The sequence below is a fragment of the Thalassophryne amazonica genome, chromosome 6 (genome assembly GCF_902500255.1).
Source record: "Thalassophryne amazonica chromosome 6, fThaAma1.1, whole genome shotgun sequence".
Taxonomy (NCBI): Eukaryota; Metazoa; Chordata; class Actinopteri; order Batrachoidiformes; family Batrachoididae; genus Thalassophryne; species Thalassophryne amazonica.
Genome location: NC_047108.1, coordinates 7,827,342 through 7,971,520, shown reverse-complemented (window position 1 = coordinate 7,971,520; position 144,179 = coordinate 7,827,342). Strand labels below are relative to the sequence as shown.

At 41.4% G+C, this 144,179-nt stretch overlaps 1 protein-coding gene, 1 long non-coding RNA gene and 1 pseudogene across 2 annotated transcripts; 2 read left to right on the top strand and 1 right to left on the bottom strand.

The window, feature by feature from the left end:
- The first annotated feature begins 3,218 nt into the window (after positions 1-3,218).
- Positions 3,219-47,736, top strand: LOC117513136 (annotated as a pseudogene).
- Positions 47,737-62,444: 14,708 nt separating this feature from the next.
- LOC117511817 (PRELI domain containing protein 3B-like) lies at positions 62,445-82,693 on the bottom strand. Its single transcript, XM_034171727.1, has 6 exons — positions 82,563-82,693; positions 77,794-77,962; positions 68,820-68,909; positions 64,335-64,405; positions 63,173-63,275; positions 62,445-63,083 (listed from the first exon to the last, which is right to left on the bottom strand). The coding sequence occupies exons 1-6, from the start codon at positions 82,592-82,594 to the stop codon at positions 62,967-62,969; spliced, it is 582 nt and encodes a 193-aa protein (XP_034027618.1). The 5' UTR covers positions 82,595-82,693; the 3' UTR covers positions 62,445-62,966.
- Positions 82,694-98,033: 15,340 nt separating this feature from the next.
- On the top strand, positions 98,034-118,213 carry LOC117511567. The gene is made up of 3 exons (XR_004560968.1): positions 98,034-98,132; positions 103,821-103,823; positions 118,203-118,213. It is a non-coding gene; the product is annotated as an uncharacterized LOC117511567 (long non-coding RNA).
- Positions 118,214-144,179: the final 25,966 nt, after the last annotated feature.

Sequence of the window (144,179 nt, the reverse complement as noted above, 5' to 3'; positions counted from 1 at the left end):
TGAGCAACTCAAAGGCCAGAATGTGCAGCTACATTGGTGTGCAGAAAAAAAAAATCCACAATTTTAAGTTTCTAAAACCACTTGAAGTAGACTTTATAACAACAGAGGCTTATTCAAGCCAGGTCAGAAAAAAGGCAGCGAAGAGTATGTGCAATTAAAGTATGTGCAAGAGTCTAATGATAGCACATTTGGATACCCCTAAGTAGAGAACAGCACTGTTGCTAAAAGCAAATAGTCGTAATTTAGGGTAGACTCAGAAAAACAGTTCAGGGTGCACAGGTCCCTCAGGACACTCTTGCCTCTTGGACTGCCTTCCTGCTACTGAAACCCTTGCTCTTGCCCACATTTAGCCAAGCTGTCCATTTCTATATGGACCATGTTGGTGAAAGGACCAGACTGGTTTATCTAAATAACAGGCTGAGGGTCAAAGCACAGTTAGCAGTCATACCAGGTGAATAGTCCAAAAGTTGGCAGGCTAGGCTTGGTAGACACAGGAGGGCAGCATGAGTCAACAACTGGAAATTAAACAGGATGAAACAATGCAAGAGAGCAAGCAGGAGCAAACTCGAGTGAAGTGCTGTAGACGGTGATACTGTACATGACTCACTTAACTGGGAAATAAAGCCAGGAATAATAAACTGGGAAGTAAAGCCAAAGAAGTATACAAGGACAAATCAGCCAGAATAAAAGCTTGAAGAGCAATAGCAACACAGAGGAAGAACTCAGAGCTACAACATAAAGTACTTCAGATGGTCAAGTGCAGACCTGGCGCCACGAGGGGGCGTTTGGGGGCGACGCCCCCTCACGTCATCAATCTCGCCCCCTCGGATGTGAGAGTTATCACAAATAAAATAAAAAAGAAAGAAAAAGAAATACTGGAAAATATAGCGCCTCGCAGTTTCGCAGATTTTTTTTAGTCCAATTTTGCATGCTTTTTTTTTTTTTTTTTACAGCGCATTGTGCTCTGCGTCCTCATCAAGCAGGCCGGTGTTCTGTCAAGATGACGGGACACCTGTTGCGGCACCGCAAAGGGAGAGTACGCACATTGTGTTCTGCGTGTCTGTTTATAAGAATCTTCTCGCCCAGAAGAAAAAAGAGCGCCAACAACTACCCACAACTGTGTTCTTCACTCGGAAAAAGACACCTGCAGCGAGGCCTTCAGCGGAGCGGCGCCACGAACTGTGAAATACTGGTCAGTCACTATTAATAATTTCTTATGTGTCCAACCTCGTAGGTTGATCGTTAAAATTAAATTTGTTAGTTCTAAAAGCCATCATAATTATTTATAGGAAAACGTTCTATTTTTATTTCTCAAACAAATATTTGGGCCTGAAAACAGGTTGGTCTTATTTTTCTACTGAGATTTGAACTTTGAGAGTGTTTACACACGAGAGAAAAGTGAGAAAATGTTAATGCCTGTTTGATAAAAGTGTATAAAGTGTGTAGTGAGGGGTTTTACAGCCTTAAAACGTCTATAATAACTAAAAAATAACGCTGACTACTTCGGGGATTTCACCTATTGAGGGCTATTTTTAGAACGTAACTCCCGCGATAAACGAGGGACCACTGTACATGAAAGGTTTATCTTTGACCCGCTGTGTGACTGTCATGCCCAATTGCGCTGTGTTTGTGCTTGTGATGGAGGGCTGTATGTGGGGTTAATCTACTGTCTCGTGTCGTTTCTCAGATCAGTTGTTGGTTTGGTTTGTGGTATGCAGGAGATCACTTGACCGAGGGTCTATACGTTCAAATAATAATTAAAACAATACTGTCATCACTCTTTACTCTTAGTCAGTCTCTTACAACGGTGTAGCCTAAATACACGAGATTTCTAGGTGCGCACCTTATTCATTACGCACACTCAGAGGCACGTCCCCTCCAGTGCGCACTTTTTTTGGGGGGGGGGGGGGGAGCGCGACCCCGCCCCCTGTGATAAACTCATCGCCCCCTTAATATTTTTTTTCTGGCGCCGGGTCTGGTCAAGTGGTTAAAGTGGTGGGCTTGTGAGCACAGGATCCTTGGTTCAAATCACTCAGGTCCCTTGGGCAAGGTCCTTAATTCCCAAATTGCTCCCGGTGTCTAGTGAGTGCTTTGGATGGCAGCACCCTGATGTGGATGTGAGGCATCACTGTACAGCACTTTGACCATAAAACCATGATATAAATCCATTTCAATAAAACACTGAGGAGATAATACTAGAATGACAGCAGCCCAGACATCAGGAACCACACAGCAGCATACATGATCTGAACCGTGACAGAGTTCTTCTTTCTTGCAGTCAGTGACCGAGATTTCACCTGAAATACAAAATCCACAAAAGAGAATTCAATCCAGTGGTGTGTGAGAAGCTACACAAATCATAATTCATTCTTTGACTCTCACATATTCCCTCTTGCACATAATGTTACATACAGTATAGTTGCTTACATTCAAATACTCCAGTACATCTATGTGTGAAAGTTTACATGCATGGGAAAGAGATAATATGTGAAATTTCTTTTTTCTTTATTTTCCTTTGTTGTTGTTTGTTTGTTTTTGGCCTGTGTCACTGCCACTGTCGAGACACAACTCTGCTTTGCCCGGAGTGTGAACATGTTAATTCTGGGATTGGAGTCACATGCAGACAGAAAATGGCCAGATTTAAATCTACGGTCTGGGATGTTAGAGGACGAACAGACTGATGGATTCTGTCAGGTGAGTGGCAACCTCAAGGGCCTTTATTTTGAAATACCGGCTCTTATTCTGGAAGTACGCCAATGACAGACTAAAAATGATTTCTAAAAAAATATTGGTCCGATGAGCTTGCCGTTTTCTCGACTTGAATCCTCATGAAAATATACATAAGTATGCCAAAGGATGAAAGTCAGCTCTTTCTGGATTTCAACTGATGCTCCGGATGGGTTGCCGCAGACTTTACCCGAACGCCCTCTGGTGGCCGTTTTTGATCATCGCCGATCTCAGTACAAATACATGTAATTTGGTCACTTTTCAAAGGGCTCAGCTTGGTGTATACATCTTGTTGTTCCAGACTGGCAATGATAGCTATCAGCTATTTATTAGAAGCAAGTTAGAGACAAAACAAAAGCAGCTCCTCGGTCGCGGAGGTACGAATTCTCGGATTCGCCACTTTGCCGGAAGTGACGTATCTCCAAGGCAACCAACACACAAACACACAGGCGTGTCGCCTTTTATATTATGGATTTGGAAAAGCGAAAGCAACGAACTACAGGAAGTAACAAAGCTAATCATGAAAAAAAAAGAAACTTGTTGAGCTGGTTTGCAGTCACCCGTCAGGTCTTGTTACTCAGTTTCGTTTCTCAGTAAAGCAAGAACTTATTAAATCTGTAGAAAGCAGTTCCAGAGACTCGAAGCAGACACAACAAATATCAGCCGCCGTACTACTATTTGGGGAAAACATTTCCGGTATGTATTATAATATTATAAACAAAACGAACAGCCGCAGTTATATGTGTGATCGGGGAAGTGAACGGTAAAAGTCTGAATTTTGCACCACAGACGAGCCTGAAGATGTTTGGGTCCCTGCTGGTGCTGCTGGTCGGCGTCGCTTGTACATGTGGAGAAAATCCTGCAATACAGTTAATTCTTACCAACAAAGGACTTCAGTACGGTAAGGTGGTGTCTGATGTTTCTTATAAGTTTTGATAGGATCAGAGGTTACTGTTCACATTATCGGCTGACGTGATTCTGATTCTTCTGATTCTCTTTAAATCTGAACAGTTTACATCATGTGGTCACCTGTATCTTATCTGACAGAGCTGTCAGATAAGAATCACTGCTGAATTACATTTCTCCTTACTAATCAGTATAAAAGTATTTTTTTTAAAATACGTTTTGCGCACACAACTCCGAAAAGGTGATCAGACTGTTATACGTATATTGCAGCTCCAGGCCATACAAAAATACGAAATGGGGGTAAAATGTAATGGAGCAGAGTGAACCAGACTGTTTCCAAATCAGTGCTTTTATTTAACTGTTTGGCTTTTGAAACCTATGCCACATTATTTGCCTGATCATAAAGATTCCAAAAAGGTATGGTTTGGATGGTCTGTAACTGAATTCTATGGAGTTATGGGATAAAAACAGTAAGAATGGTGACAAAGGTCAGTGTCGGTTTGTACAGGGATCAAAAGATAAAGTTGCTCCAATTTTGGTAAAAAGTGATGCAAATTACTAGTTGAGTTAACACGGTTTTAAAAAGGAATAGTTTGGACCATGTATTATCCTTACTTATCATGTTACAGGGTAACATATGTCACATGTCATAGAATCCAATAGACATAGACCTTGTTTGACCTTTAGTTTGGAGACCAAGCATTCAACACTGTCAAAACTATTCCATTTATTAATCCTATTAGCTCAACCAATAATTTGCATCACTTTTTACCAAAATTGGAGCAACTTTAACTTTTGACCCCTGTACAAAATGACACTGACCTTTGTCACCATTCTTGCTGTTTTTATCCTGTAACTCCATAGAATTCAGTCACAGATAGTCCAAACCGTACCTTTTTGGAATCTTTATGATCAGGCAAATAATGTGTAATATTTTTCAATATGATTGGAGCATCTTTTAATTTTGACCTCTGTGTAATTCTTCAATTGACCCCTACCTGATCACCGATTGAAAAGTCAAGTGGCCAATTGTTTTTTTTTTCAAAAGAGGAGTGTCTAAGGAGTATTTCTGCCAAATTTGATGCTTTTATCACCATTTGCATGATTGTTTCAGTTATCTGCTGCACTATTACCCCCATTTCGTGATTATCAGGCTCCATTTCGTCCATTTTGTATTTTGCCGCTTGGTTGCTTGACCTGTTAATGCACAATTACTGAAAAAAAGTGACTCATAACTTTTACTGCCCAAACCAAAGCAAATCCTTATGAGAGCCATGGCACAGTCCCAGAAAAATGTGATTTAACAAGAGCAATCAGAGATTTCTGACATCCGCCAATCTGGATCACCTCCAAAATTCAGTGGAGTCTTCCATGCTCGAATATCAATCTCTGGTGCAAATTTGGTGAGAATCTGTGATATCATTTTGACCTAATCCTGCTAACAGTAATCCTTCAAAGCCTATATAAAGTGAAGCTTGATCCAGAATCCGGATCCGGATCACCTCCAAAATTTAGTGGAGTCTTCTGGAAAGAATATGTACCACATAGAGATATTAGGGCATGGAAGACTCCACTGAATTTTGGAGGTGATCTGGATCCGGATTGGCAGACGTCAGAAATCTCTGCGCTTGCTCTTGTCGCTCTTGTTTACAGAGCATCCAGAAAGTATTCACAGCCTTCATTTTTTTCCACATTTTGTTATGTTACAGACTTATTCCAGAATGGATGAAATTCATTTTTTCCTCAAAATTCCACACACAATACCCCACAATGACAATTTGAAATAAGTTTTTTGGGGGGGCGGGGGGTTGTTTTTTTATATCAAAAATAAAGAAACTAAAAAAAATATCACATGTGCATAGGTATTCACAACCTTTGCCATGACTCTCAAAGTTGAGCTCAGGTGTATCCTGTTTCTATCAGGCTCTGGAACCAGAGGAGGCTGGACACAAATGCGTGACTGACTCAGATGTTTGGTGTTCAAAAAGTTTAAATCTGGTCACAGGTAGGATTCGGTAGACAAGCAGGGAGTTAAAGATCAGCAACAGTAATAAATACATAAGGCAAGGCGTAGTCCAAAAAACAGGCAGGTGGTGAAAAACACAGCAGGCAATCAGAACAAGGACTAAGAAAAAAACTCAGAAGGAGCCTGGAAGCAAAGGCAGTTAGGCACAACGATCTGGTGTTGAAGGACAGAAACAGTCAGACTTAAATAGAGGGTGTGATCACAGTAAATTAGACACAGGTGCGGGAGACAAGCAGGAATAGGGTGTGGCAAACAAAGGGAACAGACACACCCCATACCAAAGCCAACACCGAAAGACAAGAGCATGCAGACAAAGAAACACAACCTAGAAAACTGAATACTAAATAAAACAACAACAAACAAAAAAACAAAACCCCAACCATGACAATTTCCACTGATCACCCTTGAGATGTTTCTACAGCTTAATTGGAGTCCACCTGGGGTAAATTCAGTTGATTGGGCATGATTTGGAAAGACACACACCTGCCTATAAGGTCTCACAGTTGACAGTGCATGTCAGAGCACAAACCAAGCATGACATCAAAGGAATTCACTGTAGACCTCCGAGACAGGATTGTCTCAAGGCACCAATCCTGGGAAGGGTACAGAAATATTTCTGCTGCTTTAAAGGTCCCAATGAGGACAGTGGCCTCCATCATCCATAAATAGAAGAAGTTAGGATCCACCAGGACTCTTCCTAAAGCTGGCCACCCGTCTAAACTGAGCGATCGGGGCAGAAGGTCTGTTAACTCCCAAAACGTGAATCAGCTGCAAATCGTGAATTATCCGCAAACTGTTAATTGCAAAACGTGAATACTGAAAAAATATCTCCCAAAACGTGAACGCAGGTCTCGCAAGACGTGAATATCATTCATGATATATATAAATTTAAGTAGTTTATGGATTTCAGTTCACACATCAATTACTGCAGGAAATCTTGATCACAAACCCTATCACCGCAAAAATTATTTTTCATTTTTAATTGTTTTATTTTTGGAGGGGAAAAAAATCTTTTTTGGGGGGGTCACTACAGCCGGTGAGGTGGGGAGGTGATCCGAGGAGCTCTTGCTTCTGGTGGGATGTGCCCAGTGACATGCATGGGCATGTCATGCATGTCATGCTCCGGAGACAGTGTCAGGTGAGGCGTTTGACTGGGACGGTCCACCTGTCAAACTCAGAAAGGACATAAACCTGTCACTACACCATATAACATTGACACTATTGAAAATTAATACAGTAAAATAGGGGAGGTGATGGTCTAGTGGTTAAGCCGTTGGGCTTGAGACCAGAAGATCCTCGGTTCAAATCCCAGCCTGACTGGAAAATCACTAAGGGCCCTTGGGCAAGGTCCTTAATCCCCTATTGCTCCCGGTTTGTAGTGAGCGCCTTGTGAGCGCCATGCCTTGTATGGCAGCACTCTCACATCAGGGTGAATATAAGGCATTATTTGTAAAGCACTTTGAGTGTCTGATGCAGATGGAAAAGTGCTACATAAATGCAGACCATTTACCATTTACAAAATTCTCCAATGTTTTATAACCAGCAGGGGACCACTGATGTGTGCAGCGAATTTGATGACACCACACCTGAATTTATTGATTATTTTTCTGGTGTTTTTGCACTTTGTAGACGGTCACTAAGCTACCGTTTCTCAGCTGCCTGCTTGTTTGAGCAATATTATTTTTCCAGCTCAGAGGACGGCTCATATGGATAAAAATAAGGTTGTAGCTCATTGTCTACGTTCCTGAGGTTAGAAACTAGTGTTTGTTTTTCTACATTTCTCTTTTGATTATTGAGCCATTTACCGGAGGGGGAGGTTTTTGTCCTCCATGAGTTTGACATGTGGACCGTCCCAGTCAAACTCCTCACCTGCCCCTTCCCATGACCGGGACACGCCCTGTCCTCACACCAGAAGCGTCACACCAGAAGCGAGAGCTGCTTGGATCATCGCCCCACCTCACCAGCTGTAGTGACCCCCCCATCCCCACCAAAAATAAAAGAATTAAAAAAGAAAAATAATTTTTGCAGTAATAGGGTTTGCGATCAAGATTTCCTGCAGTAATTGACTGTCATGATTCAGCCCATTCTGGGCTCTTGTTATTATCTGGACTCATGTGTGTATCAGTCTTCGATCCTGTGTCTTTAATTTTCTGTTTATCATGATTTCAGTCCCTAGTTATATCTCTCTGTGAGTTTTGCAAGCCTTTATACAATCACAGCTGTCCCTGTGAGTTTTGCATTTGTGTCCATCCACCTTCTGTGCCACGCCTAGTCCGATCCTGACAGAATGAACTGGCCAGAAATGGACACAGCAAGCTCATACCCAACCATCATGATCCCAGACATGGCCACCATTAAGGACATTTTTTCTCAGATCAACTTTTTCTTCAACTGTTTTCATTGCTGCTACACCCCAAAGAAGAAGTTTGGTTTTTTGGACAAAGCTTGGAATCTGGTGGAAGCCAATTCCTGGCTTTTTGAATTTTTTCCTGACCTAGAAGACTTGGACAGTTTGTTTGCTGCAGGGCGTCTCCCAGCCTGGGTGAGTCAGCCTGAATTACACTTGTCATCCAGCCTCCCACTCTCAGTCTGTGAATCAGATTGGGAAGACATTGAGGATGACACGTCATCTGATACGGAAGGGCAGACACTGCAGGACACAGCCATGTTTCTTTTCAAGATTCAAGACTTATTTTATGAATACTGGGACAGTACTGATCGGCTGGACAGAAAGCGAGTCCTAGCAGCATTAGACCAGATCCTGCAGACTGAGCCTGAGGTCGCATCAACTTTTCCTGATCTAGGTAATATCAAGAACTTTTTTAGGCAAGGTCAGATGCCTCCATGTGTTGAAGATCCCATGGACTTTCTGGTTGAATGTGACATTTATGAGGCCTGCTCAGACGTGCCACAGTTCATCACCCTGTCTACTGCAGCAGTTTCGCCATCTCAAGTTGGTCACACGGAGCATACTCTGTCCGCCACCGACACCAGCACCACAATGTCCAGTTAAGTGGAAGCCGGCTGTGCAGTGCCATCCAGGTGAACCAGCTCCACGGTTGTATGCCACACCCACGCTGGCTACGCCCAGTCAGCCCCCAATACCAGCACCACGTAAGCTTCGTGCGCCATCATCTGTTGCTTCCTCATCTGAAAGAGAAGCCTTGTTATTGCCTGACCTCTCACCGGAGATTTTACCTTACAGATCATCCGCTGAGCCATCAGGAAGATCCATGTCTCCACTGCGCACAGCGGCACCTGCAGTGATGCCTCCGGAACAAGCAGAACTTTCTGGAAAAGTCATGCCCACACAGCATTACGCCGTATACATACCACAGGGCCTCCCCACAGCGTGCACACATCAGGATTCCCCACCTCTCCACACCCTACGGTGCTCAATGTCATCAGAGAGCACTGTTCCGATGCACGCCTCAATGACGGCGCTTGCTGAATCTGTCACGATGCGCGCCTCCCCACAGTCACTGACGGCACCTGCTGAATCCACCACGATGCACGCTTCCTCACAGTCAATGATGGAGCCTGCTGAATCAGCCATGATGCGCGCCTCCCCACCATCAATGACGGAGCCTGTTGAATCTGCCACGATGCGCGCTTCCTCGCAGCCGATGGTGGAGCCTGCTGCATCAGCCATGCTGCACGCCTTACCACAGTCACGGGTGGAATCTGCTGATTCACCCACAGCATCCTCTCCCCAGGATTCACCTGGTGAACCTCCTCACCTCACCCAGTCACCTGAACCATCCACACCAGGAACTCAAACATCTATGATCAGTTGGACAGTGAGTCATTCGTTTCTTTATTTTTTGGGGCAATCTTTTCTTTTGTCAGTTCACCTCCTGCTGTGTTTACCAACACAATCTTCTTTACAGTATGTAATAATGCTTTCCTATTGTGTTATATCTGCCTGTATCATTTGTGGGTGGGAGGATTTATTCCCCAGATTTGTATTTAAGCTTTCTTGGTTTTGTCGACCCCTAAGTAGACTTTGTTGGTGTGATCGCTCAATGCATGCGGTTGTCAGCAGCATGTTTCAATATGTGAACAGGTTCATTTGGAAGGTGTTCACCACGCCTTTTTCAGTTATTACTGGTATACTGCATTTTGGGCCTATTTTATGTTTTGGATCACCTCTTGGTTTACGTTTCAATATGAAACAGATCGAACACCTCTGCAGCGGTGTGGTTAATGTTCCTTCTCGTTTCTCCTCTGAGTCTTCTGCTTTTGATAAGCCCATGCGTGTGCTTGGTTGGGTCCTTGATTTTGTTTATTTTTTGTTTAAACAGTTTTCTGTTTCATGGAATTCTTTTGTTGGTTTTTCTGGGTTCTACATCTCGTTTCATTGGTTTCGCTGTGTATCACATTTCTCGACTAAACGAATTCTTTGTTCTGGTAACACCTCATGCAGCTCTATAATGAATTTCCTGGTCGGTCCTCTAAATTTGGTCAGTGTTCACGCCTTCTACATTTTTTGAGTAAACTGTTCTCTTCATCATGTCGTTCCCTCACTAGGTCATTAATGTTCCAGGGCTCTGATAAGGTTTCGCTACATTGGTTTGTCCAGTCAGTATATCCCTCATTTCAGCAGGTTGGCTCTTTTTATTTTTCCCCCATCTATTTTTCCCTTGGTGCGTCAGGGTTTGTATTTCTCTGTTACCTCCTGGACAGGTTATGTTTTTGGTTCCCCCACAGTTTAGGTTCTGGCATCTATCCTCCTCTCTCTCAGTTGCGTTTTTGCTTTTTTGGGATTTTGTTGATTTATTGCTCGTTTCCCCACACTAGTGGTCACTTCCATAAACTGGTTCAGGTCTCATCTGGTTCATTGGTTACGTTACTTTCCTCCTTCTTTCACACCTGTCATGGGCAGTCTGTCACCCCTAGGTTTAAGTATTCCAATAATTTGCGTCAATTTTCTAACCCGTGTCCCCCCTTTGTCTCGGCTACTTTGTCTGGCCAATCTCATGGCCATTCTCCAGGCCTGCCCTTAGACATGAATCAACCTCCTGGCCAACCCCTTAGCTCTTCCAGGTTCGGTGATGGGCCCCGTGGTCGTCCTCCAGATTCTGCCGTGAGTCTCGTTCAGCCACCCCATGTCCCGCCCGTCCTTCCAATTGGCTTGGGTCAGCCTCACGATCGCCCTCGTGGTTGCCGCCCAGACTCTGTTTTGGATGGCCTTCTTGGTGTTCCGTTTGTCCCCTGCATGAGGTACTGTTGTCGTCCTGCTGGACTTCCTGTCCCTGGGTGGCCTTTTGGCCACTCCCCTGGTAGTCCCTTTACCTGGGGTGGGTCCGTGGGGTTCCCGCCTGTTTTCCGATTTATTATTGCCCTCCTTCCGGTCCCCCTCCTCCCTCCCATGCTCGTCTGTGGCCGTGGGTTCCTCTGAGTTGTTGACGGTGTTGTTTTGTTGGCCGTCGGTGCCAGCCGTTTGGGGGGGAGTGCTGTCATGATTCAGCCCATTCTGGGCTCTTGTTATTATCTGGACTCATGTGTGTATCAGTCTTCGATCCTGTGTCTTTAATTTTCTGTTTATCATGATTTCAGTCCCTAGTTATATGTATTTGGCCATTGTATTTTAGTCACTTGTTAAGTCTTGTTTTGGTTTTGTTCGGAGTATCTCTTTTCGGTGCATATTACTTTTGTCATTGGTTTTATGCTCTGTTTATCCTTTATTTTCTGGGTAGTCATTAGTTGTATTTTCTGTTTACTGTTGCTACTTGTTGGTCCCATTCTAGTGTGGTCTCTGTTTTTATTTTCTTGTTGATCACTGTCTTATGTTGGCACTGTTTTGTTTTCTTCTTCTCTGTGTTAGGTTTTTCAGTTTTTAATCACAGTTGGTTGAGGTTTGATTTTCAGTCAGTCTGTTTCTTTTAGTCACGCCCACCTGTCACTCTACTCCTGCCTCACCTCTGTCTTGTCTGGCCACGCCCCTTCCAGCACTTTCCCTGACACCTGTCTTGTTTTCCTAATTACTGCACCTGTTATTTAAACCCCTCACTTTCTCCACTCCCTGCCAGTTTGTTTGTGCTTTCTAGTTCACGTTCCAGGCCTTTGTCTTGCTCTGTTTGCTCTGCTGTGTTTTTGAGTTTTTGACCATGTTCTGCCTTTGACCTTGCTCTCGCCTCAGCCCATGACCATTGCTGCCTTGTGTTTTGACCAGTGCATGTTTTTGGACCTCGCCTTTGCCTGTCGCCTGCCTGTACTGCCGCCTCTCTGACTGTCTACTTGTGTACCGAATTCCTGCCTGCTTTTTTGAGATAAAGCCTTTTTACTATCACACCAGTCTCTATGAGTTTTGCAAGCCTTTATACAATCACACCTGTCCCTGTGAGTTTTGCATTTGTGTCCATCCACCTTCTGTGCCACGCCTAGTTGATCCTGACATTGATCAGTAAACTGAAATCCATAAACTACTTAAACTGAAAAAACATATATATCTCATGCTGTCAGAGCTCCAGCATTCCTCTGTGGAGAGAGGCAAACCTTCCAGAAGGACAACCATCTCTGCAGCAATCCACCAGTCAGGCCTGTATGGTAGAGTGGCCAGACGAAAGCCGCTCCTTAGTAAAAGGCACATGAGTTTGCCAAAAGGAACCTGAAGGACTCTCAGACCATGAGAAACAAAATTCTCTGTTCTGCTAAGACAAAGATTGAACTCTTTGGCGTGAAAAATTCTTGAAAGGGTAGTTGTAAAACAGCTAACTGATCATCTGCAGAGGAATGGTCTATTTGAAGAGTTTCAGTCAGGTTTTAGAATTCATCATAGTACAGAAACAGCATTAGTGAAGGTTACAAATGATCTTCTTATGGCCTCGGACAGTGGACTCATCTCTGTGCTTGTTCTGTTAGACCTCAGTGCTGCTTTTGATACTGTTGACCATAAAATTTTATTACAGAGATTAGAGCATGCCATAGGTATTAAAGGCACTGCGCTGCGGTGGTTTGAATCATATTTGTCTAATAGATTACAATTTGTTCATGTAAATGGGGAATCTTCTTCACAGACTAAAGTTAATTATGGAGTTCCACAAGGTTCTGTGCTAGGACCAATTTTATTCACTTTATACATGCTTCCCTTAGGCAGTATTATTAGACGGTATTGCTTAAATTTTCATTGTTACGCAGATGATACCCAGCTTTATCTATCCATGAAGCCAGAGGACACACACCAATTAGCTAAACTGCAGGATTGTCTTACAGACATAAAGACATGGATGACCTCTAATTTCCTGCTTTTAAACTCAGATAAAACTGAAGTTATTGTACTTGGCCCCACAAATCTTAGAAACATGGTGTCTAACCAGATCCTTACTGTGGATGGCATTACCCTGACCTCTAGTAATACTGTGAGAAATCTTGGAGTCATTTTTGATCAGGATATGTCATTCAAAGCGCATATTAAACAAATATGTAGGACTGCTTTTTTGCATTTACGCAATATCTCTAAAATCAGAAAGGTCTTGTCTCAGAGTGATGCTGAAAAACTAATTCATGCATTTATTTCCTCTAGGCTGGACTATTGTAATTCATTATTATCAGGTTGTCCTAAAAGTTCCCTAAAAAGCCTTCAGTTAATTCAAAATGCTGCAGCTAGAGTACTGACGGGGACTAGAAGGAGAGAGCATATCTCACCCATATTGGCCTCTCTTCATTGGCTTCCTGTTAATTCTAGAATAGAATTTAAAATTCTTCTTCTTACTTATAAGGTTTTGAATAATCAGGTCCCATCTTATCTTAGGGACCTCGTAGTACCATATCACCCCAATAGAGCGCTTCGCTCTCAGACTGCAGGCTTACTTGTAGTTCCTAGGGTTTGTAAGAGTAGAATGGGAGGCAGAGCCTTCAGCTTTCAGGCTCCTCTCCTGTGGAACCAGCTCCCAATTCAGATCAGGGAGACAGACACCCTCTCTACTTTTAAGATTAGGCTTAAAACTTTCCTTTTTGCTAAAGCTTATAGTTAGGGCTGGATCAGGTGACCCTGAACCATCCCTTAGTTATGCTGCTATAGACGTAGACTGCTGGGGGGTTCCCATGATGCACTGTTTCTTTCTCTTTTTGCTCTGTATGCACCACTCTGCATTTAATCATTAGTGATCGATCTCTGCTCCCCTCCACAGCATGTCTTTTTCCTGGTTCTCTCCCTCAGCCCCAACCAGTCCCAGCAGAAGACTGCCCCTCCCTGAGCCTGGTTCTGCTGGAGGTTTCTTCCTGTTAAAAGGGAGTTTTTCCTTCCCACTGTAGCCAACTGCTTGCTCACAGGGGGTCGTTTTGACCGTTGGGGTTTTACATAATTATTGTATGGCCTTGCCTTACAATATAAAGCGCCTTGGGGCAACTGTTTGTTGTGATTTGGCGCTATATAAAAAAAATTGATTGATTGAATGCCAGGGGTCATTTTTGGAGGAAACCAGACACCATCCCTACAGAGAAGCATGGTGGTGGCAGCATCATGCTGTGGGGATGTTTTTCAGCAACAGGAACTGGGAGATTAGTCAGGATTGAGGGAAAGATGAATGCAGCAATGTACAGAGACATCCTGGATGAAAACCTGTTCCAGAGCGCTCTTGACCTCAGACTGGGGCGACAGTTCATCTTTCAGCAGCACAAAGACCCCAAACACACAGCCAAGATATCAAAGGAGTGGCTTCAGGACAACTCTGTGAATGTCCTTGAGTGGCCCAGCCAGAGTCCAGACCTGAATCTGATTGAACATCTCTGGAGAGATCTGAAAATGGTGGTGCACCAACACTCCCCATCCAACCTGATGGACTTTGAGAGGTGCTGCAAAGAGGAATGGACAAAACTGTCTAAAGACAGGTGCACCAAATTTGTGGCATCATATTGAAGACTTGAGGCTTTAATTGCTGCCAAAGATGCATCAACAAAGTACTATGCAAATTAAGTGAATACTTATGTACAATCCCACTTCCATTGAAGTTGGGATGTTGTGTGAAATGTAAATACAATCAGAATACAATAATGTGCAAATCTTCTTCAACCTGTATTCAATTTAATACACCACAAAGACAAGATATTTAATGTTCAAACTGATAGACTTTTGTTTTTGTGCAAATATTTGCTCATTTTGAAATGGATGCCTCCAACACATTACAAAAAAGCTGTAACAGTGGCAACAAAAGACTGGGAAAGTTGATGAATGCTCAAAGAACACCTGTTTGGAACATTCCACAGGTGAACAGGTTAATTGGAAACAGATGAGTATCGTGATTGGGTATAAAAGGAGCATCCCCAAAAGGCTCAGCCATTCACAAGCAAAGATGGGGCAAGGATCATCACTTTGTGAACAACTGCATGAAAAAATAGTCCAACAGTTTAAGGACAATGTTTCTCAACGTTCAGTTGCAAACAATTTAGGGATTCCATCATCTACAGTCCATAATATAATCAGAAGATTCAGAGAATCTGGAGAACTTTCTACATGTAAGCAGCAAGGCCGAAAACCAATATTGAATGCCTGTGACCTTTGATCCCTCAGGCGGCACTGTATTAAAAACTGACATCATTGTGTAAAGGATCTTACTGCGTGGGCTCAGGAACACTTCAGAAAACCATTGTCAGTTAACACAGTTCGTCGCTACATCTACAAGTGCAAGTTAAATCTCTACCATGCAAAGTGATAGCTGTACATCAACAACATCCAGAAATGCCGCCGCCTTCTCTGGGCCCGAGTTTATTTGAAATGGACAGACGTGAAGTGGAAAAGTGTGCTGTGGTCTGATAAGTCCACATTTTAAATTGTTTTTGGAAATTATGGATGTCGTGTCCTCCGGACAAAAAAGGAAAAAGACCATCCAGATTGTTACCAGCGCAAAGTTCAAAAGCCAGCATCTGTGATGGTATGGGGGTGTGTTAGTGCCCATGGCATGGGCAACTTACACATCTGTGATGGCACCATCAATGCTGAAAGGTACATCCAGGTTTTGGAGCAACACATGCTGCCATCCAAGGAACGTCTTTTTCAGGGACGTCCCTGCTCATTTCAGCAAGACAATGCCAAGCAACATTCTGCATGTGTTACAACAGCGTGGCTTCATTGTAAAAGAGTGTGGGTACTAGACTGGCCTGCCTGCAGTCCAGACCTGTCACCCATTGAAAATGTGTGGCACATTATGAAGCGCAATGTACGACAACGGAGACCCCGGACTGTCATACATCAAGCAAGAATGGGAAAGAATTCCACCTACAAAGCTTCAACAATTAGTGTCCTCAGTTCTCAAACGCTTATTGAGTGTTGTTAGAGGGAAAGGTGATGTAACACAGTGGTAAACATACCACTGTCCCAGCTTTTTTGAAACATGTTGCAGGTATCCATTTCATACAAAACAATAAAGTTTATCAGTTTGAACATTAAAATTACATTTTACACAACGTCCCAGCTTCATTGGAATTGGGGTTGTACATGTGATTTGTGAGTTTTTTATTTTTAATAAATTTGCAAAAAATAAAAAATAAAACTTCATGTTGTCATTATGGGGTGTTGTGAGTATAATTTTGTGGGGGAAAAATGAATCTACTGCATTCTGTAACATGACAAATGTGGGAAAAGTGAAGTGATGTGAATACTTTATGGATGCACCGCATTTATTCATTCAGTCATTGATTTGTTTAGATGTTTATATGTACTTATTCTCCAGCAAATGGATGATTGGAAGACCACATCTCATGGCCATTTGGCTTGATGGTGACTTTAGATGCTTCAATGTATGGGGAACCTCAGATAGTCCAAACTATACCTTTTTGGAATCGTTATGATCAGACAAATAATGTGATATAGTTTTCAACATGATTGGAGCATTTTTACATTTTGACCTCTGTATAATTCTTCATTGACCCCTACCTGGCTACAGCTACCACCCTGTGATGGTTATCATACATTTTTGTGTAGGCCATGGTACACTGAGGCTGGATTCTGAGTGTTGTTTGGTCACCTTCTGTGGTACCAATCAGATCACTGGCTCCTGGACTATTGGTGTACTGTAGGCTTTCATTTGTCAACATTTTGGCACCCACCCCAGACGTAGGTCATGGTCTCAAAAATCCAAAGGGATATTGATTATACGGCCTGTGGTCCACTACACTCCACCTACTTATCATTTCTGGGTTTGTTTAGATTAAGTGCTACCAACATGGTGATGCCCACATATGGGCTTCATATCAATTCCTCTGGGCCTCTATAGAAAGCCTATGGGTGACGTCACGCAGGGTTTGTCCAGTGAATTAACAGTCTGTGGTGAAAATGTTCAGATTTGGCATGTTCACTTTGAAAGTAAAAAAAAAAATATTAGATGTGGCATGAAGACAAAAAGTCAGATTCAAAGAAGAAATAAGTCCCATATACTCCCTGAGGCCTGTTGGTGGTGAATCTTATTCCGGATTCCGTAGAGTGAGGGATGCCAGTCTGATACAGGTTAATTCCCCAAACAATGCAGTATCCGTTTACAGCTGGATGGACTGAGACAAGGATTAGATCAGGGGTGGCCAAGTTCGGTCCTCGAGAGCCACCTTCCTGACACTCTTAGTTGTCTCCCTGCTCCAACACACCTGAATCCAATGAAAGGCTCATTAAAAGTCTGCTAATGAGTCTTTCATTGGATTCAGGTGTGTTGGAGCAGGGAGACAACTAAGAGTGTCAGGAAGGTGGCTCTCGAGGACCGAACTTGGCCACCCCTGGATTAGATTAAGTGTCTTGTTCATGGACACAGACAGCATGAGCAGGATTTAAACACGTTTACATTTCGGCAGCCCAGATCAGTTCAGATTCAGTTTCATTTGAAAATTTTAGAATTGGCTTGTTCCCACCACAGACAAAATGATTACATCAAAGAAGTAAGAGGAGGGGAAATAAAGAAAATCAGTTACTGGTCACATCAGCTGGTAATGTAAATATAACCACAGTGGACTGAGCAAACTATTCCAGCATTCTACGTGCACTTTGTGTGGCAGATGTGGATGGCTTGATGTGCTTCTCATTCCAGGAAAGCATGTGGCTGCTGGATGGATTCAGGACATGTTGAGCCGGATCACTTTCCCTGACATCAATGGTGAAATAAAAATCGGGATCTTTGGACGTGCAAACTATACACTGTCAAAGTAGGATCACAGTTTAAAATCTTCCTCAAGGTTTCCATTCACTGATGGCTCTACAGACCTGTTTTTTGTTCCCACACCTGTCTGTCTGTGTTTCAGCATAACCGTCACCAAGTGTGACTTCCCAGAACCAAGTGTTGAGTACTGTGGGTGTGTCACGGGACTCAGTGCATCTGTGTCAGGCCTCAACATTGCATTACGTGGCCAGTGGGTGGTTCAAAAGTGGTTCTTGTGAGTTCATGAAATTCCCAAACATCTGCAGTCACATGTCTAGTCACATAAAAGAGGAACTGGTACAGATGTTAGTCTACATCAGATCATTTCAAAGCACTTTTCTTAAATTGTAGCCAAATATAAATAGTATTTCATTCCTAACATTAAGTTTGAGCAAAACAGTGATTGTATGCATTTCTTGGGCCCGCACCATACGTAGTTTGATAGCACCAGCACACGTTCAACCCTAAACTGTGGATTCAGCAATGCATTTGATTTTATAAAGAACTTCTATTAAACATCACATGCTCCTTTTTGGTTTCATTTTCTTTCGAGAAAAGGAAGTGACTCTTCATGTCTCAGAAACCTAGAATGTCAACTTCTATAATTTGTCCTTTTCGATTGTGCTCAAGTAAAATAAAAAAAATGACAGCGATAATAGACGTTTGTCATGGCATCATTAACCAGCTGCTGTCACAATGCTTATCTTTTGAAATACAGAGAAAATAGGTTTGTGACTTCCAAAATGTTGCAAGTGTATCTGCAGTACAAAACAATTAAAACTGCCTATTTAGGCTTACTTTTAATATGCAAGTGGAGGTACAGCCGTAAAAAGATTATTAAAATAACTCTTTAAAATGTCAAAACACACTCTGCAATTTACAAAATTCAACATGAAGGTAATAAAATGTATGCATTACCAGGTCATCCATACATTTGAAGCCTCCTGACTGCATGACTCATGATTTTCAGTGGCACCGTAAGTGCAACACTTTGGTGTGTATGCCATGTTGTCATAGTTTGAACATGTCTTTGTGGTTTTTTTTAAACAAATAACTTTTTGAAGGCAAATATAACATGTAAAGTATGTAAACATCATTATCATATTTTTATTTACATATGGCATGTTGCTAGGCAACAGCTCTTCTAAATTTTATTTCATTTTATTTATTTTAGAAAGCATCAACTATTTATGGACTATTGTGTGAATTTAACAGACCAGTTTCAGAACTTGTATTTTGCCCTGACCAAAAAATAAATAAATAAATAAAATAAAATAATGCCATGTGGCTACAAATGTACATGCAGTGAGCATCTTATTCATCTGTTCCATCTGATTTCCCAGAGGCTTTTTTGAACTTTTATACATTGCATGTACAACCCCAATTCCAATGAAGTTGGGACATTGTGTACAATGTAAATAAAAACAGAATACAGTGATTTGAAAATCCTCTTCAACCTATATTCAATTGAATACACCACAAAGACAAGATATTTAATGTTCAAACTGATAAACTTTATTGTTTTTGTGCAAATATTTGCTCATTTTGAAATGGATACCTGCAACACGTTTCAAAAAAGCTGGGACAGTGGTATGTTTGCCACTGTGTTACATCACCTTTCCTTCTAACAACACTCAATAAGCATTTGGGAACTGAGGACACTAATTGTTGAAGCTTTGTAGGTGGAATTCTTTCCCATTGTTGCTTGACGTACGACTTCAGTTGTTCAACAGTCCGGGGTCTCCGTTGTCATACTTTGCGCTTCATAATGTGCCACACATTTTCAATGGGTGACAGGTCTGGACTGCAGGCAGGCCAGTCTAGTACCCGCACTCTTTTACTACGAAGCCACACTGGTGTAACACATGCAGAATGTGGCTTGTCATTGTCTTGCTGAAATAAGCAGGTACATCCCTGAAAAAGACGTTGCTTGGATGGCAGCATGTGTTGCTCCAAAACCTGGATGTACCATTCAGCATTGATGGTGTCATCACAGATGTGTAAGTTTCCCATGCCATGGGCACTAACACACCCCCATACCATCACAGATGCTGGCTTTTGAACTTTGCACTGGTAACAATCTGGATGATCTTGTTGCTCTTTTGTCCAGAGGACACGACATCCATGATTTCCAAAAACAATTTGAAATGTGGAGTCATCAGACCACAACACACTATTGCACTTTGCGTCTGTCCATTTCAAATGAGCTCGGACCCAGAGAAGGCGGCTGCGTTTCTGAATGTTGTTGATGTATGTCTTTCACTTTGCATGGTAGAGTTTTAACTTGTACTTGTAGATGTAGTGACAAACTGTGTTAACTGACAATGGTTTTCTGAAGTATTCCTGAGCCCACGTGGTAATATCCTTTACACAATGATGTCAGTTTTTAATGCAGTGCCGCCTGAGGGATCGAAGGGCACAGGCATTCAATGTTGGTTTTCTGCCTTGCCGCTTACGTGTAGAAAGTTCTCCAGATTCTCTGAATCTTCTGATTATACAACCCCTGGCAAAAATTATGGAATCACCAGCCTCGGAGGATGTTCACTCAGTTGTTTAATTTTGTAGAAAAAAAGCAGATCACAGACATGACACAAAACTAAAGTCATTTCAAATGGCAACTTTCTGGCTTTAAGAAACACTATAAGAAATCAAGAAAAAATAATTGTGGCAGTCAGTAACGGTTACATTTTTAGACCAAGCAGAGGGAAAAAAATATGAACTCACTCAATTCTGAGGAATAAATTATGGAATCACCCTGTAAATTTTCATCTCCAAAATTAACACCTGCATCATATCAGATCTGCTCATTAGTCTGCATCTAAAAAGGAGTGATCACACCTTGGAGAGCTGTTGCACCAAGTGGACTGACATGAATCATGGCTCCAACATGAGAGATGTCAATTGAAACAAAGGAGAGGATTATCAAACTCTTAAAAGAGGGTAAATCATCACGCAGTGTTGCAAAAGATGTTGGTTGTTCACAGTCAGCTGTGTCTAAACTCTGGACCAAATACAAACAACATGGGAAGGTTGTTAAAGGCAAACATACTGGTAGACCAAGGAAGACATCAAAGCATCAAGACAGAAAACTTAAAGCAATATGTCTCAAAAATTGAAAAATGCACAACAAAACAAATGAGGAACGAATGGGAGGAAACTGGAGTCAACGTCTGTGACCAAACTGTAAGAAACCGCCTAAAGGAAATGGGATTTACATACAGAAAAGCTAAACGAAAGCCATCATTAACACCTAAACAGAAAAAAACAAGGTTACACTGGGCTAAAGAAAAGCAATCGTGGACTGTGGATGACTGGATGAAAGTCATATTCAGTGATGAATCTCGAATCTGCATTGGGCAAGGTGATGATGCTGGAACTTTTTTTTGGTGCCATTCCAGTGAGATTTATAAAGATGACTGCCTGAAGAGAACATGTAAATTTCCACAGTCATTGATGATATGGGGCTGCATGTCAGGTAAAGGCACTGGGGAGATGGCTGTCATTACATCATCAATAAATGCACAAGTTTACGTTGATATTTTGGACAGTTGAAAGGATGTTTGGGGATGATGGAATCATTTTTCAAGATGATAATGCATCTTGCCATAGAGCAAAAACTGTGAAAACATTCCTTGCAAAAAGACACATAGGGTCAATGTCATGGCATAGGGTCAATGTCAACGAGCAGATCTGATTTGATGCAGGTGTTAGTTTTGGGGATGAAAATTTACAGGGTGATTCCATTATTTATTCCTCAGAATTGAGTGATTCCATATTTTTTTCCTCTGCTTGGTCTAAAAAAGTAACCGTTACTGACTGCCACAATCTTTTTTTCTTGATTTCTTATAGTGTTTCTTAAAGCCAGAAAGTTGCCATTTGAAATGACTTTAGTTTTGTGTCATGTCTGTGATCTGCTTTTTTTCTACCTAATTAAACAACTGAATGAACATCCTCCGAGGCCGGTGATTCCATAATTTTTGCCAGGGGTTGTAGATGATGAAATCCCTAAATTCCTTCCAATTGAATGTTGAGAAACATTGTTCTTAAACTGTTGGACTTTTTTTTCACGCAGTTGTTCACAAAGTGATGATCCTCACCCCGTCTTTGCTTGTGAATGGCTGAGCCTTTTTGGGATGTTCCTTTTATACCCAATCATGTCACTCACCTGTTTCCAGTTCAGTGTTCTTTGAGCATTCATCAATGTTTCCAGTCTTTTGTTGCCCCATCCCAACTTTTTTGAAACATGTTGCAGGCATCCATTTCAAAATTGAGCAAATATTTGCACAAAAACAGTAAAGTTTATCAGTTTGAACATTAAATATCTTGTCTTTGTGGTGTATTCAATTGAATATAGGTTGAAGAGGATTTGCAAGTCATTGTATTCTGTTTTTATTTACATTTTATACGTCCCAACTTCATTGGAATTGGGGTTGTATGTAAAGAATATACACATTATCCAGCCATGCAGTCAGAAAAAAAGATAGATAGATAGATAGATAGATAGATAGATCGATCGATCCAACCAACCAACCAACCACATTGCTTTTGTGATTAAAAACAGTTGTTTGAAAAAATATGTTCTTGCCAAGTCATCAAGGTGTGGTTTTTACTTTGTTTTTTGCTTGTGATACATAAATATTTTTCACCAGTACTAATGTGCACTGACGTGTGGATTTGCAGACATTACAGTGGCTCATTTGAAATGGCACTGTTCAACGTGAACGTGACCTCTGTAGTCAAACTGGGAAGAGATGCTGGTGGACACCTGACTGTCACCAGTGACAGCTGTGACGCTCAAGTCGGAGACGTGTGGATGCAATTCAGCAGCTCGTCTGGGTCTGGGTGTGTGTGTGTGTGTGTGTGTGTGTGTGTGTGTGTGTGTGTGTGTGTGTGTGTGTGTGTGTGTGTGTGTGTGTGTGTGTGTGTGTGTGTGACATTCATGTCATAGACACTGCATTTTCTCTCATCTGCAGATGGCCCATCCGTTATATTCTTAACAGTATGAAACAGCAAATCCCAGATGACATCAAGAAAAAAGTAAGCCTTAGAAACACTGACAAACCACCAAATAATTTATTTATTTCACTGTAAAAGTTCTCACATGAATAATTTATTTGTACAGTTGTACATTTCAAGCATTGATATAATTACAGTAGTGTTCAGAATAATAGTAGTGCTATGTGACTAAAAAGATTCATCCAGGTTTTGAGTATATTTCTTATTGTTACATGGGAAACAAGGTACCAGTAGATTCAGTAGATTCTCACAAATCCAACAAGACCAAACATTCATGATATGCACACTCTTAAGGCTATGAAATTGGGCTATTAGTAAAAAAAAAAAAAAAAAGTAGAAAAGGGGTGTTCACAATAATAGTAGTGTGGCATTCAGTCAGTGAGTTTGTCAGTTTTGTGGAACAAACAGGTGTGAATCAGGTGTCCCCTATTTAAGGATGAAGCCAGCACCTGTTGAACATGCTTTTCTCTTTGAAAGCCTGAGGAAAATGGGACGTTCAAGACATTGTTCAGAAGAACAGCGTAGTTTGATTAAAAAGTTGATTGGAGAGGGCAAAACTTATACACAGGTGCAAAAAATTATAGGCTGTTCATCTACAATGATCTCCAATGCTTTAAAATGGACAAAAACAACAGAGACACGTGGAAGAAAATGGAAAACAACCATCAAAATGGATAGAAGAATAACCAGGATGGCAAAGGCTCACCCATTGATCAGCTCCAGGATGATCAAAGACAGTCTGGAGTTACCTGTAAGTGCTGTGACAGTTAGAAGATGCCTGTGTGAAGCTAATTTATTTGCAAGAATCCCCCGCAAAGTCCCTGTGTTAAATAAAAGACGTGCAGAAGAGGTTACAATGTGCCAAAGAACACATCAGCTGGCCTAAAGAGAAATGGAGGAATATTTTGTGGACTGATGAGAGTAAAATTGTTCTTTTTGGGTCCAAGGGCCGCAGACAGTTTGTGAGACAACCCCCAAACTCTGAATCCAAGCCACAGTTCACAGTGAAGACAGTGAAGCATAGTGGTGCAAGCATCATGATATGGGCATGTTTCTCCTACTATGGTGTTGGGCCTATATATCGCATACCAGTTATCATGGATCAGTTTGGATATGTCAAAATACTTGAAGAGGACAAGCTGCCTTATGCTGAAGAGGACATGCCCTTGAAATGGGTGTTTCAACAAGACAATGACTCCACGCACACTAGTAACCGAGCAAAATCTTGGTTCCAAACCAACAAAATTAATGCCTCGCAGATGTGAAGAAATCATGAAAACCTGTGGTTATACAATCAATCAATCAATCAATTTTTTTTATATAGCGCCAAATCACAACAAACAGTTGCCCCAAGGCGCTTTATATTGTAAGGCAAGGCCATACAATAATTATGTAAAACCCCAACGGTCAAAACGACTAAACACTAGTTTAGTGATCCACAGGATCGCTAAAAAAGCAGTTTGAACATAATAGTTTTGAGTTTGTAGCATCAACAGCAGATGCTACTATTATTGTAAACACCCCCTTTTCTACTTTTTTTACTAATAGCCCAATTTCATAGCCTTAAGAGTGTGCATATCATGAATGCTTGGTCTTGTTGGATTTGTGAGAATCTACTGAATCTACTGGTACCTTGTTTCCCACATAACAATAAGAAATATACTCAAACCTGGATTAATCACATAGCACTACTATTATTCTGAACACTACTGTATAGCCTTTTATAAGGCTTGTGTTTATTACAGATGTAAACAATCCTTAAAATATGAACAAGAATACAGTTTATTTTATCAGCCCATTTACCAGTTGTTCTTTAAATCCATTTCAGATTATAAATTGGATCCAAAATTCTGATTTGCATGCAATAAACTTTTACTGGCATATGGTTTAGGGATTGTCTCTTTAAAGCCATCATTTGATGAACTTTTTCAGCAAGCAAAGCCAGCAAGTCCTGTGTTAAAAAAAAAAAAATGCCCCCACAGGAATTATTTATTTATGATGCCTCATAAATAAAACCTTCATCAGGCTGCTGTTGGCCACGCCTTCTCTCCCTTTGCAGAAGGGGTGTGTCCTCCTTTAGATCAGCTCACTGGGAATCTTTCACTGAGAAAAGAGTCTAGTACAGATATGGATTTCTGTTGTGTAAATGTAAAACAAGTTGTGCTTGAAGTAAATTTGGTTTATAGCAGCAGATTTCCTACATAACATAAATAATAAGATAAGTGTGGGACTTAATAAGAAACCCCAGCCATAATAAACCAGGAAATGTAGATTAAAATATGTTGCACAGTATGACCCCTTTAAGTCCCAGTATATAGTATATGAACTATCACTCGGGTTCACCACAGCAGATCCATGTTGATTTGACGCAAGTTTTACACCGGATGCCCTTCCTGACGCAACTCCACATTACATGGAGAATGTGGTGGTTGTGTGTGGGGGGGTGTGGGGGTGGTGTTGAGCTACAGATAATGTTCAGGGGAAAAAAGAATGCTTGAACAGGCTTGCAGTGGTTCACACTGTTTGAAAACTGCCTTCTTTCTTTCGTAGCTCTGCCCGTGCGTCGAGGATCAAATTGTGACCTGGGACCACCACCTACAGGCAATGAATGGTACTGCAATGGCCTTTGCACTGCACGATCATCTCTCTCTCACACACATACACACACACACACACACACACACACACAGTAATACCTGATGTTGATACCAATTATAGGGTTTTTATATTTTAAACTGTCATATTAACGTGCTGTATTTTATTAAGTTTCTTTTGAGGTGGGCAGGACCCTGACTCTCGCGGTTCCTCTGACTGGATTACCTCAGGTTGATGCTTCAAGTCTGACTCTGGGACTGAAGGTAAGCAAATATATATAATGCCATAACTCTTTCTGGATATGACTGTAGTTATTCTGCTATTCCTCTGGATTCTTTCACACATGGATTAAACAGAAGCACATAAATTGTGTGTCTGTTCCATGCTTTTCTTTTCTTACTGTGGGATTTAACAGTTCCATCATGTGTCCTCATCCTGATCCTCCTCTTCACTAAGCCCCTTTTTTTCTGCAAGACTTCCTCTACTTTATCAACCCACGTTCACATCAGCATTCCATTCTGAAGCAAAATCTTCCTGTGGATTCTTTGATGTGCTTCTTGCTTTTCTTGTTCCTGATTAAAAATGATGGCTGGAATCATTAAGACATGCATTGAAAATAATTTGCCAGCAAAATAGTTAAATACCATTAAAATAAAAATGGTTAAATGTTCCTAAAACATGACAACAATAGCAACAACAAATAAAAGTGATCATTTACTGATAATCTGTGTTTGAAGGGGGAGTTCTACAGTGCCAGAAGTTGTAAGGAGCCTCCTTTTGTGGCTCAGGCATTCACGCTGCCTAAACAGCTGAGCTACATGCTGTCGGTGGGTTTGTCTGAATTCACGGTGAACTCGGCCTTGTTTAGGTATTTCTCAGATGGGCAGCTTCAAGTCCTCATCAATGACAGCATGGTGAGACCAGCAGGAAACATACAGACACAAAATACAGAAACTGCAGACAAAATCACACCTCCACCCTAAGAGCTACCTCTGTCTCTGTAGATACCCCCCAGCTGTGCTGTGCGCCTCAACACCAGCTCAATGGGGCCTTACATTCCTCAGGTAAGTACGTAATCAGCAGGCTGAAATGGTTTCAATTTTATTAAGAAATGAATTTACACAGAGATAAAGCCGTGCCACAGATCACACACAAAATAGGATTTAAGTTCCCTCCTCACTTGTATTGTAGGTCTCTGTTGAATTCTTAACAAACCCGATTCTCCACGTTTCACATGTTTGATGACCTCATTTTAAAATCTGTGTCTATTGCACTTTCCTAATATAGATACTTTTAGATTATTAGATATCCAGTGCCAATATACAAAATTTTAATTTTAATTAAATTTTATTGATGACTGGGCGTACAGTGCATCTGGAAAGTATTCACAGCGCTTCACTTTTCCACCTTTTGTTATGTTACAGCTTTATTCCAAAATAGATAAAATTCTTTTTTTTTCATCAAAATTCAAAAGTGACTGCATTTATATAGAGCTTTTCCATCTGCAACAGATGCTCAAAGCACTTTACAACTATGCCTCACATTCACCCAAACACACTCACACACTGACGTCAGGGTGCTGCCATGCAAAGCGCTCACTACACACTGGGTTACTAAGGCCTCTTGTGCAAGGGCCTTTAGTGATTTTCTGGTCAGGCTGAGGTTTGAACCAAAGAGCCTCTGGTCTCAAAACCAGTGCTTAACCACAAGACCATCAGCATACAATACCCCATAATGACAATGTGAAAAAGTTTTTTGTTTTTTTGGTTTTTGCAAAAAATCATTAAAATAATAATAATAAAAAAAAGAAAGAAAGCACAGGTACTATAATGAACTACTACAGAAATTACAGTGAATAAGAAAATTTTGTAAGACAAATGGGCGGCTGGAGGCCTGGCGTTGGATAGAATAGAATAGAAACTTTATTGTCATTGCACATATATACACTCAACAAAAATATAAATGCAACACTTTTGGTTTTGCTCCCATTTTGTATGAGATGAACTCAAAGATCTAAAACTTTTTCCACATACACAATATAACCATTTCCCTCAAATATTGTTCACAAACCAGTCTAAATCTGTGATAGTGAGCACTTCTCCTTTGCTGAGATAATCCATCCCACCTCACAGGTGTGCCATATCAAGATGCTGATTAGACACCATGATTAGTGCACAGGTGTGCCTTAGACTGCCCACAATAAAAGGCCACTCTGAAAGGTGCAGTTTTGTTTTATTGGGGGGGATACCAGTCAGTATCTGGTGTGACCACCATTTGCCTCATGCAGTGCAAACAATCTCCTTCGCATAGAGTTGATCAGGTTGTCAATTGTGGCCTGTGGAATGTTGGTCCACTTCTCTTCAATGGCTGTGCGAAGTTGCTGGATATTGGCAGGAACTGGTACACGCTGTCGTATACGCCGGTCCAGAGCATCCCAAACATGCTCAATGGGTGACATGTCCGGTGAGTATGCCGGCCATGCAAGAACTGGGACATTTTCAGCTTCCAAGAATTGTGTACAGATCCTTGCAACATGGGGCCGTGCATTATCCTGCTGCAACATGAGGTGATGTTCTTGGATGTATGGCACAACAATGGGCCTCAGGATCTCGTCACGGTATCTCTGTGCATTCAAAATGCCATCAATAAAAGGCACCTGTGTTCTTCGTCCATAACAGACGCCTGCCCATACCATAACCCCACCGCCACCATGGGCCACTCGATCCACAACATTGACATCAGAAAACCGCTCACCCACACGACGCCACACACGCTGTCTGCCATCTGCCCTGGACAGTGTGACCCGGGATTCATCCGTGAAGAGAACACCTCTCCAACGTGCCAAACGCCAGCGAATGTGAGCATTTGCCCACTCAAGTCGGTTACGACGACGAACTGGAGTCAGGTCGAGATCCCGATGAGGACGACGAGCATGCAGATGAGCTTCCCTGAGACGGTTTCTGACAGTTTGTGCAGAGAAATTCTTTGGTTATGCAAACTGATTGTTTCAGCAGCTGTCCGAGTGGCTGGTCTCAGACGATCTTGGAGGTGAACATGCTGGATGTGGAGGTCCTGGGCTGGTGTGGTTACACGTGGTCTGTGGTTGTGAGACTGGTTGGATGTACTGCCAAATTCTCTGAAACGCCTTTGGAGATGGCTTATGGTAGAGAAATGAACATTCAATACACGAGCAACAGCTCTGGTTGACATTCCTGCTGTCAGCATGCCAATTGCACGCTCCCTCAAATCTTGCGACATCTGTGGCATTGTGCTGTGTGATAAAACTGCACCTTTCATAGTGGCTTTTTACTGTGGGCAGTCTAAGGCACACCTGTGCACTAATCATGGTGTCTAATCAGCATCTTGATATGGCACACCTGTGAGGTGGGATGGATTATCTCAGCAAAGGAGAAGCGCTCACTATCACAGATTTAGACTGGTTTGTGAACAATATTTGAGGGAAATGGTGATATTGTGTATGTGGAAAAAGTTTTAGATCTTTGAGTTCATCTCATACAAAATGGGAGCAAAACCAAAAGTGTTGCATTTATATTTTTGTTGAGTATACATACATATGACGAAACTTGTCCTCTGCATTTGATCCATCCTAATTACAGTTACCGGTAGATACAATCCAACCACTAGAACCAGGATATGTCTTTCTCCCACAGCCCTCTGATGAAGCTTCACCTTAATATAAGTTAAAATTAGTTCTGGTGAAAAGCTTTTGGTGTGAAACAAACAAGCACACAAACTTTTAAATATAAAACAATGAAAATATTATGAATAGTTTCAACTCCAGAAGGAGTTACATTGTGTATTTGTGAATCTGGAGAAAGCTTGTGCCAAGAGAAGAGCGGTGGCATTGTATGAGGAAGTCTTTAGGAGCAGAGAAATATGTGAGAGTGGTGCAGGATATATACAAGGTCAGTGCGATAGCGGTGCAGTAAGAATGACAGATGCATTCAAGGTGGAGATGAGATTACATCAAGTATCAACTTTGAGTCCTTTCGTGTTTGCAATGGTGATGGACAGGTTGGCAGACGAGGTCAGACGGGAGTTTCCATGGACGATGATGTTTGCAGATGACATGGTGATCTATGGTGAGAGTGGAGAGCAGGCTGAGAGGTGGAGATATATGCTGAAGAGAAGGGGAATGAAATCATTTGGAAAATGATGGAGTACATGTGTGTGAATGAGAGGAACCCCGGTGGAATACTGAGGCTGCAAAGAGCAGAGGTGGTTAAGGCAGATGTGTTTAAATACTTGGGGTGGACTATCCAAAGTAATGAAGAGCGTAGAAGAGAGTGCAGATAGAGTGGAGTCAGTGAAAAAAGGTGGCAGGAGTGATTTGTGACAGAAGGATATCTGCAAGTGCAAAGGGGAAATGTAACAAGATGGTAGTGAGTCCAACTATGATGTACGCTTAGGAGATGGTGTCACTAACAAAAAGACCGGGAGGTAGAGCTAAAGCTGGAGTGTTTTTCTTTCTGAGCCTCCAGGATGTAAGGGATAAAGAATGAACATACCAGAGGGAAAGCTCAGTCGAACGGTTGGAGACCAAAGTCAGAGAGGTGAGATGAGATGGTTTGGACATGTGCAGAGGAGGGACACAGTCTCATGCTTTTTATCACGCCCCTGTCGTGAAAATGGGGTGCTTTTCATGATGCATTTTTTTTATTATTATTATTATTTTACTATTTATAATCCCCCACTTCTCCTAACTCTAACCATAAAGTAAGTGTCTCCCTAACACTAACCCCCATAGACCCCCATCACCCCGCATTTCGTGCCTCCGTCACAAAATGAATTTGTGCTCCATCAGAAAAAGCTATCCATTTTGTGACAATATCACGAATTTGACTTTTCGCAATGCCATCATGAACTGCTGTGAGACTGGGTTGTATATAGGGAGAAGGATGCTGAGGATGGAGCCACCAGGCAGGAGAAGAAGAAGACCAAGTAGAATAGAATTGTTTTTATTGTCATTGTACGGGGGGAAGCAACACTATTGGGGTTGATCTCAAAGAGCTATTGTTCACGACAAAAAAAGAGAAACAAGACATCTTATACACCACAAAAAATTGTTTAAATATGGAATATGTACTGTGTAGTGCAAAAAAAATGGAGATATATATACACACACACACACACACACACACACACACACACACACACACATATATATATCTATATATATATATATATATATATATATATATATATATATATATATATATATATATATATATATATATGCACCTTAGATGAAAATGTCAGACCCCTCCATGATTTCTAAGTGGGAGAACTTGCAAAATCGCAGGGTGTTCAAATACTTATTTTCCTCACTGTATATATCCTCTTAAACCCTAGAGTCCCCAAATTTTGGGATTTGCCCTGTTTTGGAGCATTTGAACACTCATAACTAACCAATGCTGACACCAACATACACTTATTATATATCAAAATGTCAAGCGAAGCCTCCTCTACAAAAGTATCCACTTCAATCACATATCAACTAACCATAGCTGAAACGCCAAGCAAATAAAGACATAAATCAGAATTCTTTTTTTTTTTTCTTTTTTTTTGGGGGGGCTCATTTACTCCTACCAAGTATTATTTACTTTCAATTTTTTGCATCCACAACATCCCCTAGATCTGTCTTTTAGCTGATCCAAACTGTTGCATTTTTGACCTTGTACAAGCTGAGAAATAAATCATAAAGTATGGGTATGTGATTTGGTTAAATAGGCTCTCGGCTTAAGTGGTTAAACATACATACATATATATATCTTACCACTAGTGTTTTCTTTTCAGCTTCCGAAGCTGTTTCCAGATCTGCTGATGATGCTGCATGTTATGCCAGAGACACCCCAATGTTTCCTTCCAGTCTGGCACTGTTAACCTGGCTGCCTTGGTGCTGTCAAGGCCTTCGCTGTCCAGGCCAACACTACACTGACCCCGCTGTTCCAACTCAACACGGTCGGTGCTTTTCTTCTGTACTTTCACACACATCTGCCAAACATGGCCTAAACTCGCAGCTGGTTAAATTAAACCTCTGCTTGCTGTTTTAGGACTCACAGTTCAGCGGGAAAGTCTCGATCGTTGGCGGAAAAGTGAAAGGCAGCGTGGACAATGGACAAGTGAGCATTGTCGCAAATTACAGGTCAAACCTCTGAGTGCTTTACTCACCTTTGAATATGTTTTTATGTGAAGAGAAATCCTACCTTTTCTCCAAAAAAAAGTGCTGGGGGAGCAAAACAAAACATGTTACTATTGAAGCAATTATATTAAAACTCTAAATGAACTCAAGCCGCATTTTTTTTTTCAAATTTTAAAATTGCATTGTGCAGTTCATCATGTTAGTTTATTTTATGATTATTTATAACATACATGTCTGGTGGATTTTAGTCATTTTGTAAATATTTTTCCACAATAATAATAATTATCCATAAAGATTTAGGCACACAGCCAGTCTGCTCTGGTAAGACTGATCCCATCAGATCTCAGAAGCTAAGCTGGTGCTGCGTGTGTTTCTCCAGGGAAACCTGAGTTACATCAGGAAGCGCATCCAAGTGTAAAACTTGTACCAAATACCAATGTGGATCTGGCTGCAATCCACTGTGGAGACCCCAAACAAAGAGGTCACTAGGTATCTGACCACTATCCTGCACACTTTTGAAAAAGAAATTTTGAAGATTTCACCAAGCTGGTCAGCGCAAAAGCGCAGTGTGCACCCACATACAGCGTCAGGGCCAGCAGCCTTCCCTATTTTATTTTATTAAATAGGGTTGTAACCTGTTTCAGGGAAATCTCAATGTCATTTTGAGGTGTCGGTGAATCTCTGAACTTTAGAGATGTCATCAGACAGGGGCCTTTCAAATCTGGAAAAAACAAATTAAAAATATCTGGCAAATCCACATCATACTCACCAGTCACCCTGATGAGTTGTCTGGTTTCACTGGAGGGCTGCTTAATAGCTGCCATAGTTTTAGATTCCCATTACTGTATTGATTTTCAGTTTTTCATGATTTACGCATGATGTGCATGTTCTTGCTGCAGATTCCTCCTTTATAAATACCAGTTTGTGTGGAAAAAGGTGTGCACAATATTTTGTGCATGCCTATCATTTATGTGTGAGGCCCCAGTGAGACTGCCCTATTTAATTCTCCTTCATTTCTTCCTAATTTTCCCAATAAATAAATAAATAAAAGATTCCTTGCAAATTAAACAATTATCAGTGGTGAGTTTCAACACTCAAAATGCATGTTTTAATCACTAAGGTTGTTTAAAAAAGTGAACTTAAGCTCAAAAACTGTGACTAATATATATGTTACTGTTTTTTTTCCCCAGTCTGACTTTGACTCTGGCATCGAGTGAAATTGGCTCATTTAAGGTACAACACGAACAGCATCAAAATGCTCGGTAGTGCACAGTGGCTTTACACAGAGTCCTGTGAAGGGGTTCAAACACACTGAAGTCACCATCTCAAACTCACATTACCTGTATGCTGCTGGACAAGTCATTCCTCAGTGTGGTCTCATAAATCATGCAAAAGAAAAAGAAGAAACCATCCATGAATCTACAACCCCTGGCAAAAATTATGGAATCACCGGCGTCGGAGGATGTTCATTCAGTTGTTTAATTTTGTAGAAAAAAAGCAGATCACAGACATGACACAAAACTAAAGTCATTTCAAATCAAATCAAATCAGTTTTATTTATATAGCGCCAAATCACAACAACAGTTGCCCCAAGGCGCTTTATATTGCAAGGCAAAAGCCAGACAATAATCACAGAAAAACCCCAACGGTCAAAACGACCCCCTGTGAGCAAGCACATTGGCGACAGTGGGAAAGAAAAACTCCCTTTAACAGGAAAGAAACCTCCGCAGAACCCGGCTCAGGGAGGGGCAGTCTTCTGCTGGGATTTCAAATGGCAACTTTCTGGCTTTAAGAAACACTATAAGAAATCAGGAAAAAAAATTGTGGCAGTCAGGTAATGGTTACTTTTTTAGACCAAGCAGTGGGAAAAAAATAAGAATCACTCAATTCTGAGGAAAAAATTATGGAATCATGAAAAAACAAAAGAACGCTCCAACACATCACTAGTATTTTGTTGCACCACCTCGGCTTTTATAACAGCTTGCAGTCTCTGAGGCATGGACTTAATGAGTGACAAACAGTACTCTTCATCAATCTGGCTCCAACTTTCTCTGATTGCTGTTGCCAGATCAGCTTTGCAGGTGGAGCCTTGTCATGACCATTTTCTTTCAACTTCCACCAAAGATTTTCAATTGAATTAAGATCCGGACTATTGCAGGCCATGACATTGACCCTATGTGTCTTTTTTGCAAGGAATGTTTTCACCGTTTTTGCTCTATGGCAAGATGCATTATCATCTTGAAAAAATGATTTCATCATCCCCAAACATCCTTTTAATTGATGTGATAAGAAAAGTGTCCAAATATCAACGAAACTTGTGCATTTATTGATGATGTAATGACAGCCATCTCCCAGTGCCTTTACCTGACATGCAGCCCCATATCATCAGTGACTGTGGAAATTTACATGTTCTCTTCAGGCAGTCATCTTTATAAATCTCATTGGAACGGCACCAAACAAAAGTTCCAGCATCATCACCTTGCCCAATGCAGATTCGAGATTCATCACTGAATATGACTTTCATCCAGTCATCCACAGTCCACGATTGCTTTTCCTTAGCCCATTGTAACCTTGTTTTTTCTGTTTAGGTGTTAATGATGGCTTTTGTTTAGCTTTTCTGTATGTAAATCCCATTTCCTTTAGGTGGTTTTCTTACAGTTCGGTCCACAGACGTTGACTCCAGTTTCCTCCCATTCGTTCCTCATTTGTTTTGTTGTGCATTTTCGATTTTTGAGACATATTGCTTTAAGTTTTCTGTCTTGACGCTTTGATGTCTCCCTTGGTCTACCAGTATGTTTGCCTTTAACAACCTTCCCATGTTGTTTGTATTTGGTCCAGAGTTTAGACACAGCTGACTGTGAACAACCAACATCTTTTGCAACATTGCGTGATGATTTACCCTCTTTTAAGAGTTTGATAATCCTCTCCTTTGTTTCAATTGACATCTCTCGTGTTGGAGCCATGATTCATGGCATTCCACTTGGTGCAACAGCTCTCCAAGGTGTGATCACTCCTTTTTAGATGCAGACTAACGAGCAGATCTGATTTGATGCAGGTGTTAGTTTTGGGGATGAAAATTTACAGGGTGATTCCATAATTTATTCCTCAGAATTGAGTGAGTCCATATTTCTTTCCCTCTGATTGGTCTAAGAAAGTAACCATTACTGACTGCCACAATTTTTTTCTTGATTCTGCAAATCTCATTTACATATTTACATTTACATTTACATACATTTACATATTCTCAATTACAAAATCTCCTTTAACAGTGGAATGTCCGGATAACTGCTGATCCCGACCTCTTCTGAAAGTTCTCTGTTCTCTCACGCGTCCTGGGTCAACAGAGGCTTAAATTTGGAAGCTTTCAGGCAGACAGCGGCGGCTCGGGTGCGTCACGATGTTCCGCTCCGTGGGCAGTCCTTAAAGCGACAGCAAAAGTCCATAATCTCTCATCAGCCGTTTAAAATTTTCACAGAAACCACCTGAATTCTCGAATGATGTCCACTTCGATGTGCCTCACAGTTTTTTGAAAAAATTTTGATCAGCAAAGCATCAGCTCTCGCAGGAAGTTCTCAGACAAAGAGATTCCGACGGGAGGGGTAGACCACTCCTCACTCAAAGCCTGCCCACAGGCGAATGATGTCACTGACACGGCGTGAAACAACTCTTGCCTGCCCACGAGGGTTCAAGTTTTTCTGATGTAATCGCACATGATTCAAATCCATATAGTTTTTGAAAAAAATACAAAAAGTCCGATACTTTGTCTAACAGAACTCGTATTCATAAATCAGTAAAATCAAATATAACATATAAAACTCATAAATTGCACAGTAAAAGTCAAAACACCATAATAAAATCATCAATCAATAAAAATCAAACACCATAAAATAATCACAGTATTCCTTTGAAGTAATAACATTTGGAGCATTTACCACATGATGAGGGAGGCTGTTCCACAAAGTTACAAATAAATATAAAATATTTTCTTGAGTCATATCTGCATATTTGCACCTCAAAAATGTGAGCGTGACCTCTCAAACATGAATAAACTCAATAAATCTCAATAAAGATCTCAGTAAATTAAAATAAATAGCAACTGTATCCCTGTAGAATGTAGACAACAAATTTAGCACCACATTTTGGACAAGAAAATAATGGACTAGAAGATAAGCTTGTCTTTTGGACCAGAAATCACATTAAAAAATAAAAATAAATAAATAAAGGTGGTGTGATCCTCTTCCTTAGCTGACTGAATAAACTTAACTTTAACTGTCTTTTAAAACTTGCCTTGTTTCTAATCGACTGCAAGATCTATATTTTATATAAGATATACTTCAGCTGAATAGTTCCTGACGTGTGAGATATGTGGGTTATATCTTGATCTTTCAACCTAACCGGTTCTTTACAAACCTTCGCAGCGCAGCACCAACGAAGCATTTCTATATATTTTGAGAGCAGCGTGACTCTGACTCTGTAAGCGATAATCGCCCCTTACAAAATGTAAGGCTCAGTAAATTATTGAGAATAATTGATGAAAATCTTTAACCTTACTTTGTGATGTTTGATATCATCGATTCCCATCAGAACATTGGCATTTATATTCCTGTGAATGAAGTGCAAGCTGCAGAGCAGAAGACCGGAAATGAAGAACCCAAACTCCTCTCGCGCATACGCTGCACAACCTCAGCCCCCGACATCAGGAGTTGGCATTCCATCTCTCTACTTCTATGTATACACCTGCAACTGTGTGGATCACTCCCTCCACCCCCCACCCCCACATTATGGCTCATAAAGGGCCTTCATTGTTAGTCTAAATAAATATACCAAAATCTGATGTCCAGACAGAAGAAGAGAACACCAATTTGAAGTTGAAGCTGCAGAGGAGACCTTCATCTGGTGAAATATGCTGAAAGTCCACCTCACCTGTCGTCTCTGCAAACTCACACCTGCTGCTACGCTTCTAAATATAACAAAGGCTCTTCAAGCAGCAACTATTTTATTATTTCATAAAAACCTTTTCCTTATTTTAACATTAAAATAAGGAATTAATCATCATGGTTTTAATTTACAGACAAACAAAGATTTCTAAAGAACCAACTTTTTTTTTTACTTAAACCTATTTTAATTACAAGTTATTTAATGTAAGAAAAAACATAAGGATTTTCTTGAAATGATCAGTTCTGATGTTCCTGACACACTTCTACACTTCTGGGTTTTGGCCTGATGCCTTGTTTCTTTTGGCTTTAAAGTAAGACTGTTACAAAGATTAATGAAAAACTATGGCTTAACTTCACACAATTTGGTGCTGAAAATGCAGGCAATAGTGTTTCAGAGCATTATAAATTTAAAAATCTAGCGGGGAAGCTGGTCTTGCTCTCCTCTATCCTGCAGCACTCGGCACATGGCTCACTGCAGGAGAACTTTAGCGGCTGTACAGGAACTTTTCCCATATGCGCAATGATCCGCACCAGAGAACCTTTGTGCGCGGTCCCATGGAAAATGCACGTCATGAGGAACGGAAAAAAGCTGCGGTTTCAAACGGTGGATGATTTTCTTTTTCTTGCCCGCAATAGCAAAAGATAGTCCAGTAGCGACTTTAATCAGCAGAAAAGTGAGTCAGGATGACACCTTAAAATGGGTTTGACTAAGGTTGGTGAAAAAAACAAAAGATCATTTCTGTAGGTGCTGCAGGTCCAAAATCCGAATGATCAGAATGATCATTTTCCCGTTATCACGCCCTAACGTCATAAGCTGGTGAGAATCATGCTCCCCCCCCAAAAAAAATACAAAACACATCCATAACCAGGACCAGCTAGAACTGACCACGGGTTCCTCGATAGTCGCCTCTGCGCTTCTTCTCACTGCTTTATTTCTTCTGCGACTTAGTCATTTTGACACCATGATCCAACCTTTTCACTTTATGTTTGTCCATTATTGTCTGCAAATCGCTCTTACTCTTTAGTGCACTCACGTTCTGCATAAATGTTGTCTTGAGTGCGAGTGAATGTGTCAGTGTGCACACAGCGGAAGCTCATCTGATTCCATTATAACAAGATGTTAAATCTATCATAAAAATGCTTTTATAGCTGCTTATAAAGAAGGAATGAACATGCAACTGTTTTAAAGGGTCCCAGTGGAACAGTCCTCTGATCTAAACCTATGACAGACATGGATTAATCCGTTTACAAAATAATTATTTTATATACAGTGTCTGGTGCACAAAGCAGGTGGGATTGTCACGACAAGTGCACAAATAGCCTGTCCTGTTCCTCATAGCCTCCAGGTGCTCAGATAATGGGCTTTTAACAGCCTCGTCCTCACCACAACCATGCCTCCAAAATCCTCTTGTCTTCGTACCTCATACACAAACTGAATTTTGAACTTCGTTGAAATTAGTGCCACGCTCAAAGATGAGCCTCATTAGCCAAATATTCTTCCTCTCAGAGCCAGTTTTCTCTCACGTCTGTTGAATAACTGGACTTGTAAGTGGCTCATTATTCATCCTTCATTATTTGGTGGGACCAGGGCTTAAGATATTAGTAGATATAGGGTTTTACATGGTGGAAATCTTAAAGATCCAAGACGACCACCCAGAACGCATGTGGAGTTAGTGGTGCCTATCAAAATGGAAAGCTCATGTAGCAGCTAGGAAAAAATGGCGTTTTTGTTCTGAACGTTCACATCAACTTCCTAAGCTGTGTGACTATTCTGTGTGGAGTTTGCATGTTCTCCCCGTGTTTGTGTGGGTTCCCTCCAGGTGCTCCGGCCTCCTCCCACATCCAACGACATGCAGGTTAGGTGGATTGGAAACTTTAAGTTGACCATGGGCTCCAGCGCCCTGTGACCCTTAATTGGAGTAAGCGTGTATAGAATTTGGATGGATGGTGTTTGTTAGCCCTTGATTGGCTGAACACACCTGAAATAAGTTAATTGGCATGGAGATTGGAAAACATGGAGGGCAGGTACCTCCAGAAACAGTTCACGACCACTGATATACAAGCTAAGTACTTGTGTATTTATCTAGAAAAACACAAAATGCTGTAAACATTTCAGTATGCATGTTTCCTCAATGCCCTTTAAAAAAAATGTAATTAACGTATTTCATCATAATTGACTAACATTTTACAATGTAAAATATTTATACCCGAATGTTTACTGATTAATGATGCAGCAAACAGCTTTTTCCTTAGCAGCTACAGTTTATCCTCCATTACTGACTGACCACCACATTTGGTAACGTGCCTCATATTGTGATCCATGATTGGCTGAGGCGTATTAATCAATTTCAATCAATTTATTTATATAGCGCCAAATCACAATAAACAGTTGCCCCAAGGCGCTTTATATGTCAGGCAAGGCCATACAATAATTACGTAAAAACCCCAACGGTCAAATCGACCCCCTGTGAGCAGCACTTGGCGACAGTGGGAAGGAAAAACTCCCTTTTAAACAGGAAGAAACCTCCAGCAGAACCAGACTCAGGGAGGGGCAGTCCTCTGCTGGGACTGGTTGGGGCTGAGGGAGAGAAACCAGGAAAAAGACATGCTGTGGAGGGGAGCAGAGATCAATCACTAATGATTAAATGCAGAGTGGTTGCATACAGAGCAAAAAGAGAAAGAAACACTCAGTGCATCATGGGAACCCCCAGCAGTCTAAGTCTACTAGCAGCATAACTAAGGGATGGTTCAGGGTCACCTGATCCAACCCTAACTATAAGCTTTAGCAAAAAGGAAAGTTTTAAGCCTAATCTTAAAAGTAGAGAGGGTGTCTGTCTCCCTGATCTGAATTGGGAGCTGGTTCCACAGGAGAGGAGCCTGAAAGCTGAAGGCTCTGCCTCCCATTCTACTCTTACAAACCCTAGGAACTACAACTAAGCCTGCAGTTTGAGAGCGAAGCGCTCTATTGGGGTGATATGGTACTATGAGGTCCCTAAGATAAGATGGGACCTGATTATTCAAAACCTTATAAGTAAGAAGAAGAATTTTAAATTCTATTCTAGAATTAACAGGAAGCCAATGAAGAGAGGCCAATATGGGTGAGATATGCTCTCTCCTTCTAGTCCCCATTAGTACTCTAGCTGCAGCATTTTGAATTAACTGAATGCTTTTCAGGGAACTTTTAGGACAACCTGATAATAATGAATTACAATAGTCCAGCCTAGAGGAAATAAATGCATGAATTAGTTTTTCAGCATCACTCTGAGACAAGACCTTTCTAATTTTAGAGATATTGCGTAAATGCAAAAAAGCAGTCCTACATATTGTTTAATATGCACTTTGAATGACAATCCTGATCAAAATGACTCCAGGATTTCTCACAGTATTACTAGAGGTCAGGGTAATGCCATCCAGAGTAAGGATCTGGTTAGACACCATGTTTCTAAGATTTGTGGGGCCCAAGTACAATAACTTCAGTTTTATCTGAGTTTAAAAGCAGGAAATTAGAGGTCATCCAAGTCTTTATGTCTGTAAGACAATCCTGTAGTTTAGCTAATTGATGTGTGTCCTCTGGCTTCATGGATAGATAAAGCTGGGTATCATCTGCGTAACAATGAAAATTTAAGCAATACCGTCTAATAATACTGCCTAAGGGAAAGCATGTATAAAGTGAATAAAATTGGTCCTAGCACAGAACCTTGTGGAACTCCATAATTAACTTTAGTCTGTGAAGAAGATTCCCCATTTACATGAACAAACTGTAATCTATTAGATAAATATGATTCAAACCACTGCAGCGCAGTGCCTTTAATACCTATGGCATGCTCTAATCTCTGTAATAAAATTTATGGTCAACAGTATCAAAAGCAGCACTGAGGTCTAACAGAACAAGCACAGAGATGAGTCCACTGTCTGAGGCCATAAGAAGATCATTTGTAACCTTCACTAATGCTGTTTCTGTACTATGATGAATTCTAAAACCTGACTGAAACTCTTCAAATAGACCATTCCTCTGCAGATGATCAGTTAGCTGTTTTACAACTACCCTTTCAAGATTTTTTGAGAGAAAAGGAAGGTTGGAGATTGGCCTATAATTAGCTAAGATAGCTGGGTCAAGTGATGGCTTTTTAAGTAATGGTTTAATTACTGCCACCTTAAAAGCCTGTGGTACATAGCCAACTAACAAAGATAGATTGATCATATACTCAACAAAAATAGAAACGCAACACTTTTGGTTTTGCTCCCATTTTGTATGAGATGAACTCAAAGATCTAAAACTTTTTCCACATACACAATATCACCATTTCCCTCAAATATTGTTCACAAACCAGTCTAAATCTGTGATAGTGAGCACTTCTCCTTTGCTGAGATAATCCATCCCACCTCACAGGTGTGCCATACCAAGATGCTGATTAGACACCATGATTAGTGCACAGGTGTGCCTTAGACTGCCCACAATAAAGGCCACTCTGAAAGGTGCAGTTTTATCACACAGCACAATGCCACAGATGTTGCAAGATTTGAGGGAGCGTGCAATTGGCATGCTGACAGCAGGAATGTCAACCAGAGCTGTTGCTCGTGTATTGAATGTTCATTTCTCTACCATAAGCCGTCTCCAAAGGCGTTTCAGAGAATTTGGCAGTGTTGATGGTTTGGATGAAGTAACTAATGAAAATAACTCAGACAGAACAATCGGAGAGAAAGAGTCTAACCAAATACCGGCATCACTGAAAGCAGCCAAAGATAACGATACGTCTTTGGGATGGTTATGAGTAATTTTTTCTCTAATAGTTAAAATTTTGTTAGCAAAGAAAGTCATGAAGTCATTACTAGTTAAAGTTAATGGAATACTCAGCTCAATAGAGCTCTGACTCTTGTCAGCCTGGCTACAGTGCTGAAAAGAAACCTGGGGTTGTTCTTATTTTCTTCAATTAGTGATGAGTAGAAAGATGTCCTAGCTTTACGGAGGGCTTTTTTATAGAGCAACAGACTCTTTTTCCAGGCTAAGTGAAGATCTTCTAAATTAGTGAGACGCCATTTCCTCTCCAACTTACGGGTTATCTGCTTTAAGCTACGAGTTTGTGAGTTATACCACGGAGTCGGGCACTTCTGATTTAAAGCTCTCTTTTTTAGAGGAGCTACAGCATCCAAAGTTGTCTTCAATGAGGATGTAAAACTATTGACGAGATACTCTATCTCACTTACAGAGTTTAGGTAGCTACTCTGCACTGTGTTGGTATATGGCATTAGAGAACATAAAGAAGGAATCATATCCTTAAACCTAGTTACAGCGCTTTCTGAAAGACTTCTAGTGTAATGAAACTTATTCCCCACTGCTGGGTAGTCCATCAGAGTAAATGTAAATGTTATTAAGAAATGATCAGACAGAAGGGAGTTTTCAGGGAATACTGTTAAGTCTTCTATTTCCATACCATAAGTCAGAACAAGATCTAAGATATGATTAAAGTGGTGGGTGGACTCATTTACTTTTTGAGCAAAGCCAATAGAGTCTAATAATAGATTAAATGCAGTGTTGAGGCTGTCATTCTCAGCATCTGTGTGGATGTTAAAATCGCCCACTATAATTATCTTATCTGAGCTAAGCACTAAGTCAGACAAAAGGTCTGAAAATTCACAGAGAAACTCACAGTAACGACCAGGTGGACGATAGATAATAACAAATAAAACTGGTTTTTGGGACTTCCAATTTGGATGGACAAGACTAAGAGTCAAGCTTTCAAATGAATTAAAGCTCTGTCTGGGTTTTTGATTAATTAATAAGCTGGAATGGAAGATTGCTGCTAATCCTCCGCCCCGGCCCGTGCTACAAGCATTCTGACAGTTAGTGTGACTCGGGGGTGTTGACTCATTTACACTAACATATTCATCCTGCTGTAACCAGGTTTCTGTAAGGCAGAATAAATCAATATGTTGATCAATTATTATATCATTTACCAACAGGGACTTAGAAGAGAGAGACCTAATGTTTAATAGACCACATTTAACTGTTTTAGTCTGTGGTGCAGTTGAAGGTGCTATATTATTTTTTCTTTTTGAATTTTATGCTTAAATAGATTTTTGCTGGTTATTGGTGGTCTGGGAGCAGGCACCGTCTCTACGGGGATGGGGTAATGAGGGGATGGCAGGGGGAGAGAAGCTGCAGAGAGGTGTGTAAGACTACAACTCTGCTTCCTGGTCCCAACCCTGGATAGTCACGGTTTGGAGGATTTAAGAAAATTGGCCAGATTTCTAGAAATGAGAGCTGCTCCATCCAAAGTGGGATGGATGCCGTCTCTCCTAACAAGACCAGGTTTTCCCCAGAAGCTTTGCCAATTATCTATGAAGCCCACCTCATTTTTTGGACACCACTCAGACAGCCAGCAATTCAAGGAGAACATGCAGCTAAACATGTCACTCCCGGTCTGATTGGGGAGGGGCCCAGAGAAAACTACAGAGTCTGACATTGTTTTTGCAAAGTTACACACCGATTTAATGTTAATTTTAGTGACCTCCGATTGGCGTAACCGGGTGTCATTACTGCCGACGTGAATTACAATCTTACCAAATTTACGCTTAGCCTTAGCCAGCAGTTTCAAATTTCCTTCAATGTCGCCTGCTCTGGCCCCCGGAAGACAATTGACTATGGTTGCTGGTGTCGCTAACTTCACATTTCGCAAAACAGAGTCGCCAATAACCAGAGTTTGATCCTCGGCGGGTGTGTCGTCGAGTGGGGAAAAACGGTTAGAGATGTGAACGGGTTGGCGGTGTACACGGGGCTTCTGTTTAGGGCTACGCTTCCTCCTCACAGTCACCCAGTCAGCCTGCTTTCCCGGCTGCTCGGGATCTGCCAGGGGGTAACTAACGGCGGGTCTCCAATTCGCCGAGTCTCCAATTCGCCCAGCCTGGCCTCCAAAGCTACGAATAAGCTACACTTATTACAAGTACCGTTACTGCTAAAGGAGGCCGAGGAATAACTAAACATTTCACACCCAGAGCAGAAAAGTGCGGAAGAGACAGGAGAAGCTGCCATGCTAAATCGGCTAAGAGCTAGTAGCTACGCTAAGCTAGCGGATTTCTAAAAACACGCAAAGTGAATAATGTGTAAATAATTTAGAGGTGATTCAGCAGAAGGAGTGCGTTAGTTAAGGCACGTAAAGATTACACTGGGAAACAAATCGTAATCTAGATAACTAGATCAATCTAACTGCGCAGATTAAACAGCTAACAGATACAGAAAAACACCGCTGTGCTCCGGAACAGGAAGTGATACAATACCGCAGTGAGAGCCAACCACCAGTAGATGCAAGCAAGATGCAATAATGTATGACAGCAATCCCAAGTTATGAACTTTGAACCTGCTTTTTTAAACTTAAGGCATTTAGTGTTGTGAAAGTGACGTGACACAGACCCACAACAGGGGGCGGTAATGAACGGACAGTGGATAAGCCAAAAGTAACAATTTAATGTTGTGAATCGCACAACGATTGAGCAGCCTGGTAGGAATGGGGTCTAATAGGCATGTTGATGGTTTGGATGAAGTAACTAATGAAATAACTCAGACCGTATCAGCTCCTTATCGCCCGACACACCCCACATGACTAAACAGCCACGTGTGCGAGCTGGAAGTGAGTTATCTTGTTTCTCTTGCAGACTGATGCTTTGGAGAAACTTGTGAAGACGGAAATGACGACACTTGTCCTGTCAAATCTGAACAGTGAGTCTTAGTTCCATCTTTCAATCGCTTGCATTCAGTGAACACAGTGAGCTTCCAATTTGGTGTCATGTTGGCATCATCTAATGTGCAAATATAACATAAAATAAAATAAAGTCAAGCAAGTTGACATGGCACTTGAACACTGTCATCTGACGATGAGCCTTTAGCACCCAGTCACAGGGGATCGTGGCTACAACTGGTTTAACTAACATACAACGCCGTCATTATCTTTAACCCTCATTGGCTCCCAATTGTTTGAATTAGTTATGTTACTTTGAGACTGACCTCTCAAGCTGACTCAAGGTCAAAGGTCATGTAACCATTCAAACATGTTTCACTCTAACCAATTCTCTGAAAAAGCCTGTACATGCGTGTATATACACAGTACGTACTGGGCTAAACTTTTGACTGTGACCATTAGCCAGTTTTTCTCAATCACTTGGTCAATCCACCAAGTCTATTCCAAACAGACAAGTACATGGCAGGAAAAAAATAAAGATTCCTCAATTGTGGTACTGCACAGAGGTGCAATTTTATGCAATATGATTCCATTTAAGCCCCTTTCACACTGGTGCAAACGTAGAGCTGCGTATTGTGGCATTGTGTTTCGTTTAAGTATGCCCGAAATGCACGTGTACTCAGCCTTTTTCCATGTTCGTTGCCTTCGTAGATTTGCTTGCAGCGGTCTGTTTGCTTTTTAATGTGCACAAGTAGCCCTGTAGCCCTTGCCACTATTTAAAAACCAATTCAAGTCTTTTTCATTTCACTCCTGCCGGCTGTGCAGAACACATCGTTGCGTTTGGAAAACTGTGGACTGTATCATGAGGTTTTTACAGTTGCATATTGCCACGTACAGTAGTGTTCAGAATAATAGTAGTGCTATGTGACTAAAAAGATTAATCCAGGTTTTGAGTATATTTCTTATTGTTACATGGGAAACAAGGTACCAGTTGATTCAGTAGATTCTCACAAATCCAACAAGACCAAGCATTCATGATATGCACACTCTTAAAGCAATCCTGTGAATCACTAAACTAGTATTTAGTTGTATAACCAGTTTTTCATGATTTCTTCACATCTGCGAGGCATTAATTTTCTTGGTTTGGAACCAAGATTTTACTCGTTTACTAGTGTGCTTGGGGTCATTGTCTTGTTGAAACACCCATTTCAAGGGCATGTCCTCTTCAGCATAAGGCAACATGACCTCTTCAAGTATTTTGACATATCCAAACTGATCCATGATACCTGGTATGCGATATATAGGCCCAACACCATAGTAGGAGAAACATGCCCATATCATGATGCTTGCACCACCATGCTTCACTGTCTTCACTGTGAACTGTGGCTTGAATTCAGAGTTTGGGGGTCGTCTCACAAACTGTCTGCGGCCCTTGGACCCAAAAAGAACAATTTTACTCTCATCAGTCCACAAAATATTCCTCCATTTCTCTTTAGGCCAGTTGATGTGTTCTTTGGCAAATTGTAACCTCTTCTGCACGTCTTTTATTTCACAGAGGGACTTTGCAGGGGATTCTTGCAAATAAATTAGCTTCACACAGGCGTCTTCTAACTGTCACAGCACTTACAGGTAACTCCAGACTGTCTTTGATCATCCTGGAGCTGATCAATGGGTGAGCCTTTGCCATTCTGTTTATTCTTCTATCCATTTTGATGGTTGTTTTCCATTTTCTTCCACGCATCTCTGTTTTTTTTTGTCCATTTTAAAGCATTGGAGATCATTGTAGATGAACAGCCTATAATTTCTTGCACATGCTTATTAGTTTTCTCTCCAATCAACTTTTTAATCAAACTACTCTGTTCTTCTGAACAATGTCTTGAACATCCCATTTTCCTCAGGCTTTCAAAGAGAAAAGCATGTTCAACAGGTGCTGGCTTCATCCTTACATAGGGGACACCTGATTCACACCTGTTTGTTCCACAAAATTGACAAACTCACTGACTGAATGCCACACTACTATTATTGTGAACACCCCCTTTTCTACTTTTTTTTTTACTAATAGCCCAATTTCATAGCCTTAAGAGTGTGCATATCATTGAATGTTTGGTCTTGTTGGATTTGTGAGAATCTACTGAATCTACTGGTACCTTGTTTTCCATGTAACAATAAGAAATATACTCAAAACCTGGATTAATCTTTTTAGTCACATAGCACTACTATTATTCTGAACACTACTGTATGTAGCAAAAGCTGCTATTTTCAGCCAATGTGGAAGTGCGCTCTGTTATCTACTGCACTGCGTGGTGCACAAAGAAACAGTCATTTAACATTATCTTGTTTATTTATTCATTCTTATTTTTTGTCTTGGTGGATAATTTTCATTGTGTACAGATGCTGCCGAGTCTGGCTGTGGTAAAGGCTGCTGTGAATGAAGCGCTGTGACTCTAAACTTCTAAACCTCCGGTTGCTCCGATCAGGTCCACTGATATGATCAGACCTGATCGATCAGGTCATCTGGTGATCACACCGGCATGCAGTGACGGTGCTTTTATTTTAAAGAGACCCAGCGCTTATTCAGGTTTGTTCAGACACACAGAGAGAGAGAGACAAAGAGAGAGAGAGAGAGTGACAGAGGGAGGAAGAGAGAGAGAGACAGAGAGAGAGAGAGAGAGAGAGAGACAGAAGAGAGAGAGAGAGAGAGAGACAGAGTGAGAGAGAGAGAGAGAGCGAGCGACCTGCTGTTTCTGGATTTCTGAGTTGAGGTTCTATTCCCTGTTCTGAGCACACACGTCCATCAGTTAGATCAGCTGTTCTGAGCACACAGAGGTGCTGTGGCTGTGTGATCATGTTCTCCAGCTGATTCCTCTGGATGCACACACTCAGTTTTTGGATGTGTACAGGAGCACTGTGCTGCACAGACCTGCTTAAAACTGCATATTTTCTGTGTCCAGTGCTCTACGCCGAAAAAATTAAACATGTTTAATTTCTTCCGTCCTACGCACGTAGCCCTCAACATACTGCTGCTGCATAGGAAGCAAAAACTCTGTGTAGAGCTGCTAAAAATGGGCGTAGAGCTGCTCAACTTGGTGTAGACGGTACGCCACAATATGCAGCTCTACGTTTGTGCCAGTGTGAAAGGGGCTTTAGTTCCGTTGATCAAAATATGGGCCCATCAAATATTTGTGGCAACCTAGAGCAACTCTAAAGAACACAGATCCCATATTTTACAAAGTACAAGTTGGGGAACCTCCCAAACAAATAAAAGAAAATGATGCAGGAAAATATGGCACCATTTCTTGCAGAAGCTGAGGATTAAAACACTGTCCTGACCTGTAATTTTCTGCATTAGAGAAACTGGCCGAGGGGATTCACTTGCCCAGAATGAAGCATGCACAGCTGATGAACACTATCCTGCAGGTGGAGACGGTAAGCCTCCCTCACAGTTGTTCGTGTCATTGTGTTGACTGTCTGCATTTTTGTTTGATTGCTGTCTGTTCTTCTAACAGGGATTCATCGCGATCTCCTCAGATGCTGAACTCGGGTCAGCTGGCAGAAGCTTCACTTGATAAACATCCTTTACTACATGAAAAACTAATGTTCATCTCACTTCCAATTAATTTTTGATGATTTGTGATTCTTTAAGCTGGTTAAAAATGATACTGATCTTTCTACAGAATGACGGAGGGGTCAAATTTCCATTACTTAAACGTGTCAAAACAACAGTGAATAAATCTGCAGCTCAACTTTCTTCAAAACTGTAAAATGAAACACTTTTGATTAAAATGGAATCTGTGTCTGTGCAGCTGAAATACAAAATAAAAAATGATCCAAGCTGAGTAAAGGAGCTATTTGTAAAAATCGGAACACTTTTAGATTAATCTGCTGGAGAAATATGCGCACCGGTGGAGTGCATACCTTTGTCAAATCCACTGTCTGTCTGTAACTGTGCTGGTGGGGGCGCTGTTTTACTGTACAATCAATAACATGATCAATACAATGTGAAGTGCTCCTACAAAACTGAACAAAATGTTTTTCAACCCAAGTACCATTATTTAACACTTGACAATATTAATGAAACAACTTTATTTCTGAAGTCTTTCACTGTCCACTCTTCTGTTACATTTTGACGTTCTCAGAATGCAACACTGTCAGAACATAAACTTATTTACAGCCACTGTTAAACATGTTCTGTATATAAAAGCCTCAAACTTCATTAAAACAAGAGATTGTAGCAACTCTTCCCGCTGACAGGTTTGTGTGGTCAAAAGTTAGACTTCAAACTTGGACTGAATCAGATGTTATGTTGATGGAACCTTTGAGAAGTTTGGCTGAAGTGGAAGATGTTTTGAAAAACCAAAGATACTTAAAAAGACCATAAAACCCAAATAAGATATTAAATGTCTGAGTCAATCTGGGTGGATTCAGAGTGTAACACAAGAACCACCAATCTCTTTAATGTAAACACCGATCCATTCAAGTTTCTTGATAACTATAAGGTGAAAGTGTTAAAGGCGTATCATGCAGGTCTGATCAAGCAACACTGTATCTGGCAACCAGATCAATCCAAACCTCCTGAAAGCCATCTATCTTCCACAGTGAGGTGATATGAGCCTGTCCCAGGCCTTTTCCAGTTTATGGGGTCCTCAGCACTGACACAACCCACTGTAAATGTTGGTTCATGCACAGCGCACCACATGGCTGTAGTGTCAGATTGGAAGAATCATCAATCAATCAATCAATCAATTTTTTTTTTTATATAGCGCCAAATCACAACAAACAGTTGCCCCAAGGCGCCTCACATCGCAAGGCAAGGCCACACAACAATTATGTAAAACCCCAACGGTCAAAACGACCCCCCGCGAGCAAGCACTTGGCCACAGTGGGAAGGAAAAACTCCCTTTTAACAGGAAGAAACCTCCAGCAGAACCAGGCTCAGGGAGGGGCAGTCTTCTGCTGGGACTGGTTGGGGCTGAGGGAGAGAACCAGGAAAAAGACATGCTGTGGAGGGGAGCAGAGATCGATCACTAATGATTAAATGCAGAGTGGTGCATACAGAGCAAAAAGAGAAAGAAACAGTGCATCATGGGAACTCCCCAGCAGTCTACGTCTATAGCAGCATAACTAAGGGATGGTTCAGGGTCACCTGATCCAGCCCTAACTATAAGCTTTAGCAAAAAGGAAAGTTTTAAGCCTAATCTTAAAAGTAGAGAGGGTGTCTGTCTCCCTGATCTGAATTGGGAGCTGGTTCCACAGGAGAGGAGCCTGAAAGCTGAAGGCTCTGCCTCCCATTCTACTCTTACAAACCCTAGGAACTACAAGTAAGCCTGCAGTCTGAGAGCGAAGCGCTCTATTGGGGTGATATGGTACTACGAGGTCCCTAAGATAAGATGGGACCTGATTATTCAAAACCTTATAAGTAAGAAGAAGAATTTTAAATTCTATTCTAGAGTTAACAGGAAGCCAATGAAGAGAGGCCAATATGGGTGAGATATGCTCTCTCCTAGAGAATCATGACCTCAACAACTTGGACTTTTGGTATCTGCATTGTCAAAACCATCTGTCTGGTGATCTCATGACTCCATAAGACATTCACAAATGCCTCTCAACCTCAAATGCTGAGCTCAGAAGCAGTGATGTCACTGTCAAGATAAAGGGCTGATACTTTCACCACAAACTGGTACACTTCTGATAGCTGAGTCCAAAAAGTATTTCAAAGCCTGGTTCTTAGTACTGATCAATTGCAAGCCCAGATATTTTAAAGGCACCTTGATGCTTGCAAAAATTTAATTCCTGTGTTACCGACCAAACGGTCTCCTCTAAAAATTAGTCCGCCCTGCCTTCACTGCACATGTCTGAGAGTGACTCCAACTCTCTACACCCAAAGAGATCAAAGGGAATAATGTTTTTATTAACCATCAGATGAGAAATTAAAACCTCTTAAATCATTCTAAAGTCAGTTTTAAGCAGAAACGAGGTGATAATCGGTGAATCGCTGCTGAGGCTCCAAAATGACACATGCGCAATGAAGGCAGGGCAGACGGATTTTTAGGGGGGGCTGTTCGATTGGCGACACCCACACTGGCATACAATCTGGCGTGCTAATGAGTAAACTTGTAAACTGCACATGAACTGTGCGCAGTTGTGAGCCAGTGCAAAGGGCTCAATGAAAAGTAAAAAAAAAAATAGTCCCCCAAGTACATATACTGTTTTAAAGACGGGGCGCATTTCCACACTTATAAAATATCACAAAAACACCAAAAAATAAATAAAAGTACTTAATTTACTCATATTTGGAGTCAGTCTTTGTCCCATCTGTTGTGTGGGCCGCCCGAAGAGGAGGTACTGCTGGCCCAACACCAGAGGGCGCCCTGCCTGTTGTCGGGTTTCAGGCACCAGAGGGCGCAGCCGCCTCTCAGGAGCTCCAGGAGCACCGGTACTGACAGCTGTTAGTCATCAGCCATCATCACCACCACCAATAAAAGCCTGGGAGAATCATCAGAACTCTGCCGAGTTATCAGCTTACCTGTCAGGTAAACCTACTCAGCCGCTTTGTGCCGTTCGCACATTTATTGCTACTGACCTTTGCAGTCGTAACCTCTGGTATACTCGCAGCTTGGAGCTGGGTTTGTGGAAATTGGAAGGAGTTGGCGTTTCCACTCCTCACTTTCCTTATCTCTAAGTATACTGTTGGTACTGCACGTTTTCAGTGTTCCTGTTTTCTGGGAGTGGTGGATTTTTCCCTCAGGAGAGGAACTGAACTTTTTGCTGACTGTTTGCTGGGTGTACACACACCCACCTTTAACCTGTGTCTGTTCCTGCCAGCAGTACCGGATCTGACAGGTGGAAGCAGTGGCCACCTGGAGACTCGGGACTTGGTGGCTCCGGTGTGTTGCAGGTCTCCGTTGGCGGTGGAACCTCGTGGGTCCCGGCTCTTCTCTGGATAGGCGTGTCCTACCCTCGGGCCTGCCCACGCATCACCTTTTGTGTAGATTGATTGACAGACTAAAAGCATACTTGGTTGTTGTGCACATTTGCAGAATAAATTGTTATTTATTCGGACTTCCGATTGGCCGTTCATTTACACCCCCTGTCGTGGGTCCGTGTACTTCACTTTCCCAACACCATCTTCCATAAATAAAAACTGACCTTTAATGAATGAATAAAGGTAACACAGCTTATAATGTTTTTTATATACAGTTCAACTATATATATTTTTTAAATTCTTATTTTTATTTATTTGTACAATCCTAAATCATAAACGTTTAGAGGATATAAAAATGTGGTGGTGGGGGACCCATAATGGTAAATGGACTGTATTTATGTAGCGCTTTTCCATCTGCATCAGACGCTCAAAGCGCTTTACAATTATGCCTTACATTCACCCCGATGTCAGGGTGCTGCCATACAATGCGCTCACTACACACCGGGAGCAACTCAGGGATTAAGGACCTTGCCCAAGGGCCCTTAGTGATTTTCCAGTCAGGCGGGGATTTGAACCAAGAATCTTCTGGTCTCAAGCCCAACACTTAACCACTAGACCATCACCTCCCTGACATTCAATGATCCTGACCTTTACTTTGACTTCTATTTACTGCAGCCTGTATGAAACCAACATATTTCAGGTTTTGTGAGGTCAGCTTTATTTTATTTGTTAATATGTATCCACTCCTACATTTAAGGCCTGCAGCATTTTCCAGGAAAAAAAAGGTTGGGACAGGACAGTTTATTCTAAATGTAAGAATTAATTAACCATTTTTACAGCCAGTTTTCTTGAAAAATATCAGCGGATGAATACATGAACATTTCAAGTCACTGAATATTTCTTAGACTTCACTTATATCAATCATTCAGAAATGCAAACAGTGTGGTACTTTATGGTAAATCCAGTGATGGGCACAGCTAACCAAAAAGTTAGCTTCAATAACTGGTAGTCAGCTAATGAAAAGTTATCTTTTTTAACACTAAACTGTCAAAAAACTTACCAGAAGCTACAGATAACCAATGTTCTCAGCTACTAAGAAGCTGATTTTGAGTTTAAACACCACCAAACCTTCTAAAAGAACCAACAGCGATCACAAACCCAAACAGCCAATAAACCAGCACTTCTGACTTTGTGCGCTCTGCCCCTGCTGTAAGAAAACATCATTTACCCCTACAAGATACAGTAATCCAGCGATGAGGCAGAGGTCTTGAAATGGAAAGCAGGTTTGAATTATGGTTTTGCTTTATAAATAAAATTATTCCAGGTAGAATAACTACATTAATGTAAACTCTTAAAATGTACAAAGTAATATATAACACATATCTGTTAATTTTAAAATAATGCACTAATTCTGAAGATTTGAACATTAACACACCAAAGGTTTATGAGTAAACTAAGCCTCCACTCATACTGATTGGTTGATTCATTCATTCTATGTAAAAATCAACATAAGTGAATCAATGTAACATCTGTTGTGTTTACAAATAAATGTGCTTTTGTAAAATATGTCATTTTTCTCATTTGTATAAAAAAACAAAGACATTTTCAAGATCCCGCTAGACAGCGCCTAAGCACACGTGATGACATCAAGGTTTCTTTCAATAACAAAGAGCTGTCAAAAAACTTTCTCATGTGTGGTTGGAGTTGTGAGGTGATAGGAATCGCCGTTTGAATGCTTGAATAACGATGTCAGTTGCACAAAGAAATCAAATAATAGTGAAAACATGTTCAGTGTAGTGTTATAACTCAATCAGTCGCTCCGTGAGGCGTGATAACATCTAATCAGTTAGCGGCTCGGTGCAGTGTTATAACAAATCAATCAGTCGCTCCGTGAGGCGTTATGACATCAAGCCTGGTTCACATGGCCAAGATAATTAGGCCGATATCAGACCCGATGTTCCCCTTTCGACAATCTTAAGGACGCACCCCGACAATCGTGATGATGCTAAATATAATCTTAACAGAGATTCCTGCTGTGTGTGGTGTGTTAAGAAGGACGTGAAGATCTAAATGTGACATGCAGCCAATCAGAAAGCGACGTGTTTGACCTGGGAATGTTCATGTGTGAAATCTGTTTGTGTGTGTTGTTTTTAGCGTGTAGCTGACTCACACACTGTACAACTAAACCTGTCAGATCTATGATTAGTTTTTATCTCCACATGTGGGGTCTCTCAGGTTTTGGAAACCTACAGATAATTTTAAAATCCTGCGGTCAACAACACTGTGATATAACCGGCCACCAGTAGATGGCAGTGTTCTATGTATTTTGACGCTGGTTATATCACACGGCCTGAAACACAATTTAACAGACTTTTCGGCTTTTGGAAAAGCAACCTGGGCTTCTTATGGCATTTTTACTTAAACACAATAATGTCTATAAACCCAGAGAATATATTAATGAGAGTTTTAAGCACAATATAGAAAGAGTTTAATGCTGTTGTCCATGTGGAGCCTGATCAGAGCATCTCAAATGCATTTCTTCTGACATGAATACCCATAAAGCACTAAAACTAAAACATATATCTGATATTTTCACTTTATAAAACTTCAGACATGATGTTAATTTAAATAACTTGTCTGAAATTAATTTGGTTAAAATTTTAACCATAAGTTAAAACTGTATGCCTCTGGATGACTTGGGTGCTATTGCCAGCATGTTAGCATGGGGTCAAAAGAAGTGAACTTTTCTTTTCTATGACCAGTTCTCCTTTGTCTGCAAAGGATACAGCAGTTTCTTCTAGAACCAGCTCATCTCTGTTTTTAGAGGATAGAACTGCGCATCTACTACAAAAAGTTGCAAAAATGTTAGTGGTCTAATAATTATCAAACCAAACCAAGACTGTAGACTAGATCTAGAAGTGTGAGACATTTTTGCTTTGATGCTTCACCATGCTCTTTTCATTGTATGTATGATAAAGAAGACATCTTCAGCTTCAAAATAAAAACAAAATCATCAGAATCAGACAAATATTAAAGGAATTATGACATCTTCAATGCAGTATGTATGTTTGTTTATACAAGTAGTTCCAAGTTTTGCCGTGCAAATAGTGAAATTAGAGTTATGGACACGGCCGCTGTGTGAATAGCCATTTCCTTTTGAAAATAAGAGGTAACTTACTTTGAAATAAATAAAATGTATGGATTTGCTGCGGAGCACGTCACTTCCGGCAAAGTGCCCAATCAGAAAGCGAGAATTTGTACTTGTGCAACTGGCCACCCGATGAAAACAAGCTCGGGCTGCATCGATTGTCTACTGAAATCAGCTGGTTTTGTTTTGTCTCTAACTTGCTTCTAACAGCTCGCACTGCCTGGAACGACGAGATTTATCCACCAAGCTGACCTGAAATGAACATTAAAATCGACTTTATTGACGAGTGTGACTCCTGTGAAAAGTGACCAAATTACATGTATTTGTATTGAGTTCGGCAATGTTTTCATCATCCCAAAATGGCCACCAGAGGGCGCTCAGTGTAAAGTCCGCGGCAACCCATAGCTGCAGCCTAATAACTTTGAAAAATAATATCCTGTTTTTTCTCCTCAGTCACATTTTGTGCTTGAACATGCTCAATATATAAAATAAATATCTTTGGAAAATAACAGCCCGTTAAAGTTCAGAGTTCTCGCCTGCTTTATGTGATTTCTGTTTCTGAACATCACTGCAGACTTTCTTCCACATCAGTTTTTTTTTTAAACACACGTGTGATTTTTTTTTATTCTGTTCATTCCTATATTCTCATTTTTAAAAGGAATTTTGACCATTTATTTCATCCTATAAATTCAGTAAAACCGTCATTGACGTGCACACGGTGTGAACAGGACTTTTTTCTTTACGTGTTGCTTCTCCCTCTGCTCTCCGCACACGCACGTGCTCTCTCTGCACTAACTGAAGGGGATCATGCCCCCTCCCTCGCCAACTCACACACTCCAGCAATCAAACCCAGTCCTAATTTTAGACAGCTTTAAACAAGCCGTGTGCTATTTTTTCGACCGTCTTTTCTGAAAATTGTCCATCCAAATGACGGCTGGCCGGCTCTCTGCCTAAAACCCTGTACGTATTATAATTACCTTTCAGGTGATTCCAAATGTGTTCTCCACTGCACGACGCGCGCAAGAGAAGCTGAAGCCGCATATAATATTTCAACAAGACAATGACCCCAAGCACACTAGTAAACGAGCAAAATCTTGGTTCCAAAGCAACAAAATTAATGCCTCGCAGATGTGAAGAAATCATGAAAAACTGTTGTTATACAACTAAATACTAGTTTAGTGATTCACAGGATTGATAAAAAAGCAGTTTGAACATAATAGTTTTGAGTTTGTAGCGTCAACAGCAGATGCTACTATTATTGTGAACACCCCCTTTTCTTTTCTTTTTACTAATAGCCCAATTTCATAGTCTTAAGAGTGTGCATATCATGAATGCTTGGTCTTGTTGGATTTGTGAGAATCTACTGAATCTACTGGTACCTTGTTTCCCATGTAACAATAAGAAATATACTCAAAACCTGGATTAATCTTTTTAGTCACATAACTACTATTATTCTTAACACTACTGTAGCCTTCAGCTCAATGTGTCCTCAGTGAAAGACAGCAAAAATAAAACTAATCTGTTAACAGTGTCGAACCTGAATGCCCTGTGGAATAAAGAGAGACACTCGTTGAAAAAAACTGCTATTTGTAAGATCTTTTATAATAATTAACAGTCTTTGTCACAATCACAAATACACTGTATAATACCATGTACATCCAGTACAAAAAGACCACACACAGTGTCACAGACGTCCCAACATGTTAAAACCTTGTTTTTTGGATATTAGATTACAACAATTATTTTCCATTTGTTTCTGTAAAGTTCAAATGAAATGCACGATGATCTTAATTATTAGCCCAGCAAGCTCTTCATACGGCTAACATTTACAGCTCTGATGCAGTGCTGAATGCTAACATGTTGCTCAGAGCTCATGCAAATTTTACAGTTCAGCATCTTTCAAAGAGTGTGTGAGATAAGTTTACAATCAAAAATACAGACTCTGTAAACATACAACACCTCATGTGTGAGTAAAGAAATCAAGGAATTTATTTGCTCAAAGACTTAACAGCCACGCTTGGGTCATGTGCAATGAACCAACGACAACCAACACATAACGTGTCATTTAACACTAATCATGATGCACCCTGCATCGACTATTTATGGTGAACTATGCGAGTGTCACAGCAGGATACAAACCATCTCTATCGATGCAGATTACTAAATTGATTGTGATTAGTCTACAAATATGTCACTGCCAAACCTGTCACCATGTTAGACAGCCCATTCACGTCACGTCAGACACCAACTCATCCGAACTGGTCCCAGGAGTAATTCTACTCACGACACAAACCACCAACCTTTCAATTAATTAATAAACCACTCATACACATGATGTACAGCTGACACTACCTGGCAGACGCTAAGTAAGTGAAACATGACAACCAAGCATCAAGAAGTGAATGAGCACAAAGAAACATGAAAACATGTTTGATGCCGTCTCTTAAAACTACATCATGTGTACTTTTGTTTTTGTTCCTTTACAGTCTTGGTCTACAACCCCTGGCAAAAATTATGGAATCACCGGCCTTGGAAGATGTTCATTCAGTTGTTTAATTTTGTAGAAAAAAAAGCAGATCACAGACATGACACAAAACTAAAGTCATTTCAAATGGCAACTTTCTGGCTTTAAGAAACACTATAAGAAATCAGGAAAAAAAAATTGTGGCAGTCAGTAACGGTTACTTTTTTAGACCAAGCAGAGGGAAAAAATATGGAATCACTCAATTCTGAGGAAAAAATTATGGAATCATGAAAAACAAAAGAACACTCCAACACATCACTAGTATTTTGTTGCACCACCTCTGGCTTTTATAACAGCTTGCAGTCTCTGAGGCATGGACTTAATGAGTGACAAACAGTACTCTTCATCAATCTGGCTCCAACTTTCTGATTGCTGTTGCCAGATCAGCTTTGCAGATTGAAGCCTTGTCATGGACCATTTTCTTCAACTTCCACCAAAGATTTTCAATTGGATTAAGATCTGTACTATTTGCAGGCCATGACATTGACCCTATGTGTCTTTTTGCAAGGAATGTTTTCAGTTTTTGCTCTATGGCAAGATGCATTATCATCTTGAAAAATGATTTCATCATCCCCAAAAATCCTTTCAATTGATGGGATAAGAAAAGTGTCCAAAATATCAACGTAAACTTGTGTATTTATTGATGATGTAATGACAGCCATCTCCCCAGTGCCTTTACCTGACATGCAGCCCCATATCATCAATGACTGTGGAAATTTACATGTTCTCTTCAGGCAGTCATCTTTATAAATCTCATTGGAACGGCACCAAACAAAAGTTCCAGCATCATCACCTTGCCCAATGCAGATTCGAGATTCATCACTGAATATGACTTTCATCCAGTCATCCACAGTCCATGATTGCTTTTTCTTAGCCCATTGTAACCTTGTTTTTTTCTGTTTAGGTGTTAATGATGGCTTTCGTTTAGCTTTTATGTATGTAAATCCCATTTCCTTTAGGCGGTTTCTTACAGTTCGGTCACAGACGTTGACTCCAGTTTCCTCCAGTTTCCTCCCATTCGTTCCTCATTTGTTTTGTTGTGCATTTTCGATTTTTGAGACATATTGCTTTAAGTTTTCTGTCTTGATGCTTTGATGTCTTCCTTGGTCTACCAGTATGTTTGCCTTTAACAACCTTCCCATGTTGTTTGTATTTGGTCCAGAGTTTAGACACAGCTGACTGTGAACAACCAACATCTTTTGCAACATTGCGTGATGATTTACCCTCTTTTAAGAGTTTGATAATCCTCTCCTTTGTTTCAATTGACATCTCTCGTGTTGGAGCCATGAGTCAGGTCAGTCCACTTGGTGCAACAGCTCTCCAAGGTGTGATCACTCCTTTTTAGATGCAGACTAACGAGCAGATCTGATTTGATGCAGGTGTTAGTTTTGGGGATGAAAATTTACAGGGTGATTCCATAATTCTTTCCTCAGAATTGAGTGAGTCCGTATTTTTTTCCCCTCTGCTTGGTCCAAAAAAGTAACCGTTACTGACTCCCACAATTTTTTTTCTTGATTTCTTATAGTGTTTCTTAAAGCCAGAAAGTTGCCATTTGAAACGACTTTAGTTTTGTGTCATGTCTGTGATCTGCTTTTTTTTTCTACAAAATTAAACAACTGAATGAACATCCTCCGAGGCCGGTGATTCCATCATTTTTGCCAGGGGTTGTAATTCCTGAAGACTAGTCTTATCGTCAAATATGACTTGTACCTTACTCAAAACATGAGTGTGGATTTTTCAAGCTCAGTGGGAAGACTGCAGTCAACTTAACTACACTGCAGAATAAAGTCAAAAAATTAGTTTAAAAAATGTCAATTTTGCAAGGCTTTTTTTTTTTTTTAAGGCAAAACTGTTGGAAGTCTGATGAGGAAATATTCATATACGCATTAGACCATTTTTTGGGATGCTTATTCTCCATCATTAAACTGATAGTTTTTGTTGATGTGCTGCACATGTGAACACAGGATGGAGTGTTACCCCATCCCCGTAGAGACGGTGCCTGCTCCCAGACCACCAATAACCAGCAAAAATCTATTTAAGCATAAAAATTCAAAAATAAAAAATAATATAGCACCTTCAATTGCACCACAGACTAAAACAGTTAAATGTGGTCTATTAAACATTAGGTCTCTCTCTTCTAAGTCCCTGTTGGTAAATGATATAATAATTGATCAACGTATTGATTTATTCTGCCTAACAGAAACCTGGTTACAGCAGGATGAATATGTTAGTTTAAATGAGTCAACACCCCCGAGTCACACTAACTGTCAGAATGCTCGTAGCACGGGCCGGGGCGGAGGATTAGCAGCAATCTTCCATTCCAGCTTATTAATTAGACAAAAACCTAGACAGAGCTTTAATTCATTTGAAAGCTTGTCTCTTAGTCTTGTCCATCCAAATTGGAAGTCCCAAAAACCAGTTTTATTTGTTATTATCTATCGTCCACCTGGTCGTTACTGTGAGTTTCTCTGTGAATTTTCAGACCTTTTGTCTGACTTAGTGCTTAGCTCAGATAAGATAATTATAGTGGGCGATTTTAACATCCACACAGATGCTGAGAATGACAGCCTCAACACTGCATTTAATCTATTATTAGACTCTATTGGCTTTGCTCAAAAAGTAAATGAGTCCACCCACCACTTTAATCATATCTTAGATCTTGTTCTGACTTATGGTATGGAAATAGAAGACTTAACAGTATTCCCTGAAAACTCCCTTCTGTCTGATCATTTTTTAATAACATTTACATTTACCCTGATGGACTACCCTGCAGTGGGGAATAAGTTTCATTACACTAGAAGTCTTTCAGAAAGCGCTGTAACTAGGTTTAAGGATATGATTCCTTCTTTATGTTCTCTAATGCCATATACCAACACAGTGCAGAGTAGCTACCTAAACTCTGTGAGTGAGATAGAGTATCTCGTCAATAGTTTTACATCCTCATTGAAGACAACTTTGGATGCTGTAGCTCCTCTGAAAAAGACAGCCTTAAATCAGAAGTGCCTGACTCCGTGGTATAACTCACAAACTCGCAGCTTAAAGCAGATAACCCGTACGTTGGAGAGGAAATGGCGTCTCACTAATTTAGAAGATCTTCACTTAGCCTGGAAAAAGAGTCTGTTGCTCTATAAAAAAGCCCTCCGTAAAGCTAGGACATCTTACTACTCATCACTAATTGAAGAAAATAAGAACAACCCCAGGTTTCTTTTCAGCACTGTAGCCAGGCTGACAAAGAGTCAGAGCTCTATTGAGCCGAGTATTCTTTAACTTTAACTAGTAATGACTTCATGACTTTCTTTGCTAATAAAATTTTAACTATTAGAGAAAAAATTACTCATAACCATCCCAAAGACGTATCGTTATCTTTGGCTGCTTTCAGTGATGCCGGTATTTGGTTAGACTCTTTCTCTCTGATTGTTCTGAGTTATTTTCATTAGTTACTTCATCCAAACCATCAACATGTTTATTAGACCCCATTCCTGCCAGGCTGCTCAAGGAAGTCCTACCATTATTTAATGCTTCAATCTTAAATATGATCAATCTATCTTTGTTAGTTGGTTATGTACCACAGGCTTTTAAGGTGGCAGTAATTAAACCATTACTTAAAAAGCCATCACTTGACCCAGCTATCTTAGCTAATTATAGGCCAATCTCCAACCTTCCTTTTCTCTCAAAGATTCTTGAGAGGGTAGTTGTAAAACAGCTAACTGATCACCTGCAGAGGAATGGTCTATTTGAAGAGTTTCAGTCAGGTTTTAGAATTCATCATAGTACAGAAACAGCATTAGTGAAGGTTACAAATGATCTTCTTATGGCTTCGGACAGTGGACTTATCTCTGTGCTTGTTCTGTTGGACCTCAGTGCTGCTTTTGATACTGTTGACCATAAAATTTTATTACAGAGAATAGAGCATGTCATAGGTATTAAAGGCACTGCGCTGCGGTGGTTTGAATCATATTTGTCTATTAGATTACAGTTTGTTCATGTAAATGGGGAATCTTCTTCACAGACTAAAGTTAATTATGGAGTTCCACAAGGTTCTGTGCTAGGACCAATTTTATTCACTTTATACATGCTTCCCTTAGGCAGTATTATTAGACGGTATTGCTTAAATTTTCATTGTTACGCAGATGATACCCAGCTTTATCTATCCATGAAGCCAGAGGATACACACCAATTAGCTAAACTGCAGGATTGTCTTACAGACATAAATACATGGATGACCTCTAATTTCCTGCTTTTAAACTCAGATAAAACTGAAGTTATTGTACTTGGCCCCACAAATCTTAGAAGCATGGTGTCTAACCAGATCTTTACTCTGGATGGCATTTCCCTGACCTCTAGTAATACTGTGAGAAATCTTGGAGTCATTTTTGATCAGGATATGTCATTCAAAGCGCATATTAAACAAATATGTAGGACTGCCTTTTTGCATTTACGCAATATCTCTAAAATCAGAAAGGTCTTGTCTCAGAGTGATGCTGAAAAACTAATTCATGCATTTATTTCCTCTAGGCTGGACTACTGTAATTCATTATTATCAGGTTGTCCTAAAAGTTCCCTAAAAAGCCTTCAGTTGGTTCAGAATGCTGCAGCTAGAGTACTGACGGGGACTAGCAGGAGAGAGCATATCTCACCCGTGTTGGCCTCTCTTCATTGGCTTCCTGTTAATTCTAGAATAGAATTTAAAATTCTTCTTCTTACTTATAAGGTTTTGAATAATCAGGTCCCATCTTATCTTAGGGACCTCGTAGTACCATATTACCCCATTAGAGCGCTTCGCTCTCAGACTGCAGGCTTACTTGTAGTTCCTAGGGTTTGTAAGAGTAGAATGGGAGGCAGAGCCTTCAGCTTTCAGGCTCCTCTCCTGTGGAACCAGCTCCCAATTCAGATCAGGGAGACAGATACCCTCTCTACTTTTAAGATTAGGCTTAAAACTTTCCTTTTCGCTAAGGCTTATAGTTAGGGCTGGATCAGGTGACCCTGGACCATCCCTTGGTTATGCTGCTTTAGACGTAGACTGTGGGGGGGTTCCCATGATGCACTGTTTCTTTCTCTTTTTGCTCCGTATGCATCACTCTGCATTTAATCATTAGTGATCGATCTCTGCTCCCCTCCACAGCATGTCTTTTTCCTGGTTCTTTCCCTCAGCCCCAACCAGTCTCAGCAGAAGACTGCCCCTCCCTGAGCCTGGTTCTGCTGGAGGTTTCTTCCTGTTAAAAGGGAGTTTTTCCTTCCCACTGTAGCCAAGTGCTTGCTCATAGGGGGTCGTTTTGACCGTTGGGGTTTTTCATAATTATTGTATGGCCTTGCCTTACAATATAGAGCGCCTTGGGGCAACTGTTTGTTGTGATTTGGCGCTATATATAAAAAAAAAAGTTGAGTTGAGTTGAGTGTCCACATCTCTTTCAAAGTGATTGGACCAGATGTTACTGTGGGAAAATCACACTTCCATGTGATTTAGTCCCACAGCACTGGGCAAGTGACGGGGCCCATGCACTGAACCTCTGCTGGGTGAAGGAGTAATCATGACAAAGCAGGACTGAAACTCACAATCTTTGGATTATTAGCCCTGAGCTCCAACGTTAGACCACATGGATACGTGATCGCGTGTATTTATAATTAAACTGAACAACAAAAGAGCAGATATGATATTTTGACAAACCACCCTGCTACGATTTATTTTTTTGGTGTGACATGGAAAGAGCTTCTTTTGTATGCTGGTATTTATCATAAAAAATGTAAGTGTTTGTGCTTTACTGTTAAGTTCTATGTTATTTTACGAGTAAAACAGGCTAAAAAGGAAGCCCACTGTCCAACCAACATTGGCAGAACATTTTACTTGTTCAATAAAATGTAGAGAACATTTAAAAGTTTAAGATGGAAAAAAAAGTCAGATGATGTGGAGGCACAGTGTGAATTTGTAAAAAATGGAGCTTTAACATTCTAAATCCTATGAACTTCAAGTTAAGTCCAGTTCCACCTTGTTTTAGTCATCAAACTGTCAATTATTAGTTCAACAACGGCAAGTGCTGAAGAAGGACCAAGATCAAGTTCTATTGAATAACACACGAAGGTACGTGGGGCTAAAAGATGGAAGTGGGGTATGTGGCAGTGCAAACAGATGAAGGTAGGGTTCCCCTTTAAGAGGAAAATGCTGGTTAGTCCATCACTCCATGATAGTGGGGGACGTAGTGGCAAAGGCAAAGGTCATTGGTCTGCAACAGCTGCTGCCATAGAAGCGCGCACTGTACCACAAGCAGTCACCGCCAGATCCTCGATTTCTGTGTTCAACCGCCTGATGACCCACTCCATCGCCTCTCGACCCTAAAAAGTGTATTAAACAATAATAAGCATCAATTCACACAGAGTGTGACATCATTATGAGACAGTCAGGTGACTGACAGCAGCTTCACCTTGCCAGCGTTGACAGAAATGGCCTTGGCCATTAGGTTCTCGAGGTAGTTGCTCAGGCTGATGCCTTTAACACTGATCAGAGCCTCCTGAGTCAGCACTGTCCTGAAAACACAACCACAGGTTACAAAAATGTAAATTTGTGTGGTTTTGCGTTTCCCATTTCATACACACTGGCAGCATGTTGTGTGGGGGTGGGTGTTTAGACTAAGCTGTGCAATGCGGTGTGCAGTGGTGGGCACAGGTAACCAAAAGTCAACTTTGATAACCATTAATCCCATAGCTGAAAACTTATCTTTTATGACGTTAAACTGATAAACTGCTAAAAAAAATTATCTTTACTACAGATAACCAATACCTTTTAGTATTAATTCGGACGTGGCCACATCAGTTTACACTGTCGGCTTGTTTTATGCTTAATGATGACATCATCAGCAAGTGACAGGCAGCGAGTCTGTCCCACAAACACACAACAGACAGACTAAAATGTTTGATTTTAGGGTTTACAAATGTTTTTGACCGTTAAACTTTTCTCACTTTACCAGCAAAAAAATGTTATCAGACTGAAAGTTATTGGAACTAAATTTATCAGAATTGGTCCGATGATGATTTTAAAACTTATCTGAAAAGCTAATCCGCTAGCAAAAACATTAGCGTCGATAATTATCTGTTATCGGATGAGATGAACTGTGCCCACCGCTGACCGACGGTGTCTAACAGGAGGACTGTGTGGGATAAATGAATCAAGGCCTGATAAAATTGTAAGCCGGCATCAAACTCAACCAGGAGTCAGCGCACCTTTAGAGCCAACACAGACTTTTTAATAACAATTTACAAATAATAATATGAAAAAGAGGCCAATTTTGGGCCAGTGCCTGAAGCTACTGCACACTATTACATAATTATTTGACATATCTGGGCAGATGGATGAACAATAAATAAATGATTCTGATGTTAGTTAATCTGCTGTTTCAGCAAACAACAAACATAACAGTAGTATCAGGCTAGTATGGAAAAGCTTAAATGGATTTGCACTGCAACCTTGTTAAAGGCAAAATAAATGTGTGTCAATGGATTTGTATAATTTTTACAACTTGAAAAATTACAAAATAACATGACAATGCCAACTTCCATGATAATGCAAATTAGCAATATAAAAAATACTTTTCAGGATCCTCTGGGTGTGGCTTGTACGTCAGTTTCTCATCCACAGATACCATATTAGTGAAAGATATCTGGAAGCACAAAAGACAAGATCATCATAAATTTCCACACATCCACAGGTCATTAACAGAAAATAATATTTTAAATTTACAGCATTTTCCCCCGTTACAAATGCCTAAATGTTCCACAAAGAGCTTGTCTGTAAAATGGCACATTCACAGTTATACTTACAAATAACCACTACTACCCATGACCCTTAACTGGAGTAAGCGGTTGAAGATGAGTGAGTGTGAGTGATAACCACTACTATATAACAATGATATGTTGTTAATTAAAGTTAATTATGGAGTTCCACAAGGTTCTGTGCTAGGACCAATTTTATTCACTTTATACATGCTTCCCTTAGGCAGTATTATTAGACAGTATTGCTTAAATTTTCATTGTTACGCAGATGATACCCAGCTTTATCTATCCATGAAGCCAGAGGACACACACCAATTAGCTAAACTGCAGGATTGTCTTACAGACATAAAGACATGGATGACCTCTAATTTCCTGCTTTTAAACTCAGATAAAACTGAAGTTATTGTACTTGGCCCCACAAATCTTAGAAACATGGTGTCTAACCAGATCCTTACTGTGGATGGCATTACCCTGACCTCTAGTAATACTGTGAGAAATCTTGGAGTCATTTTTGATCAGGATATGTCATTCAAAGCGCATATTAAACAAATATGTAGGACTGCTTTTTTGCATTTACGCAATATCTCTAAAATCAGAAAGGTCTTGTCTCAGAGTGATGCTGAAAAACTAATTCATGCATTTATTTCCTCTAGGCTGGACTATTGTAATTCATTATTATCAGGTTGTCCTAAAAGTTCCCTAAAAAGCCTTCAGTTAATTCAAAATGCTGCAGCTAGAGTACTGACGGGGACTAGAAGGACAGAGCATATCTCACCCATATTGGCCTCTCTTCATTGGCTTCCTGTTAATTCTAGAATAGAATTTAAAATTCTTCTTCTTACTTATAAGGTTTTGAATAATCAGGTCCCATCTTATCTTAGGGACCTCGTAGTACCATATCACCCCAATAGAGCGCTTCGCTCTCAGACTGCAGGCTTACTTGTAGTTCCTAGGGTTTGTAAGAGTAGAATGGGAGGCAGAGCCTTCAGCTTTCAGGCTCCTCTCCTGTGGAACTAGCTCCCAATTCAGATCAGGGAGACAGACACCCTCTCTACTTTTAAGATTAGGCTTAAAACTTTCCTTTTTGCTAAAGCTTATAGTTCTTTCTCTTTTTGCTCTGTATGCACCACTCTGCATTTAATCATTAGTGATCGATCTCTGCTCCCCTCCACAGCATGTCTTTTTCCTGGTTCTCTCCCTCAGCCCCAACCAGTCCCAGCAGAAGACTGCCCCTCCCTGAGCCTGGTTCTGCTGGAGGTTTCTTCCTGTTAAAAGGGAGTTTTTCCTTCCCACTGTAGCCAAGTGCTTGCTCACGGGGGGTCGTTTTGACCGTTGGGGTTTTACATAATTATTGTATGGCCTTGCCTTACAATATAAAGCGCCTTGGGGCAACTGTTTGTTGTGATTTGGCGCTATATAAAAAAATTGATTGATTGTATTCTCACAATGTTGATCCCCCCCTCCTCCCCCCGGCTCCATCAATCTCCATACAAATCCCAGATCATGCACATAATTTAAAAGAGTACATTAATAACATTAGATTAGAAAGAACTTTACTGATCCCTTGAGAAGACTCCCTCTTGGAAAATTGAGGTTCAAGCAGCATTGTATAGGAGCACACGGTGCACACCACTCACTGTTTTGGCAGAGGAGGTGAGACACATCTCAATCAACAACTTTATTAATCCCACAAGGGGCAATTTCATCTTTAAGTCTGTGAACACCAGAAAGGCAGAGGGGCCTGATGGAATTCCAGGAAGGGTGGTCAAAGACTGCGCCCACCAGTTGGCAGATGTCTTTGCAGATATTTTTAATAGATCTCTGTCCAAAGCTACCGTACCGACTTGCTTCAAAACAGCCACCATCATTCCAGTGCCCAAGCAAAGCAATATCAGAACCCTGAATGACTACAGACCTGTGGCACTTACTCCTATTGTGGCTAAGTGCTTTGAGAGGTTGGTGATGAAGCATTTAAAATCTGTCCTCCTCCCAATCTGGACCAGCATCAATATGCCTACAGGGCAAATACAGACACAGAGGATGCAGTCATCACGGCTCTCCACACAGCTTTAAGGCACCTCAACAATAAAGGGGCAAGTGTGAGAACGCTTTTTATAGATTCCAGCTCTGCATTCAACATGAATGTATCCAGTTAGTTGGTCACAAAGCTCCTCAACCTAGATTTCAGCAATATTTTATGTGCATGGATTAAGGATTTTCTGTCTGACTGCGACAGCCAGTCAGACTGGGCCCACATCTATCCTCCAGTCTGTCTCTTACCACCGGCGCACCACAAGGCTGCGTGCTAAGTCCGTTGCTTTATTCCATCTATACATATGACTGCATTCCCACCCATCCGTTAAATACAATCATAAAATTTGCGGTGGTGGGACAGATCTTCAATGGCAATGAGGCAGCCCACAGAGATGAAGTTGAAAGGCTGGTTGAATGGTGCACAGACCAAGCAGTATTCTGCAGGACGGGACACACCCCTCACACCACCTTTTTATCGGGCCTTTAAAGCCCACACCACAAGGCTAAAAAACAGCTTCTTTCCTAGAGCTGTTACAGAACTGAACAGACACGCCCAAGCTCTAGTCAGAATAACTGCATTATTCTAATTAGAACAAGGGGGGGCATATGCAATATTAGTTTATTATATTTGTTTTACTCATGTTTAGTCATTCACATACCATTTATTTAGTCATGTTTTAGTCAACTGAAAGTATTAATTTTACTCTAGTTTCAATCAAAAGAGAGCTCAATGTATTTTAGCCTTGTTTCAGTAGACATTTTAGCCCTTTTGATTAAAAAAAAACAAAAACTATTTCTGATTACCATTTCCGTCAATATACTCGTAGCATTTCACACATCTGAAAGAACGAATGTTATCATTACCTGACAAAATACACTTGTTGAATGATTGAAGGTGTTTTCCCCCAGTATTTTAAATCCAGAAGGCTTCCGTCAGATACAATTAGACATTTGGTTTTCTTGTAAATGCACAATGCTGTAGGGGTGCAGGTCATTTGAAATGAAACATTTGTTGGACCTGCTTATTCTATTTGCACGTTCAAAATTGGCTGTAAATTTGTTAAAGCAAAGCAGAATAAATACAATTAATTATTCAACACTTGTAATGTTTTTATCTACTGTAAGAGCCACAACTTGAGCCAATTTTATTTAAATATGATGCACACTTCATATTTCATTATTTTTAACCAGAGGCCATCAAATATGGCCCTCGTGTATTGTGAAGGCTTTTCATCCATCTGTCTGTGCTCAGCATAAGCATGGGTGGCATCGGGGGGCGCTATAGCTCCCCTTTGAATTAGTGTGCCTAGATGGAGAGAGTGGCGTCAACTCAGAACATGGCGCCATTTTAGTTCCAATTGTGTTGAACTACTGAATGAACCTTTAATGTTTTCAACATTATTTATTTATTATCATTTTGGCTTTTAGGTCCCCAGTTTGTAAAAAAAAAAAAGTGTAAGTTAACTTTCTGGATGCTGGTGTCCACCCTAGTGGCCTTGACAGATCTATGCTCAAACACACTGCAGTATGACAGGAGACGGACGAGCTGACAGCAGGAGACTCGAACAAAAGAGAGACAACGTTATTTTAAAAACCCATTTCTGAACATATTGAATGTGCGGACGTCCTGTGCATTCTAAAGAACATTTTATATCTTGCGTCCGGCCTTGATGACTTTGCGTGAGGACCCCGTCAGAGTGAAACTCTGCTGAATGTGACACATTCTGGAAACATTTGCAAAGCATAAGAGCCTGTTGACAAAAATAGATGCATGCAAAACATTTTAGTCTCATCTTTTTGTGTGAACAATAATGTATGTTAATTTCGTCTTAGTGTTTTCAAACACCGATGTAGTATTGTCCTTGTCTGATTTTCTTCATGGAGAAAAAAAAAAAGGTCATTGTTATTTCTGAAGATATTTCGTCTCATCTGATGAAATTAACATGAGAGACAGTGTGTCAAAAACCACAGCCCTATCACACTACTGTGCACAGGTGTAGAAGACAAATTTTTTATTAAATTTAGGAATTTTCATTTCCTAAAATGCCTCAAATTTTCATAGTTTCTAAAACAAATTAGACTGAAACCTTTCATTAAGCTCACATACCAGTATTGGTAGAAGAAAAGGGGTGAACCCACTTCCTATGACTGTCAAAACAACACTACTTAAGACACATTTCCCTGGATGTGTCGCATGCCATTTTATTGTAGGTGGATTAACCCCTTAAAGAAACTGCTTAAAAACAAAATTGTCTCATTAATACTCACATTAGTAGACTTCAGCTCAAAGGTCTTCTCTTTGGGATCCACTACTGAATGTTCACGGACATATGTACATGTTCTTGTTACACCAATAATCTGCAAGAAAACAAATAGCACATCTGGTAGAAAAATACTTGAAAATTATGAAACAACCAACCTTCCTGCAGTTTAGCACTTTTTTTTTAATGATGAAAAACTGCTTCACTGATATTATTACATCCACCAAGAATGTAATAATATCAGTGGCATTTATTTATGTGTTTGTCTGTTATGTCAAAACTACTGCACAGATTTTGACAAAATTTTCACCACAGATAGATATGAGGCCATGAAAGACTACATTCAATTTTTGGAGACGATCCGGATTGGCGGATATCATAAATCTCTGTTTTCTCTTTTTCAATATGGCAACACCTAGCAATGCAAGCACTAACAAAGGAAATAATCATGTAAGATGATTTTTTTTCCCCTCCATGACAGTGAACTTAACCACTAAAACTGGAGTGGTACTTAGACAACCCATTAAAAAAAACAAAACAAAACAAACAAACAAACAAACAAACAAAAAAAAAAAACATTTTGGCACAAAAATGGATGACAATGTGCAAGTAAGGAGAAGATGCACAAGAGAAGAGATTGAGGCCCATCCACATGGAAACAGGCTGAGGTTCATCTGCATACGTTTTGTATCATATTAGAATTTCATCCACAAGGGAACAGTGTTTTTGGTGGCTGAAAACTGCACATTTTGAAAACAGGACTCAGAGTGGATAAATCTGAAAACACTGGATTTGTATCTTCGTGTGGACAAGCAATATGTAACTATTCTGAAATGATGATGTCACAACCACACCTCTCAGCTGCTCATAATGAATGACATGTTGTTGATAACAGTGTAATTTAACAACACAGAGACGTAAATGAGTACTCGAGTCCGCACTCCTAATGCTGCTTATTAAACGCGAACATCCCTTCATGGGACAGCGACATGACACCGGCTAACTGGGCAAAATGTTGACAAAGTGCCCGGATGTTAATACATTTTCAATGTGGATACACAAGTGAACACACACGGAAAAAAGTTAGCAAAATATGTCTTAAAATGGTGGCTATCAAGCCAGTAAAATTAATTTACATTAAATTATGTAAGGAAAGTATTAAACTTACTCTGACACCCACTCATTCCCAGATATTAGTGTTGATCTGATCTGTTCCAGCTGTGATAAATTAGCAGCTCAGCTGAGCGACGTTCAGCTGCTGCTGCGTTCAGTGCCACACACACACACACACACACATATATATATATATCCACCGCACGTGCACGGTGTCTCTTCTCCACATAGAGAACTGGGCAATTTTATAACTATTGCATGGAGGCTGTGGTGAATGAGACGTTATTGAGGCGCTGTGACTTTTTCGACTTGTTGCGCCAAGACAGAGAAATGCTGGGGAAGGAGGGGGGGAGAAGAGAGCTCAAAGTGCCGCAGAGCGACTTTTCTTCACAAAAACGCACAGATAAGACCTTATATTTACACAGTGTGTGTGTGTGTGTGTGTGTGTGCATGCACGCATTCACACGGAATGAGGAGCGCAGCTTTCAGGAAATCAATTGACATATTTTCTTGTTTATGTGAGAACATTTAACTTATTACCAGGCCACACTTTGCAATTACTTTATTTTCCTGTTTGTATAATGTTACAATAAACTGTTGGTTTAAACAACAAGCAAATTTAGGTTTTGCATTTTGTTCCCATACTGTACCAAAATGAACCGAACCGTGACCTCAAAACTGAGGTACGTATCGAACCATGATTTTTGTGTATCGTTACACCCCCAATACACACACACTATATTATTAACTTTGACAGGACTCCAAAAAAAACTTCTCCACCGTGTGACGCGGATGAGACACCTGCAGCTGTAAATGATTTCTGATTCTATGAGCAAATGGTTTCATCAGCCAATAGTTCTGAAAGCAAATGTGTCATCAGCTACAAAATTATTATTTTATTTTAGTGTTGAAAGTTTAAACAAATCTGATATGTAGTTCCTAGGGTTTGTAAGAGTAGAATGGGAGGCAGAGCCTTCAGCTTTCAGGCTCCTCTCCTGTGGAACCAGCTCCCAATTCGGATCAGGGTGACAGACCAGTGCAGCCATTCCCGAGATGGTATCCAACGCGCGGTTAACACCCGCCGACTGAGCTGACACTGCCCTTCCAATCGAATCAATCATGTGGGGCAGCCTGGACGGGCCAATTATTGCCACTTCCACTTTCTTAATTTTCCGGTAAACCAGCGCTATGCCCGCTGCACACAGCAGGAACCCGGTCACCACTGTGCCAAATATATACACATCTTCGACGTCCTCCACAGACAGTGTGTAAAGGCACATGACCTGCACGTAACCCCTCACGTGTCCCGGGCAGGACAGGTCGGGTCCTCCGCTCCCGAGTGTCTTGTAGAAAAAAATAGTGTCAATTGCATTCAGAGACCACTTTAACAGATCCATTTTTGCTGTTTCCAGAAGAGCAAAGCTGGCAGCCTCACAGACAACACACCACAGAAGCAGGAAAGATAAGGAGGGAGGGAGAAGAGAAAAATGCGACCGTCTCGGCCGAGAGCAAGGAGGCCAAAAAAAAAAACAAAAAAACAAACAAAAAACAAAAACTAACATTCGCAGCTTTCCAGCATTTTGCACGTTTCTTGACAAGAGTCATTGATCGTTGCCTGATCTAAAATTGTGACCACACCTTCTTGCCTGGATACATCTTAGTGCGACTGTAGACTCTAGTACTCATATACGTCTCTGTGTTTAACACACATTTTTTGTCTTGTGGATCCTTAATGGGATTTATTTTCATTGTCTGCAGAGTTCTGAAGAGACAAATGATGGCTGTGGTGAACACTGATCATGAATAAATGAAGCGCTGTGACATTGATAAAATAATTGCCGAAAGGACTTTCAGCTTTTAAAATCTGTTATTTTTTCTTCTTGTTGGTGGGACAAAGGGCTGGCCTCCTCTGCTTCAGGCAGAAAAATGCACCCAGAGCAAACACTGAGGGACTTCTTCAAAGACAATGCATTTATTCACAAGTAATTTCCACAATAAGGAATTAAAGTATTTCCAGACACTGTCTTCCAAAACAAGGGCATCTTATGTGAATAACCATTTTCATCAGGCTGTGATGATGAATCCAGCTGAAATAATGCAACAGGGAAGAAGACTTCACACACACTCAGTGTGTGAATGGTTCTCATATTTGAAACGTCGTAACTGTATGAATGGTCACGTAATGACTTCACTGAAAAGAAATATAGGGTCTGTAGATGTTATAATGCACCCCTGTATTTATGTGGACCATCCTGAATATAGATCTATTTTATTATTAGTGTGCTGCTTTGTAGTGTAGCTTTAGCTTCTGCCACTACAATGATTAGCTCTTACAACAGTCAGCAATTACACAGATCTTAATTTTCTGTGGAAGCATTACAGTGCCACATACAGGCTTGGCATATGTACTACAGTGTTTTCAGTCATTTTGATTGTTTTCGTGCGAATGAAGATAAATCTTGAAACAATGCCATGTATGCGCAACACTTTGAAAATGACAAAGAAAAAGATCATATTGGAATAGTGCTGTATCTGTGTAGACAAGGCCTAAGGTGACAGAGTGAGCGCAACCCTCAGTAAATGGTAAATGGACTGCATTTATATAGCGCTTTACCATCTGCATCAGACACTCAAATCACTTTACAATAATGCCTCACATTCACCCCGATGTCAGGCTGCTGCCGTGCAAGGCGCTCACTACACACTGGGAGCAACTCGGGGATTAAGGACCTTGCCCAAGTGCCCTTAGTGATTTTCCGGTCAGGCTGGGATTTGAACTGAGGATCCTCTGGTCTCAAGCCCAACACTTAGCCATTAGACCATCACCTCCCCACCACCCCTCAGTGCCACCATCTTGACCACTTGCAGCTGGAATCTGATGGCAAGGCAATGTCAAGACAACTAGTGGCTGGAGAGGCTGCAGTGGGCGTCCGGAACTCATTACGCATCTGGAGAGCCACCCTGAAAACAGTCTCTCCCACACTGTTGAAAAGCCCAATAGACCATCGTTACATTTTGAATGTGCATGCTCAGTAGTGCATACATCTCTCTCAGTGCATACATCTCACACGAACCATGAAGTCCCAGCTCCACTGTCGGCATGGGGGGCACAGAGTGATAATGGGCTGAATGTCTGTTTTGTTTCTCCTGAAGTCTATGATCAGCTCCTGGGTTTTGGATGTGTTCAGGAGCAGGTTATTTTCTCTACACCACACCATCAGCTGTTCCATCTCCTCCCGGTAGGCGGACTTATCTCCACCAGTGATACTGCCTACCACTGTGCTGTCATCCGCATACTTAATGAAGTGGTTGCTGGTTTGAATAAGGGTGCAGTCCGAGGTGTACATGACGCCTGGCATTCATGCCAGAGTTTAGTCTTTGTCTTATCAGACCAGAGAATTTTGTTTCTCATGGTCTGAGAGCCTTTCAAGGTGCCTTTTGGCAAACTCCAAGTGGGCTGCCATGTGCCTTTTACTAAGGAGTAGCTTCCATTGGACCACTCTACCATACAGGCCAGACTAGTGCATTGCTGCAGAGATGGTTGTCCTTCTGGAAGATTCTCCTCTCTCTGTGAATACTTATGTAAATTTGCAAAAAAACTAAAAAATGAAAAAATAAATAACCCCAAAGAAAAAATAAAACACTTTTTTCACATTATTATTACTGGGTATTGTGTGTAAAATTTTGAGGGGAAAACAATTTCATTCATTTTGGAATAAGGCTGTAAAAAGTGAAGCAGTGTGAATAGTTTCCGGATGCACTGTAGTGTATGCTTCTTGTGTGCAACCCGGCTTTTCAATACTTTAGTTATATTGCTTAATGTGTGTTGTATGAGTATTTTCTTTAACACACTTTTACCATTTTGTTGCCTTTATCCTATCCAAAATTGACATCACAACCTACACGTTTGTATGATAAGATTACTAACCCCAGGCTTAACTGACCTGATTATAAAGCTAGAACCCTGAACAGTCCCAGTTATGCCCTTGCTTAGACACTGCTTGAACAAAATAAATATTGCTTCACATCCCACTTCAGTAATGCAGAAAACATACACTCAACAAAAATATAAACGCAACACTTTTGGTTTTGCTCCCATTTTGTATGAGATGAACTCAAAGATCTAAAACTTTTTCCACATACACAATATCACCATTTCCCTCAAATATTGTTCACAAACCAGTCTAAATCTGTGATAGTGAGCACTTCTCCTTTGCTGAGATAATCCATCCCACCTCACAGGTGTGCCATATCAAGATGCTGATTAGACACCATGATTAGTGCACAGGTGTGCCTTAGACTGTCCACAATAAAAGGCCACTCTGAAAGGTGCAGTTTTATCACACAGCACAATGCCACAGATGTCGCAAGATTTGAGGGAGCGTGCAATTGGCATGCTGACAGCAGGAATGTCAACCAGAGCTGTTGCTCGTGTATTGAATGTTCATTTCTCTACCATAAGCCGTCTCCAAAGGCGTTTTAGAGAATTTGGCAGTACATCCAACCAGCCTCACAACCGCAGACCACGTGTAACCACACCAGCCCAGGACCTCCACATCCAGCATGTTCACCTCCAAGATCGTCTGAGACCAGCCACTCGGACAGCTGCTGAAACAATCGGTTTGCATAACCAAAGAATTTCTGCACAAACTGTCAGAAACCATCTCAGGGAAGCTCATCTGCATGCTCGTCGTCCTCATCGGGGTCTCGACCTGACTCCAGTTCGTCATCTTAACCGACTTGAGTGGGCAAATGCTCACATTCGCTGGCGTTTGGCACGTTGGAGAGGTGTTCTCTTCAAGGATGAATCCCGGTTCACACTGTCCAGGGCAGATGGCAGACAGCGTGTGTGGCGTCGTGTGGCTGAGCGGTTTTCTGATGTCAATGTTGTGGATCGAGTGGCCCATGGTGGTGGTGGGGTTATGGTATGGGCAGGCGTCTGTTATGGACGAAGAACACAGGTGCACTTTATTGATGGCATTTTGAATGCACAGAGATACCGTGACGAGATCCTGAGGCCCATTGTTGTGCCATACATCCAAGAACATCACCTCATGTTGCAGCAGGATAATGCACGGCCCCATGTTGCAAGGATCTGTACACAATTCTTGGAAGCTGAAAATGTCCCAGTTCTTGCATGGCCGGCATACTCACCGGACATGTCACCCATTGAGCATGTTTGGGATGCTCTGGACCGGCGTATACGACAGCGTGTACCAGTTCCTGCCAATATTGTATGGCCTTGCCTTACAATATAAAACACCTTGGGGCAACTGTTTGTTGTGATTTGGCGCTATATAAAAAAATTGATTGATTGATTGAATATCCAGCAACTTCGCACAGCCATTGAAGAGGAGTGGACCAACATTCCACAGGCCACAATCGACAACCTGATCAACTCTATGCGAAGGAGATGTGTTGCACTGCATGAGGCAAATGGTGGTCACACCAGATACTGACTGGTATCCCCCCCAATAAAACAAAACTGCACCTTTCAGAGTGGCCTTTTATTGTGGACAGTCTAAGGCACACCTGTGCACTAATCATGGTGTCTAATCAGCATCTTGGTATGGCACACCTGTGAGGTGGGATGGATTATCTCAGCAAAGGAGAAGTGCTCACTAACACAGATTTAGACTGATTTGTGAACAATATTTGAGGGAAATGGTGATATTGTGTATGTGGAAAAAGTTTTAGATCTTTGAGTTCATCGCATACAAAATGGGAGCAAAACCAAAAGTGTTGCGTTTATATTTTTGTTGAGTGTAAATTAAACATATTTTATATGGCTCATCAATTTCACTTAGTGCATCTGACAGCGGTCCATGGGTTATCTAAGGACCATCTCAATGCAATTTACATGTTCTGATGGCAGCAAAACAGGATCCGAAATGACAGATCTGGCACGGTATGCCTGCCAGTATGACCTGCATCGACACGCATAATAATGTGTGGGAAGGAACTGTTGAAATGTATGTGGTACCCTTTATCACAATAATAATTATGAATTATGATCATGTACGAGTACAGTGAATGTGAACAGCAGCTATCACACTGAAAGCTCCGTGTACTGCTGCAGACGCTGCCACAAATCTGAACAGGCTGTTACATCCACAATAGACCTTACAGTACAGATATCTGTCCATTCCTTCCCATGGGCGACATAAATAACCTGAACTATTGTCTCCATCATAACACGGGCAGCTGGCCCTCTCTGTGCTGCGCAGTAACGCGTCATTGCGCTCGTCAGGCTCGGACCTGAACGGATCTCACATTGTAATAAATGAGCATTTTCTAACTCTGGAGAAGATATAACATGGAGCTTGTGCCAGGCCGTTACACCATTAATAAACATGCATCTTACCGCCAACAGCGGTCCAGGAGTGTTTCACAGCGCGCACATGGACATGAAGCCGGAACAGCAGCCTGCAGTTAGAATCCTCTCACCCAAAAGAAAAAAAAAAATTATTTCCATGTGATAATTCAACTATCGCGGTGTCCAAAGTTGTGTTGTGCTGCTGAAGTCAGCAAAAAAGAAAAAAAGAAAGGCTCCATCTGAGGGACAGCATGGCCAACTGCCAGCAAACTTTGGAGCAAAGCTGTGCAGTGGCAGGTATGTGCACGTAGTGGCCCAGGCAGTGGCATGCGCACGCACACACAAACACACACACGGCTGAGTGATAATTACAGCCACCACACGTGTGCACCATGCACCCAATGCATGCAAGTGCACATAAGGAAAACAGCACTCCGGTCTGCAATCCAGACATTTGGAGATCGGACAGTCTGTAGCGCCTTTTATGGCAGTCTGACAACAGTCTGTCCACCTGCCATCTACATGCGCTTTGGATACTCCGGACGTGTTCTGACAGCGCTGGCCACGCCTCTTTGACCTCCCAACTGCGTCAGATTATATAATATTTGCTGTGTCAGGCATGCTTCTGGGACATTCTTGCTATGTATGATGGGGGCTTTACAAAGTGAAAATATCGTACATTTCTTTTAAAGTAACGTGCTAATTCTGAAGGTGTGCACATTAACTGACACGTGCGCCAAAAGGCATTATGGGAAATTATATTTTCTAAGTTTCTGTCTGATCACCCCCCCCCCCCCCCCCCCGGTCAAAATGCATAGAACTATATTTGTGAATCTCAATTGCAGTTTTGAGCTCAGAATGTCTCAACATTGTGTAACTGAGGAAAATGATAAATGCGTGCGACTGGTGATCCACAAATGCTGACTCACACTTCACAAACAGAATTTTCTATTTTGCAAATGCCTTTTTTAACAAACAAAAAATGACATATTTACAAATACACATTTATTTGTAAAAAAACAAAACAAAAAAAAAACCACACAAGTTATAAATTGGAAATTTGTGTTTGTGGATCGCAAAACACGTGTGCAATCAAGTACTACTTGTAGATCACCCTCTGTGCATTTGCAGGTATTAATGAGACAAATTTAATTCCATATGGAACCGCTTTGGGTCGCTTCCACTCAGGCAGACAACTGGTCCATTCTCATATCTCTAAAAAAAACCAAAAACACAATAATAATAAATCTCTCTGCTGCAGCCGGGAGAAACATGGGCATCCCTTCACCTTCTCCAGCTTCTGGGGTCCTCAACACTCAGAGACACTCCCTTGTCAGTTTTGTAGTCAGTCCTGGATGAAAAATATGTTTGTTTGTTTTTTCTGGTTACTTGGCCTCATAACTTTAAAGTATGTCTTTTGCAACTGAACTGCACAAAAACACTTTTACTTACTTCATAAACAACTAAAAGTCTTAGAACCCCCCCCCCCCACACACACAAGCCTAATTACATTTTTGACATTCCACTTGGAAATAATTTCAGCACAACTTACAGACTTGGCCATGGCGGGAAGACCCCACTCTGTGCTGAGGAGCCTGGTGCTGTGTAACCGTCCTTTCATGTCCACCCGTCTGTCCAGCACATCCACCCCAAAAACACTAGGGTTCATTGGGTTGGGGTATTTCTGCATTGCTGCCTTGGTCACCGTCTCCCATGGGTGGCTGCAAGAGTCAGTAGTGCCATTATAAGCTGACATTTCAAGAACTGAATTGAACTGAAGGATTGGCAATATACAATGACAAAATCGACTATATATATATATATATATACACGAGGTCTGTGATAAAAGTAACGGACCTTATTATTTTTTTCAAAAAACATATGGACTTGAATCACGTGTGATTACATCAGACATGCTTGAACCCTCGTGGGCATGCGATAGTTTTTTCACGCCTGTCGGTTACGTCATTCGCCTGTGTCAGTCTATGAGTGAGGAGTCGCCCACCCTCTCGTCGTTTTTTCATTGTTTACGAATGGCTCAGAGACTGCTGCTTTGTTTAATCAAAATTTTTTCAAAACTGTAAGGCACAACTGAGTGGACACCATTCGATAAATTCAGCTGGTTTTCGGTAAAAATTTTAACGGCTGATGAGAGATTTTGGTCTGGTAGTGTCGCTTTAAGGACGGCCCACTGCGCCTGACAGCGATCTGCGCTTCGAGACGGAAACGTCTCGCCGTTTCAAGTTGAAAACTTCCATATTTCAGGCTCTGTTGATCCAGGAAGTCGTCAGAGAACAGAGAACTTGCAGAAGAAGTTGGCATGAGGAGTTTATTCGGACATTCCATTGTTAACGGACATTTTGTAATGAAAGAACGTGCGGGCAGAGTCGCATGTCGGGTCGGGCCGGACCCGACCGCGGGGGGTCGCGACAGGAAAAACACCTCCGTTGGAAACCTTAACGGGCAAGTTGGAACATGCCCAAGCTGTTAAACAATTTCTCAGTTACTCACTTGTTGAAAGCCATCAAAAGTCGCCTGAATTTTACAAATGGTTTTCAACACGGAGGTGTTTTTCCTGTCGCGGCGCACACAGATTTGCCGAGTCGTCACGGAAACGGCGAATTTGCGCGCACGTCTTTCATTACAAAATGTCATTAAACAGTGGAATGTCCGCATAAAGTCCTCATGCCGGCCTCTTCTGAATCTTCTCTGTTCTCTCACGATGTCCTGGGTGAATTAAGCCTTAAATTAGAATGTTTTCAGGTCGAAACAGGCCGCCGACGGCGCCTGGAAGCACTGCGCGACGTCCCGCTCCGTGGGAAGTCCTTACAGCGACAGAAACACCCCATAATCTCTCATCAGCCGTTAAACTTTTCACCGAAAACCAGCTTAATTTCTCCAATAGTGTCCACTCAGATATCCCTCACAGGTCCAGAAAAAATGTTGATAAAGCAAGTGATAAAGCACTTACCATGTTTAGAGGATGAGAACAACCCCAAGAAAACCATCTCAACCGTGAAGTATCGGGGTGGAAACATCATACTGTGGGGGTGCTCTTCTGCAAAGGGGACAGGACGACTTCACCGTATTGAAGGGAGGATAGATGGGCTCATGTATTATGAGAATTTGGCAAACAACCTCCTTCCCTCAGTAAGAGCATTGAAGATGGATCATGGCTGGGTCTTCCAGCATGACAATGACCCCAAACACACAGCCAGGGCAACTAAGGAGGGGCTCCATAAAAAGTATTTCAAGGTCCTGGAGTGGCCTGGCCAGCCTCCAGACCAGAACTCAATAGAAAACCTTTGAGGGAGCTGAAACTCCAAACCTGAAAGATTTGGAGAAGATCTGTATGGAGGAGTGGACCAAAATCCCTCCTGCAGTGTGTGCAAACCTGGTGAAAAAGTGCAGGAAACATTTGACCTCTGTAATTGCAAACAAAGGCTACTGTATCAAATACTAACATTGATTTTCACAGAATTTGAAATACTTATTTGCAGCAGTAACATACAAAAAAAAAAGAAAAAAAAGAATCATACATTGTTATTTCCGGATTTTTTTTTTTTTTTTTTTTTTAGATTACGTCTCTCACAGTGGACATGCACCTAAGATGAAAATTTCAGACCCCTCCATGATTTCTAAATGGGAGAACTTGTAAAATTGCAGGGTGTTCAAATACTTATTTTCCTCACTGTATGGGTACACCGCAATAATCTTTGTCTGTATAATTTACACAACAATTATCTTAGTCAAAGAAAAAAGTCCTCTCTGGAAATTATAGTGGATCATATCTGTGAGCTCATATATGCAAACATCTGACAAGTCTGAAACTTTGGGCATTTAAGAGCCATAGTCTGTAACTGTGGAATGGTTTATAGAAGGAGGTGATATGTTTCAGTAGGCCACTGAAGTTTTTTAGGGGAAGATATATTGTCCAAATGGACAAATATTATGCTTTTTTTATCCAAAGATCCCGTTTTGCCTCATTAACCCATGGTTAATGAGGCAAAAAGCCTCCCTGATATCTTAATCCTGAATAGCAGAGATACAGAGGAACATAATAAAACAAGTTTCACTGAAATCCATAGGGGGCGCACCAAGATATGGCCAAATGAAAATCGCCAGATATCACGTTCTTAACATAAAGAGCACCACCTATGCAAAAGCACCCTAACTAAGCCATTGCCGTTTATGTAAATTTGGAAAGAACTTGTCCCGGTGTATCCAAATATGCATAAATGAGCAAGGCTTATTCAGGGCGCAGGCCCTGGGAGGGTCCCAAATGTAGCCCAAAATGCCAAAACTTGTGACTCGAAGCGCCACCTATAGGCAGCGCCTCAGTTAGCCTTGAAAAATATAATTCTAAATGGGAGGACTCGATCCATACATTCATATACCATAAGATCAATGAGGCTTACTGAGGGCTCACAAAGATATTCAAAGGTCAAAATCTACATTTTGATTATGTCACTGTTTTGGTCCCTTTTACCCCTACCATGAAAAGGGCCATGATTTTCCACCCAAAGGGATCTTTGAATAAAAAACGTAATTTTTGTCCATTTGGATAATATCTCTTGCCCTAAAAAAACCTTATCTCCCAACATCCCGATTCATTCTTAAAATCTCCTTATATCAAAGTTAACGAGCGAGCACCGCTTACAAATGAACAACGGAAAGCATCAAGACCCTTTGCGAGGCCGCTGAGTCTGTAAAACGGAGATATTCGTCTAGCTGGTTAATTGTGACTACAATGACTTAAACAAAAATCTAAAATAAATTGCATATTGTGTGGTAAAAAAAGCAGTGGCGGCAGGCAGGCGGACGTCCCTATTATCTCCATTCAGTCCCTTGCAGCCCTGACAGACTGAGCGGATAGCTAAGAGCGCGCGCGCTCTGAAGGACAGCTGCAGCTTTACAGGTAGAGGGTCTTCTGTGCATGATCATCCCTCAAATTCTTCACGCGAAAGAACTTTCATCACAAGATTGTAACAGAAAGCAGAACAGACTTAGCCAATGACACTGCATGTGCTCTTCTTAGCTGCACCTGTACTCTACTGTCCCATTCGATTCCACTTTATTTATTTACCAGTGACTATAGTTCTTTCTATCTGACTCTTTCTTATTGGTCTAATAACCCCAGATCAAATTCCTTGTATGTGCAAACTTACTTGGCAATAAATTTGATTGTGATTTTGATTCAAACTCAACTCAGATTGCAAGACCAGTGACTTCAAACCTACAAAAGATGAACTCCAAGCTGCAAATAGTGGCTCGTGGCGCTACAGGCTCCTTTTTTTCCCCCCACTTTTTTACAAACTGTGCAATAAATACGTTAATTAATTAGGATTTGGTAATTAATTAGGATTAATTAATAAGAAAGAAAGAAAAAATGCATGGCACTCTACAGGGCTCAAGAGTGAGCTGCACATCAACGCAGCAGCAATGGAGGTTTCTTTTCCCAATTCTTCCCTTGTGTGTGCTTTTATATGTGTTCATGTACCTGGCCGGCTTATGTGTGTTGTTGTTTGTTTGTCAAGAGGCCGGTCAAGGTTTGCTCAGCCCTGCTCGTGACCTAGGGCAGGGATGTACATCTGGAGCTGGTCCCCGGGCGCCAAAAAGGCGACCTCTGCTCCTAACTGGCAATTAGGATGGGTAAAATGCAGTAAACACATTTCATTGTGCAGGGAACATGTTCCTATGTGCATATGACAATAAACTCCTTTTGAATCCTTGAACATTTATGATAAGTTTATGGCCAAAAAAAAAAAGAAAAAAAATCTCCCTCTCTGATATTTCCCCGAGTTGACAGGTATGGGGATGGCCAACATACAAGTTTGTGAAGGTCGTGAAACACAGGCTGGATTGTAATGTCTGGATCAGGTTATTATTGATACCAGGCCTTCTGGTATCAATGTTAAACGACTACTGTTTGGTGTGGTCCCCTGGCCTTTTTTTTTTTTTTTTTTTTTTTTTTTTAATAAAGAAATGGCACGGAATATTTTGTAAAATTGTAACCTTAAAGTTTTATTAGTTAGCTAAAGTGGTTGGACTGATTGGATTTATTTATGTAAAGTTCATACCCGCAAAAAAATGCATGGTACAAATAAAAACCGAGAATAAAACATTTAAAACACTTACTTCCAATGTGGTTCTTTGAATGTCGAGTTACCACTTTATTTTGAAAATGAGTTGTTGGTAACGCAAGCTAACTTTAACGAAAGCTAGCTAGAAATGCTAGAAGCTGCCGAAAACTTTCTATAAAACGATACTAAATACAACAGATACGTATATGTAAATATCATCAGACATAAAACTACTTACTTAAATATGTGCTCTGACGCCCAGATCTTCATACTGACAGGCCTGGGAACCCGGCAACCGTGCAGCGACTAAAGACAGCGTGCGGTCCGGATAGTTCAGTGGTCCGGACGGCGGACGAGACACAGGAAGAGACGCTCAAAGAGAAAGCCTGACAAAGAAACACTGCCCCTGGAGGCAGAATCAGGCACTGCACGCCGAGTCATATAAATCCGAGTCACAAGAACAAAAAAAACTAATTTCTCGTGTGAAATATGAGGACCTAATATACTAATATATGAGGACCACAATATTCTTAGGATACAGACCTTAGACAAGTTCAAAGATGGCTAACCCCTGACATATTTCAAGAGCTATTTTAAGAGGTTAAAATGTCACATTCTGTTTGAATCTGTTCTGCTTTGTTTTTGAGTGGCGGCGTGCAAAAAATAAATGGTCAGGCTTTTAATCACAGAAATGACTTCGGTCCCACATGCGAGGAGTTTAATGGAAATACAATGCGATCAGATGGGACATTTTATCCCATGTGAGTGAAAATCCGCTGTACAAAATCCGTTATATATGGTGTTTATTACCTGGAAAACAATACAAAAACTTTGGGACTTTTTTGTCTGGTGACTGCGTATAGCTGGTTTATACAATGATATTTTTTGGTGAGTTTTACTGTACATGGGACTGAACAATAAATTTACCTCTCAAAGCTTTGACAATGATGTCGGCTTCCATCCCTCACAGCTGACTTTATTTTCCCAAATTTTTCTTCTGTTCAGATCTGAAGGGAATCTGTACATCTTGAAGCCCTTCCTTGCTGTGTCTATTTGTGCCTCCAAATGTACAACAACTCAGCATTTTCAGCAAATAAAGAAGTAAAATAGCTGTATTTACACACAGACAGGTTTGACAAATCAGTCCAGGTTCAGCCTTTGTTTAAACAACGCAATTAAGTGTTATATTGTTTAAAAAGAAAAAAGTAATGCAATCCCACTCAAATTGCTGAAAAAAAAAATGTCAGGATGACAGAAAAACTGCCTGCTTCACTGGATTAAAAGCTACTGTGTGTCATTTTTGATGAAGAGAGTAAATGCGATGTCCAATAAGTATTAATGTGTTTTTAACATTTTCAGTGTTATTGAATTTATTAACTTAGACTTTGACATGCAAAAAATAACTTTGATCTTACATATACTACAACATAAATATAATTTTTTGTTTATTATTCTTGCGTTCAATGCATGTAAAACCACTGAAAATGAGTTAAAATAAGGCTTGCCAAGAATGTTTTAGTGGTAAAAAACCATATAGCTTCGGGGAGCCGTGGATCCAGGGGTCCGTGGCCCCCCGAAGCTATGCTCCGTGATCACATCATTTACCTGACACTAAAATGGTCCTGGCTAGAACCCTGGTGTCTCTCATATATTACTTAAAACATAGCGAGAAGTAAACACTTCTAAAACTGAAAATGCCATTTTTGGAACCTAATAACACCTCTGAACTTGTTTCGCATTTGCAGACATTAGCATGGTGATGTCACATGCTGGTAGCTAGCTGCAAAATGTTTTGTTTGTGTGTAAATATATCCTCTTTGTCATATATTCTGTAAAAGATAGCGAGAAATAAACTGAAAACGTTCTTTTTGTAAGCTGATACATTTTGCGGCATTAACATGCATGCTAACTTCCGCTAACTCAAAGCTAACTTCCTATGGAGTTAAATCTGTCTCAATAATACCAGCAAATGCACAGGGGGGTGATTTACAAAAGACTTCTTGATTTGCATAACTTCCACTTTTGTCAAAAGCTCATGTACACGCACACGCAAAGCCTCCTGCAGACGCTGTTAAAATGTAAATATTGTTTTTGATTGACTGATTAATAGAGGGGCTTCATTGAACATGTACAAAGTGTATGTAAGACAACAGGATCATAAAACAACTGCAAATTATAAAGAACACAAGGCTCATATGGCCGAGGGTATTTTAGCATTGCGTTTATATATATACAACCCCTGGCAAAAATTATGGAATCACCGGCCTCGGAGGATGTTCATTCAGTTGTTTAATTTTGTAGGAAAAAAGCAGATCACAGACATGACACAAAACTAAAGTCATTTCAAATGGCAACTTTCTGGCTTTAAGAAACACTATAAGAAATCAAGAAAAAAAGATTGTGGCAGTCAGTAACGGTTACTTTTTTAGACCAAGCAGAGGGAAAAAATATGGAATCACTCAATTCTGAGGAAAAAATTATGGAATCATGAAAAACAAAAGAACGCTCCAACACATCACTAGTATTTTGTTGCACCACCTCTGGCTTTTATAACAGCTTGCAGTCTCTGAGGCATGGACTTAATGAGTGACAAACAGTACTCTTCATCAATCTGGCTCCAACTTTCTCTGATTGCTGTTGCCAGATCAGCTTTGCAGGTTGGAGCCTTGTCATGGACCATTTTCTTCAACTTCCACCAAAGATTTTCAATTGGATTAAGATCCGGACTATTTGCAGGCCATGACATTGACCCTATGTGTCTTTTTGCAAGGAATGTTTTCACAGTTTTTGCTCTATGGCAAGATGCATTATCATCTTGAGAAATGATTTCATCATCCCCAAACATCCTTTCAATTGATGGAATAAGAAAAGTGTCCAAAATATCAACGTAAACTTGTGCATTTATTGATGATGTAATGACAGCCATCTCCCCAGTGCCTTTACCTGACATGCAGCCCCATATCATCAATGACTGTGGAAATTTACATGTTCTCTTCAGGCAGTCGTCTTTATAAATCTCATTGGAACGGCACCAAACAAAAGTTCCAGCATCATCACCTTGCCCAATGCAGATTCGAGATTCATCACTGAATATGACTTTCATCCAGTCATCCACAGTTCACGATTGCTTTTCCTTAGCCCGTTGTAACCTTGTTTATTTCTGTTTAGGTGTTAATGATGGCTTTCTTTTAGCTTTTCTGTATGTAAATCCCATTTCCTTTAGGCGGTTTCTTACAGTTTGGTCACAGATGTTGACTCCAGTTTCCTCCCATTCGTTCCTCATTTGTTTTGTTGGGCATTTTCGATTTTTGAGACATATTGCTTTAGGTTTTCTGTCTTGATGCTTTGATGTCTTCCTTGGTCTACCAGTATGTTTGCCTTTAACAACCTTCCCATGTTGTTTGTATTTGGTCCAGAGTTTAGACACAACTGACTGTGAACAACCAACATCTTTTGCAACATTGCGTGATGATTTACCCTCTTTTAAGAGTTTGATAATCCTCTCCTTTGTTTCAATTGACATCCCTCGTGTTGGAGCCATGATTCATGTCAGTCCACTTGGTGCAACAGCTCTCCAAGGTGTGATCACTCCTTTTTAGATGCAGACTAACGAGCAGATCTGATATGATGCAGGTGTTTTGTTTTGGGGATGAAAATTTACAGGGTGATTCCATAATTTATTCCTCAGAATTGAGTGAGTCCCTATTTTTTTCCATCTGCTTGGTCTAAAAAAGTAACCGTTACTGACTGCCACAATTATTTTTCCTGATTTCTTATAGTGTGTCTTAAAGCCAGGAAGTTGCCATTTGAAATGACTTGTTTTGTGTCACGTCTGTGATCTGCTTTTTTTTTCTACAAAATTACACAACTGAATGAACATCCTCCGAGGCCGGTGATTCCATAATTAGTATCAGGGGTTGTATAATAAGCAGCGCTTGATGCTGTTTGTGGAGCCCAGAAACATTAAATCACACTAAAAACCTTATTTTATTGCTTTTGCTCTCATGAAGTGAGAGCAACCAAAAATTGTTTTACCAGATAGCTCTTTCAAGCATATCTAGAACAGCTGGATGGACTGGGACATCTTCGTGCACACATAGACGGCCACCGCGTCTCAGTCTACTTCCTGAGCATTTTTACTTATGGTTTTATCAAAGCCACACCTGCTACTTATCGAACACCAAATGTTATTAATAGGTATCAAATTAAAATCAAAAGATTACCATGTTACGCTAAGACTATGTACATCGCACAAAAGTTGTGAAATTCTGTTGGTGAACCACCACACTTCCGAAATGCATGGTGGGAAAATGCTAATCATGATCACGTCCACCACACATAAAATCATAAAATCGACTTTCTACATTCGACGCCCAAACCAACCGTTCTCCCATTTGCTTCATACATAAAAGTGAAAGACTATGAATAAAACAGGTGGGTATTTTACTTGATCACTGCTACAACTGACGCTGTGTTTCTTTTTTTCTTCTTCTTCTTTTTTGTGTGCCTCAACATGTGCGCGTGCCCATTTGACGCAGCAGATTAAATGTTCAACAAGAGCGTTCACGTCTTTTGTATTTTGGGACGTTTGGCAGTTTTTTTCTGATTGCTTAAGCACAATATTTGTAACTATTGGCTATTTTTGCTAAATTCCACACACAAATAAAAAAAACCTTACAGTAAATCAGCAAAACATCGTGTATCTCTTATAAATCTTGCTAAACTATTCAAACTTTTTAAAAAATTGTATTTTTGTGCTTAACAGTTGATGTCATAGCACAAGATTCCACCAACATACTGATGGTATGAAAAACACATCTGGTTATTGCTTTGTTTGTGCACGTGGTATGTCTGACATCATATTTTTGTCATTCATGTAGTTCTGTAAATGCATATATATATATATATATATATATATATATATATATATATATATATATATATATATATATATATATATATATATATATATATATATATATATATATATATATATTGCTAGGACTGACCGTCATATACCTTCCAGCACCAGGCAGAGAAGAACTCTTTGATCAGATTCAAGAATAAAGAATACAGTGGTGGGGGGATTGAGTACAGCAAAGAGTGGGTGGTCTGTAAACCAGTTGCAGCCCAAAGCAGTCCTCTGGAAACTAATATAATCCCAAATGATCATGGACCTGGTCTGGTCTGGCCTCTGATCATTTGTGAGCATGTGATGCAAGGTGTCCAGGAATGTTATAATGTGTGCTGTGTTGTATGGGCCCAGGGTTGCATGATGGTGAACACCACACACACACACATGCACACGCATGTTGTCATTATGGGGTGTTGTGAGTAGAATTTTGAGGGAAAGATGAATTTACTCCATTTCTGGATAAGGATGTAACATAACAAAATGTGGAAAAAGTGAAATGCTGTGACTGCTTTCTGGATGCACTGCATTTTGGAAGATGGTGTAATCTGCTATTATATGTTGTTGTTTTTCCTTTAGTCTTATGCAGTTCTTTGCGATCACCATACTGACTATTTAGGTCTCTTGCTCTGGAGTAAATTGTCTTCCTCTGCCACTAGATGCTTGACATCTTGCAATTCTGTAAAATAAAACTATTTCAGTGTTTTCACAGTAGTACTGTGTTTCAAATTAGAGTACTACAAAACTAGCATGAAGTTATTGTACTGACAGATTCTCATTTTGAAATGTCCTTATGATGTTTACAGCAGTGTAGTGGCTCAGATTAGGCTGAACCCATTGCCCAGCATTTGTCAGGGTCATCCCGTGGTTTACTACATGGTCCACAACCGTGGCTCTGACATCATCAGAAATTCTATATCTGACTCTCCCTGCTCTTCCCTTCATCGTCCTACTTCACACCCCTTTTTCTCGTCATCCTCCTTAAACAATCAGAAAACAACTAAGTGAAAGAGCATCTTTTAAAAAATGATATAATCATATAATCAAATGATAAAGTGATAATGATAGAATCACTATGATAACTGGTCCATTTCTTGTGCCACAGCAACCAATGCAGCATCTACTCTTCTTTATATTGTCTATGTTCGTCGGTTTGTGGCTTTTTATGGATTTTTACAACGGTTTGTGGCTTTTTCCCCACTGCGGAGAGTTTTTGTGTCATTTCTGTTTTGTGCCTCTATCATAGAGTGAGCCTTGCAACGCTGCGCAGCGCTCCGCTTGTATTAGATAATGATAAACTATTTAATTTCCAGTGGTCAAAAGCCTCTTGCAGTAGCTTTGTTTGTGATATTAATGTTGAGTAATAAAGATTTGTGTCTTGAGTCACATTATGACAGATTTCTATTTAACAGTCAGACAGATTTCAATAAAACATTCAGGTTCTGTGGAGATTTTCAAGTCCAGACAGAATTATTTTCCCTTTCATATGGCTGGCATACTGGTACAGTTTTGTTTTAGGCTTTTTACTCTTTTAATTTATTTATAAGTAATTGGAGCGGGCCGCGGCCTCAACTTTACCTAAATTCTGGGTCTTTTAGTGAAGTTTATGGCTAGTGGCCGGCAATCACCTTAGTATTTCTCTGTTTTTCTTATTGTTTAATGCTGGCAAATTATACAGTATTTTTTTGTCTTTCTGATGCCTGATTCTGTTTTCTCTCTGTTTAAGGTGCAGCTCCATCCAGAGATGGGAGTTGTATTTGTGTTGGCGATCCTCCTGTCCTGTGCACCAACAGCAATTCTTGGTATTTGTCCATGAATTGTTCTGTAATTTATGTTTGTAGCATGGCCCAAGCAGAGGGTCACCCCTTTGAGTCTGGTCTGCTTGAGGTTTCTTCCTCAGAGGGAGTTTTTCCTTACCACTGTTGCTCTGGGGGTTGGTAAGGTTAGACCTTACCTGTGTGAAGCAACTCTGAAGAGGCAACTCTGTTGTGATTTGGCACTATATAAATGAAAAAAATGGAATAAATGATTTCAGAGGCTTTCACGTTTTCAAGATTCTGTTCAGGTCCACCAAGAAGCCCCAGACACCACCTTTGTTTGTCCAAATCCAAATCTGCTTCTGCTATATACGAGGTCTGTCAATAAAGTAACGGTCCTTTTTATTTTTTTCAAAAACTATATGGATTTCATTCATATGTTTTTACGTCAGACATGCTTGAACCCTCGTGCGCATGCGTGAGTTTTTCCACGCCTGTCGGTGACGTCATTCGCCTGTGAGCACTCCTTGTGGGAGGAGTCGTCCAGCCCCTCGTCGGAATTCCTTTGTCTGAGAAGTTGCTGAGAGACTGGCGCTTTGTTTGATCAAAATTTTTTCTAAACCTGTGAGACACATCGAAGTGGACACGGTTCGAAAAATTAAGCTGGTTTTCAGTGAAAATTTTAACGGCTGATGAGAGATTTTTAGGTGATTCTGTCACTTTAAGGACTTCCCACGGTGCGAGACGTCGCGCAGCGCTCTCAGGCGCCGTCGTCAGCCTGTTTCAAGCTGAAAACCTCCACATTTAAGGCTCTATTGATCCAGGACATCGTGAGAGAACAGAGAAGTTTCAGAAGAAGTCGGTTTCAGCATTTTATCCGGATATTCCACTGTTAAAGGAGATTTTTTTTAATGAAAGACGTGCAGACGGATTGCAGCGTCGGCTCACAGCCGCTGCGACGCTCCACCACAGGAAAAACACCTCTGTTGGAAGCCTTAAGGACAAGTTGGAACATGTCCAGCTGTTAAACAATTTCTCATATACTCACTCCACTGAAAGCCATCGAAAGCCGCCTGGATTTTACAAATGGTTATCAACACGGAGGTGTTTTTCCTGTGCCGCCACACCGCGCCGGCTGCGTCCCGACGCGCTGACCCGTCCGCACATCTTTCATTAAAAAAATTTCCTTTAACAGTGGAATATCCGGATAAAATGCTGAAACCGACTTCTTCTGAAACTTCTCTGTTCTCTCACGACGTCCTGGATCAATAGAGCCTGAAATGTGGAGGTTTTCAGCTTGAAACAGGCTGACGACGGCGCCTGAGAGCGCTGCGCGACGTCTCGAACCGTGGGAAGTCCTTAAAGCGACAGTATCACCTCAAAATCTCTCATCAGCCGTTAAAATTTTCACTGAAAACCAGCTTAATTTTTCGAACCGTGTCCACTTCGATGTGTCTCACAGGTTTAGAAAAAATTTTGATCAAACAAAGCGCCAGTCTCTCAGCAACTTTTCAGACAAAGGAATTCCGACAAGGGGCTGGACGAGTCCTCCCACAAGGAGTGCTCACAGGCGAATGACGTCACCGACAGGCGTGGAAAAACTCACGCATGCGCACGAGGGTTCAAGCATGTCTGACGTAAAAACATATGAATGAAATCCATATAGTTTTTGAAAAAAATAAGAAGGACCTATACTTTATTGACAGCCCTCGTATATATTTAGGGCCACATTGAGTTTTTTTAGACTTCGAAAATAAAGTCATAATTTTATGAGAGAAAAACTCATATCGCATCTCAAATGAGATCTGTGGGTGCTTTGTGAAGTTGTACTTCAGTGTAGGTTTTACAAAAAAGGAGCTTCATCTTTTGACCCATCTGCACCACATTATCATTTTTATCAGAACTTTGAAAAGAATGTGCAAGAAAATATGTCTATTCCGGAAGAGGAACCACACGGAGTTCCCCTGTAGGTCCGGTGATTCGTAGCTCCCGAAATCGCCTCGTTCATGGAGGAGGAGATGGCTGGAACAGGCAGCCTGCAGGGTTATCACCTCTCTTATGAGGACAACTTTATTCTCGTAATATTACAAGTTTTTTTTTCTCATAAAATTACGACTTTATTCTCATAGTATTACGATTTTTTTCTCAGAAAATTATGACTTTATTCTTGTCAAATTACAACTATATTCTCATAACATTCTGACTTTATTCTCAAAGTCTAAAAAAACTCAATGTGGCCCTAAAACGCTGCTGTAGTCTTTCACTTAATTCTTGGCCATCAGGATTTTTTTTTTCCTGCAGCACTGATGATACTGAACACATTTCCAAAGGCCACCACCGTCTGTCAGAAATGTTACTCTGAGCCTGAATCTCTTACTATCCATTCGGTGTTGTTACTAAGTTTCAAGTCCACTAAACTCATCAAATAACGATTCCAGAGAATTGCACTTATTGTTATAAGTAATGAAACATTCAGACAAGAAGTACTACTGCAATAATATATTTTAAAGTTCTGAGATGTGATTGGCTGCAGAAATCGAACTTTTATTTTTCTTTTAAATCAAAGCACATTATTACTCCAGTATTAATAGTAGTGAGCAGCATGCCACCATCAGGTCGACGTCACAAAGTCTTTTTCAACCACACAACTAGAATGAAGAGCAGTTTCTTTCCCGGTGGCTACTCTGTACAAAAATATATATATATATACTGTACTGTAAATAGAGTGCAGTATAGAATATTCAGCTCTAGTTTTACTTTTCTCATTTTTAACAATCTGCCCAGTCACAGTGTTAGCAATATAGTATTGTACTGTACTTTAAGCTGTACAGCCAAACTAATTTTATATGGTTTACGACACTCAATAAAAACAATTTCTAAAGTATTCAATAACTAAACTACTTTCAACAAGAAATCTGCCCTAATAGATTAGGGCATCCAAAAATTCCATTCTTGCTATAGGTAGCAAGCGAAAGGCGGATGGACTAGTTGTCTGCAACCTGTGGTTTTTCCAGAACTGCGCCTCAATTCACAACCTCAGCATTTTCACATATGGTTTTAAGAAAATATCAATCGACAATTGACAAATTCTTAAAACAATAATATTAATAACTGACAGCTGGAAGTCAGAAATGTTGCGCTAAAACGTTGTATATAACGCCATTTGGGATGGTGTTTCAGATAACAGCCACACGCGCTAAATGCATTATGGGTATCTGGTAATGACCACGCCTCTTGTTCCTAAAAACTCCTTTCAACGCTCAAACCGCCAGTTTCCCCTCTGGCAGAAACAAAAAGGATATACTCGAATAAAGGGACCATTTTATTTTATTTTTATCGCTGTCACAGATCATTCGGTACTCGTTTCTTTCCGTTCACACGCTTCATCTTGTACGAATGCGCGAGAACCCTTGAAGAAAAGATAAATGTTCAACAAGAGTGCCCACTATTTTCCGAGTTTGGGGCGTTTTAACAGTCGGATGAGACTGACTTTATTTTCAGTGGGTTACGTGGGGGCTGGAACAAGGCAGTTTAACAGGCAGTTCTACAACATTAACTGTGAGCACGTTTCACCCATTGATTTCTATTTAATCCACCACACAATAAGCCATATTATTCCAGGTGTTTGTCATAAAATATTTTATGACCAATTTCATTTTTTTCTTATCATCAGTTGATTTCAAAATACTCTTTCAAATTTGCAACGTACCTACTAACATCTCACGATTATACATATTTACATATGTGCATATTTACAGACAGAAAAAGAAAACAATAAATAAATAATTCAATGTAAGTAATAAATGGATACGTGAAACAACTGGTGACCATCAACTGTGAAATCCTGCCAGTTTTTCCTGAAAGATCTATTTAAAGTTGGTCTTTCAGGTTAGTGTCGTGTCATGAACTAGGAAGCTTTGTAAAATGGTTTCTTACCTGTGACGACATCTGATTTCTAATTTATGTCATGGAAAAATAAATATGGTCATCATGCAATGATATACACATAATTATATAGCAAAGGATAAATAAACTTAAAGAGATCAGTTAAAAAGTTCATAATGAAAGTTTATTGACAAAAATGCAACTTAGCTGGAAATTAAACTTATCTATCCTTATAATTGATTCCCATTACACATCTATGGGCTCCTGTGTTGTTGCTGCCTTGTAGAGCAATGTTGATGTTATTACAATAACATGTCATCAACTTCCAACTGATTAATTTCCAAATGATATGGGGTTTAGAAATCATGAAATTAAAAATGCTTCTGAGTATTAATCCTGGTATAATTCTGTACAGAAGAAATGCTGTACTAGTGAACAGTGAAAAGTAATCAATGGTACAATAATTGTTGCTGTCAAGATATGATTATTGCATTTCACACAGCTGGCATGGCTCAGCTCATGGTTGACTAGCTGACCGATCAGCCAGCTCACGTTGGAACGCCCCTGATGCCAGGAAGCCCAGCGTGGTCAGCACCTGTGCGAACACAGAGAACCCCTGGCTCCTCCCCGTATTGCGCTCTGGGCCGACCGCAGTTCTGTACGCAAGTCCAGTAACAGTGGTCTTGGCAATCGAAATCGTTTTATGAGTCAATTACCGTTATTTGCAAGTAAATCCTCGCATTCCCTGAATACACACTTGTGTCAGATTGCACCATTTGCAAGGTCCTCTAATAACGCTAATGCAGCCATTGTTAGTGGTATTTTAGGCATCACTTTGTGCATGCTTTTATGTCCACCCATATAATTGCAAACATGTGGGTGTGTTATTTGCTCATCAGTGTGTCTCTGGTGTGGACATCACTCCACTGACTTCATGGAAAGGACATATCTTTCAAATAGGTCCTTTACTGTTATGATTAATGACCTCTCCTGTTCACCAACTCCTCTGACCTCCGGTATGCCACAGGGTTCAATTCTTGGCCCTGCCCTTTTCTCATTGTACATTATGGCATTAGGTTCTATTATTGCCCATCATGATGTGTCCTTTCATATGTACGTGGATGACTTACAAATCTATCTGCCTGTGACTTCTTTTTCAGACACACAGTCCATTAATTCCTGTCTCAATGACATAAAGTGCTGGCTATCACAAAACTTTCTCTGTCTGAACGAGTCAAAAACTGAATTTATCCTCTTTGGATCTTCCAGCCATGTAAATTCAGTTAAAAACATCACTTATTTTGGCTCTCAGCTCAACCACACTGTCAGGAATCTGGGTGTGATTTTTGGCTCAGATTTAAAATTCAGTAAACAAATTGACTCTGTGGTTAGAGCAAGCTTTTTCCAACTCAGACAGTTAGCTAAGGTCAAACCTTTACTAAATTTTGAGATTTTGAGAAAACCATCCATGCTCTTATCAGCTCACGTTTGGACTATTGTAATGCTCTGTACACTGGACTTAGTCAAGCCTTTCTTTACCGACTGCAACTGGTGCAGAATGCGTCTGCTCGCCTCCTCACCAGCACTCGCAAACACGACCACATCACACCAGCTCTTTACTCCCTCCATTGGCTCCCGGTTCAGTTCTGAATACAATTTAAACTCTTGATGTTCATCTTTAGTACAATCCATGGCCTCACACCGCCTTACCTCAGTGACATTTTGACCCCCCACCAGCCCAGCAGAGCCTTGCGCTCCTCAGACCAACACCTGCTGGTGGTTCCAAGGTCAAGGTATAGACAGTGGGGTAATCGTGCCTTTGCTGTGGCAGGTCGTAAACTCTGGAACTCTCTTCCTCTGGAGTTACGCTCCATCTCATCCCTGCCCCTGTTCAAAGCCAGGCTGAAAATGTATTTGTTTGAAGTGGTCTTTGACAAATAGAGCTGTAACTCTCTGGAAATTGACAACTGTAATACATTTTAGATGTATATGTTTTATCTTATGGTTGTTTTTAACTGTGTGCAGCACTTTGATCAACTTTGGTTGTTGTAAAGCACTTTGGAAATAAAACTTGATTGATTGATTGATTGATTGATTGATGGTTACATACTATTAACGGTTCCCAGAATCCCATTTAAATGCCAGTATAGCAGCAGTCCACGTGGCAATCTCTCTATGGCGAGGAAGATTGTCTCTCAATCAATTCCCGGACGGGATATCTACATCCAACTGTCAATCTACACATGCCTGTTCATGGATATTTTTAAGGTGGGAATGTTGCATACTGATAAACACACATTCCTTAGCCTAGTCCAATGGCTGGGACAATCAAAATGATTGGGGTCTAAAAACTAGCTTCAGCTTTCATCTGCCTTCACAGCCATTGGGTTACAAATGATCACCTCCTCCACCTGAACTGCCGGTGAAGACTTCTTGCCTTCCCAGAGCCCTGTTAAGGTGCCTTGACACTTGTGTGCATTTTGGCTCCGCACTCTTGTGCACTTCATCATGACAATGCTACCCGCGGTGTTGCCAGCTGGATGTCGTACTTTGTGCGCTGGACACTGTGTATATAATATAATTATTTAGTAGTGGATTAATCATTTTCTCTCAGAGTTTGGCTGTTGAAAATGCCTCTAATCACTTCTGGAATCACAGAGGACCATTTCATCTGCAGCCCCCCCGTGCACTTCATGAGGTGGAGAATGCATTAAGAACCATCTAAAAGGTAAATATTTGCAATGTTTATGTTGTAATAGCTTGGCAAAACAGTTACATGTTCATTTCTAGCCCTACCATTATTTAATGCTTCGATCTTAAATATGATCAATCTATCTTTGTTAGTTGGCTATGTACCACAGGCTTTTAAGGTGGCAGTAATTAAACCATTACTTAAAAAGCCGTCACTTGACCCCCAGCTATCTTAGCTAATTATAGGCCAATCTCCAACCTTCCTTTTCTCTCAAAAATTCTTGAAAGGGTAGTTGTAAGTTGTAAAACAGCTAACTGATCATCTGCAGAGGAATGGTCTATTTGAAGAGTTTCAGTCAGGTTTTAGAATTCATCATAGTACAGAAACAGCATTAGTGAAGGTTACAAATGATCTTCTTATGGCCTCAGACAGTGGACTCATCTCTGTGCTTGTTCTGTTAGACCTCAGTGCTGCTTTTGATACTGTTGACCATAAAATTTTATTACAGAGATTAGAGCATGCCATAGGTATTAAAGGCACTGCGCTGCGGTGGTTTGAATCATATTTGTCTAATAGATTACAATTTGTTCATGTAAATGGGGAATCTTCTTCACAGACTAAAGTTAATTATGGAGTTCCACAAGGTTATGTGCTAGGACCAATTTTATTCACTTTATACATGCTTCCCTTAGGCAGTATTATTAGACGGTATTGCTTAAATTTTCATTGTTACGCAGATGATACCCAGCTTTATCTATCCATGAAGCCAGAGGACACACACCAATTAGCTAAACTGCAGGATTGTCTTACAGACATAAAGACATGGATGACCTGTAATTTCCTGCTTTTAAACTCAGATAAAACTGAAGTTATTGTACTTGGCCCCACAAATCTTAGAAACATGGTGTCTAACCAGATCCTTACTGTGGATGGCATTACCCTGACCTCTAGTAATACTGTGAGAAATCTTGGAGTCATTTTTGATCAGGATATGTCATTCAAAGCGCATATTAAACAAATATGTAGGACTGCTTTTTTGCATTTACGCAATATCTCTAAAATCAGAAAGGTCTTGTCTCAGAGTGATGCTGAAAAACTAATTCATGCATTTATTTCCTCTAGGCTGGACTATTGTAATTCATTATTATCAGGTTGTCCTAAAAGTTCCCTAAAAAGCCTTCAGTTAATTCAAAATGCTGCAGCTAGAGTACTGACGGGGACTAGAAGGAGAGACCATATCTCACCCATATTGGCCTCTCTTCATTGGCTTCCTGTTAATTCTAGAATAGAATTTAAAATTCTTCTTCTTACTTATAAGGTTTTGAATAATCAGGTCCCATCTTATCTTAGGGACCTCGTAGTACCATATCACCCCAATAGAGCGCTTCGCTCTCAGACTGCAGGCTTACTTGTAGTTCCTAGGGTTTGTAAGAGTAGAATGGGAGGCAGAGCCTTCAGCTTTCAGGCTCCTCTCCTGTGGAACCAGCTCCCAATTCAGATCAGGGAGACAGACACCCTCTCTACTTTTAAGATTAGGCTTAAAACTTTCCTTTTTGCTAAAGCTTATAGTTAGGGCTGGATCAGGTGACCCTGAACCATCCCTTAGTTATGCTGCTATAGACGTAGACTGCTGGGGGGTTCCCATGATGCACTGTTTCTTTCTCTTTTTGCTCTGTATGCACCACTCTGCATTTAATCATTAGTGATCGATCTCTGCTCCCCTCCACAGCATGTCTTTTTCCTGGTTCTCTCCCTCAGCCCCAACCAGTCCCAGCAGAGGACTGCCCCTCCCTGGGCCTGGTTCTGCTGGAGGTTTCTTCCTGTTAAAAGGGAGTTTTTCCTTCCCACTGTAGCCAAGTGCTTGCTCACAGGGGGTCGTTTTTGACCGTTGGGGTTTTACAATTATTGTATGGCCTTGCCTTACAATATAAAGCGCCTTGGGGCAACTGTTTGTTGTGATTTGGCGCTATATAAAAAAATTGATTGATTGATTGATTTCTTCTTATGAGCAGCTGTAAAAGTATGTTTATGATAGCTTTAACATCTTGTAATCAATCAGATGAGCTGCACTGTGATGCACTGTGCTGATGCCATCACTTGCACTCACACACAGTGTTTTTTCATTGTCTGCACAATGTTCGCGTGAAGTTCACATAATTAATGTGTGACAGAGATTTTGAAAATTAAAAATTTTCTTTGTGCACTTGCACTAAGCCACACACAGTTTACAACAGTTTACAATGGTTTGCGATGAGTTTACAATGAGTTTACTCTCCCGAATGGCAGATTGCCTGCAAGTGCGCGGAGCAAAGTCGTGCAAGTGTCAAGGCAGCTTTAGCCATCTCATGTTAAGGACTCCTGTTGGGATTCATGGTTTACTGTAACGGCCACGAGACGCACAAGGCCCTCAACAAGCAACCCCTAGATTAGTCAAGGTGTCACAACTGGTGTCGCTGGCTGAATGGACCCCTCTAAAAATCAGTCCACCCTGCGTTCACTGCGCGTGCGTCATTAGCTGCAGTTCACGGAGTAACACCTCGCTTCTGCTTCAAACTGCCTCCAGTGACAGATATCTGAAGCTTTTGTACAACAATCATTTCCACATAAATTTAGGATTATTTCATCATAAAGGATAGATGAAGTGATCAGAGTGCCATGGCTACATGAGCTGCTAGCTGATGTGTTCACTGCGCATCGGTCATCTCAAAGCATCACAGAGTTTCGCCTCGTTTCTGCCTAAAATGGCCTTGTTTCTGCTTAAAACTAACTTTAGAATGATTTAAGAGGTTTTACCTTGTCATCTGATGGTCAATAATTCCATTCATCCATTTGATTGCTTTGGTTGAAGAGACTGCTGTGGTCTGAAATGATGCATGCACAGTGAAGGCAGGCGGACTGATTTTTAGGTGGGGACCGTATAAAGACAACATATGGCAGCACTTCAGTGAAGTTTGGATAAATACAATGATAGGCTATCACTTTGCTGTGATAATTAATTGAAAAAAAAAATAGGAACCACTCCGCTATGCAAAAAAACCTTAAATTCTGTTGTTTAAACTCCAGAGAGGCCTGTTATTTATTTATTTGTTTACTGTATTTATATATTTATTGTTGCTGTTGTAATTTAAAAGTGTTTTTTTTGGAATAGTTCAAGAAGTTGAAGTTTATATATAGCTTGTTAAAGAGGTAATGCCTATTTATTTATTTGTTTGTTTGTTTATCTATTTATTTATTTATGTATACTGTATGAATAATAAGGTCAAGATTATCCCATGGTTCCAGCGTTCCAAGTGAATCCTCTTGTTGAACATTTAATCTTTTCAAGGGTGTCATACACATGCGTATGAAATGAATTGGCGGGGCGAAACACTTTTTCAGCTGTGACGGATCTAAAAAAATATATGTATAATCATCATCATCATCATATTGACACTTTTATCAAGCGTATGCTGTATATACAGTCTACCATGTCTCAGTTTTCTTCTGTTTGAGCTGTGAAAGGAGTTTTCGTGTCGGGGAAGCGCGTTAATTACCATATTCCCCATAATGCATTTAGCCCGTGTGGCGTTAAACTGAAACACTTGCTGTGTTTTTTTTGTTTGTTTGTTTGTTTGTTTGTTTGTTTTTGTTTGTTTTTGTACAACCCTTCAGCGCACTATTCCCGATTGTATGTTGATAAGTGTAACTGTTAGTGGTTTTCCAAACATTAATTGTAGGACACCATAAGTAAAAATGTCAGGTCGTGATATGAGATGTGGTAGAGCTGCATAACAAAACCGGTTGACGATGAGATCAAATGGATGTCTCATGGATTAAAACAATTTTTGGTTGCCCTTTTCTCAATAGGGCGAGAGTTGTAGTAACAGAAGTTGATTGAGGGTTTTTTTTGTTTTGTTTGTTTTTGTTAATATTATCACAGACGTAGTGATGTCGTTCAAATAACTGATGTTCTCAGCTGTTTCTCCGGTCGGCTGCTAGAATTAACACCAGATGCGCTTGTAAAGAACGTTTTCTTCGTGTTTTCGTGCTCTTTTTATGGCTTCAGCAAATTATCCTTTCAAAGTGTAACTTGAATGAAGTTGTTGATTTTAAATCGTATTAAGGACAAAAGTTGCTAATATTACTGATAAGAGCATCATTCGTTATGAAGCAGCAGGACCTTCGTGGCCAGGACGACGGTGGGGGATAGAACCCACGCGGCTCGCACCAAAAGACCATTCCTCTACCAGGTCAGCCAAAGGGGAACTCCCCGTTAGCCAAGCTAGCGGGAACATCTTTTCAATTGGGACCCGGGACTTTCATCTCGCTACACATCTCCCCACCATTTTTGACTTTGTCCCGAAGTCACAGGTGCATGTTAGCATACTCTGTGACCCACATCCTGTTCATGACGCCAGATTGAAGCAGCAGGACCTTCGTGGCCGGGACGACGGTGGGGGATCGTCTGTCGGTTGTGAATGACGCAACCGAAAGCTGTCTGAATCTTCTGAATGGTAGAAGAATTAACATCGTCCCGACGCGCGAATGCCTCCGCACGTCTTTCATTACAAAATCTCCTGTAACAGTGGAATCTGACGAAAAATGGCTGATGTTCACCTTTTCTGCCATTTCTCTGGTAGTCACATGACGTCCTGGATCAACACAGCCTTCACTTTGGAAATGATCTGGTCATTTCAGCCTGTCGATGGCCGATCGAAGCGCGGTGCACCGTCAGCCGCTGTGGGCCGTCTTTAATCCAGTTGTAATGCTCCTTAATCTGTGTGATGCCCAGAGTATCTTCACCGAAATCCATCTGAATTTTCTGAATGGTTTCCACCTGGCTGTCTCACACAGTTTCTTGAAAAATTTGATGCAGCGCTGCTCCAGCCGTTCAGACATTTTCCTGACAATGAAAATCCGACAAGGGGGGTGGACCAGGCGAATGACGCAACCGACGGGCGTGAAAAAAACTCACGCAAGCGCACGAAGGTTCAAGCTTGGCTGATGCAAGAGCACATGATTCAAATCCATATAGTTTTTGCAAAAAATAAAAAATATAAATATATAATATATATATATATATATACGAGGGCTGTCAATAAAGTATAGGTCCTTTTTATTTTTTCAAAAACTATATGGATTTCATTCATATGTTTTTACGTCAGACATGCTTGAACCCTCGTGCGCATGCGTGAGTTTTTCCACGCCTGTCGGTGACGTCATTCGCCTGTGAGCACTCCTTGTGGGAGGAGTCGTCCAGTCCCTCGTCGGAATTCCTTTGTCTGAAAAGTTGCTGAGAGACTGGCGCTTTGTTTGATCAAAATTTTTTCTAAACCTGTGAGACACATTGAAGTGGACACGGTTCGAAAAATTAAGCTGGTTTTCAGTGAAAATTTTAATGGCTGATGAGAGATTTTGAGGTGATACTGTAGCTTTAAGGACTTCCCACGGTCGCGCAGCGCTCTCAGGTGCCGTCGTCAGCCTGTTTCAAGCTGAAAACCTCCACATTTCAGGCTCTATTGATCCAGGACGTCGTGAGAGAACAGAGAAGTTTCAGAAGAAGTCGGTTTCAGCATTTTATCCGGATATTCCACTGTTAAAGGAGATTTTTTTTAATGAAAGACGTGCGGACGGGTCCGCGCGTCGGGACGCAGCCGACGCGGTGCGGCGGCACAGGAAAAACACCTCCGTGTTGATAACCATTTGTAAAATCCAGGCGGCCTTTGATGGCTTTCAGTGGAGTGAGTATATGAGAAATTGTTTAACAGCAGGACATGTTCCAACTTGTCCTTAAGGCTTCCAACAGAGGTGTTTTTCCTGTGGCAGAGCATCGCAGCGGCTGCGAGCCGACGCTGCAATCCGTCTGCACGTCTTTCATTAAAAAAATCTCCTTTAACAGTGGAATATCCGGATAAAATGCTGAAACCGACTTAAATTATTATTATTATTATTATTATTATTATTATTATTATTTACATTTATTTAACCAGGAAAGTCTCACTGAGATTAAAAATTTCTTTTGCAAAGGAGTCCTGGCCAAGAGGCAGAAAAAGTTACACTACAATTCGAATTAAATTCACACAATTAAAATAAAAAAGATTAACAAAAACAGTCACAATTTAAAGACGTTATATCAAGTCTGGACTTAAACGTGAAATAAGTTCAGTTAATTTCCAGTCTTTTTGCAACATGATCTACGTAGCCAGAGCTGAGTAAACAAAAGCCCTTTTTCGCAGTTCTGTGCAGGCAAATGGAACAAATAGAGAGCAACAAATGATCATTTGAAGGGGAAGAATAAGAATCAACGCTACCCTTAAAGACGTCTGTGCTGAGCCGCCTAAGTTTATATTCAGGCGTGCCCGTAATATTCATGATCGACTGGTTCATTCCCTTATGACCACTCCTGTCTCGACTACTTGGCTCTGCAGTCCACCAAAAAGGTTTTTAGATGTGTAATTATGCACAATGTTCTAATTCCACCAATGCAAAATGCTTCTCTCACCCCTGCACTTGTAAGCAATATTCCATTTCTTCTTTTACCAACTGTAACACTACACTTGTAATATACCTTTTAAAATGTCCTTGTGGATTGGCCTATATAGGCCAAACAAAACATTAACTCAAATTACAGATCCATATCCAGAATTTAACTTATGCCATGGCGAGACATTACAAACAGGCCAATCATGGCTCTCCGGCATCTTTAAAATTTTGGGGGATTGAGAAAATTACAGCTCCACCCAGCGGAGGTGATATCATTAACAAACTTTTGTGTAGGGAAGCATTTTGGATTTATACATTAGGTACTTTGGAACGGTTTGGTTTACTGATATATATCTGGTTTACTAGGGTACTGATATATTTTATGCTTGTTTTTAATTGGGATGGTGTGTTTCTAATTATGAACTGAGTGCAGCGCCTTGATTGATGGATGGTTAACGCCGCTTTACGCACGATGACACCTGGCCCTGTGTAGTATTTAAGGCTGTACCATCCATGTCTTTCAAGGACTCTGAGGAAGATATAATTTTTACATTGAAACGTGAGTCCCGTCATTGTTTATAAAGCGCCAAATTACAACAAAAGCCATCTCAATGTGCCTCACACAGAACAGTTCAACATAAAAAAAAAAAAAATTCAAATACCTAATTAAAAACAGAAGTAAAAGAATAAATCATAACAAAATAAAAACTACTCATAAGAAAGAGAATAAAAATAGGTTTTAAGTCTTGACTTAAAAATGTCCACGGACTCCAACTGCCTCACTGAGGGCCATGTACTGTGTCAGGAAAGATGACTTTAAGCTTGCTTTCAGTTTGTTTTCATCTTGGAATATAATACGTGCCATGGGATTAATATACATGCTGTTGGATTAAACTGCACAGTGTTTGGTACCTTACAGGAGTAAGTGAGGTCATACCGGACTTTTCCTTTGCAAATGGGGAGGCCCACGGAATGAACTCGGTGGTGAAGACGATGGAATATGTCTAAGAATGATTCTAACATGACAAGTATGATCAAATGAAGTATTAATGAGTTAAAATTAAGAGTTGATTAGAAAAAGTATGTTACAAATAAGTGAAATAAATGATTATATGAGTTGTTTTTCATAAAGAGTGCAGAGTCAGAGAAAAAGAGGAAGTGAAGAAGGTGTCGCAAGCAGGGCAAGTAAAGCTGATGTTAAACAACTGATCAAATGATTAAGATGTTGGTAAAAATTAAATGAATAATAAGGAATGAAAATGTTTGTATATGATCATATGAATTGTTTTTATGTGAAAGAGAGTTGTAATGAAATGATTGAATATGATTGATGTGATTTTGAAGAAATGATTTAAAAGAATGAATTCTCAGAAAAGCTGAAGTGTTAACAGAAAAGAGGAACTTGAGAAATACACTCAACAAAAATATAAACGCAACACTTTTGGTTTTGCTCCCATTTTGTATGAGATGAACTCAAAGATCTAAAACTTTTTCCACATACACAATATCACCATTTCCCTCAAATATTGTTCACAAACCAGTCTAAATGTGTGATAGTGAGCACTTATCCTTTGCTGAGATAATCCATCCCACCTCACAGGTGTGCCATATCAAGATGCTGATTAGACACCATGATTAGTGCACAGGTGTGCCTTAGACTGCCCACAATAAAAGGCCACTCTGAAAGGTGCAGTTTTGTCTTATTGGGGGGGATACCAGTCAGTATCTGGTGTGACCACCATTTGCCTCATGCAGTGCAACACATCTCCTTCGCATAGAGTTGATCAGGTTGTCAATTGTGGCCAGTGGAATGTTGGTCCACTCCTCTTCAATGGCTGTGCGAAGTTGCTGGATATTGGCAGGAACTGGTACACGCTGTCATATACGCCGGTCCAGAGCATCCCAAACATGCTCAATGGGTGACATGTCCAGTGAGTATGCCGGCCATGCAAGAACTGGGACATTTTCAGCTTCCAAGAATTGTGTACAGATCTTTGCAACATGGGGCCGTGCATTATCCTGCTGCAACATGAGGTGATGTTCTTGGATGTATGGCACAACAATGGGCCTCAGGATCTCGTCACGGTATCTCCGTGCATTCAAAATGCCATCAATAAAATGCACCTGTGTTCTTCGTCCATAACAGACGCCTGCCCATACCATAAACCCACCGCCACCATGGGCCACGCGATCCACAACATTGACATCAGAAAACCGCTCACCCACACGGCGCCACACACACTGTCTGCCATCTTCCCCGGACAGTGTGAACCGGGATTCATCCGTGAAGAGAACACCTCTCCAATGTGCCAAACGCCAGCGAATGTGAGCATTTGCCCACTCAAGTCGGTTACGATGACGAACTGGAGTCAGGTCGAGACCCCGATGAGGACGACGAGCATGCAGATGAGCTTCCCTGAGACAGTTTCTGACAGTTTGTGCAGAAATTCTTTGGTTATGCAAACCGATTGTTTCAGCAGCTGTCCGAGTGGCTGGTCTCAGACGATCTTGGAGGTGAACATGCTGGATGTTGAGGTCCTGGGCTGGTGTGGTTACACGTGGTCTGCGGTTGTGAGGCTGGTTGGATGTACTGCCAAATTCTCTGAAACGCAATACACGAGCAACAGCTCTGGCTGACATTCCTGCTGTCAGCATGCCAATTGCACACTCCCTCAAATCTTGCGACATCTGTGGCATTGTGCTGTGTGATAAAACTGCACCTTTCAGAGTGGCCTTTTATTGTGGACAGTCTAAGGCACACCTGTGCACTAATCATGGTGTCTAATCAGCATCTTGATATGGCACACCTGTGAGGTGGGATGGATTATCTCAGCAAAGGAGAAGTGCTCACTATCACAGATTTAGACTGGTTTGTGAACAATATTTGAGGGAAATGGTGATATTGTATATGTGGAAAAAGTTTTAGATCTTTGAGTTCATCTCGTACAAAATGGGAGCAAAACCAAAAGTGTTGCATTTATATTTTTGTTGAGTGTAAGTTACTGGTAAGGGCTGCGGAGATTTCCAGTAAGCAGAAGGAGAAGGGAGGAGGTTTTGAGTCAACAGCGTCCCCATGGTAACCAAGATCATCTGAGGACAACAAGAGTCAAGCACATATATAAACTGTGAAACACCAGAAAACGGGGTTATTCTTCCAGGGAGAGGTGCTGTTGCCACTACTCCCCTGCTACGAGGAGATCACAAGACTTGACCATCTTGTAAGCAGCATTTGGAATCGTGGAGTGAGAGGACTGGAGCAATAAAAGATCATTTGAGAGAGATTTCAACTCCCACTCAGGCCGTCCAGTCACGGAGTAGCAGAACAACGGAGAGTAACCACTGGCCTTAAGTCTGAGTGGGGAATGTTCAACGATTTCTCTCTCAAGGAACATCATCGCATACCAGAATGGATTAGATCAACTATTGGTTGATTGAAGACGGAATAAATTCTTATGTGGATTAACTTCCTGAAGGATTATAACATCACACAAGGATTGTGGTCAGCTAACAATTAACAGCTGATGAAGAGGAAATCAAGTTCATCGAGCTGGGGACCCTAACCTCAAAAACCTCCTTCCCTCACTCCTAGAAAAAAATTGTTAAGAAGTCAATCCAGTCCCAGTCAAAGTAAGATCAGTCAGAATTATTGAATCAAAAACAAAAATCTCTGCCAATCATTATTCTAATTATACTTGAATTACTGTTGTGAAATAATTACCATATAATCTATGTTGATTATGTTATTGGCACTTGCAAAACCTGCAATAAATTTCCAAGCATGCAGTTAAAGTGTTAAGGCTTGGACATTGGATTATTGATGCTTCTTAAGGTGTAAAAGTTAAAGTTTATTGGGTGTACAACATCAAAAGGCTCTAAAAGGTTAGTCTGGTTTTTTAATGAAAATAACACATCCTGGGGACTCGCTGTACGAGTCACTAAATTCAAAATCTAGCAACATTCCAAGAGCCCTGATCCATAAGAGGAGAGCTGCCGTTAACGGGCGTGGCCGGTTCGTATCCGGGTTCCTGAGAAGGCTATTCGACCGGGGTGCGAGATCAGCTTCAGCGGGGTGGACGTCCGGATGGAGGCAGTGAGCAGCTAGATGAATCTCCTCGCCACCAGCTTGAACAGCCTTTGTGCAGCCCTGCCGGGTAATACCCGTGGAGACACGAAGGTCGGACCCCAGAGACGGAGAGCTGGTTTTGTACACAAACACACTCATCGGAGGGTGAGCGTGTGCCGTGTATCTAAAAGAACGGGATCTGACACGTGGCACCCGACCAGGGACCTGACGAAGTGTAGTCGGGTCCGAGGAAGAATCCTGGCCAAGGGACAGTCTTTGCCATTGGATAGGTGGAAAGCCCCTGAGTGGATCACCAAAGGAGACAGTGTTGTGGAGAGTGTCAGCTGATGGCCTGTATAGGTCCAGTAACGGCTTGAAACATATCTGTCCTCCAGAGGTGTGAAAATTTGGAGGCGACCACCAGAAGGACGACGTAAAGACAACAGGAGTAAGTATCCCAGGGAGCTGGGATCAAGGACGAGAAGCAGACGTGTCACTGCTGGATCGTCTGGACTGGGACGAGAAGCAGACGGGGATAGCCTGCTGGATCATCACGAAACGACGAGGAAGGGAAGCAGGCGAGGGAGCCTGCTGGATCGGATCGTCAAGAGAGCAGGTATGAGAGTATACCGTGCAAAATGGTGATCTACAAGAGAGAATGGGATCATCAACCCGTGAAGTTCCTGAGGGGAGAAGCGGGAAAAGGAGCAGCTGATTTGGAGTTAACCTCTGGAATTAGCGCTGAATAGCCAAGTAGTCTGTCACTCATCCCTGACTCAAGGCGCCAAGAGAGGCTTTAAGGGGCAGATGACTCGAGACGACAAGGACCATAGTTGAAGTCAAGGAGACGACAGTGGTGGAATCGACAATCTCAGCAACCGAGAGAATAAAGGGAGGACAATCATTACGAAACAGTAAGGTTAGTATTAAGAATAAGCAGTGAAAATATGGCTGACGGAGAGCCAGGACCCGTAGCAAACCCTGAATCCGGACATGAAGGGACAAAAGAAGTGGATTTTCGGCCACACAGAGTGGTGTTGTATGGATGAGGATATGATACTTGGGCAGAAACAGTTCAAAATATGTCATAGATCAAAGTGTGGAAACTGATGAAGAATGTTTCTAACAAGATATGGCAGGAACTATACACACATTAGGGATATATTATCCAGGTAAGCATAAGGAGGGGCAAATCCTGGCCATTTTGGGGAGCCCACCAGTCCCAAAGGACAAAATGGGGACCAGAGAGTGGCTTGAATGGTGGTCCAAACTTCTCGGAGAAGAATGGAAAAGAGGACAAATCACCACCTTAATAAGTCCTGAGAAAAGTTATGACTCCGTAGTAAAAATGACAGCTGGGTTGTTGGGAGTAGAGACGGTCCTGGTTGATGTTAAAGCAAATTCAGCGTCCATATATGCTGAGTTTAAGTCCATGGCAGAAAGGCTAAAAGGGTTCAGAAGAATGCTTAAGGAACAATATCCTATTTCCCCATATTCCCCATTTACATGAACAAATTGTAATCTATTAGACAAATATGATTCAAACCACCGCAGCGCAGTGCCTTTAATACCTATGGCATGCTCTAATCTCTGTAATAAAATTTTATGGTCAACAGTATCAAAAGCAGCACTGAGGTCTAACAGAACAAGCACAGAGATGAGTCCACTGTCCAAGGCCATAAGAAGATCATTTGTAACCTTCACTAATGCTGTTTCTGTACTATGATGAATTCTAAAACCTGACTGAAACTCTTCAAATAGACCATTCCTATATGAGTGGAAGTCAGATCTTCGATAATGAAGATGAAGGCAAGATAGATTTCCAGGCTGAATCCGAACAAAGTGATGAGGGACACAACCCAGAGGGAAGTGGAGATGAATCAATATCCCCGGGAGGTCCTAATCCTGGGGGAAATGTTCAAGAATATAAAAGCCTGGACCAGCTCCACACAAGCTTTGACCCAGAGTGGCCAAATTTGCCCTTAGGAAGTGTGAGAGGAACAACCTCAACAGTTAAAAAACAGACAGAACGCCTGGTTGAGCAGGATAAAAGACGAAGAAGCCTTCAGGGAGTGTCTGGACAGATATTCCATCAATCGCCGGAATGTGGGCCCAGACGCTTGGGACAGCTTAAAGCTGAAGAATGCGTTGCCGGACCGAGTTACCATATTAAAGAGGAAGGGCGTTCGCAGGAGATCTTTAGAAAATCTAAAGCAAAAACCCACCATGTATACATTGAATCTGACTACATGGAGGACTTGGACCCTATGCCCGAAGGAACTAAAAAAATGGTGGCCCAAGATGGAAGACGGGCATATCATTATTTTGGCAGTCCTTGGGATATAGATGGAGATAGTCTCATTGTCTTCACAAATCCCAGACTGAAAATTGCCAACCGAAAATTCCGAGCAAAGCTCAAGGAGCGGGCAGGCAGAGAATACCAAGAAGAGCTTAAGACTATAAAAGGGAGAGGTCTGGACGGTAGATCGATGGTGATAACAAGCGCACCACGAATGACTTATCATGCACTCATACATGTGCCCTTTGAAAGCTACCCAGGGAGAGAAAATTCAATTGAATACATGGAGGAGATGCTGAAAACTCTGGGAACAGCTATTGATTTGGCTAAAGAATGCCAGCATCGGCGGGTAGTGATATGTGTGGACGGATTACGATCTGGACATATTTCAATTCAATTTCAATTTTTTTTTTTTTATATAGCGCCAAATCACAACAAACAGTTGCCCCAAGGCGCTTTATATTGTAAGGCAAGGCCATACAATAATTATGTAAAACCCCAATGGTCAAAACGACCCCCTGTGAGCAAGCACTTGGCTACAGTGGGAAGGAAAAACTCCCTTTTAACAGGAAGAAACCTCCAGCAGAACCAGGCTCAGGGAGGGGCAGTCTTCTGCTGGGACTGGTTGGGGCTGAGGGAGAGAACCAGGAAAAAGACATGCTGTGGAGGGGAGCAGAGATCGATCACTAATGATTAAAAGCAGAGTGGTGCATACACAGCAAAAAGAGAAAGAAACAGTGCATCATGGGAACCCCCCCAGCAGTCTACGTCTATAGCAGCATAACTAAGGGATGGTTCAGGGTCACCCGATCCAGTCCTAACTATAAGCTTTAGCAAAAAGGAAAGTTTTAAGCCTAATCTTAAAAGTAGAGAGGGTGTCTGTCTCCCTGATCTGAATTGGGAGCTGGTTCCACAGGAGAGGAGCCTGAAAGCTGAAGGCTCTGCCTCCCATTCTACTCTTACAAACCCTAGGAACTACAAGTAAGCCTGCAGTCTGAGAGCGAAGCGCTCTATTGGGGTGATATGGTACTACGAGGTCCCTAAGATAAGATGGGACCTGATTATTCAAAACCTTATAAGTAAGAAGAAGAATTTTAAATTCTATTCTAGAATTAACAGGAAGCCAATGAAGAGAGGCCAATATGGGTGAGATATACTCTCTCCTTCTAGTCCCCGTTAGTACTCTAGCTGCAGCATTTTGAATTAACTGAAGGCTTTTTAGGGAACTTTTAGGACATATGACATGGGAAGAGGCAGAAAAGGTTGCCATGGCAGCCGTGAACCTACACATGCGTACCCCAGGAGTATGGGGATCAATGAGAGAAATTGTGGTGGTCACTAGCAATGAGCAGGAGCAAGATCAAGTGAGAAGGGCACTTGAAGCGGTGAACCTAGGACCAAATAGAGCAGGTCCAAAGAAGGGTGCAGTTGGAGCTAGTGGAGTGGCAACTAGTCCCCCGCTAGTGATGCAGTCCATCCCCACGGCGACAAGTGATAAAAGATCAGTTCATGCTGTGGGAGTGCAGCAATTAAGGATTAAAACCCCATGACGAACATTAAAACGAGTTACAAGTGGGCTCCAGACTATCATACACCCCACAAGCTCCCAATCTTGGATGAGAGAGCCTTTCCAGGCTCCTCCACCGGATAATGGAGAAGAGGATCCTATATTCATTCCTCTACCTGTCATAAATACCGAAGCAACCGGGTCACCCCGAAGGTCAGAACAAAACAGGGACCCACAACCACAAGACCCACGTCCTTCCCATGAATCTGATATGGATGAGGACCAGGAAAGAGAGTCTGAAGAGGAGATCAATCCACAAGACTCGGAAGAGGATGAACCGCTATCTGTGGTAGGGGAAAGAGAAGTCTCACGCCCAGAACTACGAACTGGACGCTACCAAGGACGAAAGAAAGAAGTTGGGGTGTATAATGTGCATGTAGCCTCAGAGAGAATTGCAAGAGATGTCAGGGTCAACCCAGTGGAGACCCGAGATAAGCGACAAAGCTATGCTCCAGAAGTTGGACAAACTGGGTATGACATCCCAGAAGAGTGGATTGAGCGACAAGGTGAAAAGAAAACTCTCGAGGTAACAGCTACTGTTGGAGAGTGGGCTAATATACTAATGTGGCCCTTCTATCCTACACTGACTGCCTGTAAAGAGTTAACAAATAACTTCAGAGTCGCCTATTTAGGCGTTGCCCATGATGTGATGTTGAGAAAACTAAAAACAGCAGCTTTACGCTGGTCACGGCAAGTGTTGAGAGAAACTAATGAAGAAAATCTGGATGATGAGAGAGAAACAATTCCACCATCATCAGGATTACAAGCGAGCCTTCAGGACTTTCCTGCTGGATCTAGAGAGCAAAGTCTGCCAGCAATTCAAGCTGAAATTCAAGCAGATGGCAGGGAATTTCCGGGAATTCAAGAAATTAAAGATGCTGGTGAGAGAGAAAGAACCAAATGAGGACCTAAAGGACTATTTGAAAGAAGTGTGGCCCCTTATCGACAGAGCTTCTAACAGCGAAGAGGGTAAATCTATGTGGCTGGCCCAAGTTACCAGTCAACCCATCAGTCGGGGTGAACCAGCACGAAACCATTATGCCAGGTTAGTGTTGGAAGATCCCAATGATGAAGATTCCCATATTGCTCGAGCTAAAGCTGGACTAGACAAAGGTCAAACTGTTGTGTGGGCCGCTGAAGAGGAGGTACTGCTGGCCCACCACCACCAGAGGGCGCCCTGCTTGGAGTGCGGGCTCCAAGCACGAGAGGGCGCCAGACCCAGAAGAAGTGACAGCTGTCACTCATCCTCTGCACCAGCTGTCACTCGTTATCATCACTACCATAAAAGCCGGACTGCAACTCCACCTCCCCGCCGAGAAATCGACTACCAGTACCAAGGTAATTTCTCTGCTGACTAACACTGTGTGTGTGTAATAACTTGAACCTCTATTGCAGCCGCTTTCCTGGAGTGTTGCCTTATCTGGAGGATTGGCGTTTGGTGTGACAGCGACAGCTTCGCGTCACACCCCATCACAGATAAGTGGTTGACCAGGAGCTGCACGAGTGTGTGTGATTTGGAGGTGGAGGTGCTCCCTCCCAACTGTGTTTGGACTGTAAATTACTGAGTGTGCGGACTCACACTCATACATCATCTTTCTGTTTTCTGCCAGCAGTACCAGGGTCGACAGCCGAAGACAGAGGCCACCTGGGGACTCGGGACTTGGCGGCTCCGGTGTTCTTCAGACCGTTGGTGGTGGAAGCCGTGTGGGACGCGGCTTCTCTCTCGTCGGGCGTCTTCTATCTTTGAGCCTGCCCACACGTCACCTGGTGTTTATTGACTGTGAAAATTACGACACATTTCGTTGTGTATTATCACAACATTAAATTGTTACCTTTTGGCTTACTCATTGTCCGTTCATTTGCGCCCCCTGTTGTGGGTCCGTGCTACGACACCTTCCCAACACAAACATTAGTTCAAGTTTGGCATGTGCTAAAACAGACGATTTTGCCACAACGCTATGTTAGGGCACTGAGAGAGGTCACTAAGGGAAGAAGAGGGGAGATAACCTTTGTGAAAATGCCCATAGACAGCACTACAGTCCCACAAATGGACACGGTGGTGAAGAGCTGGGATCTGGAGCAGCAGTTCTATGAGGAAAAGAGGAAGAAGGAGAGCACACTGAGATCAGGACAAAAACCGGTGGGAGTGGAGAAAAGAAATTCAGTGCCAAAACCACCACCTCCTCAGCCGCATCAAACACCACAGAGGAATAATCAAAGGCCTCCAGCTGGACAATGGAGCTCTCGGCCGAGAGGTCCACCACCTCCACCACCACAATCGCGACCTACACCTGCACCTCGTAGTGGTGGCTATCTCCCTAAAGAGGAGTACGACAAATTAACTCCAGAACAAAGGAAAGCCCTCCAGGAAGTCCGCCAAGCCTCAGTGGCAGCTGGAGGGCAGAAGAAGTAATGGCTTTGGAGGCGCGGGTCACGCTAGACCATGCCTACTGGGAGGGGGACAATATCTACACTGATGTGGATGGAGAACCGTACCTGGTGGACATGGGAGCAGAGGTGTCCATGACCCGCAGAAGCCTCGAGACCAAAGGATACCTACTGATCCAGTATGCAAATGCGGCAACAGAGAAAAGACCATTTGGAATATGGAAAGGGGTAGTTTGGATAAAAGGCCCCTTTAATTTGATAACAGTCAAGGATTTGAGAGAATTGCATTGGCCCAAAAGGCTTCAAAATCTGATAAGACGACGAGTGAAAAAATTACAGGCAAGAGTTGTACGAATGGATATGACTCCAGTTGGAAAGAGTCCGGTAAGCTGGTACAAAGAAGTGGATGTACCAGCTGTCACAGAAGAAAAGATTGAAGAAAGTGATTTCTCTGAAGCAGGGAAAGAAAAATTCAGGGGAAATTATCTCCGAAGCTAAAGTAGCACGATTTAAAAATGATTGTGGAGATTTGGGGGCTAAATACATTCATGTCATTGAAGGAGGAGTACATCCACCGGTGCGACAATATCCCTTGAACCCTGGAGCGGTTGAGGAAATGGATAAAATAGTAAAAGAACTGGAAGCTTTGGGGATCATTCGAGTGGAATTGAATCCGATCACTAACAGCCCTATCCAAGCAGTTAAGAAGCCAGAGTCAGCAGGAGGAGGCTGTAGACCAGTAATCAACTTCAAGGCTCTCAATCGACGAACAATAGCCAATAGAGCGAGTTTGATAAATCCCCAAGGAGCACTGAAAACGCTCCAAATTAAGAGATACAAATCATGCACTGATCTGGCAAATGGATTCTTTTCCCTGCGATTAGCAAAACAGTCACAAGGGAAAACAGCATTCACACATAAAGGGAAAAGTTATGTGTGGCAACGACTCCCGCAGGGATACAGAAATTCACCAAATGTGTTCTAAGCAGCAGTAATGGAAATATTAAAAGATCTGGGAGTAACAGTAACATCATCTACATCGATGATGTGTTTATCGCAGATGATGATGAAAATGAACACCTAATGCGGCTGCAAAAGGTGATTCAGAAGCTCACAGAAGCTGGATTAAAACTCAACCTGAAGAAATGTCAGTTTGGACAATTCAAGGTTAACTATTTGGGATTCCAGGTATCATCAGACCTGGGACTCTCAGAAGTATACCAAGAAAAATTGAGTCAGATTAAACCACCGCAATCTGAGAATGACCTACAGAAAATATTGGGATTGTGTAACTATGTGAGAGATCACGTTCCACACTATCAGAGATACGCAAAGCCCCTTTATGCTCGTCTCAAGAAGAAACCTAATGGACAAGAGCAAAAGCAATGGATTTGGACAGCTGCAGATCAGGATTGCTTGGAAAAGCTAAAGAAAGCCATTCAAGATGCAGTTAGGCTGGAGCCACATAGTCTGACTACTCGTCTGTTAGCCGAAATAAGCTGTGAAGAAGAGGATTCGGTGGTAAAAGTGAGCAACGAAGGAGGGGGTATGGTAACTTTGTGGAGCTATACTCTGTCTTCAATTGAGAGAAAATATCCACCGGAAGAAAAAGAACTGGCAGTCCTGGCTAGATATTGGAGTGTGTTAAAAGAACTTGCACAAGGTCAGGGAATAAAAGTTGTTACTCAAAGCCAAGTCCACCGGTTCCTAAGGAAAGGAACTATTGAGAGTACTAAAGCCACAAATGCCAGATGGGGAAGGTGGGAGGACATCCTGCTAGACCCTGAGCTGGAAATTGGGCCAAAACAGTCGGCGACAAAAAAGTTGCCAAAGGAGAGGCAACTCCCTATGGAGCCATGTCAATCAATCAATTTTTTTACATAGCGCCAAATCACAACAAACAGTCGCCCCAAGGCGCTTTATATTGTAAGGCAAGGCCATACAATAATTATATGACTGGACTATGTACACTGTTGGGTCAAAGAAGGGTACAGACAATATAGCTTATTGGGGCTATATTCTGAAGTATCAAGATAAGGAGAAATATCATCAAAAAGGTCAAACGCCAGGGAGTGCCCAAGCCGGAGAAGTTACATCAATACTGGAAGGACTCTTGGAGTTAAACAAGAGGAGAGTAAAAAGGGCTAAAGTGGTTACAGACAGTCATTACTGCGCACAAGCCCTGAAAGAGGACTTATCCATTTGGGAAGAAAATGGATTCGATGGAGCTAAGGGGAAGCCTGTAGCTCATATGAATTTGTGGAGGAAAATAGCCGAGTTGAGGCTAACAATGGACTTAGATGTGGTACATCAGAAGGCCCATGTAAAAGAAGGAGCACATTGGAGCGGGAACAAAGAAGTGGACCGCTATGTGCAGCTGAGAAAAGTCGTCGTTGTCGGGATCGAGAAGTGGGAACAGACACCCAAGGGAAGGGTAGTTCCAAAAGAGTCCGTGAAAGAAGTGGTGCTGGCCGTACATGAAGCGCTTGGCCATGCAGGCACCATTCCCACACGGAAGGAGCTGGAGAAACTGCAACTTTGGATTCCGAGAAACCAAGTCTGCCGAGTTCTCAAAGACTGTGAAGTATGTGGTCCATACAATGCAGGACGACGAGGACAAAGGGTGGATGGTTTCACCATAAAGAGTACTGTTCCATGGGGATCAGTATGCATGGATGTTGCCGGGCCCATGGGGGTGACCGGTAAGAAAGGAGAAAAGTATCTGTTGGTGCTTGTGGACTCTATGTCGGGCTATGTGACTGTTAAGCCTGTGAGAAAAGCCAACGGCAGCAGTGTGATCAGCATGTTGGATCAAGTGTGTACAAATCTGGGGATACCTAGGGAGCTGAGAACGGACAATGGGACACATTTCCGCAATGCTCAGGTCGACCAGTGGTGCCAGAAAAATGGAGTAATGAGAATTTACTCGCCCCCATACACTCCTCAAGCAAATGGAGTCGTGGAAAGGGCTATTGGACTGGTGAAAAACTGGATTGGGAAAAATGCTAACACGAGGGAATGGAGTACTAAGGCCCTGGAAATTGGACAGGCCCTGAATGACCGCCATCGTGCCTGCAGGCCCACCCCTTCGCAAGAACTGAACCAATGCCCATTTTCGACACCGGAAGTGGGGCGGAGTCAGACTAAAAAGGATGGAGAACCAGAACCAAAGATCCCATTTAAGGTTGGACAGAAGGTGTGGGTGAGAGCTCGAGATCACCTAACCAACACTGCTGTTAAACCTAAGTATGAGACCACAGATACAGTAGTGAAGATACTGGACAGTAACACAGTAGAGTTGAAGAAGAAGGGAATCCAAGGAGTGGAGCAGCTGAAGCCAACTCCTAACTAGACGAAACCAGGAGCTAAACATGGCCAAAAACACCCAAGATCTTCCACCCTTCGTCAGAATGGCCACTGTCAATGGGGTGGTTGCCTTAAGAAGAACAAAAGATGGCCTCTGGACAGGCAGAGCCCTGAAGAAACTATATCATGCATGGGGAAATAAAGCAGCAAAACCGAAGAAGAAGTCAGCCGAGTACCACGTGACACCCGAAGAATGGGTGAGAAAGAGGAGGATACAATCTATGGGGGGAGTGGCTAGCAGAGTGGACACTCCTAGTAGGCCAGACCAAACGATTAAGGTGCGGCTCATAGTGCTGATGGTGTTGGTCCCCTATTTGGGGGTTTACTCTGTCGGAGCACATGTTGACCTCCTGGAGGAACAGCAGCAGTCGTTACACCAACCGACTCAAGGTGAAGAAAAATCAGGAAAGCCTCGGAGTCGCTGGATGTTTCCCTCCATTTTCCGTGGGACAAGGAAGAAGTAAAAAGAAGCGGCTGTTTGCAAAATGTCGCAAGGACCAGATGTAAATAGAGTACCCATTATTAATAATCGAGGAAGACTTGGACCCTATATACAATGTGGCCTTGGTGCTGAGAAACTATACTTAAATTGGCCAGAAAAAGATTTTGAGGAAGAAGACTGGGAACTAGCATCTAACGGATATTATGTCACAAATTATGAATATAAAAGAGATGCCGACTTAACAGAGACAACAGGACAAAAATGACTTGCTGAACAAGTGCTGAGCGAGGAAAGTCTGCGGCGTTGGTACATAAAAGGATGCAGAAGAATACCCCGATCGGTTCCAAGATGTCCAGATACCTACCCCTGGATATTAAATGTGGTTTACCTACAACTCAACGGCCTGAGATTCACATTGAGATGGGGGATTAATTACGTTGAGCCACTCCAAGGAGTCTATGTTAAAATATACCTTAACCAGTGCTTGATCTGGAAAACAAGCCCCAACATGCGACGTCAATTGAACAGACGACTGCAAGACCCAAGATATCATGTTTTAGATAACCAGACATTAAATTTGAGAGTTATCGATCAACCTCGGGCCTGTGTGAGCTGCCTACCCCCAACCATACCAATGATTTTTGTAAATCGAGACTTCTTCTACCTGTACAAAAGAGGAGTCTGGAACTGTTGTCAAGCAAGAAAAATTCAGCTTCAAATTGAGCCTGAGGATCAAGAAGAGAAGCCTATAGTTCCCCTTTATCTAGCCTTATCACAGACCAGGTATTCTGGAAAAGAGTTTTGGCAGCATTGGCAAGATCTATGGAACTATGTACCCCCACATCAGGTACAGAGGATCCCTGAGGGACCCCTCCCTAAACCCGACAGAATAATTGTTACGATGTGGAAGTGGGCGTGGAAAGGAATGGATTCAGAACTTAAGCACCCATCTCCCATCTACACTCATCTCTTTAAGAGACAACAACTATTCCCTATGGTGGTGCATCTTGGCAGAAAGAGAAGGAGACTGATGGCGGTGTGACAACTCACTCTGAATCATGCCGCGGACCTTCAAACTGGATGAAAATAATGTAAATAGTCTACGATCCGGGCTTGGAGGACTTACACCATACTTGGACTTACCCTACAAGAAAATATGTTTAAACTGGCCAGAAAAGGATTACAAAGAAAAAGGATGGTTGCTGGGAACAGGAGGATACTTTGTAGATAATGACTCATATAAAAGGACTGCTGACCTTGCAGAGCCTGGGATATACACTCCTCTGGAAGCTATCGTGGACAAAGTTGGACAACACTGGAATTGCCCTGGGGTTGGATGGAAGTTTTACCCAATTCCCCGGTGTCCAGACTCATACCCCTGCATCTTGAACGTAGTGCATGTACAGAAAAGGGGCTACAGGTTTAAAATAAGGTGGGGACCTAATTATGTGGATCCATTACAGGGAATGTATGTGGATATTTGGCTTGGATCTTTCCAGATTTGGACCAGTAGTCCCTATATGTTTAAAAGACTTCAACTACAAGAGGCACGTTCAACTTTCTGTTTGATTGAGAACCAAACTTTGCCAATATGCACGACAGTACAGTACCTTGACATCGAGAAAGGCGGAAGTCTCCCGCCTATTAGAAGTGGATGGCGAACCAGAGTACTAGTGGGGCTTTGGCAACCTCCAAAGGCTATACTGATACGACTTAGCATAAAGTCGGGAAGAGGACTATTTCGGAGATCAACTCCTCTGTACTCTGTGATGGCGCAGTATGTCTACAGTGGAACGGCATATTGGGATGCCTATGAGGATATCTTGCACCTACGTAGAGAACTGAATCCTGCCTCTTCACAGTGTTTCTACACACCCCAGGGACCACCGCCTGAAATGAAGGAGGTGACAGTCGTCACTTGGAAATGGGCGTGGCGAGGACTAGATATTAGACTCCCATGGCCATCTCCCTTGTTAGTCACCCTTCTTCAGCAACGAGCATCAAGCGTCTCTGTTGGGAGCACAAGACAAACAACAGCACCTAAGATCATCTATCTCTGAGATGGAAGAACCACGGGAAGACAGCGTGATCACCACGCAACCTCAAAGAACCAACGAAAGACCAAGAGAAGAAGAGTTTGGCATAGAAATGCCACTACTGCAACAACCCCAAAAGATGGAGCCGCTGCCACCAGTACCAAGTGAATTCTACTATGAAAATGTTGGAAGAAAGCAGCAGCAACAAAGACAGCCGCGAAAAAAAAGTGCCTCCAATGTTGGAGTTGGATGGCCAGAATTACAGCATTATTAGTCGGCATTGCTGTACTTCTAGCTATCCTGTACTACTATGGTAGTACGCCCTGGACCTTAACCCATATCAGGGTCCAGTACGCAACAACTAAAACTTTCCAACAGACATGTTGGGGAGTTGAATCAAGAAACACCTACATGATATGGGACCAAAATTCTACAGAGAATGTATAAAGTATATTCACTTTATACATGCTTCCCTTAGGCAGTATTATTAGACGGTATTGCTTAAATTTTCATTGTTACGCAGATGATACCCAGCTTTATCTATCCATGAAGCCAGAGGACACACACCAATTAGCTAAACTGCAGGATTGTCTTACAGACATAAAGACATGGATGACCTCTAATTTCCTGCTTTTAAACTCAGATAAAACTGAAGTTATTGTACTTGGCCCCACAAATCTTAGAAACATGGTGTCTAACCAGATCCTTACTCTGGATGGCATTACCCTGACCTCTAGTAATACTGTGAGAAATCTTGGAGTCATTTTTGATCAGGATATGTCATTCAAAGCGCATATTAAACAAATATGTAGGACTGCTTTTTTGCATTTACGCAATATCTCTAAAATTAGAAAGGTCTTGTCTCAGAGTGATGCTGAAAAACTAATTCATGCATTTATTTCCTCTAGGCTGGACTATTGTAATTCATTATTATCAGGTTGTCCTAAAAGTTCCCTAAAAAGCCTTCAGTTAATTCAAAATGCTGCAGCTAGAGTACTGACGGGGACTAGAAGGAGAGAGCATATCTCACCCATATTGGCCTCTCTTCATTGGCTTCCTGTTAATTCTAGAATAGAATTTAAAATTCTTCTTCTTACTTATAAGGTTTTGAATAAACAGGTCCCATCTTATCTTAGGGACCTCGTAGTACCATATCACCCCAATAGAGCGCTTCGCTCTCAGACTGCAGGCTTACTTGTAGTTCCTAGGGTTTGTAAGAGTAGAATGGGAGGCAGAGCCTTCAGCTTTCAGGCTCCTCTCCTGTGGAACCAGCTCCCAATTCAGATCAGGGAGACAGACACCCTCTCTAATTTTAAGATTAGGCTTAAAACTTTCCTTTTTGCTAAAGCTTATAGTTAGGGCTGGATCAGGTGACCCTGAACCATCCCTTAGTTATGCTGCTATAGACGTAGACTGCTGGGGGGTTCCCATGATGCACTGTTTCTTTCTCTTTTTGCTCTATATGCACCACTCTGCATTTAATCATTAGTGATCGATCTCTGCTCCCCTCCACAGCATGTCGTTTTCCTGGTTCTCTCCCTCAGCCCCAACCAGTCCCAGCAGAAGACTGCCCCTCCCTGAGCCTGGTTCTGCTGGAGGTTTCTTCCTGTTAAAAGGGAGTTTTTCCTTCCCACTGTAGCCAAGTGCTTGCTCACAGGGGGTCGTTTTGACCGTTGGGGTTTTACATAATTATTGTATGGCCTTGCCTTACAATATAAAGCGCCTTGGGGCAACTGTTTGTTGTGATTTGGCGCTATATAAAAAATTGATTGATTGATTGATTGAAATGGGCAAAGATGAAGAACCTAACCCAGCAAATGCTAAAGAATAAGTGGCTGCAATATTTGAACGACAGTGGGGAATTTCCAACCATCACCACCAATTACAACCTGACCACCGGAGCAGACATCCTTCAAAACCTACAAGTGAGGGATCAAGAGATTATCGTGGCAACCATCTTACGGTTAAAACAAAGAGAGCAAAGAGAAGTAGGCTGCACTTGGATAAGACCTGAACCTGGCGAGCCAGCCTGGTATTGCTCATGGGGATGCAGAGTACTGCTGGGCTATCGAGCAGGATATTGAGAAAAAGAAGCTGTTTTTCCAGCATCACCAAGACATGATGTTTGCAGAATGATAATGCCTACCTGGAAACATTGGGGTAATTATAACCTCACCTGTGACAACACCCGCAGCAGAGTGGCGAAAGTGGATACTACATCTACAATAGTCCCTCCGTTGAACAACGCAACCGACATGGGAACAGGAATACCATATTCCAAACCAACCGCCATCTCACCAGCAGCATTGGTGGGATCCACAAAGATATCACCAACACAGGGAAAAACCAAACCACTCCATACATCGCCAACACAAGATACCCAGCAAGTATTAGAACCAAAAGTTAAAAGTATTGATAATGCGGCTAAAAATAGATGGAAGAAGATTCATGATTATTGTGTAAAAGAAAAAGTGGCAAAATTAGATAGATGTTATTGGAATCGACCTATTGGATGTAAATCTCAAAATTACATGGTGCTTGCACCAGTCACCGATTTGATAGACAGGATTACTTGGAAACAAAAACAGGAGGCAAAACATGATGAATGGCTTAACGACACCTTTCCGTGGGTCTGGAGCGTTCCACTGATACATTTTGAGGGGAATTTTCCAAGGGGATACACGTGGACTGGGCATAGTTTGCGGGGTCCACATAAAGCAAAATTCTATGTGCAAAAACTACCAAAGCCTGATGAGCTAAGGTCAGTACCTCAGGAAGATTTTAGCAAAATTGATCAATGCGTGGCGAATAAAATCTATGGAAGCTTACATGAGACAGAATACCATAATAATTTGGCTGAAGGTTCTGGTAAATCCCCCCGATGTCCCATAGACCAAATTAAGACAGGGAATTGGCTAAGATGGGTATATAACTGTACGCGGTTATTACAGATTCCAACCATTAAGGGGACCCTTCAAGCATGGCAGGAAGGAGTTAGACGTAGTAAGGACGTCACGTGGTGGGGAATGGAGAAATATGAAGTTGAAGATTGGGTATTCCCCTGTTTGGATCAAAGTAATAATTATTGGGTTAAATATCAATACATTGCCACGGTTTACTCCAGAGACAGAGCTACTTGGTCCAGTGTACTCTGGAGACCAAACCCTTATGTTACGCCACGGCCCTGGAAAATGATTTGTAATAGACATAATACCATATGCACGATAAGCCTTGCCCACCAAAATTGTAGAAATGTTCCTGGCTGGGAAGAATATTGTGACGCTTACTATGACGGCGAGTATAACACTTACGGCCATCAAACAGTTTGGGAGAAGGACAGAGCTGGCGTATGGATAAGAGCTTTTCCACCCAACGTTGGATGTGCCAAGGCTGTCCTGGCACATGGAATGTCGAAAAGGAAGCAGGTCCTAGGCCACATAGTGCCATTTGTTGGTGATGCTTTGATAATGCTTGAGGAAGGATACGCCTTCAAGAAAAGTCTATGTGAAGGACGAGAAAGTGTCGGTTACAAATGGTTGGGACCCAATCAGATTTACAATAATGGTACATGCGAATCGCCTGCAGAACATTGGTTGAGCTGTGGAAAAGGAAGAGGTCGGCATGAATGTTCTTGGTGGGAAAGAACGCAAATAATAGCTGGAGGAATCATCACCACTTTCGCTGCAGAGACCGGAGAAGTCATTAAAGAAGTTCTCGAAGTGGTGACTGGTTGGATTGGACATTTGTTTGGATATCTTTGGCCCTATCTGTTAATCATAATAGGACTTATTATTGCTGCAGTGATTGGATATGTTCTGTTAAAAGGAAGTTTCGCAGCCGCCCTGCGCTTGTGTGGGAGTAGCACACAACGCAGTGATATGGAGCCCCTCCTCCGTTAGGGGAGGAGCGATGGAGCCTACAAAGCCCGACGCCGAGACACGCCCTGTTCATTCTGACTTGGGGGAGTGAAGGAAGAAGAAGCATGTACATAACAGCATACAAACTTAAGGAGATAAGTAAAAAGAATAAGAGAGCACAATGTCCAACAATACTGGCGGCATAAATGACACCATCTTCAAAGTGAGTAGAGTGGAGTTTATTGCACTACTGTTAATATGGCTGCTATACTGCTGTGTCGCCCGTTGGGACTTACGACAACCACTGCGAATAGTAACGCTACTACATGGATGTGTCAGATTGGCGATCATCAATCTGCACTACGGTCAGAGTGACTTAGGGTTGTCTCTATTCATCACTCACGTCCTCGGTCGCTTTACTCTCCAGTTTGACTGTTGGGGAATATGGCAGTACACATCAATTACAATTTGGATGGTGATAGATATGACAGCAATCTTTTACGCCCCGGCAGTGATAGCTGACATTGTGTGCGAAGCTGTGATGGCCTTGACCCTATTGGCGTACATAGCTACATTAACTGGAGCCATACAACGTAAGAAACCTTGGCTCTACAAACTTGGACTTATCATAATTTGGGCCTTAGGATGGGGAATGTTATCAGCTTTATACTGGCTGTCCATGGTTAGTCAACTACTCCTGCTGTTATGGTTTACGACCTATGATGCTTGCTTCCTGCGTACGGCTCCTTCAGCTACAGCGGGAATGACAACGTCACCACAGTCCCACTCTCCTACGGTGATCATGAGGCGGCTCTGGCGTACATCTAAATAATCCAGATGAACACTTTTGCTTGCTTGCAATATAATAGTTAAAAGACTAATGTTTCCTCTTACACTATAGGGGGATATAAGATGTATTCATTGTCAAGCCACCCTGGAACAAGCGCTCTACTTCTGGGAGATAACACCGACTCTGTGGTGCCCGACGTGTTACGGCAACAACTTCCCTGTTCAAGTGGCACGGGGAATAGTGGGACGGAAGGATGCTTCTTTTCTGCCCCAGGTACCAACAGAAGCATACCTAAAAATTGAGGTCGAGGCAGACGTGATTTGGCATTCACTTTTGGTTGATCAAATACAAGCCGACACTATAGTGTCTCTAGAGGGATATATGTATTGCCCCGTGTTTACCAAAATGTGGATGTACCCTACGGGAATAAGATTCTCCACAGCTCATCTGTTATGTGTCGGACGCAGCTCGGAGAACCGACCAGCGTTTGAAGGACCCAGTATGAAATAAGCAGAGCACGGTACAAAGGCTAACTGAATTTAATACATAACAGTGATACAAAAAATAACAAAAGAAAGTGCGGTCTGGCGTGGTGCGCTCCCAGCAGCGCTAACGGTCCGGAGCCAGAAGCTGTTCGGACCCAAGGACCCCGCCGACACCCCCCAGGTGGCCGCAACAAACCGAGTCTGTGAAAGAAGGAACCATTATGTGAGTCCACACTCTACACACAGAGAGAACACTTAAAGGTGTACAAACAGCAAACACTTCCTGGCTTGATTACTAATCAGCTTCCCAACCTGCAGGCATGGAACATCCAGTTCACAAAACTCCACTGCAGTGGAAGCCGATACATGACTAACATACAGCTCAATATAAAAAGGTGTGAGGGACACCACATTTACTGACTGTATAAATGTTAGTCACAAAATTTAACGTACCTCAGGGAGTGTGCTGACGAGCGTGAGACCTCACCCCCTCCTCTTTCACAGACCGTGCATCAAACCCTGGACGTTCTCTGCATCCACTGATGATGAGATGGCTCCCGAGATGACGATCTCACCCGTCTGGTCACAAGGTCGAGTCTCTGGCAAATACACACTGTATACTCCAGTCTTAAATGCCACCATGTTCCAATCCATATAGATGCACCTCAGCTGTGAGTCCTGACGAGCCGCAGGTGATCAGGGTGAGGTCCTGATAACCTCAGCAACACAGCCACTCAGTCCCAAATGCAAGCCACCTGGAAGGAAAAACAAAAGACAGAAACAAAAAGGCAGCCAGGCCCCCCAGCCATACAACATCATCTTGCCGATGGCCGGATCGTGGCCATTGGTCCTTCATTACCACCAGTTCCACGTTCATCTCCACAGCGCACTGCGGAGGTTGGGGTGCAAACCGAGGATATGAGCTGGTGTTTGGAGGCCCTCACGCAGGTGTTCCTGGATGAACACCTTCAACAGCCCGAGCCTGAGGAGATTCTCGCTGAAGCTTCACCTCAAACGAAGGATACATCACCATGACCATCTACACCAGTTACATCGTGTTATACACCCGTCACCCCCACTTCACCATGCGCACCATCGTTCCCTGAGGAGTATCATCTCAGGAATATGAGGCAACTCCATCTCCATTGGGATTACCATCACAATCACCACTACTGGACGAGCAGCCTTCTGATGGCGACGGCAATCTACAGGTGGGCGGAGAGGAGTACGTGGTGCTGGATGAGTGTCGTTCAACTCCAGCTCCTCCTGTTCTGTCTCCGATGGTGGATGAAAAAGAAGTGCTCACCCTTCACCCTGTCGACGACGACGAGGATGTTTTTATGGAGGTATAGAGAGATCGGCAGAGCTTCAAGTCATGGAGGGGGTCTCAGGAAAGATGACTTTAAGCCTGCTTTCAGTTTGTTTTCATCTTGGAATATAATACGTGCCATGGGATTAATATACATGCTGTTGGATTAAACTACACAGTGTTTGGTACCTTACAGGAGTAAGTGAGGTCATACCGGACTTTTCCATTGCAAATGGGGAGGCCCACGGAATGAACTCGGTGGTGAAGACGATGGAATATGTCTAAAAATGATTCTAACATGACAAGTATGATCAAATGAAGTATTAATGAGTTAAAATTAAGAGTTGATTAGAAAAAGTATGTTACAAATAAGTGAAATTAATGATTATATGAGTTGTTTTTCATAAAGAGTGCAGAGTCCAAGAAAAAGAGGAAGTGAAGAAGATGTCGCAAGCAGGGCAAGTAAAGCTGATGTTAAACAACTGATCAAATGATTAAGATGTTGGTAAAAATTAAATGAATAATAAGGAATGAAAATGTTTGTATATGATCATATGAATTGTTTTTATGTGAAAGAGAGTTGTAATGAAATGATTGAATATGATTGATGTGATTTTGAAGAAATGATTTAAAAGAATGAATTCTCAGAAAAGCTGAAGTGTTAACAGAAAAGAGGAACTTGAGAAATAAGTTACTGGTAAGGGCTGCGGAGATTTCCAGTAAGCAGAAGGAGAAGGGAGGAGGTTTTGGGTCAACAGCGTCTCCATGGTAACCAAGATCATTTGAGGACAACAAGAGTCAAGCACATATATAAACTGTGAAACACCAGAAAACGGGGTTATTCTTCCAGGGAGAGGTGCTGTTGCCACTACTCCCCTGCTACGAGGAGATCACAAGACTTGACCATCTTGTGAGCAGCAATTGGAATCGTGGAGTGAGAGGACTGGAGCAATAAAAGATCATTTGAGAGAGATTTCAACTCCCGCTCAGGCCGTCCAGTCACGGAGTAGCAGAATAACGGAGAGTAACCACTGGCCTTAAGTCTGAGTGGGGAATGTTCAATCAATTCAATCAATTTTTTTTTTATATAGCGCCAAATCACAACAAACAGTTGCCCCAAGGCGCTTTATATTGTAAGGCAAGGCCATACAATAATGATGTAAAACCCCAACGGTCAAAACGACCCCCTGTGAGCAAGCACTTGGCTACAGTGGGAAGGAAAAACTCCCTTTTAACAGGAAGAAACCTCCAGCAGAACCAGGCTCAGGGAGGGGCAGTCTTCTGCTGGGACTGGTTGGGGCTGAGGGAGAGAACCAGGAAAAAGACATGCTGTGGAGGGAAGCAGAGATCGATCATTAATGATTAAATGCAGAGTGGTGCATACAGAGCAAAAAGAGAAAGAAACAGTGCATCATGGGAACCCCCCAGCAGTCTACGTCTATAGCAGCATAACTAAGGGATGGTTCAGGGTCACCTGATCCAGCCCTAACTATAAGCTTTAGCAAAAAGGAAAGTTTTAAGCCTAATCTTAAAAGTAGAGAGGGTGTCTGTCTCCCTGATCTGAATTGGGAGCTGGTTCCACAGGAGAGGAGCCTGAAAGCTGAAGGCTCTGCCTCCCATTCTACTCTTACAAACCCTAGGAACTACAAGTAAGCCTGCAGTCTGAGAGCGAAGCGCTCTATTGGGGTGATATGGTACTACGAGGTCCCTAAGATAAGATGGGACCTGATTATTCAAAACCTTATAAGTAAGAAGAAGAATTTTAAATTCTATTCTAGAATTAACAGGAAGCCAATGAAGAGAGGCCAATATGGGTGAGATATGCTCTCTCCTTCTAGTCCCCGTCAGCACTCTAGCTGCAGCATTTTGAATTAACTGAAGGCTTTTTAGGGAACTTTTAGGACAACCTGATAATAATGAATTACAATAGTCCAGCCTAGAGGAAATAAATGCATGAATTAGTTTTTCAGCATCACTCTGAGACAAGACCTTTCTGATTTTAGAGATATTGCGTAAATGCAAAAAAGCAGTCCTACATATTTGTTTAATATGCGCTTTGAATGACATATCCTGATCAAAAATGACTCCAAGATTTCTCACAGTATTACTAGAGGTCAGGGTAATGCCATCCAGAGTAAGGATCTGGTTAGACACCATGTTTCTAAGATTTGTGGGGCCAAGTACAATAACTTCAGTTTTATCTGAGTTTAAAAGCAGGAAATTAGAGGTCATCCATGTCTTTATGTCTGTAAGACAATCCTGCAGTTTAGCTAATTGGTGTGTGTCCTCTGGCTTCATGGATAGATAAAGCTGGGTATCATCTGCGTAACAATGAAAATTTAAGCAATACCGTCTAATAATACTGCCTAAGGGAAGCATATATAAAGTGAATAAAATTGGTCCTAGCACAGAACCTTGTGGAACTCCATAATTAACTTTAGTCTGTGAAGAATGTTCAACGATTTCTCTCTCAAGGAACATCATCGCATACCAGAATGGATTAGATCAACTTTTGGTTGATTGAAGACGGAATAAATTCTTATGTGGATTAACTTCCTGAAGGATTATAACATCAAACAAGGATTGTGGTCAGCTAACAATTAACAGTTGATGAAGAGGAAATCAAGTTAATCGAGCTGGGGACCCTAACCTCAAAAACCTCCTTCCCTCACTCCTAGAAAAAATTGTTAAGAAGTCAATCCAGTCCCAGTCAAAGTAAGATCAGTCAGAATTATTGAATCAAAAACAAAAATCTCTGCCAATCATTATTCTAATTATACTTGAATTACTGTTGTGAAATAATTACCATATAATCTATGTTGATTATGTTATTGGCACTTGCAAAACCTGCAATAAATTTCCAAGCATGCAGTTAAAGTGTTAAGGCTCGGACATTGGATTATTGATGCTTCTTAAGGTGTAAAAGTTAAAGTTTATTGGGTGTACACCAAAAAAGCTCTAAAAGGTTAGTCTGGTTTTTTAATGAAAATAACACATCCTGGGGACTCGCTGTACGAGTCACTAAATTCAAAATCTAGCAACATTCCAAGAGCCCTGATCCATAAGAGGTGAGCTGCCGTTAACGAGCATGGCCGGTTCGTATCCTGGTTCCAGAGAAGGCTATTCGACCGGGGTGCGAGATCAGCTTCAGCGGGGTGGACGTCCGGATGGAGGCAGTGAGCAGCTAGATGAATCTCCTCGCCACCAGCTTGAACAGCCTTTGTGCAGCCCTGCCGGGTAATACCCGTGGAGACACGAAGGTCGGACCCCAGAGACGGAGAGCTGGTTTTGTACACAAACACACTCATCGGAGGGTGAGCGTGTGCCGTGTATCTAAAAAGCGGGATCTGACAACTGGTAACCCAGAATGAGATTGCACTCAACAAACTTCCCCAGCCTTCTGGACATAATGACAGGACTTGGGCTGTCCCCTTTGGGTACCGCTAGAATGGCCAATTTTTAGCTTGAATTTTCAAAAGCTTTCCCCCCTTCTGGTCACTTTGCTCCCTCAACATTATCACTACGCTAAAATTTTATCCTAGCTAGAACCCTGCTATAGACCTTATGTGACAGTAGATATGGACAATGAGAATAGCAAAGGATGGAAAGTGAAGCTAAGGGTAAATTGAATATGTGTATCTTGAGAACACAATAGACTCTGCCTCTACTGGTGGTTGGCTCTCACTGCGGTATTGTATCACTTCCTGTTCCGGAGCACAGCGGTGTTTTGCTGTATCTGTTAGCTGTTTAATCTGCGCAGTTAGATTGATCTAGTTAACTAGATAACGATTTGTTTCACAGTGTAATCTTCACGTGCCTTAACTAAAGCACTCCCTCTGCTGAATCACCTCTAAATTATTTACACATTATTCACTTTGTGTGTTTTTAGGAATCCGCTAGCTTAGTGCAGCTACTAGCTCTTAGCCGGTTTAGCATGGCGGCTTCTCCTGTCTCTCCCGCACTTTTCAGCTCTGGGTGTGAAATGTTTAGTTATTCCTCGGCCTCCTTTAGCAGTAATGGTACTTGTAATAAGTGTAGCTTATTCGTAGCTTTGGAGGCCAGGCTGGGCGAATTGGAGACTCGGCTCTGCACCTTGGAAAATCCTACAGCTAGCCAGGCCCCTGTAGTTGGTGCGGACCAAGGTAGCTTAGCCGCCGTTAGTTCCCCTCCAGCAGATCCCGAGCAGCCGGGAAAGCAGGCCGACTGGGTGACTGTAAGGAGAAAGCGTAGTCCTAAACAGAAGCCCCGTGTACACCGCCAACCCGTTCACATCTCTAACCGTTTTTACCCACTCGGTGACACACCCGCCGAGGAACAAACTCTGGTTATTGGCGACTCTGTTTTGAGAAATGTGAAGTTAGCGACACCAGCAACCATAGTCAATTGTCTTCTGGGGGTCAGATCAGGCAACATTGAAGGAAATTTGAAACTGCTGGCTAAGGCTAAGCGTAAATTTGGTAAGATTGTAATTCACGTCGGCAGTAATGACACTCTGTTACACCAATCGGAGGTCACTAAAATTAATATTGAATCGGTGTGTAACTTTGCAAAAACAATGTCGGACTCTGTAGTTTTCTCTGGGCCCCTCCCCAATCGGACCGGGAGTGACATGTTTAGCCGCATGTTCTCCCTGAATTGCTGGCTGTCTGAGTGGTGTCCAAAAAATGAGGTGGGCTTCATAGATAATTGGCAAAGCTTCTGGGGAAAACCTGGTCTTGTTAGGAGAGACGGCATCCATCCCACTTTGGATGGAGCAGCTCTCATTTCTAGAAATCTGGCCAATTTTCTTAAATCCTCCAAACCGTGACTATCCAGGGTTGGTACCAGGAAGCAGAGTTGTAGTCTTACACACCTCTCTGCAGCTTCTCTCCCCCTGCCATCCCCTCATTACCCCATCCCCGTAGAGACGGTGCCTGCTCCCAGACCACCAATAACCAGCAAAAATCTATTTAAGCATAAAAATTCAAAAAGAAAAAATAATATAGCACCTTCAAATGCACCACAGACTAAAACAGTTAAATGTGGTGCATTAAACATTAGGTCTCTCTCTTCTAAGTCCCTGTTAGTAAATTATATAATAATTGATCAACATATTGAGTTATTCTGCCTTACAGAAACCTGGTTACAGCAGGATGAATATGTTAGGTTAAATGAGTCAACACCCCCGAGTCACACTAACTGCAACAACGCTCGTAGCATGGGCCGAGGGGGAGGATTAGCAGCAATCTTCCACTCCAGCTTATTAATTAATCCAAAACCCAGACAGAGCTTTAATTCATTTGAAAGCTTGACTCTTAGTCTTGTCCATCCAAATTGGAAGTCCCAAAAACCAGTTTTATTTGTTGTTACCTATCGTCCACCTGGTCGTTACTGTGAGTTTCTCTGTGAATTTTCGGACCTTTTGTCTGACTTAGTGCTTAGCTCAGATAAGATAATTGTAGTGGGCGATTTTAACATCCACACAGATGCTGAGAATGACAGCCTCAACACTGCATTTAATCTATTGTTAGACTCGATTGGCTTTGCTCAAAATGTAAATGAGTCCACCCACCACTTTAATCATACCTTAGATCTTGTTCTGACTTATGGTATGGAAATTGAAGACTTAACAGTATTCCCTGAAAACCCCCTTCTGTCTGATCATTTCTTAATAACATTTACATTTACTCTGATGGACTACCCAGCAGTGGGGAATAAGTTTCATTACACTAGAAGTCTTTCAGAAAGCACTGTAACTAGGTTTAAGGATATGATTCCTTCTTTATGTTCTCTAATGCCATATACCAACACAGTGCAGAGTAGCTACCTAAACTCTGTAAGTGAGATAGAGTATCTCGTCAATAGTTTTACATCCTCATTGAAGACAACTTTGGATGCTGTAGCTCCTCTGAAAAAGAGAGCCTTAAATCAGAAGTGCCTGACTCCGTGGTATAACTCACAAACTCGCAGCTTAAAGCAGATAACCCGTAAGTTGGAGAGGAAATGGCATCTCACTAATTTAGAAGCTCTTCACTTAGCCTGGAAAAAGAGTCTGTTGCTCTATAAAAAAAAGCCCTCCGTAAAGCTAGGACATCTTACTACTCATCACTAATTGAAGAAAATAAGAACAACCCCAGGTTTCTTTTCAGCACTGTAGCCAGGCTGACAAAGAGCAGAGCTCTACTGAGCTGAGTATTCCTTTAACTTTAACTAGTAATGACTTCATATATTCATTAGAGAAAAAATTACTCATAACCATCCCAAAGACATATCGTTCTCTTTGGCTGCTTTCAGTGATGCCAGTATTTGGTTAGACTCTTTCTCTCCGATTGTTCTGTCTGAGTTATTTTCATTAGTTACTTCCTCCAAACCATCAACATGTCTATTAGACCCCATTCCTACCAGGCTGCTCAAGGAAGCCCTAACATTAATTAATGCTTCAATCTTAATCTTAATATATGATCAATCTATCTTTTGATACTGTTGACCATAAAAGTTTATTACAGAGATTAGAGCATTCCATAGGTATTAAAGGCACTGCGCTGCGGTGGTTTGAATCATATTTATCTAATAGATTACAATTTGTTCATGTAAATGGGGAATCTTCTTCACAGACTAAGGTTAATTATGGAGTTCCACAAGGTTCTGTGCTAGGACCAATTTTATTCACTTTATACATGCTTCCCTTAGGCAGTATTATTAGACGGCATTGCTTAAATTTTCATTGTTACGCAGATGATACCCAGCTTTATCTATCCATGAAACTGTAGGATTGTCTTACAGACATAAAGACATGGATGACCTCTAATTTCCTGCTTTTAAACTCAGATAAAACTGAAGTTATCGTACTTGGCCCCACAAATCTTAGAAACATGGTGTCTAACCAGATCCTTACTCTGGATGGCATTACCCTGACCTCTAGTAATACTGTGAGAAATCTTGGAGTCATTTTTGATCAGGATATGTCATTCAGTGCGCATATTAAACAAATATGTAGGACTGCTTTTTTGCATTTGCGCAATATCTCTAAAATTAGAAAGGTCTTGTCTCAGAGTGATGCTGAAAAACTAATTCATGCATTTATTTCCTCTAGGCTGGACTATTGTAATTCATTATTATCAGGTTGTCCTAAAAGTTCCCTGAAAAGCCTTCAGTTAATTAAAAATGCTGCAGCTAGAGTGCTGACAGGGACTAGAAGGAGAGAGCATATCTCACCCATATTGGCCTCTCTTCATTGGCTTCCTGTTAATTCTAGAATAGAATTTAAAATTCTTCTTCTTACTTATAAGGTTTTGAATAATCAGGTCCCATCTTATCTTAGGGACCTCATAGTACCATATCACCCCAATAGAGCGCTTCGCTCTCAGACTGCAGGCTTACTTGTAGTTCCTAGGGTTTGTTAGAGTAGAATGGGAGGCAGAGCCTTCAGCTTTCAGGCTCCTCTCCTGTGGAACCAGCTCCAAATTCGGATCAGGGAGACAGACACCCTCTCTACTTTTAAGATTAGGGTTAAAACTTTCCTTTTTGCTAAAGCTTATAGTTAGGGCTGGATCAGGTGACCCTGAACCATCCCTTAGTTATGCTGCTATAGACTTAGACTGCTGGGGGGTTCCCATGATGCACTGAGTGTTTCTTTCTCTTTTTGCTCTGTATGCACCACTCTGCATTTAATCATTAGTGATTGATCTCTGCTCCCCTCCATAGCATGTCTTTTTCCTGGTTCTCTCCCTCAGCCCCAACCAGTCCCAGCAGAAGACTGCCCCTCCCTGAGCCTGGTTCTGCTGGAGGTTTCTTCCTGTTAAAAGGGAGTTTTTCCTTCCCACTGTCGCCAAGTGCTTGCTCACAGGGGGTCGTTTTGACCGTTGGGGTTTTTCTGTAATTATTGTATGGCTTTTGCCTTACAATATGAAGCGCCTTGGGGCAACTGTTTGTTGTGATTTGACGCTTTATAAATAAAATTGATTTGATTTGATTTGACTGTGGAGGCGTCTTACTTGTGTTACTGGTGTTTTGGTATGAATTCTGACTTTTAAGTCACACATTTTTATTTTTCTTACTTTTAAGGACTTCATTAGATCTTGTCTGTCCTTTCTATGCTTTGCTGTTAATTCAATAAATAATTCATATTCATATATTTCTTATCCTGAACCCATTTATGTGCAGTATACATCTGTGTTCTCTGCTGTAGCTGTGCTAAACCAGGTCCTCCTGCACACGGCACTAAACCTCACTGATCAGAACAACTGCAACTACTGTATTTTTATGACTTATGACGTGGATGTGCGTGCTGCCAGAAAAACCGAGACATCAATCAATTTGTAGAATAAATAAATGAATAGCCAAAACTAAAACATAATCTAAGTAATGCCTAAAACTGTCTAAATGTAACTGAAAAGTGATACCAGGGTGAGTGTTCTGTACTAAGTACTATGACATAATAATCTGTTAAGATGAAATAGAAAATCTTAAATAACAATAGGACTAATATAAAAACAAGGATAATATACTTTACTCAGCCTCTGAATATTTCAGACCTGCTCCTAAGTTGCAATTACTATTTGCCCTCACCACATTAGGAGATTAAATTATTTGTTATATAAACTGCACCAGAATGCAGGAATTTTATGTTTGGGCCGTTATCCATTGCTAATATGTGGGGGTTTTTTGTTTGTTTTTTTAATCATTCTGACAATGAATGCAGCTTTTACAAGCAATGTTTTCACTCTGAAATCATGGGAAATTGTATTTCTGGACATCTAGATTTTAAAAAATTTAAAAATGTGCTAAGCACCGCTAAAACTGTAAGTCTAAAATCGCCTCTGTATTGCACACTACATCGGTGGGTGCATCACCAGAAGAGAAGAGCAATGATGATGAGAAAAAAGAAATTCTGAGGCATTTTGTGAACGAAGACACTCCAGAAAAAGGAACGATCCTCGACACCAAGTCCAGAGGGAAGTTAACAAACGTCATTGTGGACACTCAAAGTTTGTTTGTGGAGATGGAGCAAGTTTTTTGTGACACTTTTCCTCATGCTGACAAAGAAATAAGTGTGACCAATACAAAGACGCTTGCTATAAAAACCCAGTCATCCAGGACTGTTTCTGTAGTTCAGTTTCTGCTTCAGACAGCTGCAGTGATAAAGATATTGCATATTTTTTTAAGATCAGGGTACACCATAAATACAAAATTATAGTCGATGCAGTGAGAGCCAAAACTAAAACATCAAGTAAAGACACAGCACTGAGAGCAAAGCTGGTAAAGTAAATGTTGTGTATTTAAAATTTAATCTTGTGATGTTTAAAATACTCAACCACTGATAATAAACCATTCACATGAAAATTAACGTCTTCTGATTCAACCATGTTGGCGTCTCTCTTCCCCGGACGTTCCCTCTTTGGAGGATCGCCAAGGCCATGGTCCACTGCATCCGCAGCCTGTTCTCTTGGTACCTTTTTGAAGTCAAAAACAAATTAAAATAATGATACAAAATGCTTTGTAAGCAGTACAACAATATCTGTTCCTGGAATTATTAAACTCTAGTGCATCCTATAAAATCTTACATTCGCCAACTTTGTAGAATAAGTTATGTTTTGCTCGTTGAGTTCTCACTGGTTTGTATGTTACCAACCTCACGCAAAAACTACAGCATTGAATGAAGGGAAATTTGGTGAGGTGATTTATCATCATTTATGGTCCAATCAGTTTTATTTGGGACCTGCAGTCAATTTCTAAATTAATGAATAAATAAATTGCTCATCCAAAAGTCCAAATTGTGGGGTTTTCGGCTCGGACTCCCAGACACCCGTGCCTCCCAAAATGAGCCTCAAGGGGATCCTGACAGAATCTGTTGGTCAGGACCATGTCAACTCCTGACTGAAGCAGATACTGTGTCGCCTCAATCAATAAGAGCACATATAGACCTACCTATAGATACCTGAAAAAAGAGAAAACTCATTTGCAGAGCCAGACTTTTTTCCCCTCAGATAAAATAGTATTTAGAGTAAAATAAAAATCGGTATTTACAGAAGATATAGTTCACCTGAATAGCTCCAGACGTGTGGGATATGTGGGTTATATTGATCTTGCAACCCACCAGTTGTTTGCAAGCCTTTGTAGGTTTGCTGGGTCAAGAACATTTTGTTCATCTCGGTTTTGGAGAACCCCTCTGTTGGGAGAGGGTCGTAACACGGACCCGCAACAGGGGGCGCAAATGAACGGACAATGGATAAGACAAAGAGTAACAATTTAATGTTGTGAATCGCACAACTAAATACAGATACAGATAATGCCAATTGTACACAAGGTGACGTGCGGGCAGGCTCGAAGATAGGAGACCTCTGGTGATCGGAGAGCCGGGACCCACACAGCTTCCACCACCAACGGCCTGAAGAACACTGGAGCCGCCAAGTCCTGAGTCCCCAGGTGGTCACCGTCTTCGGTTGCAGACCCTGGTACTGCTGGCAGAAGATGACAAAACAGTTATGGTGAGTGTGTATCCACACACCCAGTAATCCTTCTTCTACAGATCTTCGCGGAGGGAAAACCTCCACCTCCGATACAGAATCACCCGTGCAGCTCCTGACAGTTGCTCCTTGGATGGAGTGAGAGGCGAAGACGTCGCAGACTCTCACTGCACGCCAATCCAATTACAGACTTCAGGAATACGGCTGCACACAGAACAATAATTAGTCTTCAGAACATATGTAATGCAGAGAATTACCTTCGACGGTAGTTGATTTCTCGGCAAGGAGGTGGAGCAATGATCCGGCTTTTGTAGAGATGGTGGTGGTGGGCCAGCAGTACCTCCTCTTCAGCGGCCCACACAACACCCTCTCTCACCATGACAGAGTCCCTCCAGGTCTTCATGTAGGTCAGGAACTCATCAGAAAGGAACTTACACAATCATTTTTGGCATTATTTATGGACCTTTGTGTCTCTACTGTGACTAAAATACTGACACAAACCAGTTATTATATCATGCAAACAAATGCATTCTGTTGCGATAAGAATTTGAGTAACAACAAAGTTAGGCTGGCTCCTTCATTAGAAGTTTTTAAGTCTCACTTAAAAACACATCTTTTCTCTAAGGCATTTTAAAATTATTCATGTTCTAGTCAGTGTTAGTCATGTTGGTCACTTTTTTTTCTTATTTTTTGTTTTATCTGTGTTGTATTTTATTAATGACATATTTGGAAAGTGCGTTGTTAACTTTGTTGTTCTTGTTCTTTTAAAGTGCTCTATAAATAAAGTTGGATTGGAAGAACAAGTACTTTGAAGCACAAATTTTTTAAGCTCCTCTGAATTGATCATCATCAGCCACTCGGTAGGAGAGAAGATATTGGTTGGCCCTTCGAACACCTTCAGTTGCAGATCTGACAGTTGAAGACATTAACCATTAGTCCAAGGTGGTACTTAAGCAGGTCACTATGTGAATAAAATACCAGTCAAAGAATTTATCCATAAACAGGATGAATCTGGAGGTCTCTTGGCAGTCTTGGTCTCTGAACATTTTCATCACACACCCAACAGAATGACTCAAGAACCTTTTCATAAACAAGAAGCAAATTGTTAGAATTGAACCGGGGACTTTGAAGACCATCGATTTTGATCCGTTTGTAGAATACTGACAGGACAAGAGGTGGTGCATGCATTGTCATCCAAAGTGCTTTTCATAGCAATATACATGATTTAGTGGAGGTGATGGCCTAGTGGTTAAGTGTTGGGCTTGAGACCAGAGGATCCTCAGTTCTAATCCCAGCCTGACCAGAAAATCACTAAGGGCCCTTGGGCAAGGTCCTTAATCCCCTAACGTCTTCTGATTCTGCCATACATAAAGTACTGCCATACAAGGTCCTTAATCCCCAGAGCAACTAGGGGATTAAGGACCTTGTATGGCAGTACCTTATGGCAGCGACCTCACATCAGGGTGAATGTGAGGCATAATTGTAAAGCGCTTTGAGCATCTGATGCAGATGGAAAAGTGCTATATAAATACAGTCCATTTAATATACATGATAATGTGGCTTGCCCTTGTAGTAATACCAACATACCTGTGCCGCAAGATAAACCTGCATAATGGACTGGGGAGTCAGATGAACATGTTCAGCTGTCAACTTGGGCCGATGAGCTCTCTTCTATCAGGGAGACAGATACCCTCTCTACTTTTAAGATTAGGCTTAAAACTTTCCTTTTCGCTAAGGCTTATAGTTAGGGCTGGATCGGGTGACCCTGGACCATCCCTTGGTTATGTTGCTTTAGACGTAGACTGTGTTTCATAATTATTGTATGGCCTTGCCTTGCAATGTGGAGCGCCTTGGGGCAACTGTTTGTTGTGATTTGGCGCTATACAAGAAAAAAGTTGATTGATTGATTGATTCTGAAGTCTTCTTCATAAAGTCACAGTACGTGTAGCCACAGCAGCTCAGAATCATTGTCCTGTTTACAAATCTAATATTCATAGTGTGTAGGGTTTATAAATGACAATGAATGTACACCCAACACAATGGATGCAAAGATTTTTCTAAAACTAACAACTCTGCTTTAAAATGGTTTCAGTGAGCACATATCCACAGATGCCTTGTGTTTCTCAACGCCTCTAGAAGATAGAAGGTTGCTCCGGATAGTCTTAACAAGATGAGGAGTGCCGCTAAAGAAGATACAAAAATGTTTGGAGCAAAGATATTCACAGCCTTGTAGAGTGTGTTGTGCAGACGTATCAAACGCTGGTTTGGGCTGGCTTTGTCGCTGGTGCAAGCTATAACCTGAAACAAAACTTGCAAAAATACATGAAATACTTCAAGCTATCACTTTGACTTTCACATAGCAAACCTTCAAGTTGCATACAGTCTCCAGCAAGCCAACGGCTTTCCACAAATGTGGGAAGATGTGGTCCGCAGTAGCTGTTCTGGTGGGGAAGAAGTATCCCAAACTCATCTTGAGGTTGCTTGTGACCCCAACCACCATAAACACCAGGGCAAGTGTGGCAAGGTGGTCCTCAATCGCAGACCCCTCGTTTCTCTGGGTATCATCGATGAAGCCAACGAGTTCTCCACCGCAATGATCATAAGCAAGGCCAGATTTCACACACAGTTCATCCAGGAGGAGCCAAACCCATCTTTCCTTCTCTCCAAGATTCTCAGCCATCTGTTTGAGTTCTGTGGAGACAGAACTCAAACTTCTGTGGAGTTCTGTGACCCTAAAGAGATTCCCTCCTTGGCACAGTGATCTATTCAACATTTCAGTGTTACAACCAAAACTATGACACATACACTTTTCTTTCCTTTATATTTGACATCCTTGACCATGAAAACACACCACTAGAACTTGGAATCACTTTTATGTCTTTATTAGTTCAAAAGTTATTGTATAAAAATGATTTTTCGGTAATGGCAGTTTTCTTGTGGATCTAGCTCCATCACATTTGAAGCTACATCAAATCTGATGACACCTTACTGAATCAGTACAGATTCAGCTACAATTTGGTGTTAGTTGTGCATCTCTAGCTTCATTTGTCACCTCACACTGACACCTTGTCTATTTTCCCTATATTTTTGCATATTCTGGATCACCAGATCCGGAATCCAGATCCGATCATCACCAAATTTTGTTGTTTGATAGAACATTTCGTGTCGTCAGAGCTGCGTGTAGTCAGAGCGAGCTGCAAAAAGTTGAGTTTTCAGAGGTGGTGTTTGTAGTTGCCATCTGCCACGCCGGTGTTTGCCAACCCGGACAGTGGGAATACCACCTCAACCGGCAACTTAGCCCCGCGACTGGACAGCAACAACGTCCGAGGCCCGCCCAACGTGGTGAATTCACTGAGGCCGCGCGCTGCATCATTAAAGCCGCGCGTCACGAGTGCCGCTTCCCCGAGGCCTCGTGCAGCCACCGCGGATCCATCAGCGCGGAAACACCGAGGCCGCGCGGCACCAGCGCAGTGCAGATCCATCCTGGTGACAAACAACGCAGGCTGTTAACATCATCGTCAAGCTGCCCATAAGCCGACCATGGGGCCTAAGAAGGTTCTGACAGCGGAGGAAGGTGACGATATTAAAAAAATCTCTGGACTTTCTATCAGAGGAGATTTCTGTTGTGAAGCAGCAACAGAAATCAATCATGGATCTGGTGGAGGAGGTGAAGGTATTACGGCTCCAGAATGCCGAGAAAGACCGGCATCTGGTGCAGCTGGTAAATAGAGTGGCTGAATTGGAGCAGTACACCAGAATTAACGACGTCATCATCACAGGTCTTCACATCAAACCACGGTCCTACGCACGGGCGGTAACAGATGAGAGCGGAGGGGAGCCCAGTGAACAGGAGGTCAGCTCTGTGGAAAAACAGGTTGCTGATTTCCTCCTATCTAAAGGTATAGAAATGGATTTAAATAACACTGAAGCGTGCCACCCTCTGCCCCGGAGAAATGACGGTGATAAACGAACCGTCATCATGAGATTCATCAACAGAAAACACAAAACAGCACTGTTAAAACAAGGAAGAAAACTGAAAGGGACAAACGTATTCATCAATGAACATCTCACCAAACGGAATTCATGAGTAGAAAAGTAACACCTGAAACAATTGATAATTTAAGGGAGGATTTATCAAGTCAGAATTGGTCAGATGTTTTTGTTGATGATGTTGACAGGTCATATGATGCTTTCATCTCCATTTTTTCCAGTTTGTATAATAAACACTGTCCATTTGTTGACAAAATATATAGAAATCAATATAGCAACAAACCATGGATAACTAATGGGCTTCAGAGGGCATGTAAAAAGAAAAACGTACTATATAAACATTTCATAAAACTACGAACTAAGGAAGCTGAAAGTAAGTATAAAACATATAAGAATAAGTTAATCAATATCATGAGACTCAGTAAAAAAATATATATATTATAATGAGTTACTTGTCAAAAATAGAAATAACATCAAAAACACATGGAACATATTAAATGAAATAGTAAAAAAGAATAGAGTAACTAGAGATTATCCTTCATTTTTTTCAGAGTAACAACTACATCACGATTGATAACGACGAGTCTATTGCTGAACACTTTAATGAATACTTCGTTAATGTGGGTAAAAATCTTGCCAGTAAAATTGACTCATCAACTAATAACTTCTGGGGAAATAATTCAACGTTTAACAAATCTGTTTCAATGTTCATTGGTGGTACTCATGAAAGGGAAATACTTGATCTGGTTCATGGTTCAAAAAGTAAGAAATCGACTGATTTTAATAATTTCGATATGGCTTTATTAAAAAAAGTTATTGATTGTATAGTAAAACCGTTCAATTATATTTGCAATATGTCACTAAGTACTGGTAAATTTCCTTCTCAAATGAAAATAGCCAAAGTAATTCCTCTGTTTAAAACTGGTGACAAACACACATTTTCTAATTATAGACCTATATCACTCCTGCCACAATTTTCCAAAATTTTGGAAAAAATATTTGCTAAAAGATTAAATGATTATTTACTGAAGCATAACATCATTGTGAAGAACAATATGGATTCAGAAGGTCTCAAACTACATCACATGCTTTGATGGACTTTGTGGAAAGTATAGCAACTGCAATTGACAATAAACAATACACAATGGGTGTTTTTTTTTATTTACAGAAAGCGTTTGACACAATTAACCATGGAATACTATTAATTAAACTGCAGAAATATGGAATCAGAGGTCTGGCATATGAATGGATAGCTAGTTATTTACAAGGCAGATTTCAGTATGTTCAATTCAATAATACAAATTCTGAACTCAGGGATGTCACGTGGGGTGCCGCAGGGCTCAGTGCTGGGTCCTTTGTTGTTTATAATCTATATAAATGATATAAGTTGGGTGTCGAGTTCACTGAGATGTGTCCTTTTTGCGGATGATACAACTGTGTTCTGTAGCAGTGAAAATCTTGAACAGCTTCTGGACATAGTGGAGAAAGAACTGGAAAAATTTAAGGTTTGGTTTGATGCTAATAAGTTGTCACTCAACCTTGGGAAAACTAAATGTATTATATTTGGAAATAAACAGGCACCCAAATGTAAAAATTTAACTATAAACAATAAGGAAATTGAGTTAGTAACAGAGAATAAATTTTTAGGTGTTATAATTGATAATAAACTTAGCTGGAAACCACATATAAATTATGTGAAATCAAAATTGTCAAAAACTATAGCCATTTTGTATAAAGCCAAAGACCTACTGCCGCAAGAAGGGTTACTTACTTTATATCATTCTCTGATGGTACCATATATGACATATTGTGTTGAGTCATGGGGAAACACTTACAAATCAAATACCAATCCAATATTCCTTTTGCAAAAACGAGCCATACGAATCATCTGCAATAAACAATATCGTGAACCAACTCATTCTTTATTTGTGTCTTTAAATTTATTAAAATTCATAGATTTGGTCGATTACATTACAATTCAAACTTTATTTCGAGCGAAAAGCCAAGCCTTACCGAGACATGTCCAGAGTCTGTTCCGATTGAGGGAATCCAGATATAGTTTAAGAGGTTGTGCAATTTTTATGAAACCACCAGTAAGAACAAATGTAAAGGGTTTTTGTGTGTCTGTGGTTGGGGTGAGGAAATGGAACAAATGTTCAACAGAGGTTAGAATGAGTAGTACCTTAGTAAGATTTAAGAAACTACTCAAAAAGAACATCATGTCTAAGTATCATAAAGAAGCAAATATAATTTGATTTATATGGAATGTTCAATTTATAAGTGGGACTTATTGTATATTTGAATGTGTGGGTATGTATATGCGTATGTAGATATATAGATATGGGTAGGTGTATATGTATATAAGTGACTGTGTATATGTATGTATATATTTATGTTTGTAAAGTATATACGTATGTATATAGGTATATATGGCACAGCCCAAGCAGAGGGTCACCCCCAAGAGCCTGGTCTGCTTGAGGTTTCTTGCTTATAGGGAGTTTTTCCTCACCACAGTTGCCTAGTGCTTGCTCTGGGGGTTGGTAAGGTTAGTCCTTACTGGCGTAAAGTGCCTTGATTCGACTTTCTTGTGATCTGGTACTATATAAATATAATTATAAGAGAATAGTATATTGATGTGTATGTCTGTGTGTTGACATGTAGTAGTGAATTTGTATTTATGTAAATATGACTTATTAGAATTGTTGGACTTGTACTAGCAGGGGTGGGCGCTAATAAGCTTTGCTTCAGCCCACACCCTTTCGGACTCACTAGTTTTGTCTGTGTTTGTTTGTGGAATTGTTCATTTTTTTCTATTTGAATATTTTGTGTGCTGAATAAAAAACTTTGTCACTTGTCACATTTGACTATGTTACACCCTATTTTTTTCAAGCCTTTCTGCCTTGTTTTTGTGGAGTTAGAAACTAGAATGTCAAAATTCCCCCTATCCCGCAATGGTGAAGAATCCTTTAAAAAAATTGCTGGATCCGGATCGTGATCTGGATCACCACTAAAATTTAATCACTTGTTCCTCTTGTCATTTCCAACCACTCCACAAAATTTCATCAAAATCCGTTCAAAACTTTTTGAGTTATCCTGCTGACAAACAGACAGACAAACAAACTCGACCAAAAACATAACCTCCTTGGCGGAGTAATAAGTAAGACAAAAGGTATGTTTTTTCTAAAACCAACCAGTGTGTGAGCCATGAAATCATTATAAAAGCTGAGAGGATTGACATTGTGAGGGAGTTTAAATATCTTGGAGTAGTAATTGATTCAAATTTTAATTTTAAGTCACATGTGAAAAAAATGACCAAAACCATCAGATATAATTTGATGCATTTTAGACATATTAGAGGCTGTCTTTCAGTGGATGCTGCAAAGACCTTTATGCATGCTATGATTTTTTTCTAATTTGTCATATTGTATCACATGTTGGGGGCAGGCTGGAGAAACAACTACTAAGCCACTGGAATCTCTATATAAACAAATGTTAAAAATTTTAGATAAAAAAAAATCTATGCAATATCATCACTGCAGGATTCTAGAAAAGCTGCATCTGTTTAGTTTTGAGAACTATAAACTGTTCTCTAATCTGTGTCTTACATTCAAGATTTTGAATGGATCGGCTCCTTCCCCATTATGTGAATTTGTTAATATTCGTCTGGTGCAGTCCATAAGATCTACCAGAATATCTTCAATAAGAGACTCTTCTGTGCCTTTCCGTCGTACTGCTTTTGGTCAGTCAGCTTTCTCTGTGAAAGCCACGACTCAGTGGAATGCTCTCCCTGACGGCATCAAGAACTCTGATTCTATTGGAAGTTTCAAGAACAAATTGAAAAATTTTCTGAAAGGTACTCAATTCTGCAACCGCTGATTTTTTTTGAAACATTATGTAAATAGGATTGTGTGAATGTGTTTTGTGTGGATGTGAGTGTATACGAGGTCTGTCAATAAAGTAACGGTCCTTTTTATTTTTTTCAAAAACTATATGGATTTCATTCATATGTTTTTACGTCAGACATGCTTGAACCCTCGTGCGCATGCGTGAGTTTTTCCACGCCTGTCGGTGACGTCATTCACCTGTGAGCACGCCTTGGGAAGGAGTCGTCCCGCCCCCTCGTCGGATTTTCATTGTCTGGAAATGGCGGAATGAAAAGGACTTTTTTTCCATCAGAATTTTTTCAGAAGCTGTTAGAGACTGGCAGCTGGAAACCATTCAAAAAATTTATCTGGCTTTCGGTGAAGATTTTACGGGCTTCACAGAGAATAAGGTCTGTTACTACAGCTTTAAGGACCCCTTTAAGGACGCTAGGCGCACCGCACTCTGAGCTGCGACGACGCGGCACAAGCCACCAGACCATTTCTAAACGGATGGCTCTGTGGATACGAGACCGTCGTGTGCTCTTTCTCTGGTTATCACAAGAGCTGGACATCAGCCATTTTCCGGCAGATTTCACTTTTAACAAGAGATTTTGTCATGGAAAGCCGCGCGGAGGCTTCGCACATCACGACCGATTCGCTTTGGAAACGAGACAAAGGAACACCTCCGTTTCGGCATGTCATGGGACAAGTTTGGACATGCCCAGCTCTCCACAATTTCTCTGATACTTACTGGACTGGTAAGCATTGAAAGCCAAGATAGGCATGTCCAAACTTGTCCAACATCTCTCTACTTCTATATTAACATCCAAGTCCTACAACAATGCAGTAACAAGTTTCTCCCACAAGTCTCTCAGTCTCAAAGGCTGGAGCTCAAGAGACGTGTCTGAAATAACTTCAACACTTGAAATAACACACTGAAATAACAAGTTCAACACTTCACTACAAACAGATCCACTTCAGACGTCATAAAGAAGTCATTAAAGGTCACGTTGCATGTTTTTTAATTTCACAGTTAGCAATGAAATATCAAAGTATTTATGACTGTAAGTCTCTACACACACGTGCTTAAAATTAGTGGTCTGATTTTTTTTTTTCCTCTCCCTGAGCAAGTTAACAAGGACATTTTTGGAAAACATCTCACTGGGCATTTCTCGGCATGTGACATACATATGAGCAAAACAGAAACATCCTGATGGCCAACAGACAGAGCAAAACTAATGTGGTCT

Excerpts from the sequence above, each read along its gene's own strand:
- LOC117511817 (XM_034171727.1), bottom strand. The coding sequence starts at position 82,594 with ATGAAGATCTGGGCGTCAGAGCACATATTTAA. Across the intron at positions 77,963-82,562 it reads GCGTCAGAGCACATATTTAA|CCACCCATGGGAGACGGTGA; the intron begins GTAAGTAGTTTT and ends TGACTCTTGCAG. Across the intron at positions 68,910-77,793 it reads TTCCCGCCATGGCCAAGTCT|ATTATTGGTGTAACAAGAAC; the intron begins GTAAGTTGTGCT and ends GTTTTCTTGCAG.